The sequence below is a fragment of the Medicago sativa genome, chromosome 5 (genome assembly GCF_051527215.1).
Source record: "Medicago sativa cultivar Bolivia chromosome 5, Bolivia_mono, whole genome shotgun sequence".
Classification (NCBI taxonomy): domain Eukaryota; kingdom Viridiplantae; phylum Streptophyta; class Magnoliopsida; order Fabales; family Fabaceae; genus Medicago; species Medicago sativa.
This window is the reverse complement of record NC_140753.1, coordinates 48,543,072-48,687,250: the sequence shown is the minus strand read 5'-3', so window position 1 is coordinate 48,687,250 and position 144,179 is coordinate 48,543,072. Positions and strand designations below refer to the sequence as shown.

Genomic DNA, 144,179 nt, shown 5'->3' with positions numbered 1-144,179 from the left:
ATGATTTTTTTGAAACATGTTTAAAACATTATGAAAGGTTCATTTACTAAAAATTATAATTTTTTAACATGAAACAAATTAAGGTTAATTAAGTTTTTAGTCCCTATAAATATTTACAATTTTGTTTTTAATCCCTATAAAATAAAATCACACTTTTTAGTCGCTATAAAATTTTTCATCAGCATTTTTAGTCCCTATAAAATGTTTCCATCAGCATTTTTAGTCCCTGTCAAAAATTTTCATCAACATTGTTGGTCCCTAAAATGCTTAAGGAAAATGTCACAGGGACTAAAAAGTGTGATTTTATTTTGTAAGGACTGAAAACAAAACTGTGAATATTTAATAGGGACTAAAAACCTAATTAACCCAACAAATTAAATATGAATTTTTTAAAACGACAAAAGTTAAAGAAGTTAAAGATAAAAATAACAAAATATGGACGTAGAAATCAAAATTTGTGATAATATGTTGCGGAGAAACTTTTGGTATGTTCTTAACACGTGTGCAAATTTTTTTTCAAAAACTTAAGAGTTTAAGCATAAATTAAACAAATTTGAATTGTATAGGAACTAATACTGAGTGCATAAATTTTTTGTAGGGACTAGAAGAACTATTAAAATTAAGGACTAAACTTAAAATATCTCAATTATATAAGGAGCAAAAACATAGTTAACCCTTTTATCTCCTAGACAAATACCTTTCCAAGACAGAAGTGAAAATTATGTGTTGCAAAACCTTACCCCGGGTCAGTTTCCTGTTGTTGTTGTTGAAGTTTCTGTTGTTGGGCATTCAGTTTGTCTATTTTCTGTTGTAACTTGTCGTTACGTATCCTTATCTGATCATTGGTGAGTCGTCTTCTGAAACACAAAAATGGCATAATGGCGCAGAAATGTGAAACTGAAGTCTCAAAATAAGGTTGTGTATATCCAAAGGAAAATTTATATCATTGAATGATTGGTAGTTGTTACTTACTCTACAATTAGATTATACCTATATTGTCTTATTCATATACTTAGCCGCCTAATTTGACGTTTCAATGGTTAATTTTTTTTTTTTTTTTGGTGAAATTTCAATGGTTAATTTTATATGAAATAAGATTGTAACATTCTTGTTAATAACATTTTTAAATTTGAAGCAGCTTACCTCCATAATCATCCAAACAAGTGTTGCCAATAATATTTTCGTTGGAAAACAATATTTTATTTGGTAGCAATGCATGAGTTGCTTCTCTTGCATGAATCTTTTTTTAAAGAAACAATATTAACTTTATACCATCCACTCCGATTGTTACGAGTGTTTAGACAAAATTTTGGCACCCACCATGAACTTGCTTAGGTATTAGGTAATTTAATATTTGAAGATGCACGTATGATGCTATTGCCAAGGTATAAGGTGACGCTTAACATGGTGACGTTAAACTATGACACCATCGTCGGGAAATATGATTGCTGCGAACTTGTTCCATGCAAGGAAATTTACCGAATATATCACGTTTGTAGAAAAATCATGAGTGGAGTTGGGTAGCTCAACAAGTTTGAGTTAAAAGATTAAAAGAATTGAAGATTTAAAGATACGGATTTTAAGCCATGATGATGAAAAAAAATACTAACATAATAATTAACATATTTAACATTTGTCATTAATAATAATAATAATAATAATAATAATAATAATAATAATAATAATAATAATAATAATAATAATAATAATAATAATAATAATAATAATAATAATAATAATAATAATAATAATAATAATAATAATAATAATAATAATAATAATAATAATAATAATAATAATAATAATAATAATAATAATAATAATAATAATAATAATAATAATAATAATAATAATAATAATAATAATAATAATAATAATAATAATAATAATAATAATAATAATAATAATAATAATAATAATAATAATAATAATAATAATAATAATAATAAGGGTGCCCTCTAATATGGACCCCCTAATAAAAGGTCCACCAATGAACCTCCTTGTATGACCTGCTACAAGATGTCATAATATTTAAAAAGTTTTTTAATCAATATTAATAAAAAAAAAAGGAAAATTACATTTACCTCCCCTGAGGTTTCATTAAAAGACATTCACACCCCCTCTAGTTTGGGAAAAACATCCACCTCCCTTAGGTTAACTCTGTTAGTCATAAGTTAACGATTGGAAAACCCCATGTTTGTCTCAAAAACAACAATCCATTTCCCTACGTAAATTTTCACAAGAAACATGCCCAGAAACATGAAAAGCCATACCTTCCCACTATCTATCTCTCAAACTTTACAACTTCTAGTTACTTTTCTCTGAAACGTTTACTCTTGTATATTGTTTCTTTATGTTCTTCATACTTTGTTTTGTCCCTATTATAGTTTTGATTAACGCTAAAAAGTAAAAAACCATCTGGTGCACTTAGTTCTTTCAACAAGTGCAAGTGCAAGTGCAAGTGCAAGTGCAAATGAGTAGCCAAATCACTCGTGAAAATGAGTAGATATTTCATGGAACAAGGAGGATGAAGCCTGTTTTGAGAAATATATTGTTCATTTACAAGCTAATACTTTGGAGTGATTTGTATTAAATATTGGGGTGATTTGTAATCTAAATTGTCCGGTGACAAATTTTTGATAACGTGGCATACATTAATATTTCATTTTGATAACGTGGCATACATTAATATTTCATTGACAAATTTGTAATCTGATGCAGTTTATTGAAATATCGTTTCTTGACAAGCTAATATTCATGTTAACGAATTAGCCTTTCTTTCAATTTGGTTTTCTGGTACATTTTCTGAGTTTTTAGGACTGTCGTCTGCTACATTTTTTGCGGATTGGACGACATATTTTGCGGACTGTCATGTTGCGTTTTTGCTGAGTTTTGCGGACTATCATAGGGTGTGTTTTTGCTGAGTTTTGCGGACGGTCATACGGTGTGTTTTTGCTGAGTTTTGTGTACGGTCATACGCTGCGTTTTTGCTGAGTTTTGTGGACTATCATAAGTAAATTATTAGGCCATGCTTAGTGAATTGGTTAACTATAAGCAAATTTGCTTGACCAGCTTTTTTTTACTATCAAATTTAGAGCATATGATTCAAAAGAAAATTGAAAACATGATTCAAAATAAAATTCCAATATATACACGTTGAACACAAAATCCTCTTCATTAATTCAAAACTAAATATTACAACACAATGTTTACTGCTCTACATAGAATTAAATCCCAACACAATTACAGTTCCAACTTCTAACACATCAATCATCAAAAATTGGAACATATGAGAGACCATATTCTACATTTGTTTTTACTCAAACACCTATGCTCGTTAATGACATTATCATAGTCCCCTTCCAGCTCCACCAATATAATGCTTGATGATGCCAATATTCTTGATGACACTGAAGAGAAAAAAAATCAATTTGACAAATCAACAAACACATTATGCTCCAATTACAATATCTCAAAATGCATAAAATTGGAGAATCAGTTTATCACATACCTCAACTTTGGTCAACCAACGTACTTAATGGTTTCCCTCTGAGAACAAAAATAGATAGAGGAGCTTGAGAGAACAAGATAAGAACATAATTTGGGTTAGGGATGTTAATTTAGCGAGATTCCCTCGGCTTCTGTGTGAACAAGACAATGGCTTCTGGATGTAAAAAACAGAGAAAGTGAGAAAAAGAAAAGTACAGATCGGATAAAGACAATCGTAATCGAAAAGCTGAATGAAGAGAGATCTAGAAAACTATTTGAAACATGAGAAATTTATGCTAGAAAAACCTATCTTTTGACAAATCAATTGAAGGAGAGTTTTTCTTTTAGCTTTTGGAAATTCAATTGTGAAGTTTATTCCGTGAACTAACAGACGTTTGTTTAAGGGGGAAAAGTGTCTCCTAAAAAATAAATTAAGGGAGGTTAATGTCATATTTAAAACTAGAGGGGGTTTGAGTGTCTTTTAATGAAACCTCAAGGGAGGTAAATGTAATTTTCCCTAAAAAAAATTAAAAGAACTATGCTGGGACCCATACTCTTCATCTCTCTTCTCAGTAAATTCCTTTCCTTCTTCTGCGATGCAATTTCCTTCATTCTTCATTTCTCTTTTTCATCAATTGTCATTTATGAATCTTAAACTTCTCAAACAAAAATTCTAAATCTTCAAAAAAAAAAAAAAAGACAATTGATGGCTGTGGTTGTGTGTGAAGGAAAATCGATTCAGAATCACTTCAAAAATTACAATCAATCGATTGTAATTCTAAATGGCCTCAAACAAAACTTCTCAAACAAAAATTCTAAATGGAAACTGAGCTTGTTTGAAACACTTTTCAAAAACTCTTTTCTAGTTTTTAAAAACTTGAAAATTTAAAACTTGTTTGCTAAACTATTTTTAAAATTACAGTTTTGGAAACTATTTTGAATTTTTTAGTTTTGGGACTAAAAAACTAAAACATGTAAAAGGATAACTATTATGAAAAGAGGACTTGTATATTTCAAAAACTGAAAACAAAAATTATTTCAAACAGGCCCTTAAATCTTCCTCTCTTTTTCATCAATCTTCAGTTTCCTTTCTTGCGTTTACTCCCTGCCACGGATCTGTTATTGAGTTCAGATTGTCCCTCACCAAAACAACCCAATCACGATTTTCATATGAAAAGGAAGAAGTTTCACTTGAATCCAAGGAGTGAGATGGTGAGTGTTTCAACGTGATATGGAAAGAAAAGTGGAAAAAGGCTCCCGTGATTCTCCTGAAAAATAACAAAATTTTGATGGGTAAAACTATAAATTACCTAATTAACAATATTGTTTTTTATATAAACTAAGGAAATAACAAGTGACCTTCAACAACATGTAATTTTAGAGGGTCCATGGTTGGTCCTTCAAAAAAGGGGTCCATATTAGAGGCCACCATAATAATAATAATAATAATAATAATAATAATGAGAAAGTTGTTTTGAAAGAAATTTAGCTAGATCCAGGTTCAAACAATGCTTTGACTTGATCAAATTTGTTGAACAATAATTCGTGGATGTAAAGGGCAGTAAAATGGTTTATGGTTATATTGGCATCACCATTAATTTAGAGTTAAGGTGGAGAAATTTTTAAATTGGCTTAAAATTTGGTGATGAAGGTTCGTCGAATATCGCAGCTTGATTAGATGCAATCTAGTGTGACTTGAGTGTTGGAAGATTGGCTTGGCTCGTCATAAATCACGGCGAGATTTCTTGCAATCATGGGACGATTGTGGATGAGGTTTGCAACGGTAATGTGTGTGGATTAAAGATTGTGACGCGATCTATGCAAATCATGGCGCGATATGGCCTAAGTCTGGGGGGTACTATATAAGCCTTTATTCATCATTTTTTTAGTGGCTTCAAGAGAAAGAATCTTGAAAAACCAGATGAGAGAACTTTTAAGGAACTTGGAGTCTGAAAGTTGAGTGTCTTTAGGTGAGATTCTTGGGTTGGGAAACATTTCTCAAACACCTTGGGTAGTGAAAATCTCATTTGGGAAAAGATCAAAAAGCCTTCTCTTTAGAATTAATTGCGGGATTGAGTGACTTTAAAAAATGGATAGAAATTAGGGTTTGTTCTTTGAAAGTTTGGAATCTAGTATCTTGTAAACTCTTTGTATCACTTATCTTCATAGTGAATTAGAGAGTTTCTCCCGTGTCCAGACGTAGAACATATTAGTCTGAAATAGATAAACAAATAGTGTGTTGATTTTTTTTTCCTATTCTCTTAACTTTGTTGATTTGGTTATACTTGTGGTTTTGCTTCACACACATATGTAAATTTGTAGTTGTTGCTGCTTGAAGCTATTTGAATTACTACTTTTTTTCACACATTTAAAGTTTAGGGTTATGCTAAGGGCATTTGTGAAGAAAACCAAAAGTAGTATATTTACATTAGATTCAACTAGTTTTGACTTTTAAAAAGTTAAATTCATTACTTTTTACCATTTTCCAATGCAAAAATTTTATTTTTATTATCTTAACCAATACCTTAAAAGCACGCTTTAACATTTCCCTAAAGTTTATTATGTTAGCTTACTCTAGAATTCACAACAGATGACATGGAGAAATGGATTAATGGGACAATTTATTTATTTTTTTTTAAGAAAGAAAGGGATTGAGACTTCTTGACACAATCTTTTTTTTTTTTGGTGGTGTCTGGGGTTCGAACCCCGGACCTTGCATATATTATGTATTGTCCTTACCAACTGAGCTAAGCTCACATGGACTTCTTCTTGACACAATCTCATTTTTCGAGAAACATTATTTGTAAATTAAACTACCATTTCCTTAGATTGTGTCCTAGGAAAGGTGGCTAAAAATAATCGTCAACATATCTCATATGATAATATTATGGGATAGATGGTTGGAAGGCGTTTCCAGACAAATTAGTCCCAAACCTTTTTTGAAGAAGAAGTTTTACCTCACACCCCTATATTTATACTTTGACCTTAAATCAAACTACCTAGTTTACCCTTTTACTTGTTCACCTCCACCTTTTTGAGAAAAGCGTTCTCACAGACAAACATAAAGTGCATTATTGGAACCCTTCTATGCCAAACATATCAGAAACGTTTCAATTTTCCATGGCAAAAGTGTGAGTTTCTATCTTCCTTTCCATGCGAAACATTTCAATTTTGTTTAAATTACCCGAATTATTTGACTGAGGGTTCTTTGGGTTTGCCATGGTCACTTAGCTTCCCAGAAATCATTTTCTAGTGTGGGTTCACGAAATCATTTACCACTTGTACTTCGATTGAACTCCGGAAAACGCATGCAAAGCGTTCCGATTGATTGTTTTTGGAACCATTTCTTTGATGTTTTCGGTTCAGGCTGCGTTTACCACTTTTTTTTTAACAGAAACTTTTGTAATAAAAGAAAGGATGCAAGCAGTGGCGGATCTTGACTTATTTTGTAGGGGGTGTCAAATATTGTATTTATACAATATTTGGGGGGAGTCATGGCTACCATGGGCTGGCTCCCATGAAGATCCCCCACTGGATGCAAGTGAAACTTTTTCTGGGACCAAGCTGTCATTGTTTTTCAGTTTACTGTTATTTTATAGATTAATTTACCGTTATATAATTATTACTCATCCTTTGAATCTACAAGAAACAAAATCTGGTTTTTCTGCATCGTTGAATTGCATGTGGACAAGGGGAAAAGCAGGATTTTTTTTTTATTGAAAGTCACTTTTTTTTTTTAGTTGTGATATTTTGACAATCAAAGTTGTCAAACAACCGTATATATGTATCATTTCACACTGTTTTTAGTTTTTTAATAATATTTTCCATGCCTCGTTTTGCGTGCTAGCTTTGGATGCATTGTTTGGAGATACGGTGTGCATAGCGACAACCATTTTTGGTTGTCAAAATATCATAACTCTTTTTTTTTTTGAAAGATTATTGAAAGTCACTTGTTGTTATTCATTTTGATATTGTAAAAATAACAATGGATTTGTAGAGCTTTCCGGTATACGTTCTGGAAACATAAACATGAGTGTTCCGAAACTTTGTCGACGTAAATATGAGTGTTCCAAAATATTTCAAAAACGTTTTATACTGGAGAAAAAAAATGGAAACACATACATGAAAGAATATTATGTGGCAGTGAACTCATGTTAAATTGGGAATTGTTCAAAGTGGGGTGAAAAATTAATGTGTATAAGGTTAAATAGTAAAAAGGATAAAATTGGATTTTTTTAATATTTATAGGGGTGAAAGTATTAAGTTGGGTATAGGGTAAAACTTCCTTATGAAGAAAATGGTTTTGAAATATGAAAGTTGACACAACCTTATTTAAAAAATCATCTAAAACTAAAAGACCATATTTGTTTTTGGTACTCATAGGTGGTGGTCAAGTCCTTTGGCTTGTCTGGGCATTGGCTAACCACTGTGGTTTTTTTCTCCACATTGTTCCCTTTTGTATATTTGTAGTGGCATCCTAGGCACACCTTGTGCTTGGGAACTGTTATCGGTGTGGTAATATAATTGCACTTTGGCTTGTTAAAAAAAAAGAAAATCATCTAAAACTATATTCTTATTGTTCAAATATATTTAAGTTGATAATATTATATTTAGATTTACTGATGAAACTCTTTTCCATGATTTTTCTTATTCTCAGATAATAACAAATCAAAATCCTCTTATTATCAATTTAAAAATAAAATACAAATGCACGTCTTTGTAAAACACATTGCCCTCTATCACATAAACAAACAAAAGCCACCACCTCAAGTCTAGCCAATATTACAACAATATCACACAAAAAAGAGAAATAACAATTTTGCTTCTTAATCAAATATCTCAATTATCATCTTCATAGACCTCAATGTTCACATTCCCAGCTAATAGACTCGCTTTCCAACTTTCTTCTTCACTACTCTTTATTATGATATCAGGTCATCAATAGTTCATTCAAAAAAAAAAAAAGTAAGAACAGTATATTATATATAAATAAATATATAATTAAAGCAGAAAAATAGATAGGTAGACCATATAAATTAAAGCATCAAGATATAATTTCACATAATAAGTAAGTCATAGGATTGTTATTCCCTTTTGTCAAAAAAAGAAAAGGATTGTTATTTTATTCCCTATTTATTTTATTTTTTTGATAGAATGATATTCCCTATTACTTCTTATTGTTAGAGGAACATAATATAATTTACTATTTAGATATTTTGCAAAAATGTATAGATTATTGTAAAATATCTCCTAAAAAATAATAATTTTTTTAACAAAACATGAATTAAATATGAATTTTTAAATGCAAAAAATATAAAAATTCATATTTAATTTATGTTTTGTTAAAAAATTCTAATCTTTTTTTGGAGAGATTCTTATAATATTATAAATTTTTCTGCAAAATATTATTTAAAAATATGAATTCTACATGAGTTTACTTTAAAGTAGGGATCAAAAGTGAGTATAGAAAACTTTTTGAGGACTAAAAGTCGACTCACGGGTGAGTTTGCGGTTGTTGTTTAAGTTTCCGATTTTGGGCCATCAATGCTTCACGTTCTTTCTTGTGGTCTACTTGCTTTTTCAAGTGCTGATTCTGTATCCTTATTTGTTCATTGGTGGGTGGTAGTACTGGTCGTCTTCCTCCGCAACAAAAAAATGGCGTAGAAATGTGAAACTAAAGGTTCTCAAAATAAGCTTGTGTGTATCCAAATTATCTCACCATTAGTAGTTATTTATATCATTGAGTGATTACTTGTTGCTACGTTACAATTACACTACCTTATTGTCTTAGTCATACATAGCCACCTAATTTGACGTTCCAATGTTAATTTTATGTGAAATGCGATGGTAACATTGTTGTTGAAAACATTTTTAAATTGAAAGCAGCTCCCCCTGGGTAATCATCCAAACAAGTGTTTCCAATAATGTAGTCGTTGTAAAACTTTAATTTAATGTAATGTTTGATTCTCCGGGATAAATATTTTTTCGTCAAAGAATCAAAGATACAATAATAATATGTACCATTCTTCAAAAAAAAAAAATAATATGTACCAATCACTGCGTTGGTCTTAAAATATGATATTCGAGGATGCACGTATGATGCTATTGCCAACGTCTTCTAGTTTTGTAAGGTGACGTACGTTTTACACAATGACATCACTATATATGAGGAAATACTTGTTTTGGCAAATTGATCTTAAATCAAGGCACCCACCACGGTTGTCAAGTTATACCGATACATGTCTCTTACCATGGGAGATGTTAGAACCAAATATAATTTAATTATTAAACCCTAGAATCAATCGAAAGCTTCTTGAATTCATTATAAACGAATAGTATTGTGGTTTGCCCTTCTATAGATCAACACATTCCCTTGAGAGAACCACTTTTATCCATTCTATATGATTATGTTTGATGATGTAGACTACTAGAAAAAATGTGTGACCTGAGATCATGCATCCTCATTTATAATCCAAATTCGGGTTAACCATCGATACTATTTAGTCTCTATAAATTAAAGGTTCACACCGTATTAAATATTTATAAGCCCACATAAGTCAAACCTTATTAGATCCCTTTCAATTGAAATTAAGTTAACTAGTTAAGTGACAATTCACAATACATAAATATCTAAGAAAGTTCAATATATACTTGATCGTATCTGATAAAAAGGCGAATGCCGACACGGTGCTAGACGGTGGTTGTAAGCGGTTGCCTTTGGCTGGATCGACGGGGTGTGTGTACCTGCAAACACTTTGACACTCAAGTCAATATTGAGTTTAGAAGAGGGGGGTTAGGAGGGTAGAAAAGAATTTAACCTTGGGGACTGCTGAGAGTCTCCTTTATATAGTGTGGAGGCGTAGGAGCCATTGTAAGGCACATGTGGGGCTCTACAGTTACGAATTTGTGGGAATCGTCACCGCCGAGCGAGCTTCGCGGGAATGTGGGAGGAGACATTATCATTCAGGTTTGACCTGACATGCTACGAGCAACCCCTCGCGGGGAGGGGTGTGTTGCGAGTAGGTGACCCAAATGCGGGATTTTGATCTTATTGGATTAGGCCTATAAATATGGGCTTTAAAGTGTTTTGCTCAGTTCAGAACAGTAGCCTCCCAAGTCATTGCTCTTGATTAAGAGTGATGATTCAAGGACAAAGCCAGTATCTGAACTGAGGGTGCTGCTCGTTGAACACTTCTTAAAGATGGCGACCTTCAACTTCATACAAGTTTTCCGTGCTCATGAGAAGCTGTTTGAGCAAAGAGTTTTGGGTCTGCAGGGAGCAGCGGCGCTCGTAAATTTGTTAGCTCATCTACGAGGTACTCCTGTTTATTCTAGAAGTACTCGAGATAAGCTTAGAAATAAGTGCTCGCCCAACTGATTCTTGGGTGATGCGATCAACATATTTCCTCGTCAAGAAGTTGGTCGCTTGTCTTCTCAGCATTTAATGCGTGTACCTCGAGGACGAGACCGAGGGGACATGATAGAGGGGAGGGCTATCGTATACATTTTGTTACTCCGTAGTCATTTTTGACATTAATCAAACATGTTTATCGGCTAAAGATTGCACGGGTATACAATAGATTGGCTTGTTGATAACATCTTCAATAAACTTATGCTCTTCGTATACAATAGATTGCTCGTCATAAGAGATGATATTTTAGCAGCTCAAATGTTGGTTCTACGTAGTGTGTATCAAAAGAAAATATTCTCCGAGGACGTTCACACACAGACAAATATCGACATACCTAATACATCTTTAATTATTTCATCAAAATATTCAAAATTGTTGCTTCCATATCCCTAATTATAGAAATTTGTTGTAACACGATCATGTCATCTGTTTACGAATTTAGGCAGATAATTGATAGACCGTGACTGGTTGCACCACTCTACATTAATATGAACATTATACTTTAACAACAACTTATTATATGGTACATATCAATTAGAAGCACGGGTAAATAAAGTGAATTTAAATGTTTTTATCATTATAATCGAAATATAAACATATAAACTATCAAAAGTTAATACTTTCTTTTTAGTCAAGATCAAAAGTTAATACTTTAGCAACGGGAAAAAATAACAGATTTTTTTATTGATATCAATGGACATAGTTTATAGTTTTATGATAGAATCTCTTAAAAAAAAAGTTTTATGATAGAAGACATAAATAACCTCTTAATGGCAAAGAATCAAATTGAGGTATTTTATATAATTTACGGACTTTATTAAAAAAAATTTAAAGAATTTTGTTCATAACATCTTATTAGCAAAGAATTAAATTGACAAATTTATTGACTATTTATAAAAAAAAATAATAATTATAGACTAAATGGACGAAAGAGTGATAAATATAGACTAATTTGATGTTTAAGCCTTTGGACACAAGCCAAAACTGGAAACATGTATCAAATCACCCATTCAGGAAATTTAAAGAGACAAATGTAGTCGTCTCCTGAAGGATAATAAATGTAAATCTCTTTATAAGTGTTCTCTAAGCTCTAAGGTTTTCTTGCTAGTAGATAGGATGAAGTTTACCTTGTGGAATTGTTTTTAGACACACACTCTGACCATTCTCGTTCCAACTACGAGTGGAAAGTGAATTATATAATTTCTGTCCTTGCTAGAGCCAATAGATGTTAGCGCAGCTAGAAGCTTGAAACTCAAGCAATGTTCTAGGGTTTTTCTGTTTTGTGGATTAGAGAGAATGAGAAGAGAGAATAGATGATGAGAATATAGAATGTGAAATTGTATTATTGATATATGAACAAATGTACAAAGAGGTAGCTTATATACTAGAAATAGTTAGGTTGCTTGAAACACAAGCTATGTAACAAACCCTAATCAAATAAGCTATTCTCTAATAAACTTGTAACTAATTCAAAACAATCTAAAAAACAATAATGTGATTAACCACTAAGTGTGATTATATCACTAAGTAAACTTGAATTAGCAACTAAACTAACAATAGAGTCTAGTGGGTGTGTTTGTGCGAGACCAAGTAGCTTTGGGAGGCAGTTTTTTGCGCGTCTCTCGAGTCGCTCTACCAAGTGGTGATCTTCTCGTGTCTCTCCCCGATCTGGTGTGGAGTATGTGGTTTTAACTATTTTCTTTTTATTGCATGTTGTTAGGAGTTGATGCTTTTGTATGTGTACTGCTACCATAGATTATTTACATAAAAAAAAAAAAGGCAACTATTATCTTTAATAATTGTTACGCATGATGATGTACGTTGCTGGATAATTTATATACTTGAATAGTTTAATTTTTGTCAAATGATAAATTTTGTCACTGGTACAAATGAAACTCACTAGCATGAATTTATTTTTATTTTATTTTATTTTATTTTATTTTACTTTTCTTTTTATGATTATTTTCAAGTTTATAAAATTTGCGATATGTGGCAACTAGCAAGGTGCCTTGTGCTTAATTATTGGTATTTGCTTATTAAGGAACATTGGAGCAGTTTTATAGTTGAAGATGATTTCAAGTTCATAGCTAGGAATGGATTAAATGCAGTTAGAATTCCAGTGGGTTGGTGGATCGCTACTGATCCAACTCCACCATTGCCCTACGTCGGAGGTTCCTTACACGCACTAGACAATGCCTTCTCATGGGCCAAGTAAGGTCATTAACCAACTATAATTCTTTTATATTAATTTTAAGTAATTCCTCAATAACTCCTTCAAATTGCTCAATCGATGGTTTGGATCGAGATTTTTTATGAGTAAACTACGATCGAGTTGTAACTTCTGATGAATATTTTTTTATTTTTTTAAAAATGTCAGCAATTTGAAGACATTGCTGAGAAATTTTCGTAATTTTATTCTGCTTTAGCTAAATTCTAAAACCAATGGTTTGATTTCGTTGGTTAAGGATATTAACTTATTTACCTTGTTGTGATGAATCATGTTATTATTTTTTAAAAGCTAAAGTAGTTTCACAAAATCACGGTGGTTTACCATGATTTTTACAAATTCACCATAAAGCTAAACATGCACTTAGTAATATTGTTGATTAGGTCTTTTTTGGCATTCTCAACTTTACAAATATCTTGATTAATGATGAACTTTGCAAGTTAACATAACATTGTAACAAGTGGTATCCTTATAAAAATTTATATGCAGAAAATATGGATTGAAAATCATTATTGATCTTCATGCTGCACCTGGTTCTCAAAATGGCTTTCAACATAGCTCTTCAAGAGATGGATCACAAGAATGGGGACAATCAGATGAAAATATTCAGCAAACAGTTGATGTTATAAGCTTCCTAACAGCAAGGTTAATACATATAGTATTTGTACATTGTTTCATAATAATTCACACATTATATGTTTCAAATTGATGATTTGCCACATTTGTCATATATTTCGTGTCGCAGGTATACCAAAAACCCTAGTCTATATGCAGTTGAACTATTAAATGAACCCCTCTCTCCTGGTGTAACCCTAGACACCTTAAACAAGTACTACAAGGCTGGTTACGACGTGGTGCGTAAACACTCCACCACTACCTATGTGGTGATGTCAAATAGGCTAGGAATCTCAGAACCCAAGGAACTCTTTCCTCTTGCCAATGGCCTTATGAGGTCTGTAATTGATGTTCACTACTACAACATCTTCAATGATTTGTTTGAAAACATGTCTGCTCAACAGAACATTGATTTTATTTACAACAATCGTTCATCGGAGTTGAATTTTATTACAACATCGAATGGTCCTCTTACTTTCGTTGGTATGTTTTAAAAAATTTCATTATAATTCTCCATATGAATGTAGTTTGATTTCAGTCATCATTTTAAAATATTAATTTTTTTTTTGTGGTGGCCGGGGTTTGAACTCCGGCGCCGGACCTTGCATATTTTTATGCATTGTCCATACCAACTGAGCTAAGCTCACGAGGACATTTTAAAATATTCATTTAAAATAGTTATTTTAATTGCAAGCAATTTTGAAATGAATAAATGTTGAATTCAAGGTGAATGGGTTTCTGATTGGCGAGTCAAAGATGCAACAAAAGAGGACTTCCAAAGATTTGGGAAAGCACAAATAGATGTTTTTGGTCAAGCAACATTTGGTTGGTCTTACTGGGCTTTTAAGAATGCAAACCTACATTGGAGTCTTGAGTGGATGATTAATAATGGTTACATCAAGCTTTAGAAAGATGGCTCTTTAATTAGACCCAAAAATAAAGCTAGTTTGTCTCGGTGGTGTTGATACCTGTAATTTATGGGTGAATATGCTAATTTTATGGACTTTTGTAATGAGGAGAAAATAAAAGCACAATTGAAATGAGTGTAACTGTGCCTGGAGCCATAGATAGATGAATTTACTGGCAATTGATACAATGTTGAATTATTATCAAAGAGTAAAAACAACATAATTTATAGAAGGCTATAACAACTCTATAGCTCAACCATAGCTTCACCTATTGTAACATCTGATTCAGTTATAAAAGCGGTGAACTATCCTTGAGAAGAAATATCCTCTCCTTTATTCTCAGCAATTGGATCTCTAATTCTCTCATCACTGTGATTGTTTAATATGGTGTAAGAACAATTATTTAATAAAGAACAACAATATATATGTTAGCGCAACTCACAATGCTTGTTCAACAAGCTATAAGATTTTCTAGGGTTTTGATTTATTGGAGTTGAGATAATAAGAAGAATAGAGAATGAGGAGAATTAGAGTTATGAAATTTTGATTTCATTAAGGTTGAATCACACAATACAAGTGCTTATATACAAGGTGTTGTTGAGTTGCTTGAGAAACAAGTCATCTCTCAAACCCTAACAACCTATTGCTAAAATCTTGCAAAAACGTAACTAACTTCATAACAAACAAAACTAACTTGATTATTATGTGATCTTAACCAAACAAACTTGACTAAGTCACTAATCACTTATTCTAACTTGAATTAACAAACTAACAATATATAGTTAGACCCGTAAAATCGGGATAAGAATGTGCGATTTTCATGTTTTAATACTCGTATTGATTCAGTCAAGGCATTGTTGCTCTTATATCAAAATTAATTGTATTTTGGTCCTCATATTTTATCATGCTCACATAAATAGTTCTCTTTTTTAAAATTGAACATTTTTATTCTCATGTATGACACTTTTTTTCTAGTTTTGGTCCCAACCATATATAAAAATGGTGATATTTGGCTAATAAATCGCAAATGTTGGCCTTAATCTACCAATTTTCTAACCATAAATGGTAGGTGTGCCTCGCCAATATCACATCTCCCTCAACAATATTGAGTCATAAAATGAAAATCGAAGACTTGATGAGAGTTATATACAAAGAGGATATTGGTGGAATCCAAATGTTTAAAAATAATTTAAAAATGCGCCCAACTAAACTCTTATATTTTTCTATTATCTCTCTTATAAAGGGTGCCTCATTTTCTTTTGAAAGACGGAGAAAAAAAAATCCATCTTTCAAATATCTTTGTGGATATCTATTATGCAAATTTCAAATAAATTTGTAAATTTATATTGGTATCCGGAGAAATATGCTTTTTTAATATAGTTTTTATTTTTTTAATAATCTTAAATTAAGATAAATTATCTTTTTTTTAAGAGGCTAAAATGAAATATATTACCAAATCAAAAGTGTCCTTCCTAGCACAAGGTATACCAAGGATAGAACAACAAAGTCTGAACAATATTTACATAGGGAACAAAACAAGAAAAACAACAATAAAAGGAAAGAAACTATTAGCTTATGCCCACCATGGTGAACGAACTAAGCTACCAAAATTGAAGGGAAGAATAGCGTATTTCGCCTTCAACCACATAAATGTGAGTGACTTAATCTTATCAACCACATGAAAAATGGAGCATTCTTTGCCTTTGAATAACCCGTTGTTTCTTTTCTTCCAGATTTCCCACACAGTTACAAACCAAATAACCTGTAAAACTGAACGCCGCCTCTTTTCGATAACACCACCAAAGCTGAACTTAAAAAAATGATCAGGCACATAAAAAGGAATGAGCGTTGAGATGCCAATCCATATAGTGTCAAACACACCCAAAAAAATTACAATGACAGAATCACACCCTGCCACACACGTTCTGGAGTCATGGTCAATAACAACTCGCCGAAGGAGATTATCCTTTGTAGGCAATCTATCCCGGAACAATCGCTAGGCAAACAACACCAGCTTGAGATGTACATCCTTATGCCAAAGAGAAGATACAGCCACCGGTAAATCAATATGAGGTTGAATAGTGAGAAAGTTATATATATATATATATATATATATATATATATATATATATATATATATATATATATATATATATATATATATATAAAATCTTGATGATAGGAGTTTTTATCATTGTGGAGGAAACGCGAATCAAATTTATTGATCATTGAGGCTTCATAGTGAATTGTGTGGTATCTGAGTTTTATCAATAATCTAGTCTTTTACCTCCTTTTTGTTTGTGACCTATTTTAGTTTTTTTGTTTGTGACCTATTTTAGTTTATCATGTTAAATATCACATATAAATTAGAATGTCAATAGTGTGTGTTATGATCCAAATATAAGCAAAGCCAAGTCATTAAAGTGGAATCAACAATTGGTTAGAGAAAAGGGACATGTGTCACTTGATCCAACAATTAAGGGATAATTCTAATAAGAAAATATTCTCTTAATCTTCTATAAAAGGGAGCAATGGTTAACAAGAAAGGAAGGAAGAATATTGATGAAAGTCTCTCCTCTCTCCCTTTGGTACTCTCTAGTAGAGTAATGGTTAAGTCTTAGACTTAATCTTCTTCTATCTTTTCTTTAATGTTTCTATGTACCAAGAACATCAATTTTAATTGAGTTCTAATCTATCAATTTTACCTTTTATTTCACAATCAATTCACAATTATCATTTTATTCCATTATCAATTTTAAGAACCATTACAGTGTGCTTCATTATGCAACAATGATAGAAGAGTCAAAGTTTATATTGTCTCTTTCAACATAGTGGACTCTACCTTTTGAAGTTAGTATGAATGGTACTAAAACATGTAATTTCTCACATGCTTATAGTTCCCAAATGTTTTTGTTTTTGTCCACAGATAATAAATTTGTGAAATTAAATTCTCTGTGAAGATGGAATTGAAAACATACGATTATCTTATATATCATGTTACGTTCTAACAATATTTTTATTGGATCGATCTTACATGGCTCTTTTTTATGTTCTTTGTTTCAATTTAGTTTAGAAATTTATATTACTTACGTGTGGCCTGATTTTCTTTGTAACTTCTTCAGCAAATAAAATTTATATTGCACTGGGTTTAAATAAATGGAGTGAAGAATTTCTTCCACAAGGTATATCCAACACAAAATGGCGAGTGTTCGCTTCGAAAGAAAAAAAAGTGGACGAAAGTTTAAAAAACGTTTGACTAGAATATAGTGACAATGTAGTTTAACAAATTTTCTTTCGAAAAATGCAGTTTAATAATTTTTTTTTGAATTTCTATAATGTATGTTTCAACAAATCGTTAAATGTATAATCATATTTTACACGGTAAGTTCTCGCGAGCTTAGTTTAGTTGATAGAAACAATGTATAAAGGTTCGGGGTTCAAACCTCGACAACCATCAAATAAAAAATATTTTACATCGTGCATTGTATTTTGTTTTGAAGGGATCGGATTATTGCATCTTCTAGATTGTTGTTTTTTCTAAGGGTATTTTAAGCTTTTGTTATTTTTTTTTTTTTTGAAGGAAGCTTTTGTTATTGTTACTATTAAATTTATCTAGATGTAGGACGAAGTTTATAAATCCTCTTATTTTTGTGTTATTTTTTGTGTATAATATGCTGTCAAAATCTTATTTTAAATTTAACACAATTTTAAATATATAAAACCTTAAAGTAGGATATAAACCAAAAAGTTTTTTATGTTAAATTTTACTTTAAAATCTATTTTCCCCTTGCTCTGAACGGGTATGCACACTAATTGGTCACGTGTTGATTATAAAAATTAAATATATAACTATTAATTAATATTTAAATAGATAAATAATTGGAAGAGAAATACGGAGCCGTAAGTTCTACTTCTATCTATTTTAGCCTTTTCAAAAAAAAGTTCTACTTCTATCTATAGGGACTATTAATAATTCAAATGGAGATAAGTGGGGGATAAAATGCTTAGACAGTTGTACTTGTACCCTGCAATGGAAGTCTTCAACTTGAAAACGCAATTCAATTATACAAATCCATACACCTTGTTGCATTGCTTGCATGTGTGTTAACTTGGAACTGCAAGTTGATGTACTTTTTCCGTGTGGAATTTTGAGTTTGACCATCTTTGTGATATTTTTATTTTAGTACTTATTATAGGGGTTGGTAAGTTGGTATGGTCTTTCTAATGTAGTTGATCAGGGGCTAATGCACAAATACGGATAATCAGAGGAAGGTCTGCATGGATAAACAAGTTGTTGATCCCTCTAAAAAGTGAAAAAGAGGGGATGTTAACAAAAGCTTAGTTTTAATACTTTTTTTTCAACACTTAGTTTTAACACCCACGTTCATAGAATGAAAGTCATCTGGATCATACAACTTCACGTGAAACTCGCATCTAAAGGAGTAGCACTTTGGTGTCATTGGTGACATAGCTTGCATCTCCACCACACACACATCACACATATCCATACACATCAATGGCCAGGATTTCTCCAATGGCACCAAAACTATGTCATGGAAGTATTTCCCCATCTAAAGTACCAAACTATGAATTGCAACCAAAAAAAAAACTGGTGGCATTTCTAATAGTGAACTCAAATAATACTCCATCCGTTTCAAAATGAGTGTTGTTTTAGGTGTTTACACACATATTAAGAAATGCAATGATTAAGAGAAAGAGAATGGTTATTTTACCAAATTATCCTTATTAACTATTGGTTAGTTTTAAAAGTAATACTTTGAAAGTAGTGTGTAGAGTATTAATTGGAGGGTACAATTGAAAAGAAAAAGTTATTATTGCATTGGAAACTGAAAGCGACACTCATTTTGAAACGGAGGGAGTAGTTATTTTGTGGGTCCCACAAAACCACATCATCTAAAAACAACTTATTCAATTTTCACTCTAAGGTCCAACTTCAAAATACTCTTTTTAGGTCCCACAACTTTACCTCCATTATTAATATTTTATTCAAAATTCAACTATTTTAAATTAATATGAAAAAATGTAAAAATAAAAAACCAACCATTTCTCATGAAATAAAAAAAATATATAATGGAAATTCCCAAAACAAAATGATCCATTGATTCATTCGTTCAAGAATTCTCAACTCTCAATCATCCAACAAACCTTCTCCCTCTTCATCTTCCCATCATCACTCTCCCTCTTTGCTTTTGCATGTCACGTTTTTTTTTTCTCATAAAAGTTCAGAACAAACAAATTTCTCAAAAGAAGCTTCGTCCACTACAAGAATTCTTGTTTTTACTGGCGGAAATAATCCCTCAGTAATGCCAAAAATCCCTCAGTAATATGTATTACTGGCGGATATGAGTCCCTCAGTAATATGAGCGTCAGTAATGTTACTGGCGGAATTTTCCCTCAGTAATGGAGAGGTAGTTTTGACAAAGCATTACTGAGGGATTATTCCGCCAGTAATTACTGACGGATTGCAATCCGTCAGTAATTACTGGCGGAATAATCCCTCAGTAATGCTTTGTCAAAACTACCTCCCCATTACTGAGGGAAAATTCCGCCAGTAATGTTTATACAGATTTGCATTAGTGACGAAAAATTCTGCCAGTAATGTAATGGACCTTTTTTTTTGTGATCCTTCCTACTTTTTAATTCTAATTAAAGAAATAAAATTAATTCAACATAAATAAATAAAAGAAATAAAATTTTAATTTAATAAGACACAAATTAATTAATCAATATATCATAATATTTGTACAATCCTTAAATAGTTTTCGTAAAAAATCATAAATATTTAAATAATATTCATACAATCTATAAAACTAACATAATAAGCTAATGATCATAATATTCAAACAAATTTGTTCCTAGTCTCCCTCCTGATAATTTGCTGCTCGTATTTCCTCCGGTGGCATCGGAACAAAGGATGAATGATGGATTGTGAGTTTAGGTCCTCTTCTATATGGCTTTGGTAGCGGGGGTGGTGGTGGTGGCTCTCCTTTGTCCATCTATAGATAGCAAACGTAAAATCAACCTGAAGACAATTTTGCAGACATAAACAATTGTTCACAAACACACTCTTACTTATGTATTCAGAAACTCCGGTGGGATGAAATGAATTCAGAAATTTACGAAACTCTTACTGTATATACTTAACTCATATGTGAAACTAACAAGGAGAAGGGAAATATCTAAAACATATCAAAAACAACATTCTCAAAACAACTGATTAACTCATAAACATACTCCAATTTTAGAAACACTTACTTATTAGATCAGGTGCTAATGACATATCGGCCATGTCGATCAACCAAACTCTTCACATTAGGATCAAAGATGTCTCGAAGTGTATAATTGAAGTCCGGAAGATGAGGATCAGCAAGCGGGTCTAACTGCGGTTGTCCATCGGGCTGCCGAGTCTGTGGCATCGGAACGAAGGAAGAGTGATGGACTGTTATTTCAGGCTACTATTAAAGATATTATTTAGGAAGAAGCTGTTTTGGTTAAAACAGGACCTGTCTTGTATGCCTTCCCTATGTACACTTTAGATTGTAGTTAAACAAGGATCAACTAACTATAAGATTGTAACCAATTAATTAATTTCTAATTCGGTTCAGTAACAATTTCACACAAACATATAGTACACTTAACCGCTAGCATTACTTAGGGAATTATTAAGCACTTTCTAACAACCCGCGGGTGTCTTAATTAATGTTAAAAATATGAAATTTTCTTTTAGCTTTGGTGATAAGGTAGTGAAATTTCATTATGACAATCACAGTCATGAATCTTCAAAAACTTATTTGAATCTAACGTGAACAAACCTCCTAATGGAAACAATGCTACAAGTTGACAAAATGAAAGGGGCCTTGAAAAAAATAAAGCCACCCAAACCGCAGGCAACACACAAACTACAGTAAAATTAAGAACCTTTTGTTCTAATAAGTCCAGCACTAATTGCAGGAGGAGGTTTAAGAGAAACAGTGGGAGCAGGAAACCAAACTAGTACAAAACCTGTTACAAAACCTGTTACAATGCCATTAATAGATAGAGCTGCCATAATTAATCTTTTCCAACTAAGAACCTTGCCACATTATGCATGTCAGCATTTAAGGAACCAAGTCTGTTAGCAATTGCTACTGTGAATAAAATGCTTATTATAACAACTTCTCACAAGTTATGCTCATTCTTAAAAGAATGTATGAGTTAGTATAAGCTCTAAATGTGTACATCAAGTTCTATTTATCAACTTAATTTTGGAAGGAAGACGGAAAATCATGAAGGTGGTCAGTCCCTAGCTTATCAAGGTAAATGACTAATATCTAATTATTAAACAGATCCGAATTGCTAAGAACTTGAACTGGTCAGTCCCTAGCTTGTTTCCTGCTTTGATTTAACACAATAAGCATCATTTGCGGCAGTACCACAAATGTTCATGTAGTAAACATGAATTCATATGAAAATCTATATACTCTTGTTAAAACTATTATCTTGTGTCTTATCAGAAAATCAGAGATTTTCAGATATTTTCATCATCCTAATGATTAATAACAATTTGAATCCTGACCCTGAAAAGAGGTAACCAAGAAATGTTATCGAACTTTTTTCATTGACAGTATATCTTGTTGATAAGCTTACCACATTAGCAACAACAAAATCCATCTCTTTTTTGAAATTTTCTTTACGCTGCTCCAACTCTGCAGCAACCTGAAAACAAACAAGATATCCATTACATATGGCTAATTTTCTTGTCATCACTCTTTTGTTAGTATGCTTGGACAGAATGTTAATATTTTTAAGCAAATAATGGTAATGCAAAAGCATTCCTGTAGAGAGAGATTCCAACTTTGTAACTTTGGTGAAACCTAAAACTCATCATGCCAAATAAGGTAGACTCGTTCGTTTCTTTTCTTGTAAATGGGGTGTGAGGAGACCCTCATTCTCACTTTTATTTTACATTGCAGAAAGATGTTGTTAGCAGAGGGATTTCAAAGTTAGTCTAGCCTATTACTATGAAGCCAATTGGAAGTCCTACAAACTTACATAGTAATAACCTAACCCCATATCAGCTGAGTGTGAACCAACTCCCATTTTAAGCATAGCAACCCCTCTTATTAGCCCAATATGTATGTATGAACTCTCCGATTCACCATCTTTCAATTGAAAACTGACAGAACAAACAAATTGATTATCGCTACAGCACCGACATTTCTGATCAAAGGCTATTTCGTTATCGACACGAGTCAGTGTTCAATACAAACACATGTCATTACATTCAATTCTACCATACAAAATCAATGTCCATACAAAATATTAAAATATTAAAATTATTTGATTTTGTTGTATTCAAATTCAATGTCCATACAAAATCACATTGAAATAAATACAGTGAGAAGAATGAAATAAAAAACAAGAATAGAATTTCTTAATGAATTTCTCAGCATATTAACAATAATAATCACTGAAATCAACAAAAAAAACTAAAAATTCTTTAAAAAATAAAAACAGAAATTAACGAGAAGATTTTGTGGAGAACAAAGAGTGAGTGAGCACCTTTTGAGTACCGATCGAGTGAGTGAGTGAGCTGAGTTCCGATTCTGAGATTGAGTTCTGATTGAGTGAGTTGAGTTCCGATTGATTGAGTTGAGTTTCCGTTTGAGCACCGATTGTTGGGGTTAGGTTTTGTGATTCTAAGATTGAGTGAGCACCAATTGTTGGGGTTAGGTTTTGTGATTCTGAGATTGAGTGAATGAGTGAGCACCGATTGTTAGATTCATGCTAGGTTTTGTTGTGAATCTCATGAGTGAGCACCGATTGAGTGTATTGTTTTGTGATTCTGAGTGAGCAATGGTGAGATGGAGATTTGAGAGTTTTGGGGGTTAGGTTTTGCAGTAGAAAGAGGGGATTTGAAAATGAGATGGAGAATTGAGAGTTTTGGGAAAGTGAGAAAGGGAGGAATGAAAATTTGGGTAAGCGGGGGAATGAAAATAAGAACGCGGAATATTACTGGCAGGATATGTGCATTACCGACGGATTCGAATGAAACAATATTACTGGCGGATATGTTGCATTACTGGCGGAATATTTAATCTGTTATACTATTACTGTCGGATTTATATCCCTCAGTAACGCGAAGGCACATTATTGGCGGATCTATTGCATTACTAGCGGAATATTTAATCCGTTATACTATTACTGTCGGACTTATATCCCTCAGTAACGCAAAGGCATGTGGCTTTACATTATTGGCGGAATATTTCCGCCAGTAATACATCGTAGGTTCTTTATTGATATTACTGGCGGATTTATCCGTCAGTAACGTTATTGAGGGTTTTTTTAATGTTACTGAAGGTTTATTCCGCCAGTAATTACTGGGGGCCTAAATCCCTCAGTAATGCAATTTTGAATTGGTTAGTAATATTGGGAATTCTTGTAGTGGTCCCTCTCATGTTCATGCTGCAGTAAGGCTGATAATGAACCGAGTCAATTCAAAAATAGTTCAAAACTTGATTTGAGAATTGATTTGTTGAACTTGGTTCATGAACCAAATGAGCCGAACATGAACTAAAAATTAAGTTCGTTAATTAAACGAGTCAAACTTGAATTATACATAGTTTGACTCGTTTGATTCATGAACTGACTTGATTACATATAGAATACTTAAATTATCTACTAAACTAAATATGAAAATAATAGTCCGTGCGTTTTACCATTTTGCCCTTGAGGGGGGTATTATGGTAAATCAATTAATTGGAGCTGCCTACCTATATATATGTGTTTTTTTGTTGATGAAGAAAAGAAAAAAAAAAGAAAACAGAACGGGCAGAGAAGAACGGGAAAAGAAGGGAACGGGACAGAGAAGAAGAGGTGAGAAGAACGGGAAAAGAAGGGAGGTCGAGGGAGAGGAGAAGAAGAGGAAACAGGTACGGGAGAAAGAAGGGGGGACGAGAGAAAGAAGAAGAAAAACAGATCCTCCTTCTTCTTCCTCAACTTGCATACTCCCTCTCACCCATAACTCACAAAACCTCCATTGTTGAGTAATTGAAGCTTTGCATGTATCATTTTCTTCTCAAATCTATCAACAGAAGTTACAGAGAATCAAGGTGAGTTGGGATTATTCAATTTTCGTTTTTGATTATTCAATTTTTACTTTTTCAGAATTTCTTAGGGTTTTGTCTGTTCATTGCTTGCATATCTTCAAAAAGGGTTTTTGTTATGGATTAGCTATTGTATTCATTCAATTGAAAGTGGATTAAGCAAAGGTAAGTCAAATTTCTTCTCCTTTTTTGCTAAAACCGAGCTCAATTGTTACATATGTGGTAGTTAAAAGTGGCTAAATGCATATTATTGGATAAATGCAGGAGAATGGTTTCAACACTATTTGTTAAAGAGGGAACATAAACCAAAAATCCAGGTATGTGATTCATTATTTGGTCTTGACAAAAAACATTGATTATAAAATTCAGTCTATGTTTTTGTTCTTGTGTTTATTCATGGTGATTTGAAGGTGTATTGAGATTGTGAAGAAGGGAATGCATTGTTCAAAGCTGGTAATTGTTCTGTTCTTCAGAGCTCCATCTTGAAATAAAAATTCTCAATTTGTATTAAGTAGAATTCTTCTTGCTTCAATTGTATTCATATTCAGTTTGGATTGAAACTGAATATGGTTTAATTTGGTAAAACAGAAACAAGAACAGAAAGAGGATTAAGGCTACGGTTTGGTTGTTTGAGTTGAAGATTAAGGAACTCAAGGATTGTAGATTGAAATGTTAGGCTAGCTTTGTGCTTAAGAAGATATGCTGAAACTGAAATTTGATGCAAGAGAAGAAAGAGTTTGTGTAGAAGTTGAAGTTTGCCAAGAATATGCATATACTGTTTTGAAGGTATGGTACTGCCGTGAATTTTGGTGGTGTTTTTTATTTTTACTTCTTCTCTGGATCAAGAAGTCCTTTGAATGTGGTTGATCAGTGTATTACTTTGATTGGAAAACCAGCTGCTATGCCTTATTGGGCTTTTGGTATGATTCTTCACTTTCACTTTACTCATTTTTTTTTTATATATTTGATTATATTTTTGTTATTCAAGATATTATTGTTAGTGACTTTGATTTTTGTGACATTGCCCTTTTTGTTAATTGTTAGAATAAAAAAAGGAAAAAGGAAGCACTTTTGCAAAAATTGGGGTTAACCATATGTGAATGCTTAAATGATAAACTTTGGCTGCATTTGTGCCAAACCCCATTTGTAGCATTTTAGCCTTTATTGATCTTCAAGTTGATTTATTTTTTGATCAATTGGGAGAATTGGTGTTTTCTTGATTTCCTTTTCGATCCATTTTGGTTGCATGTTTTATGGTGTGTTCTTATTATTTGAAGGTTTGATCCTGAGATATTGCTTCTGGTTGATTCTGGTTTGAGAGATTGCTTATGATGTCAAGGACCTTTTCTAGATTCCTTATGGTTTAGCCAATTAATATTTTTGAAATTTGAATTCAATTTATATTGATTCATGTGTTTGTTTGCAGGAACTTTTGCTTGGGTAATTTTACAAATGTGGATTAGGGATTAGAATGATTTGTAGGACAAACTGTGGAGATAATTGCAGACAAGTCGAAATTGCGGTACACTATGGGAAGTGAGACCAAAATTCCTGCTTTATCAGATGGTGTACAGAAAATTAGAGCATTACATGGGTAAATCTTAGAATCATCTTTTGTTTTACTTACATGCTTGATATGCATTTGTCGCTTTAATCTCAGATACCCCTTTTGGAAGTAAATTTTAGACTCATTGATATGTTTATGTTTGGAGTTGTTATTTGCTTTCTTTTGGGTATGGAATGATTTATTACTAAGACCAAGGACTGGATCCTTATTTTCCCAATTATAGCTTATCATATTCTTTCACGATAAGAGTGATGACTAAGATCAACTCTACAATTTTTTAAGATCAGTGGAGTCTCTCTCTGACTCATTTAAGCTGGTATGTTAGCAGAATTGTCTGAAATGTTTTGTTGATTTATTTATTCCTATTGTGTTGTCTCAAATTATAGCTATTTGCTTACACCTAACACTGACATAAGAGCATGTGTTTCACAGTAGCTAAACATCCATTTTCTAGGGAGGTTCTCCAGGATCTGGTCCCAAAGAAAATTGGGGGCAACTTCACTTCCCCTCTGTCCCTTACACTTTGCAAGCTGGAAGAAGTTCAAAGGTATGTATCTGAGCTTTACATATAGGTTTCTTCTAATTTATGTTGATAGTAATAGTAGTACTCTTTAATCTTTATACTCTGAAAGAAGATTTGTTGTATTCATTTTGGGTTGTTTGTTTTTAATCAATTGTGGTTGTTTGTTTTTCTTTTTTAATCGATGGTGACGGATTTAGGGTGAATTTGTAGGTCCGGTGATTGAACAAGGATTTGGAATTATTTGCGATGCATTTTGTATTGTGAAACAAAAATCGGAGAGGGTTTCGTCGCCGGTGATTGAATGCTTGCACGTAACCGACTTAGAGGACGGTTATTTTATATTTATATGATGGTATTGTATCTGTTGGTTATCTTTAATTGCTACATCAGTTTGTCTTAATATTTTTGTATCCTTTAGTAGCTACTTAAAATGAAATTTTCATTATTTAAAGTTGGTGCAGTCTCCTTCTTTTTAATAAGCAAATGTTGGTTGTTATTATGTTAGTATTAAGAGTTTGAACCCTGGACCTCCTTCCCAAACTCTTTCATGTGTTGAGATAAATCATTTGTGCTATGCTTTGATGACAAGCCCTACCGCTTCTATTGTTGCTTGGTTAAAATTTTCATGATTGATTTCTTTTAAGAATGAATTCTAATGGAAGTAAACACAGTTGTAGGATGTAGCTCATGTGGTGAAGAAAATTGACTTTGAGATAAAGCCTAATGGTTTTCTAGAATGCCCCTGCATGTAAGACTAGATTTAATTTTGATAAGTTGAACGCGGTAACTTGTCAAATGTATCCGAACAATTATACTTCAAATGTCATTGTACTATAATAACCAAACAAATTTAAAATTATAAATCAGTTTTTTTACAGTCTAATCTAAATGAAACCTGAAAGTTACTAGACTAACGATATTCACAGAACATTTACTTTGTGATTGCATCTAAAATTGCTTTGTATTATGTGATTTTGACGCTTTCTCTTTTTTGTACATTCTTTATTTCTTTAATTTAAGTTAGACATAAAAATTTATATTAGTTTGTGGTTTTAAATGCCAGTTTATGGGTTATACTTTTGCAGGGGAACTATCACGTTGATAGTGTATTTGGTGGTAATGAAAGTGTACAGCTGAAAGGATCCGAGATTACTGCTAAACTAAGTATCTGTTAAATTTGCCGACTCTGTGTAAAAAGAGATTTCTTCACTAAAAGGGGAATTTTTTTAAGCTTCATACATAGGGTGAATATATGTGTTGTTTATATGACCAGAAGAGATTTCTTTTTATATGGCACATAAGGTTGTTAATTTTTTTTGAATTCATGTGAATATATGTGGAGCTGTCAAAGCCTTCAATATGTAACTCATGTGTAATGTTGTCAATATCATCTAAGGTGACTATCATATTGTATTCCCTTAGTTGTCATTGTGACATACGGTGAGTGTCATCAGTGCCTGTCAAACTTCAGTAACTTAGGTGGCTGTCTTATTGTATTGGTTTAGTTATATTTAGATATTGAAGTATATTATGTTTTATGAAGTGTGTGTTTTTTATTCAAATTGGCCGAATAGGACAAATCTATGGATGTTGTTCAAGTTGATTTTACCGATGAGGTTGTGCCTATGGAAGGATGTCTTACCAACCACAATGAGAAATTAACTGAATTCTACCCGCTTCATCAATCTTCTGAGAAGAACCACGGTGTGTCCTCTTCTGTTTTTGAGTGGGAGGTTGAGATTACAGATCAAGTTCTTCAAGCTACAAATCCTCTTGTGAGTCTTTTTATTTTCAATTGTTTATGCTTCATTTTATCATATATCTTGGGTACTGGATCATGCTAGCAGACTGTGTTTGTTTTTTCTTCCTAAATCGGACTATTTATTTGTTCAATTCCATAATCTACTAGGACACATTGTTTTTGAATTCACAAGGCGCAAGCAGATGTCGATCATTTTGATGGATTTAGACACAATGGAATTGTATAAAATGGAATTTTATAAAGCTGACATTATTCAGTCCAAGGATAGGGATGAGAAATGTATATAAGAAGTGGAGTTGTACATGAAATTAAAGTTGGACCATCTTCAATAGAAGTAATGAAATTCACTAAACAAAATTGGATAAAAGGTTTTATTAAAGGTGCAATTCCACAACTTCCATTGTCAATGTTGAACTCAGTGATAGTTGTTTGTAAATTGTCAACAGATCTTTTCCCTGAAAGGGAATTTTCAGTTACATCAATTTCAGTGACAGTTGGACTAATGAATTTAGTTGGTTCTTGGTTTGGTGCTGTGCCAACTTGGTTTTGCAAAACTGGTATTGGGATTGCAGGTTTTAGGAACATCTTAGGCACACATTTTACAACAATTTCCTGTTGGGATTTTAGGTGTGTTGCTTTTGTTTGCTGGTATTGAATTAGCTATGTGTGCTAGGGATATGAATAGTAAAGATTATTTTGTGGCACTTATTTGTACTGCTGTTTCATTGGTTGGATCAAGTGCTGCTCTTGGATTTTTGGTTGGAACGATTGTTTATGTGTTACTTAAGCTAAGGAATTGGAGTAATGATAAACCATTTTCTACCATTTGGAACAAGAAAAGTCCAAACTAAATTTGAAGAAAGAGAATTTATTATGTGTAAAAATTGTCAGTGCAAATGAGTTAGTATGTATGGCTTTCATAATATGTTGATTTTCTGTGAGGTTTGAGTTTTGTTTTTCTTGAATTTGGTTTTTCCTTGTCATGTGAGGACTTGCTAAGGTTCTACTTCTAGGACTCCTGTATACTGTAACTATAAAAAATGTAGACCATATATTTAGCAGTAGTAACTTGCTCCATGTAACTTATGTATGCTATCGCATACCTAATGTTTATACTCAATAATAGTACAAAGAATTTCATTCAGTTGAAGGAAGTTTTTACGATAATCTTTTTGTTGTTGAATGAATGTTACTTTGGCCCAATAACTTTATTTCACTAGACACGAATCACATGATATAAACTAAAAAATATATACAAATATTTTTAAACTTAGGAAGATATGTTTTTTTTTTTGGGTCAGGACTTAGTAAGATATCTCTTATTGAGGTAAAAAAATATCTATTAGAAAAGATGCACACCCTTCAGTTTATATTGGTGATTTGACTCCTCAACAAAGAGCTAACCCTGTTTACTCTGATTGCAGTCATTGGTGTCTTCCAATTTCGAATCAGTTTACTTTTAAGCGCATTAACAAATATGTGTTTGCCAACAAAATTATCCAAAAAAAAAGCAATACACCCCGTGCGAAGCACGGGTTTGTAACTAGTTTTTTCTTTAAAAATTATATACCTTAACATTTAATTTAATTTATTAAATTTAAATATTATAAAAAATAACTTCAACTTTTTTAAACCTTTTCCATTCTATACTTTTTTTTTCCCATTATCGAAACTCAAATTATTACTCACATTAATTAGCGAATCCTTTTCCATTCTATACTTTTATTTTATTTTTTTCCATTATTGAAACTCAAATTATTGTTTTTTTTTCACAAAATTAGTAAAACCCAATTTGAAAGAGAATGAAAATTTGGTTTTCTCCTCCAAATCCATTCATCTGTATCATTTCCTCACCTTGATTCCCCATTGGTTAATTCCTCCCATATGGATCACAAACTTTATGCAACATATCCCCCTTTTGTTAAAACCTAATTTCTGTAAATTTTTTGAAATTGATCGCAAATCATAGGTGTGTAAATTGAGTGCATGAATCAATTTGAATTGTTGGAAATCATTCAAAAACCCTTTGACATAAATTGAGAAAGTAACCAATGATCAGTGCATACAAGAATCAACATTTATAATATTTGGTTGAAGTGAATAAGGAATTGGCTGTGTAGAATTTGAGATCTCGGAGAAGAAACGATTTCTTTTGGTACTAATCAAGAAACCATTTTAAGTGAATAATGGTATATGGCAAGAGGGCGAGAGAAAGGATGAGCAAAAAAAAACTTAATTACTAAGGTGTAGAAAATAAATTTGATGTCACCGTGCACTTTTAAATGAATAATTAATAGGCCTCTGGATTAAACCAATTTAATGGATGAAATTTGGTGTCAACGAATCCGTTGACACCTGATATCAACGGATCCTGACTCATATAGAGTCAGGATCCGTTGACACCAGGTGTCAACGGATTCGTTGACACCAAATCACAACCATTTATTTTATTTGATCAAAGGCTAATTATAGTGCCACATTTTTATTTATTGTGTATCCTTTCTTTCAATCACACACTATTATTGTTTTTAATGATTACAAAACCCAAAATGGAAACATGATCCTCCTTATTATCTTGTCTACAAAATTAAAATACTCCATAGCTGAATAATTAAAATACTTCCAAAATATTATCGTTTTGAATGAATTGGATATAGTAGTTGGTAAATCATTATCCTAAAAGGAAAAATGATTTTAATGCTTGAGTCTTGATGAGTTTGATCGATTGGTGGTATGGCCATGAATCCATGATTGAATAAATATAAGCAATTTCATATGAATTTCTGATAGAAAATCAATTTCATGATTTTGTTAAAATAAAAAAATTCTTTAAATAAATTGAATTGGAGGCTAGTTTTCGATTAACAGGAAATCATGCTTCCATTTTTTTTTTGGAGAGAAATGCTATCATTGAATGAACAAACTAATATAGTTAAGATTGCCGGTTTTGACAAACTTAAACAGTGAATGAAAATGGGATTTAATTATTGGTGATGGGTCTTCTAACACACTGTATATATGTTTTTCCCTTCTTCCTTGAACAAATGCAGCACCTACTTGTGACACTACGTTATCGTCCAAGGTGTATTTTAACCCTTCATCATGGAGTCGCGCCATAGTATCGCGCCACATGTAACACCCCGTTTTCCCAACATAAAAATTTCTTAATAAAAATCAGAGTTTAACAACTTAAACGGAATGCTACACTTCTTAAAAATCATAAATTGAATAAATAATAATTTATCCTTCAATATCCAACAATGTAATATCTAAAACTTCGCAGCGGAAATTATTTCAACATCTTATGAGACTTCTCAACTTAGACCGACATTTTACAACTTTATGACATTAATGGTCAACAACGGCAAAACAACAACATATGTAGCATATAAACAATTCTTATATATCATATCAACATTAAAGAATGAATCACATCATCATAAACATCGTAAACAATACATAAAGTGCATATATAACAATATCTCATTACTAATAATCTCATTTCCAAAAATTCACCTAAATATATTCTCTCACTAAATATATTCTTCCACTAAATATATTCTTCCACTAAATAATATTAATACACCAAATAACACATAATAACATATTTCATCAATATATATATATATATATATATATATATATATATATATATATAATCTCATTTCCAAAAATTCACCTAAATATATTCTCTCACTAAATATATTCTTCCACTAAATATATTCTTCCACTAAATAATATTAATACACCAAATAACACATAATAACATATTTCATCAATATATATATATATATATATATATATATATATATATATATTTTTATCACCAAATAACAAATATATCTCTACATCAAATAACAAATATATTTCTACACCAGATAACATATATATTTCTACACAAAATAACAAATATATTTCTATACCAGATAACATATATATTTCTACACAAAATAACAAATATATTTCTACACCAGATAACATATATATTTCGACGCAAAATAACAAATATATTTCTACACCAGATAACATATATATTTCTACACAAAATAACAAATATATTTCTACACCAAACTTTCTAAATTCACAAAACAGCCCCACAACTCAATATTTATTTTATTTTCAAATCTTATTTTATTAAATAATAAAATAAGTCACAACATCTCATAAAATCCTCTAAAATCACATAATTCATATAAATCCCATAAACCACATCATTAATATAAATATAATCTAAAATCTCATATAAATCACGTCAATCATATAAATATATCTTAAAACTCATTTAAAATAATTAAATAATCGAAATGGGCGTTACAACTCTACCCGCTTAAAAGAATTTCATCCTCGAAATTCAAAGCACAAGAGAAAAATGAATTTAATTATTACTTAAATATCTTAAACAATTGATAACAAAATAGTAACTTCAAACATTACACAAAAACCACATTAAGGTTAGTCAGTCAAACATGATCACATAATAAAACATAACCATTAATTAGAAAACACAACGACAATATTCAACCGTCACACGACACAACGACTCATCTACTTGGCCGGACGGACCGACCTGCTCTGATACCAATTGTAACACCCCGTTTTCCCAACATAAAAATTTCTTAATAAAAATCAGAGTTTAACAACTTAAACGGAATGCTACACTTCTTAAAAATCATAAATGGGATAAATAATAATTTATCCTTCAAAATCCAACAATGTAATATCTAAAACTTCGCAGCGAAAATTATTTCAACATCTTATGAGACTTCTCAACTTAGACCGACATTTTACAACTTTATGACATTAATGGTCAACAACGGAAAAACAGCAACATATGTAGCATATAAACAATTCTTATATATCATATCAACATTAAAGAATGAATCACATCATCATAAGCATCGTAAACAATACATAAAGTGCATATATAACACTATCTCATTACCAATAATCTCATTTCCAAAAATTCACCTAATCTCATGGTTCTAACCTCAAAACTGATTCTAATTATCATCCTAATGATTATCTAAGGTCTGTACACAATTTCTACATCAATTCAACAAGTTTTCATCATCTAATCATCAAATCTCTCTCAAAACCCTAATTCTCAAAACCTCACAAACTCAACCTACAACATGTTAAATCTAATTATCAGAATTACAGATTTAATATTACTGAGAGTTAATCTCACCCTTACCTTAGATTAATTGACAGTAAGGTTCTACAATATTCTCCTTCTCTGACTCTGCTCATCTCTAAGTTTCTCCTCTTTCTCCAAAACAGTTTGCACGTAATCCTTATTTTCTAACTCTGACTCTCCTCTTTATATATAAATCCCAACCTACTTATTTTCTCTTGATTCCAATTCTGCCCTAAAGCCTCTTTATTCTAAATAATTATATTTCTCCACTAAATATATTTCTCCACTAAATATATTCTTCCACTAAATATATTCTCTCACTAAATATATTCTTCCACTAAATATACTCTCCCACCAAATAATATTAATACACCAAATAACACAAATATATTCTCCCACCAAATAATATTAATACACCAAATAACACATAATAGCATATTTCATCAAAATATATATGTATATAATATTTTAACACCAAATAACAAATATATCTCTACATCAAATAAAAAATATATTTCTACACAAAATAACAAATATATTTCTACACCAGATAACATATATATTTCTACACAAAATAACAAATATATTTCTACACCAGATAACATATATATTTCTACACAAAATAATAAATATATTTCTACGCCAAACTTTCTAAATTCACAAAACAGCACCACAACTCAATATTTTTTTTTTCAAATCTTATTTTATTAAATAATAAAATAAGTCACAACATCTCATAAAATCCTCTAAAATCACATAATTCATATAAATCACATAAATCACATCGATAATATAAAGATAATCTAAAAACTCATATAAATACCGTCAATCATATAAATATATCGTAAAAATCATTTAAAATAATTAAATAATCGAAATAGGCGTTACACCACAAACAGATTCTTTTTATCATTGTCTATAATTAAAACATAAAAGCATAGAATGGTAAGGATCTAACTTCTAAGAGGGAAAAGGAGGGGAGAATTTAGTAGTTTAAAACTTACCTCAATCTTTTCTTCTGGTTCATCTAAAGTCTTTATAAAGCTGAAGCACTGCAAATCTCCTTCTGTTTTTCATACATGTTCAGACTTCGATTATTTGATTTTTGGCATATGTTGTTGAACATATTTAAGTCTACTGAGGATATGGCCTCTCTCACTAGCTGTGCAGCAATATACAAGAGATAGTGTGTATCCATGATAGAATATGTTGCTTTATCTTTTGCTAAAGCTCTAGTCCTCCAATCGGTCAATTATAGCAACAAACAAAACATAACACACAATATCTCTCTATTCAACATCTTCCAAATCTCTCATTCCCCATCGGCCCCAAACCCAGATCGGAGATTTTGAGGAGAAGAATGGTTTGAAGCTTTCAAGTTATGGAGGGGATAACATCAACTGTGAGGCATTTGATGAGAAATCCAGGACACCGGGTCCGATTTGGGCTTATTGTCAAGCGGAAGCTACTCTGAATCTTCTCAGAGCTATTTCTACTGCTATGCAGCGGGTTACTCAGTGGAACTTGGATTTCACGGAACAAAGTGAGCAAGGAGACCGGTAAATTTTAAAACTTTTCTGAAGCTTTTGTGATTCTTAGTTGTTAAAAGGTTTCCTTGATCTATTTTTTAGTTTCTGGTTTTGTTATTCAAATTAGTCTAGTATTGGTTGTTATGGATTTGATTTGTGAAAATTTTACTGCTTTCAACTGTTGATGAAGTTATTTTATTTTAACTTTTAAACTTTGAATTAAGTCTAAAGGGGATTAATCTGATTCTTGAATTTTTGTTTATGGCAAAAGCCAAGATATGCTTTTGTCTTTTCCACAACTTTCTGAGAGTGTCTCAAAGGCATCCCTCACTTTTGTTGAGAATATACTCGCTCTAAAAAGTTTTTGTAGAATGGAAGGAAATTGTTTTCATTTTATTTTTTTAGTGAATTTTTATACACATTATTGATTGATAGAACAAGTGGAGATGCATGTTTAATAATGTGCAATTTCGTGTAAAAATATGTTAAAATCAACATGACGTACACAAGCTCTTTCAAAGACTAAAATCGAGCATAAGTTGAGGTACTAGATTTTATTAAGCAAGTAAATTGAATCACTTATCATAAACTCTTATATATATTGTTTAATACATTGGCAGGTAAGTGACAAGGTGGATCCAAATGAGCTTGTTAAGCTCTTTGAAATCCTTCATCCTCAAAACAAAACAGGGAGAAAAACTATGTGACTATGATCACAGATCATACTATATAAGCTACAAAAAATCAATCATAGTTCCAATTACAGTTGAATAAATGTGAAACTACAAAAACCAATTGGTTATTTTGTTTTTATTCTTCTTGCATTTCATCGTATGGGAGGAATGTCAAACCCTTTGTTTGATACATGGTTCTCCAGTCTATAACAAACCTAGCAACTAGTATAAAATTGATGCGCTCTTCTTCATCTGATAAGGCATGTGTTTCCTGTGCCTCAATGTATTCAGGCATGTCCTTTATTTCATCATCTGAATCAATGCCTTCAGTAGCAAGCTGAAACAGACGGAGACAAAATCCCTCTTTTTCCATTGCCTTCTTCTCTTTTTTTCAGTTTACTTCTTCCTCTCTCATTTCCTTCAGTATTTTCTTTTCTTCTTCAGTGACATCAGTGTATTTTTCTTTTTGGAAGTATGTAGCAACCATCTGATAATCAAAGTAGGATCTTAGTAACCAAGAAAGGATGTTGGCTTCCAAATAAATTAATTCAAACTGATAACCTATAGCAACTTTAACCCAACAGTATAAGTAACATCAACTATAATATCTCAAATAACTAAAAACAATTATTAACACAAGTTTTTGCCCATAGTTAAAACATAATTGTACTATTAGAATGAGAGAAAATGAATCATACCTCTTCCTTTGCAATGCGCACCGACTCACTCAAACTTTTTTTTGCATCATCCATGGTTAAAACATGGAAAGCCTCTGAAGCGTTCTTGCCCGTAGATCGAGTTTGATTTGTTTCCTTTATTTCAGAAACATTGTAAAGCTTTTCTAGCTTTCTGAAATACTCACTGGCAACCTGATCAGCTCTCCCATTGCAGGCCTTACAAAGAAATGTTGTATCAGCTTTTAAAAACCTCATATACAGTTATGGGAAGTGTTTTGTCAATTTGTGAGGAATAGTAACATATTTAGTCAATATTTATCTTTTGCTGCACAGTCTGCAAAATCCATCTATCTGGTATATACTTGAGGAGGAGGGCTCTTTTGTGTTGACTGGCTCTTTTGTATTGACTGACTTCTTTATATTGGCACAATTTTCTTCCATAACATTTTGAAGCAATGATGGCACATTCCTCTTCAAACCAAGCAAGAATTTTTCACTATACTTATTGACTTTGCATTGCTTGTATATTACATGTTTAATAATATAGTTAAGATTGCCGGTTTTGACAAACTTAAACAGTGAATGAAAATGGGATTTAATTACTGGTGATGGGTCTTCTAAACACACTGTATATACGTTTTTCCCTTCTTCCTTGAACAAATGCAGCACCTACTTGTGACACTACGTTATCGTCCAAGGTGTATTTTAACCCTTCATCATGGAGTTGCGCCATAGTATCGCGCCACATGTAACACCCCGTTTTCCCAACATAAAAATTTCTTAATAAAAATCAGAGTTTAACAACTTAAACGGAATGCTACACTTCTTAAAAATCATAAATGGAATAAATAATAATTTATCCTTCAATATCCAACAATGTAATATCTAAAACTTCGCAGCGTAAATTATTTCAACATCTTATGAGACTTCTCAACTTAGACCGACATTTTACAACTTTATGACATTAATGGTCAACAACGGCAAAACAACAACATATGTAGCATATAAACAATTCTTATATATCATATCAACATTAAAGAATGAATCACATCATCATAAGCATCGTAAACAATACATAAAGTGCATATATAACAATATCTCATTACTAATAATCTCATTTCCAAAAATTCACCTAAATATATTCTCTCACTAAATAATATTAATACACCAAATAACACATAATAACATATTTCATCAAAATATATATGTATATAATATTTTAACACCAAATAACAAATATATCTCTACATCAAATAACAAATATATTTCTACACAAAATAACAAATATATTTCTACACCAGATAACTTATATATTTCTACACAAAATAACAAATATATTTCTACACCAGATAACATATATATTTCTACGCAAAATAACAAATATATTTCTACACCAGATAACATATATATTTCTACACAAAATAACAAATATATTTCTACACCAAATAACATATATATTTCTACATAAAATAACAAATATATTTCTACACCAAACTTTCTAAATTCACAAAACAGCCCCACAACTCAATATTTATTTTATTTTCAAATCTTATTTTATTAAATAATAAAATAAGTCACAACATCTCATAAAATCCTCTAAAATCACATAATTCATATAAATCCCATAAATCACATCAATAATATAAATATAATCTAAAAACTCATATAAATCATGTCAATTATATAAATATATCTTAAAACTCATTTAAAATAATTAAATAATCGAAATGGGCGTTACAACTCTACCCCCTTAAAAGAATTTTGTCCTCGAAATTCAAAGAACAAGAGAAAAATGAATTTAATTATTACTTAAATATCTTAAGCAATGTATAACAAAATAGTAACTTCAAACATTACACAAAAATCACATTAAGGTTAGTCAGTCAAACATGATCACATAATAAAACATAACCATTAATTAGAAAACACAACGACAGTATTCAACTGTCACACGACACAACGACTCATCTACTTGGTCGGACGGACCGACCTGCTCTGATACCAATTGTAACACCCCGTTTTCACAACATAAAAATTTCTTAATAAAAATCAGAGTTTAACAACTTAAACGGAATGCTACACTTCTTAAAAATCATAAATGGAATAAATAATAATTTATCCTTCAAAATCCAACAATGTAAAATCTAAAATTTCGCAGCGGAAATTATTTCAACATCTTATGAGACTTCTCAACTTAGACCGACATTTTACAACTTTATGACATTAATGGTCAACAACAGCAAGACAACAACATATGTAGCATATAAACAATTCTTATATATCATATCAACATTAAGGAATGAATCACATCATCATAAGCATCGTAAACAATACATAAAGTGCATATATAACAATATCTCATTACCAATAATCTCATTTCCAAAAATTCACCTAATCTCATGGTTCTAACCTCAAAACTGATTCTAATTATCATCCTAATGACTATCTAAGGTCTGTACACAATTTCTACATCAATTCAACAAGTTTTCATCATCTAATCATCAAATCTCTCTCAAAACCCTAATTCTCAAAACCTCACAAACTCAACCTACAACATGTTAAATCTAATTATCAGAATTACAGACTTAATATTACTGAGAGTTAGTCTCACACTTACCTTAGATTAATTGACAGCAAGGTTCTACAATCTTCTCCTTCTCTGACTCTTCTCATCTCTAGGTTTCTCCTCTTTCTCCAAAACAGTTTGCACGTAATCCTTATTTTCTAACTCTGACTCTCCTCTTTATATATAAATCTCAACCTACTTATTTTCTCTTAATTCCAATTCTGCCCCAAAGCCTCTTTATTCTAAATAATTATATTTCTCCACTAAATATATTTCTCCACTAAATATATTCTTCCACTAAATATATTCTCTCACTAAATATATTCTTCCACTAAATATATTCTCCCACCAAATAATATTAATACACCAAATAACACATAATAGCATATTTCATCAAAATATATATGTATATAATATTTTAACACCAAATAACAAATATATCTCTACATCAAATAAAAAATATATTTCTACACAAAATAACAAATATATTTCTACACCAGATAACATATATATTTCTACACAAAATAACAAATATATTTCTACACCAGATAACATATATATTTCTACACAAAATAACAAATATATTTCTACACCATATAACATATATATTTCTACACAAAATAACAAATATATTTCTACACCAGATAACATATATATTTCTACACAAAATAACAAATATATTTCTACGCCAAACTTTCTAAATTCACAAAACAGCCCCACAACTCAATATTTATTTTATTTTCAAATCTTATTTTATTAAATAATAAAATAAGTCACAACATCTCATAAAATCCTCTAAAATCACATAATTCATAAAAATCACATAAATCACATCGATAATATAAATATAATCTAAAAACTCATATAAATCACGTCAATCATATAAATATATCTTAAAACCCATTTAAAATAATTAAATAATCGAAATGGGCGTTACACCACAAACAGATTCTTTTTATCATTGTCTATAATTAAAACATAAAAGCATAGAATGGTAAGGATCTAACTTCTAAGTGGGAAAAGGAGGGGAGAATTTAGTAGTTTAAAACTTAACTCAATCTTTTCTTCTGGTTCATCTAAAGTCTTTATAAAGCTGAAGCAGTGCAAATCTCCTTCTGTTTTTCATACATGTTCAGACTTAGATTATTTGATTTTTGGCATATGTTGTTGAACATATTTAAGTCTACTGAGGATATGGCCTCTCTCACTAGCTGTGGAGCAATATACAAGAGATAGTGTGTATCCATGATAGAATATGTTGCTTTATCTTTTGCTAAAGCCCTAGTCCTCCAATCGGTCAATTATAGCAACAAACAAAACATAACACACAATGTCTCTCTATTCAACATCTTCCAACTCTCTCATTCCCCATCGGCCCCAAACCCAGATCGGAGATTTTGAGGAGAAGAATGGTTTGAAGCTTTCAAGTTATGGAGGGGATAACATCAACGGTGAGGCATTTGATGAGAAATCCAGGACACCGGGTCCGATTCGTGCTTATTGTCAAGCTGCAGCTACTCTGAATCTTCTCAGAGCTATTTCTACTGCGATGCAGAGAGTTACTCAGTGGAACTTGGATTTCACGGAACAAAGTGAGTAAGGAGACCGATAAATTTTAAAAAATTTCTGAAGCTTTTGTGATTCTTAGTTGTTAAAAGGTTTCCTTGATCTAATTTTTAGTTTCTGGATTTATTATTCAAATTAGTCTAGTATTGGTTGTTATGGATTTGATTTGTGAAAATTTTACTGCTTTCAACTGTTGATGAAGTTATTTTATTTTAACTTTTAAACTTTGAATTAAGTCTAAAGGGGATTAATCTGATTCTTGAATTTTTGTTTATGGCAAAAGCCAAGATATGCTTTTGTCTTTTCCACAACTTTCTGAGAGTGTCTCAAAGGCATTCCTCACTTTTGTTGAGAATATACTCGCTCTAAAAAGTTTTTGTAGAATGGAAGGAAATTGTTTTCATTTTATTTTTTTAGTGAATTTTTATACACATTATTGATTGATAGAACAAGTCGAGATGCATGTTTAATAATGTGCAATTTCGTGTAAAAATATGTTAAAATCAACACGACGCACACAAGCTCTTTCAAAGACTAAAATCGAGCATAAGTTGAGGTACTAGATTATTAAGAAAGTAAATTGAATAACTTATCATAAACTCTTATATATATTGTTTAACACATTGGCAGGTAAGTGACAAGGTGGATCCAAATGAGCTTGTTAAGCTCTTTGAAATCCTTCATCCTCAAAACAAAACAGGGAGAAAAACTATGTGACTATGATCACAAATCATACTATATAAGCTACAAAAAATCAATCATAGTTCCAATTACAGTTGAATAAATGTGATACTACAAAAACCAATTGGTTATTTTGTTTTTATTCTTCTTGCATTTCATCGTATGGGAGGAATGTCAAACCCTTTGTTTGATACATGGTTCTCCAGTCTATAACAAACCTAGCAACTCGTATAAAATTGATGCACTCTTCTTCATCTGATAAGGCATGTGTTTCCTGTGCCTTAATGTATTCAGGCATGTCCTTTATTTCATCATCTGAATCAATGCCTTCAGTAGCAAGCTGAAACAGACGGAGACCAAATCCCTCTTTTCCCATTGCCTTCTTCTCTTTTTTTCAGTTTACTTCTTCCTCTCTCATTTCCTTCAGTATTTTCTTTTCTTCTTCAGTGACATCAGTGTATTTTTCTTTTTGGAAGTATGTAGCAACCATCTGATAATCAAAGTAGGATCTTAGTAACCAAGAAAGGATGTTGGCTTCCAAATAAATTAATTCAAACTAATAACCTATAACAACTTTAACATCAACTATAATATCTCAAATAACTAAAAACAATTATTAACACAAGTTTTTGCCCATAGTTAAAACATAATTGTACTATTAGAATGAGAGAAAATGAATCATACCTCTTTCTTTGCAATGCGCACCGACTCACTCAAACTTTTTTTTGCATCATCCATGGTTAAAACATGGAAAGCCTCTGAAGCGTTCTTGCCCGTAGAACGAGTTTGATTTGTTTCCTTTATTTCAGAAACATTGTAAAGCTTTTCTAGCTTTCTGAAATACTCACTGGCAACCTGATCAGCTCTCCCATTGCAGGCCTTACAAAGAAATGTTGTATCAGCTTTTTAAAACCTCCTATATAGTTATGGGAAGTGTTTTGTCAATTTGAGGAATAGTAACATATTTAGTCAACATTTATCTTTTGCTGCACAGTCTGCAAAATCCATCTATCTGGTATATACTTGAGGAGGAGGGCTCTTTTGTGTTGACTGGCTCTTTTGTATTGACTGACTTCTTTATCTTGGCAAAATTTTCTTCCATAACAATTTGAAGGAATGATGGCACATTCCTCTTCAAACCAAGCAAGAATTTTTCACTATACTTATTGACTTTGCATTGCTTGTATATTACATGTTTAATAATATAGTTAAGATTGCCGGTTTTGACAAACTTAAACAGTGAATGAAAATGGGATTTAATTACTGGTGATGGGTCTTCAAACACACTGTATATATGTTTTTCCCTTCTTCCTTGAACAAATGCAGCACCTAATTGTGACACTACGTTATCGTCCAAGGTGTATTTTAACCCTTCATCATGGAGTCGCGCCATAGTATCGTGCCACAAGCAGATTCTTTTTATCATCGTATATAATTAAAACATAAAAGCATAGAATGGTAAGGATCTAACTTCTAAGAGGGAAAAGGAGGGGAGAATTTAGTAGTTTAAAACTTACCTCAATCTTTTTTTCTGGTTCATCTAAAGTCTTTATAAATTGAGAAGCTGAAGCAGTGCAAATCTCCTTCTGTTTTTCATACATGTTCAGACTTAGATTATTTAATTTTTGGCATATATGTTGCTGAACATATTTAAGTCTGGTGAGGATATGGCCTCTCTCACTAGCTATGCAGCAATATACAAGAGATAGTGTGTATCCATGATATCATATGTTGCTTTATCTTTTGCTAAAGCTCTAGTCCTCCAATCGGCCAACTATAGCAACAAACAAAACATAGATAGAATGAAAAAAATAAATCTCTCAATTGGCAATAAAATAGCAATTTTTATTTGATCTTATAATATAGCAAATTACCTGAAACTTTTTGTCCGTGAACACATCACAATAGTGTTCCAATAAGTATTTCAAGGATCTGCCTTTATGCTTCAATGCATCACAGGCTTTCAAAGTATCAAACAAATTGATGACATAGATGTCGAAGCCCCTTTGTAGCCACTCTAGGTCATTAATGCTTCGATGGAAGACTTTACACACTGAACTATCCTCAAAGATTGGTTCCAATCTATTGAGTTTATCGTGTAAAGCAAGAGGATCGACTATATAGTCGTTTGTGGCTGTGGAAATTTGTATCAAAGATAGTAGCCCCAGATAACTTCTTGTGCTATTGTGTTCTATGTCGACTGCAAATATATTAACGTTTTTCAAATCCTCTACCAATTGATCTAGTTTTTCTTCAGTGTCAACAAACTTCACTTTCTTCAATTTGATGGGACTAGGTTTCACCCTCTCAAAAGCCAAGAATAGCTCAGGTGAAGGACCATTAACCATGAGATTTTGAATCTTATTGTAAGAAGGATGTTTACTCATTTCAACCGTTTCTTCATCAAAAAAAAAAAAATTGGACAAAGTTAAATTTCAAAGTGAAAACATGTTTGGGGTACAATAAAAATATTGAAAAAAGGACAAGGGAAATTTGAAAACATAGATTTTAGAGTTATGGAATAAAAATAGAAATTGCAAAAGATTGCCCTAATTTGTCAATACCTATTCATAGAAATTGAGAAAGAAATTAAATGGAAGAATTAAACAAAAATTATTTATACTTAAACCTAATTGTTACAAAGTGGGAAAGAATATAATTAAAAAGAAGATAAAAATGATGATATAAAAAAGGAAGGAAAAGAGAAAATAAAATAATTAAAAATCTTTGCGAATGACATTATGAGAAAAGGAAGAGAAGGAGTTGTCCACGTATGTTTTTTTAAACCTGTCTTGAGGTTTCCTCACTTCTAACGTATAGCATCTACTACGTTTTCGTTTTTTAATATTTGTTCCTTTCATGTCAGTGAAGCAGGGACGATCAGGAGACAGAGAAGTAGGTGCGTGCGATAAGGTGACAGAAACAGGTGCGATCAGGGTAAAGCTACCGGTGAAACGATGAGGGAGAAAAACGAGTTTTCTTAGGAAAGAAACAAGAAAACAATTAGCGTTATCGTTGCTTTTTTGAATACTTTTAAATGTATCTAATTGGGCTTTTTTTTGGGTTATTGGGCCTATGTATTTGAAAATCGAAAATTGCTTTTCTAACATGAAGATTGCTTTTCTGACATTCAAAACGTCATATTGACACATGGAAATGACATTTTTACCCTCGGCGGTAGTTAACTACCGCTGGATTTATCCGACAGTAGTTAACTACAGTTCCAAGTATACAACAAAAAAAAAAAAAAAAAAATTGCTCCAGCGGTAGTTAACTATCGTGGAGCACTTTTTCCATTTTCTCTTACGTCTACTTGTTCGTCTTCTTCCTCCAGCACTGTCTTTTTTCTTGCCTTTAGTATTCACACATCAAGTTCTTCAATAAGATTATGCACATTATATTATTATTTTTTTGCACAAGGCAACAACATCCAATAATAATTAATAAGGCCGAATTTTTATCATTTTGGGGATAAAAAAAACAAGAAAATAAAAGAGAGAGATTTTTGAAGAACCACATCCATATTTACATATAGTGAGGATTTGGTGTACATTGCATTGATTTGAAATTTGAAATGGAAACAAGAAAAAGAGAATCAAAGGATGAATTTGAGACTACACACAACCAAAATTGAGGAAATGTAAAAAAGAAACTTCTATGTTTGAATTTAGGTAAAATTAGTTTTTATTTCCTCCATAGATGAAGCTGCTACTACTTGTCTTTCACCACCCAATCTTGATACGTGAATGGCAGGGAAGAGGGGTGAGGGAACTGACATTGAAGGAGGGAGACAAACAAGTGAGACTCACGAGAGTAAAGGGGAAACATTGAGTGCAGGAACATGAAGGTGACAGTGTCGGTACATGGAGGTTTAACATTGTGTATGCTAATAAACGTCACCTTGAAAAGGGCCCAAAAAAATCATATACATGTTGTATGTTAATAAACGTCACCTTGAAAAGGGCCCCAAAAAATCATATACATGCTCCACGGTAGTTAACTACCGCTGGAGCATTTTTTATTTATTTTTTTGTGCTGTATACTTGGAACGGTAGTTAACTACCTCCGGGGGTAAAGATGTCATTTTCATGTGTCAATATGACGTTTTGAATGTCAAAAAAGCAATTTTCTTCTGACATTCATAACTTCACAATGACACAAGAAAATTACCCAAAAGCCACCTGCGGTAGTTAACTACCGTTGGGCTAACCGGTAGCAGTTAACTGCCGCTGGCCACAGCGGTAGTTAACTGCCGTTGCTTTTTTTTTTCCCCATAACCAGAAAACCCTAGGTCATATTTACTCATCACCTTACCTGGCCATACCATTCCACAAAAAATCCTCATTTCAAAAATCTTTTGTCAAAATCTTGGTTCCAAATCATTGTTGATCGATTGCTAGGACGTTTCTACACATAATATGCATCAAAGAACAGGTATTGCAAGTTTTAAACATTTGATTGGTTTTACTGGTTTTTTTTTTTGTACTGTCACAAAGTTCAGCGGCAGTTAACTACCGCCCAGCACTTAGAAATTTTTTCAACTTTTCATTTGGCAATGCTACTGCCAAAAAAAAATTTTGCAATTTTTTTTCTTTTGTTTTTTTTAATTGCTTCTTTTTCATTTTACCACGAGTTAGATATGGCTTAGAACGCTGGTTTTCGTTCTATTATTTGTGAATCTGACTCTCAATCGGCATTGCTTCTTTTGGAGAACGACCACCTCTTGACTCATCCATATGCACCATTGGTTTCTTATATCAAGAGATTCTTATCTTACGATTGAGATCTTAGTTTCACTCACACTCTTCGTGAAGGGAATGCTTGTGCAGATTGACTTGCTAAGAATGGTGCTTCTTCTATGTAGGCTGTTGTCCTTCTTCAGTCTTGTCCTTCGCAACTTTATTCAACTCTTCTTGTTGATGCAATGAGAGTTAGTTTCTTGTGATCTTAGTTTTGTTTGCTTGTCTTTGTATTCCCATTGATAAAAAAAACTCACATTAACTGAAGCTTGTGGCAGATACACATGGCCAATTTTGAATGATATGGCAAGTTTACGTGGCCAATTCGAATGACGTGGTAGGTAGTACTTACAATGTCAACTTCGGTTAAAGTGGAGACCAATTTTGAAGATGGAAAGTTTATGGGGACCATTATTCGATGAAACTTTTTACAGGAAATAAAAAAGAAAGATCATATATTTAGAGAGACAAAAATATATTTAATCTATAAAGTTATATCTAATTAGATTTTTAGATTCCTCTTAAAAATATTTAAGCAATAAAATTTATATTCAATTATATATAACAGACATTTGGCAGTAGGGGTGTTCGCGGTGCGGTTTGGATCGGTTTTGAGGCAAAATGTCAACCGATCCAAAATAAAAATCACATGCGGTTCGGTTCGGTTTGGATGAGTATTCTAAAAAAATCCGAACCGAACCGATCCAAATATATGCGGTTTAATTTGGATCGGTTTTTGGATGTCCAAAATGCAAAATATATTTTTTATTTACTCTTTTTTGAAGAATATAATTTTTTTATTAATATTAATATTACACAAACACGGTAAAATAATAGGTTTGATGCAAAATATATTAAAAAAATGAAATTATAGTATGAAAATTATCGATTATTTTTGAAACATATGAAGTAATAATAATATAGATTAAATTAGTGCAATGTATAAGATTAAAATTTAACAAAAAACATAATAATGCAATCTATAATACTAATAAAAGAATAAATAAGTATTAATATTTATTTTTGCGGTTCGGTTCGGTTTGGTTCGGTTTTGAAAAAGTGATCCGAAATCCGATCCGATCTTAGCGGTTTTTACAAAACAACATCCAAACGCATCCAAATATATTCGGTTTTTTGCGGTTTTCGGTTTTTTTGGATCGGTTTGCGGTTTTATTTTGGATCGGTTTGGATTTGAACACCCCTATTTGGCAGTGCTATATACCTTTTGGCCTCTCAATAAACTTAACAGCAAAATGCTCTTTGGTAAAGATGTCCCTAACTAGCTTTGCAACAGCAAAATTCCCAGAACCAGTATCTTTGACAACCTCATTGCGATCCATCTATTGCAAGGCTTTTGATCGCAAAAATTCTACAAACCTGTGTGTTCTGCTCTTTGCATGTAATACTAATAAGAAGGAATGAAAAGTTATAAAGCTCAGAATAACTTAGATGAATTGTGATTCCTTTTTAGACCAAACAAAAACAAAAGTAGGTTCTAGGGGTTTTGGAAAAGCCCCCAAAGTCTTAAACTTTACCAATACGCAAGCTACTATTTAACTCTTGTGAAGGGAACATAGTGGAAATGGATTCTCTATCATTTTTTCACTTTGCTAATTTAGTAGGTCGGTAGCAATTTTGACGCATTCACACGGTTAGTACATTCATGGTCGTTGAATTGAAATTGAACGATTTAAATTTTAAGTTTGATATTTTAATTTAAAAGGATTAACATTTGCATTTAATTTAAACCATTTGATCCCAATTCAACGATTTAAATTTTAAGTTTGATATTTTAATTTAAAAGGATTAACATTTGCATTTAATTTAAACCATTTGATCCCAATTCAATAGTAAAAGATGCGTGATTGTGCCAATTTTTTTTTTTTTTGAGGGATTGTGCCAAAATTTTGATAGGATGAAATCTGATTTCATATATAAGAGAGTATATTAATTAAAATAAACATTAGACAAATTATAATCTTCCATGTAAATTTTAAGTATCCTCAAAAGTATAATACTAATAAATTTTCATGTTAAATATGTGTCACATAAGAACAATATCTACAATAAACATGTTCATAAAATTAAAACTATGGTGTTTGTCTCTCTTCTTTAGAATTTATTTTTTTTTTTAAAAAAAGTTGTTTTTAAATTCATCTCATTGCAGTGAAATATTCTTATCCCATGTGATAAGGTATGAGTCATGACTACTTAAAAAAAAAAAAAAAGAAAAAAGGTATGAGTCATGACAATTTGTTGAAACTTATGTATTTAATACATCGGATAAAAGGAAAAAAAGTCTGTCATATATATTAACTCAGCTGACAAATATTAAAATATTAAGTTGTATGAAGTAACTCATGTACGAGCACTTAATCCTCCATTTGTGTACGTAAAATTTTAAGTGAATATGTCTATCTAAGAAAAGTCTTTTTGAAAGAAAAAAAACTTTACATATGAAGTAAATTTTTTTATGTTACGCTATCAAAATATAAAGTATGTACGTTTTTTTTTTTAAGTAGTAGCATGTAACATGAAAGGAATCAATATATTATACGGTAGATATTGAATTATTACTTTAGTAGGTCCTACTTCCATTTGCAACTTGGTTTCTTTTTCTTTTTTCTTAACCCTTAATTGTTTTTGTAAAATTGAGAAAGAGGCGTAATAATCCGAAGTCTAATGAAATGTATTTTTTGTTTTTTTTTTGTTTTGAGGGAAAGTCTAATGAAATGTATTATTTTACTCAAGGAACTAATATGTATAATATTCGTTTGAATTTACAAAATTTCAACATGATATATGTTCAGTGTTAAATCCTACTTCACTTTCTCAAAATTTCCTATAGAACATGTTAAGCCCTGGATATAAGTATAACTTTACTCCCTCTCTCATTCAAACACAAATTTGAGCTTTTAATGTATTTATAGATCTCAAACTACTACGTTGCTTTGTGAATGATATCATATATTATCCTACATTATCTTCTCCGGATCTCTGATCATCTTTCAAAGATCACTATAGGAACTATTATTATATCTTTTTTTTTTTAAAAGAAGAAACTCTTATATCTTAAGATTCGCTAATAAACAATATCAAATACAAGTGTTAAATATATAAAATATTACAATTATATTTACTAAAATCTTTTCAAGTATTCCTTTTTTTCCTATGGTCCCTGTATTGTTCCTTAATTTTTTTAGAGAAATTATTATTCTTTACTTTACACGCCAAAGCAATGAAGTATAAATATTTGTTGAAAAAGAGAAGATAGTGCATGAAAAAGCTTTGACGGGAGAAATGAATGGATGAACTTACATTTTGTAGCTATTGTTCGTGTCAATTGTAAATTAGAAGTCTAACATTGGTTGAAAAATGAATGTAGGCTTGAGCAACATATAAGTTGGAAACCCATAAATATGCTTACTTACTTAAAGATTTTGAGTAAAGATGTGGTGTTAAATTTTGTTTGGATTGAGAGTTTAGGAGGGGAAGGAAGGAGATGGCTTACTTTTCTTTTTTAAATTGCAGACAATATAAAATATTTTATTTTAAATAAATTAAGTGTGATTAAAATATCGTATGATCATTTATTATATTAATGTTTCAACTTTATAAAAAAAACATTTTATAGTATTCGTAAACACAAGCAATTTGCAAGTTTTCAACACCATAAATCGATTTCTACCAAGAAAAAATCGATTATTAATTCTAATCAATTTTCCAAAAAAACATTAAAGTTCTTCCTATAAATCGATTATGCTAATGAATTTCTACAGACATAAAATTGAGTTATGTGCCCAAAATTTGTTTTAAACTCAACAGATACATACACCAATTAATATAATTCACGCAACATCCATATTACCCACAATAAACACAATGATAAAGAGTTCATATGAACTTAGCTCAGTTGGTAGGCACAATGCAAAATATATGTAAGGTTTGAAGTTCAAACTCCGGACACCCCACTTCTCCACATTTAAAATATGTGAGCTCCAGTCTCTAGGAAAAAAACACAAAAACACAACTATAAAGAAAAATGGTTATGTAATTGAGTGTGCATAGATTATAGAATCTAAATCTAGCCCCTCCTAAAGACGATGATGTAATGCAAGTAGCCGATATGTTAGTCGATGTTGCGACTAACCAAGTAATTTTCTCTTATGGATGAATATTCAGATTGTAACTAGATTTTTATGGTCAAAGATGACACTCACATGACAATTTTCAGATGTCCTAGGACCTAAAAATATATTTATGGATTTTGCCATGCCATTTGAAGTTAAGAATGCTTGAGAAACACATCATTGCACTATAAATGTTGTCTTCCGTGATCTAATTGAGAAAAGAACCAGGCTACTTGATATTAAGATGAATGGAGTCAAAAGTATGTTTGGCGTGTCGGCCAAAAGGTATATAAACTTGTTTTTTAAAAGTAAAAGGTTAGTTATTAAAAAAAATAAAAAATAAATAGTCAATTACCCCCGAAATTGTAACTTTCGTCAAAACCCCCTGAATTTTGCAAAACGTCAAAAACCTCCCTGAAATTGTCAAGCATCTGTTAATTACCCCCTCCGTTAATTTCCTCCATCCAATATGCTGATGTGGCCGTTAACTGCCACGTGGCACTGCCACATGGTCAGAAAAGTCATGCCACGTCATACCGTTCGTTGTATGTGAGTGATAGTTTGGAGAAATTGTTCCATGAAAGAATCAAAGATTTCAGACCTCCAGCATATTATGCGTATTGTGCTTCTGATGATGATTATTATGAAGACCTTCTACCGGAAAATTGGAATGGATCTGTTTATGGGGACCGTAATTTGTCCATGATGTTAAAACATGACTGAAAATTCCGACGGTGATCCTTGAAAATTATGATGTGATCTTTTTTCAATGTTCCTTGTATTCCCCCTCCCCTAAAATGATTTCCTCATATGTTGTTGGCATATGCTTTATTAAGATTATCTTTGTTTGAAAGCTTAATTGCACTTTCGACCTCCCTAATTTCTAAAATCTTTGTTTGAAAGCTTAATTACACTGACTTTCTCCAATTTTAGGATGAGTTGGAAATTTTTAATTATGTGGCCTCCTTATGTTCGAGAAGATAAACAAATTAGAATATTCAATTATTTCCAATTTAGCTGTAATTACTACGACTAAATTTAACTACTACCTCCATCCAAAATTGTATGACGATTTTGTCCATCATAAAAATTAAAAATTTGTAAGTAGTAATCCCACAGTCCTAAGTATAAAATTTATCGTCTTTTTCATTATTATTAAGAAATGTTTGTATTGTAGATAATGTGTTTATTTTACCTATGAATATACCTAAAATGTCTTTTGTATATATGTGTACTGTAAATACCTCCTTTGAGATTTGTCTAAATGTAACTAACACCCCCACTATTTACCAAAAACCTCCCCTGTTGTTAGATTTTATCAAGTTCCGTTAGAAAAGGAAGGCAACGTTCTTTGATCATTTGAAAGTATCACTGCCTTTTCATTTTCTCTTTGGAAACACACAAATATATCTCCAAGACAGTTTTATTCTTGCACTATATTCTCTTCAATTTTTTAATTGTCTCAAATGGTCTCATTGTATTCTTGCTATCTTTCTTGTAGTCGCTCTCACTGATTTTGGGTTGTCGCCATTTGAGTTGTCGCTTTCGCCATTCTCCTCGTCGTTTGCATAACAGATCTCATTGTTTTCGTTTTGCATGACGGTCATAATGTCACTCAATTATTCTCATCATTCTGGTCAGAAATTTTATGTTTCAGTTATGTGATTTTGGAGAAGTGTTTTTGGTACCAAATTAGCATTGCTTGAAAGGATGTCACTAAATAGGGTAATCGAGCATGTAGTTGATGAACAATATGATTTTTATATTACCCAAATTAGTATTGGAGCTACTGTCATGTACGTTGTAATACAAGCAATGTGAAAATGAATACTTTACATGTAATTTTTTTTTTTTTTTTGTGTGTTGTTTACCTTCAAAATGAAAACCTATTCTTCGTAGCTTTTTTAAAATGTTTTTTTAAATAAACAATGAACTCAAGTGTAAGATCTTCAAATTTTTTAAAAAAAAAAGAAAAATTATGATAATAAAGAAACGGAAATTAGCTTCAGTTTTTTCAAAATTCTCTATGACAAAATCTATTTCTTTTTTTTTTTTAGAAAAAAAATATATTTCTTTTAAAGTTGAAAGAAACACACATTTTTAATAGTTAAAAGTTGCATCCAACGTACATTTGAAGAAACTTCCGTTCGATTCAACAAACTTCCTGTCGAACACAATTACTAAAAATACAAGCTAATATATATATGCATGCTGACAACATCTCTAAACAATTTTCCTTAAAAAAAAAAACATCTCTAAACAATTTAATATAATGTGACAATTATTATATCTTAACTAACAAGGTACCTCTTTCTTGAGCAGCTTATTATGACAAATTCTGGTCTACTAGTGATATATATAGACAAACTCCACACCAACTTTTGCAAACTTTCCTCGTGAGAATAAGATCTTCTCAATGTTGAACCAAAATGGATTTTGTACATCCTAAGCCCCTGCCATATTTCTTTGAAAAACATATGAAATATTTGTACGTGCAATTATGAACAAAATTTATATTTTTCTTATCTTTTGAACAAACTCTAAATTACACTAAGCTTTTGTTACTAATTGTTTGCCATTAATCAATTGATCTAATTTAATTGTTTATATCTTTTAAATAAAAAAGAGAATATTTATAATATATTAAGTATAGAAAAAATCTTACACATGTTCATTCATTTTTTATCAATCACATTTTCATTCATTTGAAATTTTCATTTATCAACTTTATCTTATTTTTGATATGTCACATTATTGTTTTCTTTTAAAAGTTGAATAGGATCAAGTTTCATTCATGGTTGTGGCTGAAGGCTCCAAAACCAACTTCTTTTTTGGATTTTAATTCTTTGTTGTCTAATCTGACAGCTTGCATAGGTTACTCAATGTCTTATGGTTGGTTTGTTGGCTTGACGTTTATTGCATCTACGTATGTATGTACTTTTACTTTCTTGAGTCCATTTCAGGCACACCTTATGCTTAAGTGGTTCTTAAATTTTTTTGATATATTTCTTTCGACTTCAAAAACAAAAAATCACTTAGTGTCGTTGACATATACAATCCATACAATTCCTAAATTAAAAAAAAAAATACAATCCATACAAGAGGCAATTATTATTTTTTTAATGATAAATTCTTAGACACCTTAGAGTTTTGATTAGTATTGATATTGTGTAGAAAAATAACTTTTGTCTTTGATAAATATAAACAAAAACAGAACAAATATTTTTCACTAATATAGAAAAAAAAATCAAATCCACTTCAATTACTTTGAAAATATCTAGCCATTGGATAAAAAACAAATTTTCAAAGTAATTAAATGAAATAGTTAATCATAACAATTAGATGCACGTATTCAAATCCAGACCAAAATATTCACATCAAACATGAGACAATTAATTAGTTAAAGAGTTTTTCTATTCACATCCCATGTATTTTTTATTACACCTAAATTTACTTAAACTTTTATAATAATATCAAAATTGTCCTTTTATAAAAAATTCTTAAAACCTTAATTTCATTGTCACTCTAAAATTTCACTCTCTTTCACCCACAAACAATCATGGATGTTCAATCAATCTCTATAGAAGATTGAAAAGTGAATCAAAACATCTCTCATCTATACTCGATTGCATATAAGTAAGTGATTTGATGGAAGGTTCATACTTGATATGTTATGCAGCGTACAACGACAGTTATTTGATGGTGGCGTTAAACGTTAATTTACATTGTAGGTTAACTTAAATTCAGTTTAAATAGGTTCATGTAAACTTAGTTTACATAACCTAGTTAAACTGAGTTTACATGTACATACTTAAAATAAGATTACGTAGAATCATTAAACAAGGTTGAAGAGGTTAAAGCAAAATTTAACTTTTAGTATGTACATTTAAACTCAGTTTACATGACTCGCTTAAACTAAGTTTACATGACCTACTTAATTTGAGTATAAGTATGTACACTCAAACTCAATTTACATGACCTAATTAAATTAAGTTTACATAACCTACTTAAACTGGGTTTAAGTATGTACACTCAAACTCAGTTTACATGACCTACTTAATAAACTAAGTTTAAATGACCTACTTAAATTGAGTTTTGGAAGAGGAAAGAAGGAAGAGACGTTAGTTTTCTGGGTGAATGGCTGAATTTGAAAATTAAATTTTATTTAAGGGTAATTTTGTCATTTTGAAACATAACTAGAAATATGTGGGATGTAATTAGAAAAATTCTTAATTAAAATGTGAGGCCTAACTCATTTTTTAGCCATTTCAAACTTTGTGCTACAACTTTTTACTAAACATGCATTAAAAAATATAGTGCTCCACTTTCCTATTTTAATTAAAAAGATATGACAATAGTGTTCACCCATTATTTAAAAAAAAAGATATGAAAACCCCTAAATATGTTTTTGGTCCCTATAAATTTGTTTTAGTCTTTCTAAATAATTTCTTCAACTTTTAGTCCTCCAAAAATTTTTCATCTGCACTTTTGGTCCCTCCTTTAGAGTTAACTCATATGTAGAATTCATATTTTTGCAGAAAAATTTATAATATTATAAAGATCTCTCCCAAAAAAAATTAGAATTTTTTACCAAACACATGAATTAAATATGAATTTTTATATTTTTGGTGGTAGAAAATTTATATTTAATTTATGTTTTGTTAAAAAATTCTAATTTTTTTGCGAGTGATTTTGACAATATTCTATACATTTCTGCACAATTTCATTAAAAAATACAAAAATTTACTTAAAAATAGGGATCAAATGTGTTGGTTGAAAATTTTATAGGGTCTAAAAGTTGAAAGAAAATTTTAGAGACTAAAACGAAAAGTTGGTATATTTATAGGGACTAAAAACATATTTAACCAATTATATATTAATGGACCAATTTAAATAATTAATGTGTATACATCATACCCATTACTAAGGTACATTATCTAATCTTATTTTATCTTATTCCCGAATAATTTTTGGGCGGACACAAGAATTTTGACACTTTATTTAATCACAAAAAAAAACACAAGAATTTAAAAATTAATGATTCCTGTACTTATTAATTTTTCCACATTTTCTTTCTATGTATGTGTGACCAAATAAAGGGTCTAAATTCTTGTCTCCATACAAGAATCACTCGTTATCAGCTCCTATTCTACACTGTTGCATCATTTCAAGTTCTTTCTTCATCTTCCTCTTTCATTCTCACATTTACTCCAAGGTATTTATACTTGATTTCAACTCTCTTAACATGGGTGTGTGTGTAGTGTGTGTAGCAAAGAAAAGTTTGAGACTTTGTTAAGTGTGTTGTCTTGTTATTACTTGCATGACAGAAGAAAGAAAGAAAGAAGAAAGAAAGAAAGAAAGAAAGAAAGAAAGAAAGGAAGAAAGTCACTGAGATAGAAAGGAAGTTTGCATTTTTTATAAGGTAACATTGATTTCTATTAAAAATGTTGAGTTATTACTTGTTAAATATGATTCATGTATGATGAGATTGTTACTAGTGTGCATGTATGTTGAAAATATGGTTCAATCTCAATTTCATTAACTTGTTTTGCATGTGGGTCATTTTAATTTAAAGTATATAATGGGGGGTAGGAAAGGAATGGGTGAGATTGAGAATAAAAAATATGGTAAAGTTGCTGAATACTGATATACGTGTGGTATCATACTATCATGTTCAATTCCATACTAGATTGAATTGTGAATAGGTTGTTGGAACCATTTTAATTAAACTCTGATCTTATATAGCCAGTGCTTCGTAAATACTAGCATGTGTTCGGCACCAGACATACGTTTAATCTAAAGTGTTAGTGCTACGTAACTTAGAAGAAGGATGGAACAATTTTGTAGGAATAGGATATACTCAAGTCGTGATAGACCAATATGCTACTAAGTCTGATGTGTTTGTAATATAATTTCTGAGTATTTGATTTGATTTTTGAGTGTATAGTTTTCAATATGTATTTGATATCAACCCACCACCAGTCAGTTATTATTTGTTAGTCTGTCAATTTGATGAAATGAGCCAAGTCTTAATCTTAATGATGATGAAGAAGCTTATGGAATCTCATTCTTGAATGTATCAAAATCACAAAAACATCCTTAAGCGTGTCTTTTGTTAGTAATATATTATGGACTAAACTAGCTAAGCACAGACACATTTGAAGACCAAATCAATTAATCAGTGGCATATTTGTAGACAAAATGATTGTTTACTCGAATACTGATTTCTAATTGTTTAGCACTCTTACCAACTATCAAGTACCTAAAATTTGATTTCTCTTGCTATGGCTTTGTTTCATATTTCTAGCAGATATTAAAATTCTGGTTTGTGCTCGACTTCAAAGAAGTTTCATTTCAATTTTTCACTTCCTTAGTTCCTGTGGATTGCAGAGACTTTGTCTTTCTTATTCTAAATTGTTACTGTGTCAGAGTCAGAGCTATATAGTGGCTTATAATCTTCCTTACCGTGGCATTTATTGCATGAAAGGCAGTGGTAGCCAAAACTTTCTGGTAATTTCCAATGTGACAAAAATTGACATGGTTTGACATGTTTCTTCGCCTAACTCTGAAACAAGTTTGTAATGGATTGTTTCAGAGTTTTCTAGTATTGAATGAGTGGTTGATTGGTTGATGTGAAGGTTGTTGTTTTTGACGGAAATGAAGTTGTAGGAATAATTTGAGTAGCTTAGGCCATAGCCAAATTCATAGACCTTTGGACCTGTGTAGAAACGGTAGGTTCTACTGGGATAGCCTGATGATGGATCAGCTCTCATTCTCATGTCTGTCATTGGTAGTCTCCCCCCTGCAAGCATCCCATTAGTTGAGTAATAGTAGTTTTAGGAAAATATACATGAGAAAGTTATTTGGGGCATGTATATAGTGTATTTTGGTCAACAAGAAAAATCTTACAACACTATAATCTATGTTTTAAATTGTGGACACTTTTAAGTTGCATTGACATGGATGATATTGTAGAAAACATTTGCTAAATATATTTGACGTTGCTAAAACCGTCGTATAGAAAATAGTCTTCATTTTATGGTCACACTCACAATCACAGTTGCAGACTATTTTTAAAAACCATAAACATAAAGACTATGTGGCTGCTATTGTGGTTGCGACCTTGACTATTTTCTTTGAATCTGGATCTTCTGCTACCATCTAGTCAGTTCAGCCAAATCTCTTTTGTTGGTTCAAGGTTCATTCCGCATCCAGTAATTGAGATTTAGTTGTGTTTACTAAATGGTTGCATGAGACCGAAGCTGATTTTTCAGACTCTTTCCTTTGTCTCCCAATATAAAATAAAAAGTAAAAAATTCCCATTTTGCTTAACTAAATATGATCTTATTCAATAGTTAAGACTTTTCCAAATCTATGAAGTTTATACATGTTTTCAGGATCTTGGTCGTGCGCACTACATTGCATGCAGTTAGCAATATCTGAACCATCCGATCAAGATTGAGCAGTTTAAATTTCAAACTTGATATTTTAGATTTTAAAAAATCAAATCGTCATTGAAATCTGAACTGTCCAATCTTCAGATGTTACCTGACTGCGTGCAGTAACACTGCAAACAATCTAAATCCATTTTTTTACCATATTATGTGATTTTATCTGTCAATGGATAAAGCATAGAAGAAAACTAACCTGGGTTATAGTCACCAAACACAACCTGAGCAAGAGCCCTTCCACCAAGTTCACCAGGATAACCAGCCCAAATAATCCCTCCAATTTTGTCATTATTCTTAGCAAAAGTAATATCAACAGGACCACCACACAAAATTACCAAAATAACAGGCTTCTTAGAAGCTTTAGCAACACTTTTAATAAGTTCCTGTTGCTTACCTGGTAACTCTAAATGATCTCTGTCAAGTGTTTCCGTCTCTTGACTTTGATCCAATCCCATAACCAAAATAACATAATCACTTATTTTAGCAACTTCAACTGCTTGGTCAATTTCAGCTGAAACACACTTTGTTCCATCAAGACATCCAGAACGATAATGTGTTTGGCTAGCATAAGTGTAAAAGCCTTTTAAGATTGATACATTTTTACAAGTAGGACCAATATAGTTTCCTAAAAGAACTATTGATGATTTATTGGCATTAGGGCCTATAACTCCAAGGGTATTTACTCTTGGAAGTGGGAGAATTGAGGCAGTGTTTTTTAAAAGTACAATGCCACTTCTTGCAGCTTCAAGAGCAAGGTCTAGGTTTTCTTTAGAGCATACTTGATTTGGACCAATTCTTCCATATTGGAGTTTGGTTGGATTCCCATCAAACAAGCCTAGTCTTATTCTAATGGTAAATAGATTGTATAGGGCACGGTCGATTTGAGATATAGGAATTTTTTTTTGTAATACTGCTGACTTAATGTAAGTAATACAGTTTTATGTTACTTGAATTTGAAGCAACGTAAGTTTGACTATCGACTTTGTGTGTTTCCAGTGCTTAACTATAGATATTTAGGGGACTAAATTTTGCACCTGCAGCCTTGCTTTCTATTCTAAATTCTGGTTCTTGAGACCGTTTATAATTTCCTGTAGTTTTGCTAGCATTGATGTGTTCAACGACCATACAAATTAGGCATGTCCAAGAGGTTCATAATGTAGAAAGAGAGAAGATGCACAGATATTAAAAGACAATTCATACACTGAGGAGAAATATCATCTTAGGCTTCCTCTTTGGTTCCTAGTTCTGTTTTCTCAATATTCGATCTCGTACTCAGTGGCTTTTGTTCTTGACACACAGGAATTTGTAATAGTTATTGCAGAATGTGTCAAATAAATGTCAAAACAGTTTATGTTTGAAAGTAACCTGAAACTACATAGTATGCTTAAAGTTGAAATTTCTTCTCACTTTTTTTATCTGATGTTATTTCAACAAATCAAGCATTTGATTACTGGAGTGATACCAGTATTTTAACTAGCAAAGTTTGGGACTTTTGTATATGTTAGTTCTATGATTATATGTGAATGTGTCATTTTCTAAAAGCTATTTGGAGAATGTATGTTCTGGTTTTTCTCATAAATATTCCAAAAGAATAATCTAATGTGTTTATCTTATTTGTACTAATTTAGACGATGTTTGATTCATATTGACATATCATGGTAAATAACCATGTTTTATGATTTACCTTCATTTTTATCGTTTTGTTGATCATGTTATGTTAGTGGCTTATCATGTTCACTTTATGCCATGAAGTCCTGTAATGTCAAAGATCTTATCTGTTACAGAACTTTTTTCTGAAATCAACAAGTACAAACTTAATTTAAATACATTTTTTTGATTGCACTTTATTTATGATCTTGTATGATATATTTTTTGTTCTGTCTGTGACAAGGGCAAAAATTGGTATTTGATGTCTTATCTCTAACTGTAGCATGTAATTTGGCAAGGGATTGATTGTAGGAATTATTAATTTCAAGTAACTCTATAATTGTCTTGTGGAAGTTAGTTTGTATCCCTTGTCATGCAAAAGGGTATGGTGCTTATTCAGCCTCATATACTCTCGTTGGCATAAAGATACTCGTATAAATACTATGTTGTTTTTTCTCAATTCTTGATAACAAATCATAGTATTTTAAACCGGATTTTACATAGCATTTTATTATTTTTACTTAAGAGGCTAGAGGAGTGCTAGCGCCACATGTTCTTGCTAATGTACTTTTCACCAGTTGAACTAAAACATTCTCATTATACAATCTATTAATTTACATTGAATAACGATTGTTGTGTGTTTGATGGTATATGCAGTCAGCACAGCAGAGAGGAGTCCTCTGTTCCTGGAGAGTCCAAATTTTCCGCACTTGGAGCTCATTCAGCATTTTCAGAAAAATGGCCGGGGCCTTGCTTGGTGTTGTTGTGAAGAATTTATCACCTCTCCTTCAAAATGAATTTGCAACCCTTTATGGAATGAAGTCAGAAGCTCAAAAGTTGTCAGCCACCTTAGATTTAATCAACTCTATTCTGGAAGATGCCGAGCATAAACAACTCAATAACTGTTCGATAAAGTTATGGCTTCAGGAACTCAAAGATGCAGTGTACGTGTTAGACGATATTGTTGATGAATGTTCCATTGAATCCCATCGATTCAGCGGTTTACCCTCGTTATATCCAAAGAATATACTGTTTCGCCGTAAAATATGCAAGAAACTTAAAGAGATAACAATAAGACTCGATCAGATTGCTGAAATGAAAGACAAGTTTCTCTTACAAGTTGGTGGCACTATGAAAGAAATGTCCATTGAAGTTGCTGAATGGCGCCAAACTACATCAACTAATGCTGAGCTTATAGTGTATGGACGAGAAAATGATAAAAAGAAGATTGTGGAGTGTCTTGTAAACCAAGTGCAGGATTATGACTTAGTTTCCATCTATCCAATTGTTGGCTTAGGTGGAGTTGGAAAAACATCTCTTGCCCAATTGGTCTACAATGATCATCAGGTATGCAACCACTTTGATACGAAGATTTGGGTGTGCATTTCTGAAGTTTTCTCTGTCAAGAGTATTTTGTGTTCTATTATAGAATCTATCTCAGGAAGTAAATATTATGGCTCCAATTTAGATTTAATGCAAAGAAAAGTTCAGGAAATGTTGCACGGTAAAAGATTTTTACTTGTCTTGGATGATGTTTGGAAAAAAAACCAGGAAATTGAATTTGGATTAGACCATGATAACTGGAATCGGTTGAAATCTGTGATGTCGTGTGGATCCAAAGGTGCGTGCATATTACTTTCCACTCGTGACAGAGATGTTGCAAAAATCACAGGAACGTGCCAAGCTCATTATCTATCTGGTCTCTCTGAATATCAATGTTGGCTGTTGTTCAAACAACATGCATTTGGTCAAGAGAAAGAAGAACGACCGGAGCTAGTGACAATAGGCAAAGAGATCGTAAAGAAGTGTGGGGGGTTGCCTCTTGCAGCACAAGTATTAGGAGGCCTTATGCGCTCAAAAATTCATGAAAAGGAGTGGCTTGAAATTAAAAACAGTGAACTTTGGAGTTTACCCGGTGAAAATTTCATTTTTCCTGCGTTGAGACTGAGCTACTTATATTTAACACCAACTCTTAAGCAGTGTTTCTCATTGTGTGCAATATTTCCTAAAGATACAGAAATTATGAAGAATGATTTAATTTATCTCTGGATGGCAAATGGATTTATATCATCCAGAAAAAATTTGGAGGTAGAAGATGTTGGTAATATGGTTTGGAATGAATTGTTCCAAAAGTCATTCTTCCAAGACATCAAGTTGGTTGCTGATTCTGGAGACATTTCTTTCAAGATGCATCACATTGTCCATGATCTTGCTCAATATGTTACAGGACCAGAGTGTATGATTTTGGATAACACAGAAACTGATTTGGTAAGAAGCACTCATCATATTAGCATTAATTATTCCAGTTTACAATCAATCAACGAGTGCACCTTCAAAAATGTTGAATCCTTGAGAACATTATATGGTGTAAATTTTTGTGACTGGCGCGGGTTTGATCGTAGTCACTTCCTGAAATGTAGTTCTCTGCGGGCTTTAAGCATAGATTGTGCAGTGTTATGTTCACTTGGGAGTTTTACTCATTTGAGACATTTAGAGCTTCACGGTGTATCATCCATTTCTCCTATTTTTGACTCAATTCATACCTTGCGGAAATTAGAAGTCTTGAAAATTAAAAGTTTTCGCGGAGATTGTACTCTACCAAAACAATTGAGTCGCTTACAGAATCTCAAACATCTTGTTATTGATCAATGTGATGTAATAACTGGTCTTTTTCCTAATATTGGAAAATTATCTTGCCTAAGAACATTAAGTGTTTTTATTGTTTCTCGGGAGAAAGGATACAGCTTGGCAGAGCTACGTTATCTAAAGTTGGAAGGCAAACTAATCATCAAACGTGTAGAAAATGTTGGTAGTTTATCAGAAGCTCGAAAGGCCAATTTGATGTGTAAAGCAGATCTCCAAGAATTATGCTTGTCATGGTCGTCTGAGGTAGAATCAACTGAGGGACCTAGTGCAGAGCAAGTACTCGAAGCACTTCATCCTCACTCAAATCTGAAGAGGCTGCACATAGATTTCTACAATGGATTATGCTCACCAAGTTGGATGAGTGTTTTGTGTAGTTTAGTTTCTCTGCATCTTCAGCATTGCACCAATTGTGTATGGCTTTCACATCTTAGCAAACTACCATCTTTGAAAAAAATTACTTTGCATGAGATGAATAATTTGAGGTACATGAATGATGATGAATGTTGTGATGGTTTAGAGGTGACAGCTTTCCCATCTTTGGAGAAACTCACATTAGTTAAGTTACCAAACATAGAAAGGTTGTTGAAAGTGGAAAGAGGAAAGATGTTTCCTCATCTTTATGAGTTAACCATCGAGGATTGCCCTAAACTTGTGCTGCCTCACCTTTCATCTATTAAAGAGCTATTTGTAGTTGGATGTAACAACAGTTTACTGAGCCGAATCTCCAGTTTCAATGGACTTATTAGGCTTCATCTTCAAAGAAACGAAGACTTAACATCCCTCCCAGATGGCATGTTGAGAAATCTGACTTCTCTTCAAAATCTAACCATATCTGATTTCTTTCAATTGAAGGAATTACCAGAGCTAATTTGGGAAAGTAAGCAGTTCCTTCGAAGAATTGATATTCGTAAATGTGAAACATTGAGATCATTGCCGGAAGGTATCCAACACCTCACTTCACTTGAGCTTTTGACTATTGATGGTTGCTCAAAGTTAAAGGAGTGGATCATGGAGATATTAGGGGGAGATTGGAGCAAGATACAACAAATTCCACAATTACAGATCTGGTAGAATGGAGAAAGAATATACATTTCTAGAGAGTGGTAAGATCTGTCTTCTCTTTCCACCCTTCTTTTGATTGAATGTCTTAGTATTTAGTCCCAAGTTTTAACCATATATGCCAATTACTTTAGATTTTTCGATATTTTATACCACAGCTTTTTCTAAATTTTGGGCTGTAAACAATTTAGATGGAATGCTTGTGATTAAAATTTCAGGCACAACTATCTTGGATGCTGTTGAGGTGACTTTGAGCTGTGAAACAGAAGTTATTTACTAGAGTGTTCTATAGGATAGACTGATTTTTATTTTTCCATTATTGCTGTTGGTACAGGACTCTTAGCAACTAGTGTTTCACTTTTCAGAACATGTTGTAATCCTGTTTAATGGAACAACCATTTGTGGTATAAGGCCATATGTATTCAATGTCATTTTCTGAGGATTGCATTTATGTATTTGTGGCTTATTTTGTATTGTATGATTCAAATTTGAGTGTTTCACTTTTCATTTCTTTCAAGTCTTACTAATCTCATATTATTGTATTTCCCTTTATGTTATTACTTATTTCTGGTTATATTGTGCATAAGAGCTAAAACTTGTTTGAGAGAAAACTATACAGATTAATTTGCTTGAAATTTAGAATGATTAAATTTCTCTTGCACTTCCTTAAATTGAGTACATATTATTATTATTATTTTTTATAAAGAAAACCATTTGAATTCCATTCTCGATCAACAAATGCAACTCAATATAATAATGTAAATGCATTTTGTAGCTCACAAATATTATATGCATAGAAAAATGTAACTGCTGTCTGTTAGTCACAAACTAATGATATGAAATAGTCATGCATTTCTTTGTAACTTGTAAGTGACGTTTACATTGTCAAACATTGAAGTGTATGAAGCAACACCCTCTATCCTACTCATGTATTATATTTGTTGAATAATTTATACATGGGCACTTAATGTAAGTACATATGTTGTAAGTACTTTAAACATTTAACCAAATAAAGTCAATATCATTTGTAATGTATAACGCCATTCTGGATAGTTAATTACACTATCAATTTCAGGGATTATCTCTACTTTGATACATTGTATATATTGGATGGTTTCGTATAGAATGGACTTATTAAATGTATCGGGAAAACTGCTTTCTTTCTTTTTTTTTCCATATGATTTTGCTCATTCCCTCTTCAAACTACCAAAAATATCTCCAATGTAAGATAATTAACTTTCGGTAAAACCAACGTGAGTTAACTCACGTCAAAAGCAACGCGACTTAACTCACGTAGTGCCAACGTGACTTACCTCACGTTGCGATGCATTATTGTTTAGGACAAACCCAGCAACTCCACACTTCAAACACACACTTATTTCCCTCTTCACCTCCAAAACACCAAAAAGTGCGATTTTTTAGGAGCAGAAGCTTGAGCTCATATCATTGAAAAGTGTCATGAAGCAAGTTTCTAATTTCATTAAACGTCAAAAATCAGGTAATGTATCATCCAACCTCTTTAGATTTTGTGGGTTTTTGAGTTGTGTTCGTCATTCTGCGAGGCATAATATGGCTTGACTTAACTCACGTTAAGTTGAGCAATCAACGTGAGTTAACTCACGTTGGGCCAACGTGACTTAACACACGTTGGTGCCAGAGTTTGAATTTTGGCGTCATTATCCCTCACCCTACACAAAGTACGAAGTTTTTCTCATTTTCACCCAGTATTGAAGCATTTCGGATTATATAATCCGAAAAACTTTGATAGCTAGGTTTCAGATTATATAATTTGAGACATGTCAGAGTTTTGCACGGTGGTATGTGACTCATAAAACACGTATTTTAATGGTTTTTACATGTTTTAATGGATGGTAAAACCCCTTTGAACACATTTTTTGACTCTACATTAAGTGTAATTACAATCTATGCACCTATTCCTCACATATTTCCCCTATAAATACCATTCCTGCCTTCACCATTTCTCACACCATCATCTCACACTCGAATTTTTTTTTTGTCTGCCCTATAATGAAAAAAAAATAATTCTAAATCTGCCCTACATGAAAAAGAAAGTCCAAAACTACCCTACTTTTTCTCTTTCTCTTTATTCCCCACAAAACAGGTTTGGGAGGTGTCTTTCCCATCAATTTTATTTTGGGGGCAAGACCCTGTTTTTTTGTCCTATTATGTTCTTGGGCCCTCAAAAACTGACTTGCGGGGTGCACTTTTCAGATTTTTGTTTTGTTTTTTATACCCCATTTTGCGGGGTACACCCCCTCCCTTTTTCGTTTTTAAATTATTTTTATTTTAAGATCATAAAAAAAATATTCCTTTCAAAAACAATTAAAAAAAATTTGAAACAACAATTTATTTAATAAAGCATGTGAATTACATAAAATAGAAATACATCTCTAATAATTATAATAATAATAATTTCATTAATAAAATATAAGCAACATAAAATAAAATACACTAAAATAAAATAATTATTTGTGTTTTTCATGTTCCACACCCTGGTACACCGGCATATCTTTTTGGATTTCTTCGTGTCGGCTAAGGCGTTAGTTGACGGCGAGCTCTTTGACTATTGATTTGTGGTTGATTTTGGTCTTCGTCGTTGTCATTTGTTCTTGCGGCAATTGATTACTTTGACCTAAAGTCATCTGAAGGGATGACATGTCTTCTTCTCTCCTAAGCCACATTTCTTCTAAAAATGAATTGTCATTATTTTCATTTGAGTTCAATGACAGACGACTCAATGATCGATGACCGAACTCTGCGTCTAGGTTTGGCGAAAGCGCAAAATTGTACTCAGTTGCCGACATGAACATGGGTTCAAAGGTTTGTTGGTTGTGGTGGGTTGTTGCTTGGTGGGTAGTTGGTATATGATGGCCCAGCTTGGTTTTGATCTTGGTATCCATAGTTTTGCATTGAAGTGTTCATGTAAGAAATTCCATCATTAGGTTGATAACCATATTGCGGTGTAGTATGTGGTGGTGGTGGGATTGTATTTTGTTGGGGGGTTGTAAGGAATTCATATGTGGTGGGATAATGTGTGTATTGGGTTGTGTGGTCATAGGAAGATAAGTCATATGCCAAGTGTGGTGATTGATTTGTTTCAGGCTCTTGGTGTTGTGGTTCTTGTTCGGGATCTGGTTGTTGGTATGATTCTTCACATGTTTCATTATGCGTTTGTTGGCGACAATCATAATCAGAAATAAATAAATGCGGATTGCTTGTTGTTACAAACCATTCCATATATTCTTGATTTGGTCGAAGCTCTCCGGTGGTGGGATGGCCAACTAAAGTATATAGTCGTCGATTATACCAATGCTCACACTCAGTTGGATAGTTTGATAGGTGTGGATCGGACCAAAACTTGAACCTCTTGTCCAATTTGTGGTAGTTTCGCATGTCCTTTGGGGGTTGTGGTAGATCCTGTGGCAAACCAAATTGTGTCTTGACCCTATCAGTTGCATGCCATTCCACCTTGTCAAAACATATAAGGTAGGTGGTTGCAGTCCAATCCCAAAAGTTCTCTGGGAGTTCATGCTCAAGTTCTTTGTAGGGCCTCCATAAAAACTGAAAAATAAAAATGTAAGTAATTCGAACCAAATTATTGAATTTGATTTTTTTTTTAAAAGTAGTAAAAAGTGGGGATATATTACTTGATCACGTTTTATATGGTCAATCATCCATCTGTATGATATAAGGTTATGCGATGGAGTTTTAAAGTAATTAGAACTAGCTCGTGTCCATCTAACAAAACATATAAATGAAATAGTTATTATTAAAACAATGCAGGATATGCGATGAACATACCCTCTTTCGAGTACTACCGCAATGAAATCGCAGTTGCAGACCGTCAAACTTTAGCTTGGGTCGACGACATTCCTAAAGAAAAGCGGACTCAATCGCATGATGATGGTCGAAGATGGGGCCACATGACAAGTAACCTGGTCAGTCACAAAACAATGTGTTTAAGGGTATTCGCGGCCTCCCGATCACAGCTATTGTTAACGCTACATACTACAGGTTGGCGGCATTATTTTCTAAAAAAGCCCATGAGGCGACAGCAAGGGTAAATTCTGGTGAGCCATTCTCAGAGAATATCATGAAATTTCTGAAGGGTGAGGTCATGAAATCCAACACTCACCATGTCACTCAGTTCGACTGAAATAGATACCTTCTCCGTTCGTGAAACTATCGACCATAAAGAAGGATTGCCAAAGGGAGAATACAAGGTCGACCTGCAAAATAAATGGTGTGACTGTGGAAAATTTCAGGCATTACATCTCCCTTGTTCGCATGTCATTGCCGCTTGTTCTCGCTTTAGCCATGACTATAAAAGCCCTGTACATGAAAAGTTTCGAAATGAGAGTGTATACTCTGTATACAACATCCATTTGGACGTCGTTCACCACCAACAGTATTGACCCATTTATCAAGGCGTAAAGCTCGTTCACAATCCAGTCATGCGAAGAGCAAAGAAAGGTCGTCCAGCAATTACTCGCATTAGGACCGAGATGGATGTTGAGGAAAGGACTGCTAGAAAATGCGGTATATGCAGGATGACCGATCATTCCCGCAAAAATTGTATTAATACCGATCATCGGCAGTAATCTTAGTGTATTTTATTTTATTAGAGATGTATTTTCATTTTATATAATTAGAGATGTATTTCTATTTTATGTAATTCAAATGTTTTATTAAATAAATTGTTGTTTCAAATATTTTTTTTAATTGTTTTTGAAAGGAATATATTTTTTTTAATGATCCTAAAATAAAAATAATTAAAAAACGAAAAAAGGAGGGGGGTTGTACCCCGTAAAATGGGGTATAAAAAACAAAAAAAAATCTTAAAAGTGCACCCTTCAAGTCAGTTTTGCGGGGGCCCAAGAACATAATAGGACAAAAAAAAAACAGGGCCTTCCCCCCAAAATGAAATTGCTGGGAAAGACACCCCCAAATCTGTTTTGCGGGGAATAAAGAGAAAGAGAAAAAGTATGGTAGTTTTGGACTTTCTTTTTCATGTAGGGCAGATTTAGATTTTTTTTTCCATTATAGGGCAGACAAAAAAAAGAATTCCTCACACTCTCTCCTCCTCTACCTTCTACAAAAATGTGTTTTCATCGCTGGCAATTCATAAAAAGAGGCTACTATGGAAATTCAGGGATTGTATGAACGATCAATGGGGATGGTGACACGCTGCAAAGAAGCATGATCTGTCTGGGTGTTACGTTGGTTTGTTTGGGTGCAAGGTTGACCATCAAGGTCTCTTTTGCCCGGGAAAGGAAATAAACCTTACCCTGCCCATCTTTCCGCTCTTTTTATTGCGCTAACAATTGAAAATTATGAACAATGTTTTTTTTTTTATTTTTTTTTTATGAAATTTTGATTTTGATTAAAACTAAAAATATAAATGTTTGTTGCTTTTAAGTTATAACAAACCAAAATAAGCATGATTATCTATTTCAATGACACCAATAATATAACAAAAATATATAATCTAAATTCTTTTTTTTAATGATACCAACAACAATCTTTATTATACAAAATGTTGTTTAAGGGTATAATTGAGATAGTGAAAAAGCAAGTATAAATATACTCATCTAGTTTGTTACACTTTTTAAATGATAAAGGAAACAAAAAATCAGACATATATATATATATATATACATATATATATACATATATATATATATATATATATATATATATATATATATCCTGTTTGTTATATTTTTTAATATTAAATTTATTCTTATCTATTTGCAACATGTATTTTTGTATTGAAAATTGAGAGCATTTTTGGAAAGAGAAAAAGTTTGCCCAATAAAGAGCTGAAAATAGTTATTTTCTTTATATATAACTAGCGAAAAGACGGGCACGAGCGTGCCCGTCTTTCTGCTCTTTTTATTGCGCTAACTTTTGAAAATTATGAGCGGTTCTTTTTTTTTTTATGAAATTTTGATTTTGATTATATCTAAAAATATAAATGTTCGTTACTTTCAAGTTATAAAAAACCAAACTAACCATGATTATCTATTTCAATGACACCAACAATATAACAAAAAAATATAATCTAAATTCTTTTTTCTAATGACACTAACAACAATCTTAATTATAGGCCAACATCCCTAATCAGATACTGTCTCATCTGACAGCAAGAGTTACTGATCTCATTATAGGCCAGCAATGGTTTATTCCCCCTTCTCTGCAAGATTTGTTCCCTCAGCTGTCTCAGATTCTAAATCAAATCATCATTCCAAAGGTTCCATTGGAAGATGAACTTGTTTGGAAATTTACAAGTACAGGAAGCTTGTCCCTCAAGGAAGCTTATCTTCACAAAGTTCAGGTAGGTCAGAAAATTCATTGGGCAAAGACTATTTGGAATCCTGACATACCCCCATCTAAATCTATGATGGTTTGGAGGCTCATGCATGATAGGCTCCCAACTGACGAGAAAATGATGGAAAGAGGTAGCAACATGGCTTCAATGTGTACAAATTGCAAATCTCACACAGAATCTTCATCTCATTTGTTTCTACATTGCTCCTTTGCCTCCAAACTGTGGATTTGGCTGTCATCTGTTCTAAATTTTCCTCTAAATTTCACGGTCACATCTGATATTTGGAAAGTTTGTGATAGAAGTTGGACCCCTCAGTGCAAATTGACCATAACAGCTTGCTTAGTGAATGTCATCAACTGTATTTGGTATGTCAGAAACCAAGCCAGATTTCAAAATAAGATCATTGATTGGAGAATTGCTATCAATATCATTATTACTAGTACAGCGCTTTCAGGCAACAATACAAAGAAAACTTCTGCTGTTGACATGACTGAGTTCAGAATCCTCAAAGCCCTAAAGATCAACATTCATCCTCCCAAGGCTCCTTCTATTAAAGAGGTTCTCTGGCACCCTCCCATTTTTAACTGGCTGAAAGTGAACACTGATGGAGCAGTCACCAAAAACCCCGCTAAAGCTGGTTGTGGGGGTATTTTTAGATCATCTGATGGTTTTACAAGAGGGTGTTTTGCTCAAAACCTTTCAACTGATTCAGCTTTTATTGCTGAAATTTTTGGTGCGATCCTTGCCATTGAGATAGCTCAAAGTAAAAACTGGAATCAGGTTTGGCTAGAAACAGATTCAAGGCTTCTGATGCTTGCTTTCAAAAATCATAACATGATTCCTTGGTCTCTTAGAAACAGGTGGTTAAATTGCATAGAGGCCACAAAGCATATGAATTTTATAGTCTCTCACATCTATAGGGAAGGCAATGTTTGTGCTGATGCCTTAGCTAATATAGGTCTTAATATCATTGGTTTTGTATGGTGGCAGGAAGCTCCCAGTAATATTAGGCAGGATGTTGTTAAAAATATGTTGGGAATGCCCAACTATAGGTTCACCACCTTTTGAAAGGGTTTGGGGTATATCCCACTTTTCTATTTGTATGCTTTCCTTTTTCTTTGAATGAATTTGAGTAGGTGCTCTCTGCACTACTCTTTGGTTTAAAAAAAAAAAAAATCTTAATTATGGAAAAAACTATTCAAGGGTATAATTGGGATAATGAAAAAATAAATAGAAATATATTCGTCTAGTTTGCTACACTTTTTATAGCGCACACACAAATATATATATTTTTTTGACAAATACACAAATATATATATATATATATATATATATATATATATATCATGCTTGTTACATTTTTTTTAAATATTTAAATTTATTCTTATCTATTTGTTGCATTTGTTATTTGTATTCAAAATTGAGTGCATTTTTGGAAAGTAAAAAAACAGCTCAAAAGAGCTAAAAATGGTTATTATATTTGAAAATTATGAAATGTGTTTTTCTATAAAATTTTGATTATGATTAAAAGTATACATATAAATGATTGTTGTTTTCAAATTATAACAACTCAAATTACCCTTGTTTATCTATTTCAATGACACCAACAATATAAAAAAAAATCTAAATTTTTATATTTTTAATGACACCAACAATAATCATCTATACTATATATAACTAGCGAAAAGAGCGCTAACGTTTGAAAATTATGAATGGTGTTTTTTTTATGAAATTTTGATTTTGATTAAAACTAAATATAAATGTTTGTTGCTTTCAACTTATATAACAAATCAAACTAACCATGATTATCTTTATTTTTTTTTTGGGTAGTAAAAGAGGGCTTGCGCCCAAAAACGAAAAAACACTAACGAGTTACACGAATATTCCTAGGCATGCAAGTCCCAGAAATGTCATCAAAAAGGAGACTTAAGATCCCACAAGGAGGAGTCTCCTTAACATGAATGTTAAAAGAGTGAAGCTAAAATTAGCCATCCAATCAGCACTTCTATTTCCCTCCCATGTATGATTGAAATGCACCCGCCAATTCAACTTTAAACTTTGGTTGCGATGATTATCTATTTCAATGACATCAACAACAATCTTTATTATAGGAGATTATATTTAAGGGTATAATTGGGATAATAAAGAAGTAAGTATAAAGAAAACCACCTCTTTCATGTCTTTTGGGTTGGAGTTTTCTCTTTCCAAAAATACCCTTAATTTTCAATACAAATAACACATGTAACAAATAGATAAGAATAAATTTAAATATTAAAATAAAAGTATAATAAATACAAATGTACAGTTTTTTCCTTTATGTTTTAAAAACTATAACAAACTAGATTAATGTATCTATACTTACTTTTTTATTATCCCAATTATACCCTTAAACAACAACTTTTTCTATAATAAAAATTGTTGTTGGTGTCATTAAAAAATAAGAATTTAGATTATATTTTTTTGTTATATTGTTGGTTTCATTTGAATAAATAATCATTATTTAGAAGGAAAATAATTGAAATAAATAATCATGGTTTTTTCTAAAGTGATAAATAATCATGGTTAATTTGATTTGTTCTAATTTGAAATCAAAAAACATTTATATTTTTACTTTTAATCAAAATTAAAATTTCATAAAAAACACTGTTCATAATTTTTAAACATTAGCGTAATAGTCCTCGTGAACTTAGATCAGTTGGTATGGACAATGCATAATATATGAGGTCCGGGGTTCAAACCCCGGCCACCACAAAAAAAAAAAACATTAGCGCAATAAAAAGAGCAGAAATATATTATAAAAAAAGTTGTTTTAGGGTATAATTGGGGTAATGAAAAAGTTAGCCGAAAATCATATATTTTATTTATATATAGTATAAATATATTGTATAGATATACTCGATCTAGTTTGCTACCCTTTTTAAAAACATAAAGGAAAAAAAAATTTGACATATATTCATATTGTGTTTGTCCTTCAATTAAAATATTTTATTTACTATTTTATCCTTTAATAATATTATTTTATTTTAAATTTGAATTAAAAAATTTGAAGACAATAAAACGCAATAGATGTGCATATTTCAAATTTCAAATTCAAGTGACATTTGGAAACCGTATTTACCTAAAAAGAAGGTAACAAAACGGATAGGCATTAAGAAAAAAAGATATAATATTTTTTTTATGTAATCCGTATATATTCTCTATCTGCTTGATGCGATAGTTACACCGCTATATATATATATCGTGGGATTGCGATTCAGATTTTTTTGTGATTTACATTCAGGTTGTGGCAGTTACATACATATGGCAAAGTATTATGGGAATTGTTTGGTTGTTGATTGGAATCTTATAGATATTGATACGATGTTTAGTGAAGTTATCGGTGATGTCGTTAGGCAAACGTCGGACCCTTTTATGAGTAATATTGTACAGCATGTGCTGGAGTTTGGTAGAGATGATCAAAGGTTGCAGATTGTTCGTAAGTTGACTCAACACCCGGATCAGCTAGTCAAAGCCTCGTTAGACTCATACGGGTAAAACACTACTCTTTTTATCTCATGAACTTGACTCAGTTGGTAAGGATAATAAGATTTGAGTTCGAATTCGAAAACCACCACACTACTTTTTTTATCCTTTGATGATTGCACAATTGTAACTCTTAGAAATAGTATTTACTCTTAACACAAGCCAATAAAACCCGCTTGCGAGGTGATAATTAACACATGTCCATATTATCTTTTGTCCACATTCAATGTGAGGTTTGGTACGTGAACATAAATGGTGGGTTGTACGATAGCGAAAATTTAATAGTAAGTGACTTAATAGATATTAACCGAAGGCTCTAGTATCATATAAGAAATTGTGGCTATGTAAAACATATCTCCACTATAAACACTATTAAACATATCTCTAGGTCGTCTTTTATTTGATGTGAGACTTTTAATGGTAACTATCATATAAAATTGATTTTCTCTATTTTAGTAGAATTAATTCTAATTTAAAATTATAATACAACATTTTTTTTTGAAAGTTTTGATTTTGGATTTTTGTCCCTATGATTTGTAGCCTCTAATTACTTTTAGACATGTGAACTTAAGTTTGACATGTTTCCACGTATGTTTGGATATATGTTATGGGATATGCGACGGTTGAAGCTACAAATAATGGCTTCATATGTTCCAACTTGTAGCTAGAATTTTGTAGGTTAAATTACACCAGGGTGCTTTAAGTTTGAGGTTTGTTATAGATTGGTCTTAAGTTATTTTGGTTACACATGTTTGTAACAGATTGGATTTAAGTTATTTTGGTCACACATATTTGTAAACGTTATCAATTCCTCATATCATCGTTTTGGTTAACAAAATGACTAAATTGAAATCGTTTACAAATTTAAAAGACTTATACGTGACCAAAATAACTTAAAAGACCCCAAACTTAAAGGATCTCTAGTGTAATTTAACCAAATTTGTATTTTTACATACTAGTTATTTTAGTCTCGAAAATTTATTAAAGATATCTTTACATGAACATCTTCAAATATAAACCACGCTCAACTCATTTTTAGACAAAATAAATTTTGTCCATGCAACGCAATACAAAAATACATGACTCATTTATTATTTTTTTCCGTTTTTGGAGATTTTTGTACATCGAATTAATGGCATTGTAAATTTTTCAGCACAAAAAGTGTTCAGAAGCTGATTTCTACCCACAATTCAAAGAAGGAAATTGCATGGGTGAGTTATTCATTACTATCTGGTTTTCTATATCTAGTTAGGGATCTGGATGGAAATCAAGTCCTACAACGTTGCTTGTCATGCTGGAGTGTCGAAGATAATGAGGTATATACTTCTTTTCTATTTTGTTTCTTTTTTTTTGTTTTTTTCTAAACATTTGTTACTTTTTTTTTACACCTAACTACATAAATTATTGCAAAATAATAACTCCATAATTATAATTTATCTATATGAAAATTTAATATTGATGTGGTTAAGTGTGCTTGGCTGCTAGTAATAAACATTTCCATATACGTCATACTTCAACTCTTTCCATATTACTAGAACAATAATCCACGCATCCAAAAGTTGCATTGTACCTCCCAAATATGGTGGTGTAGTAAAAAAAATTGATATCATCATAATTCTCATTTTCATTCATAATTTCATTCTTCTACGCTATCAAATATGATCAATAGGTTAATGTTGCTTAGTCAAGTTTTTAAATCCGAGAAACACTATTGATCATATTGGAGAGTATAGAAAAAAATTGAAATCAAGAAAGAAAATTGAAAGTGGATTTACATATTTAACTAAAGCTTTGTTTGGGAGTTTGAGGAGAGGAGAGGGCTTGGGGAATATATGGGAAAATAGAGAAAACTTTCATATTTTTTATAAGAGAATTTTTTTTAAGAGAATCGTAAATTAATATTTATAATCATTATATATTTAATTTTAAGAATATTATAACAACATATATCAATTTTGAAGATTTTTTATAAATCCTCTAATTTTTCTTCTAATACAATTTTTTTAGTTCTCCAAATTAAAGTGATATGGTATTTTTTCCACTTGCTCGTTTTTTCACTCCAAAACTTTTCATTTTTTTCCACCTGATCCTTTAAAGTTTTTGACTATTTGCTACTACGATAGCTCTGTATTATTTATAAACCATTATTTATAAAGTAATTTTCTCTATGATATATATATGGCAGTTTATATATGATGCTGCAACCAGGTTCTGTTATGCTGTTGCTACTGATGAACATGGGTGCTGTTTGCTTCAACGCTGCATTGAATTCTCCAACGGAAACAGTCAACAAAAGCTGGTTAAACAAATTTGCAAATATGGCTTTCACCTAGCTCAACATAAATATGGGTAATTACTTATAATTTCATACCTGCATGTTTTTGTGTGTACGTGTCTTCATGAAAAACTAGTGATCTTAAAGAAATTAATATGTAGTGAAAACTTTTCAACATGTCAAACAATTTCACAAGTACTTATGTCAATAGATAATCTCAATCAAACTAATCCAAACAAACCCTAATATATACATACATGTTTGTAGCTTCGATACTTATTGGCATAATCTTGAAGGATAGATTTTGGTTTTATTTTTTATTCATTATTATTCTAAATTTCGATGGTAGCTACATCAGGATGACACATCCAATTTTTTTTTTCAGAAATCATATTGTTCAGTACATTATACAGATGCAGAATCCAAGTGCCATAGAAGAACTTACTGCTCAGTTCAAAGGGAAATATGTACAACTCTCCATGCAAAAATTTAGTATCCATGTGGTTGAAAAGTGTCTCGAACATATTGTAGAGACTAGAGCAAGGATTGTCCAAGAATTTCTTGCTGTTCCTTATTTTGAGAACCTGCTGCAAGACCCATATGCCAACTATGTCGTTCAATGCGCTCTCAAGTTTACCGAGGTATAAACTTTACACAATCGCGTGCGCACACACAAAACACTTTCACGCTTTTTGACATACTCTAGTGGATCAAGATCATATTTCTTATTAGTCATTTCAGACTTGTGATGCTTCTTCTGATCTTTTTAATTTTGATACAGGGCTCTCTCCATGAATCTTTGGTTGAAACAGTTAGATCGCACAAAATCTTGCACATAGGCCCATATTGTAGGTTGTTAGAAGAGTTTCTGCTCACGAACGCTCCTTCAAAACACTATTTGTCGTTGTTCCATATCGGCTTTCTCCTAATTTTATCCAATTTGTTTCCTAAGCCTAGCATCGCAAAAACAAAAAACCCTATTAGCCTACTACTGCTACTAGTATATGTTGTTATGTAATGTTTGTTCAGAATCTGAGCAAAATATGTCAGAAACAAGTTTCCTACTTGCATCTTATTTTTCCATTGGAGCCAGAATCTGAAAGAATAGAAGACTATGTTTAGTTTTCTCAGTGTTTATTATGTTGTTGTTGCATTTTGTATTGTTTAACATGTGGATGTGTTGTGTGATACGTCCATACAATGGTATTGTTATGAAATTTTGTAGATTGTGTACATTTCCTTCAAGTTCTGTTAGGAAAATAATTTTGTTAAATTTTTGGATAATGTAATCTTTGAATTCTAGATGATGATGATGATATATTCTCTAATCTATTCTCTAATGAGCTGTGCTATACATCGCGAGAAAAAAAACACATGAATGTATCACGACTTCGAAAATGCTTTGAGAACAAAAAAATAATAGAGGTCCCACTTGCCATAAAAGCAATTGCTGAAATAAAAGTATATTGTTTTTAGCCGGTCGTGAATTTCCGCAAAATTGTTTTTTCGCTATATAAAGCATTAGCCTTCTCTAATTATGAAACATAATGACTACCAAAAATACAACTTACCCCATTCTAATAGAAAATTGTTGTAGTGTTGTTATTGATAAGGGAAGGAGTTGAAATAAACTGAAAGAAGTTGAAAGCCTAGATGGTGATAAAGTTTAAGAAGGATCAGTTTATGAAGAGTTGACATTTTTGACAAAGAGAATTCAACATCTCTACGAACAAAAGAGACAATTTCCCATAAGAAAATTTTATCCCTCTGGAGGATCAAACATCAAATAAATAAGGAGGATCCAAAGGTTTACGTCAACTACCACAAACCATGTACACTTCAAAGCTGATTGTATGGAATACCCGAAGGAAAATATTAAGGAGGAGGAAAGGATATGTTGTACAACTATCTCTCAATAGACAACAATTGTCCCTAAAAGGACCATGATTGTCCTTCCAATACATCTGTTCAAGAAAGGGTAAAAGAACCTAAATCCTAATCCTCCACTATAAATATTGTCCCACACTCACTGACTTTAGGGTCGCAGCTTGTGCAGTTACACCAACCCCCTTCTCCCATAGAAGAAGGTTGAGGGTGACACATAAGAAGCTACCAAGTGACAAAAGCATCTTACACACTGGCCAATAAATGCAATTAACCCAAGGATCTTAGGTCTGACAGGATGATTGGCGACTTCAATGGGGATCGAACCTCTGAATAAACCTTTCCATTTTTTTAAAAGAGATCCCGTGGTCAACACACACCTCTATTCAATGGTTGCATACCGGTACCCTTACCCTTAGAAGAAACCCTAACGCCTATGTCTTTGACAAAAGGACTCTCCTTTGTTTCCACCAAGAAATAAGGATCAATATCCAACCCCTCAGGAATTTTAGACTCCCTCGTGTACAACATCTTCAGCTACGAAGGACCAGGAGTTTCCCATTCCTCGGTGCCAATACAAAATGTCAAGAGGATCCTCTGGAGGAAAAAGTGGGAAATGTTGTTCCATCGAAGAACAATGCAATATGTCCCACGAAGAGGGAAAAATAGCCGACCATATAATTCAACAATATTCAAGTATCTAGATTATCCAGATGATGGTACTGATGACATGCTGTCATTACGTAATTTTTAGGACTTATTGTGACATTTTGATAGAGTTCTCATGCAATTTATACTGTTCTGGAGTGCAAAAAGCTGAAATATTGAAGTCTGTTCAAAGCAAATCGCGCCACGCCAATTTACAGCCTTGCCGCGATTCTGGAAGCGAAATTACAACATCCCTGTTTGATGAAAATCGCAGCACGCCAATATACAAGGCGCGGCGCGATTTTGACGGGTCAGGCCCATGACTTCTATAAATACTGCACTCAATCTGAAGAACAAGGGTTACGATTTTGGAGAGCAAAGTGCGATTTTGAGACATCGGAGACGGCTAGAAGGGCGATTTCTTCAACCTTTTACCAATTCATGTATGTTTTAATTATTTCATTGATTATGCTATTTGTAAACTCGATTATGAGTAGTTAAATCTCTTAGAGATTAGATCCGAGATGAATCTTTGTAACCCTAATTGACACATGTTGCTGTGAAACTCTATTTTGTTTATGAATTCAATTCTAATTTATTCAATTCAATTGTTCTTAATGCTTTTTATATATTGATCACATATAACTTGATTTTGTGAGAACGAATGACCACTGACCATGGCTTTCGACTTAGACCTAATTGAATTGTTCTAATAAACAGGGTTAGTCTAGGAATAGATAATCGTTTGTTAGTGATAATAGGTTAACGTTCGGTAAAACCTTCAAGAATTATTAGACCACCTAAGGAATTATGGGATGTAGTTTAAGAAGAGGGTCCTAACTCAAGGGATTGATTAGGGCTATTTTGTTAATCATCGTAAATTAGAAGAGGATTCATAACAAATAGGTGCAATAGACCAATTAGGGGAACTTAGAGGATTCGAAGGATCTGATCTCATCTCTCTCCATATTTTCTTAATCAAATCTTTATTTTCTGTTACTTGATTTAATTAAAATCAAACCAAATCTACTGCCTAGTGGCAAAACAAAATAAACTTTTATACATCCTATTTTTATAACGCGATTGAATTATTGAAGTTAAAAACAGTCCTCGTGGGATCGATATTTTTACTACTTCGATAGTATTTGGTGCACTTGCCAAACGTCTATCAAGTTTTTGGCGCCGTTGCCGGGGACTGTTGATTTATTTCAACAAGGCAATTACGTTATAATTTAGGATTTCTGCAATTTAATTTTCTGCAATTTTTATTTTTCTGTTTTAGTATTCATTTGATTACTTTGCATTGTGCAGTGCTACTAAGGTATTTTGCTGTTTATGCGAGGTAAAGTGAGCGCCGACGATCTCGAATTTAATCCAGAAATTGAAAGGACTGCTAGAGCACTCCGGAAAGCTGTCCGGTTGCAAAGGTTAGCTCATTCCGTTCCACCGGGTGTTCGAGAACAAATACCGGAGCCACTCTCAACTGAATCTGAAATATCTGCTTCTCCTAAATCTGCTATCATGGGAGAACCTGCAGCAAGACCAAAGCTAGGAGACTATGGGTTAGCAACTCATCGCGGTCAACTGACCCGCACTTTTCAACCAGCTAACCCCGTTGCTTTCGACATCAAGACAACTGTCCTCAACGGTTTGAGGGACAAGCAATTCGAAGGGACTGAAGCTATGAGTCCTCATGAACACTTGAGCCGCTTTGCTGAAACTTGTGAATTTTGTGTGCAACCAGCCACCGTGACTGAAGCACAAAAGAAACTAAGGCTATTTCCTTTCACCTTGACGGGAAGAGCAAAAGATTGGTTGCTAACAATTCCAAACGGGACTGTCCAAACATGGGAAGAGTTAGAGCTGAAGTTCTTGGAAAAGTATTTCCCTATGTCTAAGTATTGGGAAAAGAAGATGGAAATCTCTAACTTCAAGCAAGGAGAAGGTGAATCATTGTATGATGCTTGGGAGCGATTCAACTTGCTTCTTAAGAGATGCCCTAATCATGAGTTCACCGAGAAACAATACCTCCAAATCTTCACTGAGGGAGTAACACCAAACACTAGAATGTTCTTAGATGCTTCCGCGGGAGGTAGTCTCAAAAGCAAAACTGATCATGAAGTCCAAGCTTTAATCGAAAACATGGCTGGAAATGAGTATCGTGCTGAAGGTAAAAAGAAAGAAAGAGGAGTGTTTGGGGTGAGTGAACAAACTGCTATCTTAGCTAACCAAGCAGCTATGAACAAACAAATCGAGGCTCTAACTAAGGAGTTTCAAGGCTTCACTTTGGCTCACAAGCAACAACAAGTAGCTGCAATCAAGTGTGACTTATGCGGTGAAGAACATCCCAATGGTGAATGTGTTCCAGAAGGATCAAGTGAGGAAGCCAACTACATGGGAGGATATCAGAGGCAGAATCAATACTACAATTCAGGTATCAACAAGCATCCCAATCTAAGCTACTCAAATAACAACGCTTTGAACTCTCAGATGCTTACTCCTCCACAACAACAACAACAAAAAAAACCTTCAGCTCTTGAGGAAACTATGATGAACTTTATGAAGATGACTCAAGGAAACTTTGAAGAGATGAAGAAGAGTCAAGAAGCTGAAAGAAAGAACAATGAAGCTTCCAGAAAAATGCTTGAAACTCAATTGGGGCAATTAGCTAAGCAATTGGCTGAACAAAACAAAGGCGGATTCTCAGGTAACACTAAATACAACCCTAAGAATGAGTCTTGTAATGCTATTGAATTGAGGAGCAAAAAGGTTTTGACACCTTTAGTTTCCAAAGCTCCAAAGAAGGTTGATGATGTAGTAGTTGAGGTGGAGGAAGATGGTGTAGTTGAAAAAAATAATGAGGGTGTAGTTGAAAAAGAAAATGATCATGGAGTAGTTGAAAACGAAAGGAGGAAAAAAATAGAGGGAAAAAAAAGTGAGAAGTTAATTGATGAAGATTCAATTTTGAGGAAGTCGAAGAGTCAAACTTTGAAAGATGGAGATAAACCACAAGTTATTCCATCATATGTGAAGCTTCCATACCCTCACTTAGCCAAGAAGAAAGAAAAGGATGAAGGTCAATTCAAGAAGTTTAAGCAACTTTTCTCACAACTTCAGGTGAATATTCCTTTCGGTGAAGCTCTCGATCAAATGCCGTTGTATGCTAAGTTCATGAAAGACTTGTTGACTAAACGAAGGAAGCCTAATGATGATGAGAACATAGCACTTTCTGAAAATTGTAGTGCTATTCTTCAAAAGAAGCTGCCACCTAAGCTGAAGGATCCTGGAGCTTTTACTATCCCTTGTTCCATTGGACTGGTAGACATTGGTAGAGCTTTATGTGACTTGGGAGAAAGTATCAACCTGATGCCTCTTTCAATGATGAAGAAGCTTAAGTGTGGGGAACCAAAACCAACAAGAATGACCATTACTTTAGCTGATCGGTCAATCTCTTATCCTTTCGGTGTGCTTGAAGATGTGCTAGTCAAGGTTAATGACTTGGTGTTTCCAGCAGATTTTGTGATCTTAGATATGGCTGAAGATGAAGAAATGCCACTCACTCTAGGAAGACCTTTCCTTGCAACTGGTCGTGCTTTGATTGATGTTGAACATGGAGAGTTAATGTTGAGATTCCATAAGGAGCAGGTAGTTTTCAATATCTTTGAGGCAATGAAGCACCAAGATGAGAACCCCAAGTGTTACCGGATTGACGTTGTGGAAGAAACACTCGAAGATAACTCTCTTGAATCTCAACCTATTCAACCTATGGAAGGAGAAATTGTTAAGTCTAAAAAAGTGGTTGAAGATGTTGGGGTGAAAGAGTGTGTTAAGCAACTTGAAGTAGGCACAGATCAAATACAACAACAATCATCAGAAGACATCATTGACAATAAGTATGGGGGATTGGTAACTTGGAACAATGAAACAAAGACTACTACCACTGGTCCATGTGGTAAATTTGCTTATAAGAAGATTCCCTTTGGAATGCGTAATGGGCCGGCTACTTTTCAATGGTGTATGCTTTCAATTCTCTCTGATACGATAGAAAGAGTTAGGAGGTACTGTGACAAAGAGTTGGCAAGGAACGAACCTTTTGATAAAACTGTGGATCTAAGGAAAGCTGGTGCACAAGGAACTTTCAAGGGTAAGGAACAAAAGCTGAAACTGCACCGAGAAGGTGGACTCCCAAACAATGAAGAGGGAGAGACGTCAAATGATCCTTAGGGATCGTCATTAGTCAAGCTAGTGACGGTAAAGAAGCGCTGGGTGGGAGGCAACCCACTATTTATTTTTCAGGTATGATTTTATTGCTTTCAAAAACAATTACAAAAACACAAAAATATTTTTCTTTTCTTTTAATACAAGGCAGAAAAGTTTAAAAAAAAGAAATTGTTCAAGTATACCTCTTGCCAAGAAAATCATGCAAGGTACTGATGTCTTGCATGATTCTCTCCTCAAAAGTTTTTCAAAAATTCAATGAACTCAGGCATTTTTCAAGAAAACAAAATTTTGGCCTGAGGAAGCAAAGAATGCTCCCTGTTCATTCAAAATCGCGCCGCGCCTATCTATGGTCGCAGCGCGATTTTCACAAGCAGCAAACAAGACTCCATGTTTTGCCAAAATCGCGGCACGCCTAGCCTTAACCGCAGCGCGATTTTGGCTGTTATGTGAAAAAAAAAATAGCCGTTGGAACTATCCGTTACTAGCCGTTACAAATTTTGCCCGTTATTGACCGTTGCAACTCAAAATTGCGCCGCGCCTATATATTGGCGTGCAGCGATTTTGCCCAAACAACCCTATAAATCCCTCACTGTTCATCATCATTTTCATTCCATTCTTCCTACCTTTCTCTACCAAAACTTCCCTAAACTTCCCATTCACGAATTTTTCTCATATTCATCTCCTTATTCACTTCCTAAACATCATCAAATCACGATCCTATCACAAATCCATCAATCCAAACCACCATCAAACCACAATCATTCCCAACTTTCCCAAACTTCACAAAACTTCCCCTTCACCATCTTCCTAAACCACAAATGGCCTCCAACCAACGAAACACCCGCTCAAAGAAAGCCACCAATCCCAAGCCATCCACAAGCAAATCCAAACGCCCTCGTACCGCATCCGAACCACCCGAAAACGCCATTCATTTCATCAATGACCAAGCCCAAAATATCCACCAAACCTTGAAAAGTTTTGAAGTTGTGGGGGAGAGAATGTTTGACTTCACAAGGCTTGTGAAGTATCCGTTCTTTGAAGCTGAATTAAGAAGGAGAGGGTGGACAATGCTAAATGAGATGATCCAGGAAGCAAACAACAAAACCGTGATCGTCAAATTCTTTGCAAATGCACTGTTTTTCGACACACCCTTCCAATCTTTTGTTCGAGGCAAGACTATTGATTTCAGCCCTGGGTCGACTTGGAAAAGTCTCGGATGCTTACTTATGCAGAGATGTTACCGATACCCAAGGCGTGGGTGTCTTATTTGGTCCAGACTCTTGAGAGTGCCTCTTGCACTTCTGAAATTCCTCTCAAGAGGGTGCTTGCTGCCTATGCCATCATCAAGGAGTACCCTATAGATATTGGCCGCCTCTTGGCCAATAGTCTTCATGATCTTGCAACCGGAAACACCACACAATTGGGGCATGGAAGCTTAATTAATTGGTTGTGTGAACAAGAGTTGGTACCGGGGTATGATAGTGATCTCAACACCAGCAATATGAAGCCGATCACCGACTCCGTTATGGATGGATTCGTGAAGAAGTATGAGGGCTACATGAAAGAGAGAGAGAGGGAGGCAGCAAGGCAACAACAAATGGAGCAAGGAGGGAGTAGTAGCCAAGGGGGTTATGCTCCTCTTCACCCAAAGCTTGAGGAGTTCATGCATGTTCAAGCTAATTGGATGACGGAGACTTCGGACCAGCTGTGGGTGAACCGTCTTAGGTTCTCAGCTGCATTTGCTGCGGAGGCTCAATTGCATATGGGTCCGATTAGTGGGTCCTATGAGAGGTTTGGAGGCTCCCGTGAGCGCATGGAGCAATATTTTACACATCAGGAGGAGTATGGTATGCGCATGAGAAGGGAAATCACTGATGGTTTCAATGCCACCGAGCAAGATCAAGGGGATGGCATCTTTGAAGGATTAAGGACACCGGGGGCTGGACATTCGGATGATGATGTGAACATGGGCTGATCTACTGATGGATTAGCATTTTCTGCTTTTTATTTTATTTTCAGTTATTTTCCTTTTGATGTATTTTCTTTATTTTCTTTTTATGTCGAAGTCCATTGAACTTATTTCCCTATTGTAATTGCTCCTGCACTTGTTTTATTAATAAATTTGTTTTGTTTCATGTGACCTATTCCAGTTTAGTAACAGTTGTTTGATGAAACGGTATTCCAAAAGTTCTAAAGGAGGGGTGACTTGATTCAAAGGCGAAGTGTACGGCGTTGCTAGGTAGTCACATACTTCCAGAAATCTCATCCATAAGGTTCATTGCCAAATTTTGTTTTTCAATTTACTTATATTTAGATTAGTTTTCCATGCATCTACATTTCTAGAACTTGCATTGTTTCTCTATTATTGATTGGTCTTTGTTAATTACACACTGAGGCAAAAGTGCTTGGTCCTGTGAGCCTTTTTGAAGCCTACCCTGTTTTAATTTGTTGAATTTATCCTTTCTTAACCAATTGTGAGCCGGTAGGATTAGAACTTTTTGTTCGGTGACAAACTACATTACAAGCCTAGAGACTTTTTAGGACTTGTCCCTTAATGTATTTTCTGAGTTAAGGCATTGTAGAATGTTGCTAAAGATTAAGTTTGGGGTTGCTATTGGAATTTGCAACCAACTAAGTTTGGGGTGGGGGTACTAGAGAATAAGAGAACAAAAATGAAAGAAAAAGAAAAATTGTCATGCAAAATATACACAAAAATGGTGTATGAAAAAAAAATGAAAATGAATGATGAAAAAGGGACAAAACATTGAAAATCCGAGTAACTTCAAACTCGATTGTCCCTAAATGTTAAGAATATTCTCTAGTACCTTTGCATTGATTGTTATTCCACAAGGTGAATGAATGAAGAATTGAATTTTGTGCTTTAACTTCCGTAGGAATGCCTAACTCAAATTTTGTGTAGCCTACTTATCCAAATATATCCCACCTTTCACCTAAGCCCCGTTATAACCCTAAAGTCCTCAAAAGTGTGAAATGATGTTTAGAAACTTTTCAAGTGTATGGTAATATGTAGACCTGCATGTCAACTGGTAGAACCCTATTTCATATTTTTGCGTGGAGTTGTGAATTGGTGGATGCGAACAAGTCAAACTAGCTCATCTTTAGCTAGAAGGAGAATGAACTTTTGGGTACTATCGTTTTGTCAGGTAACTGTTATTTTACTGTCGTTTGTCACTGTTGCAAGCAAAGTCCTTGAGGACAAGGAATGGTTTAAGTTTGGGGTTGTGATGACATGTTGTCATTACGTAATTTTTAGGACTTATTGTGACATTTTGATAGAGTTCTCATGCAATTTATACTGTTCTGGAGTGCAAAAAGCTGAAATATTGAAGTCTGTACAAAGCAAATCGCGCCACGCCAATTTACAGCCTTGCCACGATTCTGGAAGCGAAATTACAACATCCCTGTTTGATGAAAATCGCGGCACGCCAATATACAAGGCGCGACGCGATTTTGACGGGTCAGGCCCATGACTTCTATAAATACTGCACTCAATTTGAAGAACAAGGGTTACGATTTTGGAGAGCAAAGTGCGATTTTGAGACATCGGAGACGGCTAGAAGGGCGATTTCTTCAACCTTTTACCAATTCATGTATGTTTTAATTATTTCATTGATTATGCTATTTGTAAACTCGATTATGAGTAGCTAAATCTCTTAGAGATTAGATCCGAGATGAATCTTTGTAACCCTAATTGACACATGTTGCTGTGAAACTCTATTTTGTTTATGAATTCAATTCTAGTTTATTCAATTCAATTGTTCTTAATGCTTTTTATATCTTGATCACATATAACTTGATTTTGTGAGAACGAATGACCACTGACCATGGCTTTCGACTTAGACCTAATTGAATTGTTCTAATAAACAGGGTTAGTCTAGGAATAGATAATCGTTTGTTAGTGATAATAGGTTAACGTTCGGTAAAACCTTCAAGAATTATTAGACCACCTAAGGAATCCTTCAAGAATTATTAGACCACCTAAGGAATTAGGGGTTGTAGTTTAAGAAGAGGGTCCTAACTCAAGGGATTGATTAGGGCTATTTTGTTAATCATCGTAAATTAGAAGATGATTCATAACAAATAGGTGTAGTAGACCAATTAGGGGAACTTAGAGGATTCGAAGGATCTGATCTCATCTCTCTCCATATTTTCTTAATCAAATCTTTATTTTTTGTTACTTGATTTAATTAAAATCAAACCAAATCTACTGCCTAGTGGCAAAACAAAATAAACTTTTATACATCCTATTTTTATAACGCGATTGAATTATTGAAGTTAAAAACAGTCCTCATGGGATCGATATTTTTACTACTTCGATAGTATTTGGTGCACTTGCCAAACGTCTATCAGGTACGGGCCATAATGGCCTACTATAACGATCAACGGATCCTCATCAATCAATGTGCTTCCTATAACTTAATCTTTACGAACCTACTCAACGTTATTGGTTTGACGGATGAAGACTTATACATATAAAGGTTGTCCCCCTGAAGCTTTCAACGAGTCATGTTCACATGCAGAACCTATGTCACTCGATAAAGATGACGACGAGGACGAGCCCAACCTTTGGAGGTTAGGAAGAAGATATGACGACTCATTCCCGATGGAAAATTCACCGAAATACTGATGTGCAATGACCCCACGAAGGTTTTCCATATTGGGGATTACATGCTAAATGATATAATGCAACAGTTAATGTAATGCCTACCGTAAAACGCAAATCTATTCATGTAGACCGTGAAAGAGATGTCAGAGATAGATCCAAATATAGAAGGCAACAAATTGGAAGTAAACAAACAAACCCTCATTATGGCACAAAAACAAAATATTCAGAGTACAACCAAATTCTTATGGATTCCTTAGAGCAAGACAAAATATCTTTCATGACCACCTTAGATAACTTCTGCTACTAAGTGATGCCCTTTTTTCTAAAGAATGGTGAGGAAAAATACTAAAGAATGATGAATAATGTGTTCGAAGAACAAATTAGAAAAATGTAAGAACTCTACATTGATGACATGATTATAAAATCAATTGAAGAATTAGACCAAACGTTTCATCTTCGGGTAGTATTTGAAGAGGTCCAAAAACACAACATGCACCTTAATCCCAAAAAAATGCACATTGGAGTCAGGGCAGGGAAGTTCCTATAGGCTTCTACTTGATGGAGTGAGGTATCAAAGTCAACCCAAATAAGTGCCAACCTGTGATTGTCATGGAAGCACCCAGATCCAAACACTTAATTCAACGCCTCAATGGGATGCCCACGACCCTTTCTAGGTTTACTTCTCGGTTCACTAAACATGTTCTCTCTTTCTACAAGCTATTGAGGAAAAATTCCAAGTTTGAGTGCTCTAGAGAATGCAAAGGAAGCATTAACGAAACTAAATTAAGTGTTGTCACAACCATGGGCGGATTTACCGCCCGGCGAGCCTAGGCACGCGCCCGGGCTCAGCGGCGGATCTTCTCTTAGACCTATGGAATCATGGTATCACCCAGTGTTTCCATGTACATGATATCTAATTCCATATACATATGATATCTAACGTAATTAATTATTACATATAAGTTTCTTTGAGTCTCGGTGGTGATGTCCCGTGTTCGAGTCCTACTTCTCCATTTTTTTAAACTTCTATTATATTATATTTTTTATTTTTTAATTTTATATTAAAATAAATGTTCTTGAGGGGGAATCCCGTGTTCGAGTCCTACTTCTCCATTTTTTTAAACTTCTATTATATTATATTTTTTATTTTTTAATTTTATATTAAAATAAATGTTCTTGAGGGGGAATCGAACACGCACCCCTACACTGGGTTCTAGTAAAATCTGACTACTAGACCAGTTAATGTTTTCGGTTATTGTTTTCAACAGCTAAATATATATTCCACTAAAATTAGTTTAATCAATATAATAAAGTATTATAATCAATATCATTGGAATTAAAAATTGATTATTATAATCAATTTTTAGAATAAATTCTTGAAGTGACTTAACTAGAATAATTCTCCTTAACTATGAACTATTATACCATTCACCCAAACCAAACTCAATACTCACAGAAACCAAAATTTATATATACTCCATTGCTCATTTAATTTATGGTAACAAAATTTGAATCACTATTCATAATAGCTTATTAGACAAAATGACATAAATATCAAGTTACATGCTTACAATCACTTCATAAGTCCGTAAGAAAGAATTGTTACCAACAAGATCAACGATGTGTAGTTCAATGACTTGATGATATGTTACACCGAGCGGGAGATATTCAAGTTATTTGATGATGTTGATATTATTCGAACATTCACCGCAAAGAGGTCTCAGAAAAGGCATTTACCTTCTAATTTTATTTAGCACACTATTGACATGTTATGTTACATCTCTCTTATTTCAAATTGTTTTTTTATCGACAAAATGACGAGCCTCTTTTATTTCGATTTATGATTATTTATATATTATGTCACATGTAAATTTGCGGTCAAAATTTTGCCTAGGCTCGATAAAATTCCTGGCTCCGCCACTGTTCTCAACCATGGATACTGACTCGGCCCAACCAAGATGAGACATTGTTCCTATACCTTTCAATCTCAGCATAAACATACGATGTTGCCCTCATTAGAGAAACATAGGATGGGTTGAATCTGGTCTAATTCATTGGGAAGGTTTTACAAGGGTTGAAGACACATTACCAAAATAAAGTTGCCTTAGCATTTTTGTCGGCATCCAAAAAACTCAGAAAATATTTAGTCGCCTTGCCGATAGTTTTTCGAAACGACATCCCCTGAAGCATGTATTGTTTTGCCCAGATCTAGCCGGATGAATGACAAAATATGCCTTGGAGCTATTAGAGTTTGACATATGATATGAATCACTGAAGGCCCACATGGCTCATATCCTGTAAAACTTCATAACGGATATGGTTATGTGAGAATCGGTACAATCTCATAGATAGGTCGTATTTACTGATGGATCGTCAAATATCAAAATGTGCGGGGCAAAAATCCTCCTAGGAAATTGCGAATGTATTGAAATCCAATTGTCCCTCCCTTCAATTCAAATTTATGGCCACCAACAACAATTCAAAATATGAAGCATGCTTGGTGGGACTCTGGCTCATAATGGAATTTGGAGCAAAAGAGGTACTGCTTAGGTCCGACTCGCAAGCAGTAATCTCCAAGATCAATAGAGAATATGAAGCCAGGGTCACGATGATGTAAAAATACTCTCTAGTGAATAAAACTGCCAAAATGTTAAGAACCTTAAAGTTCAAACATATTCCCCGAGATTTTTTGTTGAAGGAAGATGAGTTGTCCAAGCTATCCAGCTCTTTGAAGAAGGGACGAAACAAAACGGTCATCCATAAAACCTTGTCCAAGCCCATCGTAGAGGTATAGGAAATTAGAACCCAAACTCTCACCAATTGGTCGACCCCGTTGGTAGAATACCTTTGGGATGATGCATTACCCACAAACTAGAACAAGGCTTCCCACATTAGACGCATTCTTTTTCTTCAATCAAAGGATGACTATAGTGAAGAGGGCAACTGCCCTATTTGGAAGTACCCGGGTCCGTCCCTTACTTTTTACTAAAATAATTAATTAGTTCTTTACTAAAAAGAACTAATGAGTTTTTAGTATATATGGTACTATATAATTACAAGAGCAATGGGTGGCAACTGCCCCTTTTTGGAAGTACCCGGGTCCGTCCCTGCCAATGAAACACATTAATGGGTCATGAACCAATTGAATCACATGGAAATAATATGAATATGAAACAACCTGACGATGACTAATCTACCAGCAATAATCCAAACCATGATATAGAGAAAAAATCTCAGCACATATGATACAAAGCAAAATAAGTATATAATTTGTTACAATATGATGAAAATTTATATTATAGTTGTTATATTATTGGTATCAGTGAAAAAGATAAAATATATATATCTATATTTTTAATCTAAATCAAAATATATTTATACCTACACTTTTATTAAAAAACAAAATTACATAAAAACTATTATTCGTAATTTATATACGTGATAAAAAGGACGGACATCAGTGCTCGTTTCAACGCTTGTGTGACGTAATATTAGTGTGGCAATTCTTTCCATTTTAAAAGCGTACAACCCAACAAACCATCGAATTTCATATAGAACAATGGAACTGCCATTCCCGGTAGGCCATTGGACGGCTATGCATGAATAAGTTAATAGGAAATCCAAAAATTTTAGTAGCAATCAGCAAAATATATATGTAACAAAACAATAGTATATATATACTGCAATAAATAATTTATTCCCACATATTTTATGAGTGTGTATATATATACACGGATCATTTTTTAGAACCATTAGTTTCATATTTATGAGTCAAAATGTGTATAAATATAGTTTGGGCTACAGGAACGCTGATTGTTATTTGTTTTTATTTTTTTACAAAACCAATGGTCTAATGTAAATATTGTATTTTAGGGTAACAACGATGTAAAAAAAAAGTTCCGCGTATTGTTATACGTGAAAAGTGCATCAATTAAAAGTCAATGGCAGGAGGATCTGCTTATATAGAAATTGCATGTTTTGTAATGACCAGTACGCCTTACAAAGAAATAAAAAAAAAACGACTTACAAACAATACACAACTTTAGTTTTCTAAATTATAGCAACAACAATTCTAAAACATAACCAATGATCATACTTTTTGAAAAACTTCATGATACACATTTGTGGTCTCCTTGCAAACATTATTATCTTCAAACATTTTCTAGAAGTAACTCGAGATACAGCGACATAGAGTTGTCCATGCGTGAACACGGGCTTAGGAAGATAAACTTCCACTCGAGATAAAGATTGACCCTGACTTTTATTCATTGTCATTGCAAAACAAAGTGTCAATGAAAATTGTCCGTGCCTGAATTTGAAGGGTAGTCCTGGATCACTCGGAATAAGATTCATTCTGGGAATGAATACCCTGGTACCTGCCCTTTTTCCTGTAATTACGGTAGCAGCTATCGTGCTCTTACCTAGATGTGTAACTGTTAGCCTCGTATCATTACGCAGTTCATTTGCTTGATCGATGTTTCTCAATGATAAGCTAGTGTGATACCCATGCTAAGCACGGGAAATTAACGTACTTATTTTTTTACTCAAGGAATTAATGTTTTATAAAATACTATTTTAAATTGAAAACTAATTCACATAAAGTTAGAGAGTATTTAAGTTATTTGATATATAAATCAGTATAAATTTAAAATAACTTTAATATAAATTATATTGTTTTTTTGACAAAAACTATAACTTGTAATATTGGTAGTTTTTGTAAAAAATATTTTATAGTTGTATTAAGATATTTACTTTTATAAATATAAAGTATATATGTAGTTTACAACTATATATATTTTTTAAATTATTACTTTTATCCTAACCAATAAATTGTTTCGGAGGTTGAGGAGCTCAAATAATTTGAGTTAAGGAATAAGGAGTTGAAGGTACTGGGTCAAACTCAAACGAAGGAGTAAATATTAATCTAACAACTAATTACTAACATTTGTCATTAGAAAAAGGACAATTGTTTGAATCTCTCCAACATGATAATATTTGCCCCAGGAATATATTACATTGACATTTAAAAAAAAAATTACTATTGTCAAATTCACCTTTTGAAGATATAGATACACTTCGAACCCGTACCGAATGCATAAATATACTAATATGAAACATGCAAGCCTCTAAATATTATCCATACTTTTGAGATATTTTGTAACTTTTAGTCACTGTAATCATTACCCTAGTTTGAAATTGACTAATTAGCTTACAAAGAGGTCAATTTGATATCAAATATGGTGTTGGGTGTTTTCCTACCTCAAATGGATTGGATTAATAAAAATTGATGGATATGAATTTCTGGCAGTAGGGGCGGGTTCAGGTTTGAGGATGAAATTTCTCCAAGACTTTATTTATCCTTCAATAGATATATTTTCAAGCTCAGCTTCCTTTTGTCTCATCCATTTCAACACTTGTTTTACCTCGTGTTCTTGAATCTGATGATAGTAGTTATAGCTTCTATCCTCCTCTCTGATGTCTATCATGTTCGAGTATGTGTATATATATATATATATATATATATATATATATATATATATATATATATATCACAACCTTTATTAAATAAGTTTTGAAAATACTACTTCTATTTACCTTTTATATCTCTTTCCTGAACAATAAATTTACCATCTTCCTTTTTAATACACTTCACTTGATCCATATATGTTTTCTTTCTTAGTTGTCCCTTAGCAAGAATATATATAAACTTTTCTCTCTCATTGATGTGTAAGGTTTGGTACGACGCATCAAAAGCTTGTGTTCTTGCTGCGTTCAATGCCTTCTTAGACCCTTTCTTAGCTCTCTTATAATTTTCCTAAAAATTTGTACTTGTACACATATACCGCACTTTAAAATACCCCCTTTTGATTCTCACTTTAATTTGAACATGTTAGTGCCACCAAGATTCTTTACTCCTAGCTAGTTCCAAAACCTATTAATTCTCCTAGCGTCTTTTTTACAACCTTCCTTTAAAGTTTTTGTAGGAAAACACTTTGTGTTTTCATCCTTTAAGTGCCACCATTTGATCCTTGTATCCCAATTGTGGTATCTCCTCTTCTCTCTTCTCTTAACCCTTGCATCAATAACCAATACTATATGTTGGATAGTCAAACTCCATGTAGGTAAAACTTTAAGTTCAAACAAATCATTCTGTCAAAATTACTAATAAGAAATAAATCTATCTGAAAACATGACATCTCACTCTTGTATGTAATCAGACTCCTTGTTATTTTCATAAAGTAAGATTAAAAGATAACAAAAAAATCTAGGATGGATTTACCCTATGCATTTATCTCCGCAAAGCTATACCCTTATTCAAGTCTTCAAAACTTATCAAACACTCCTTACATGCCCATTTAGATCCTCTCCTAGAAAAATATTTTCTTCTTGTGGTATATCTTGAATTAAGCCTTTCAAATCCTTCCAAAATTTTACATTAGGATATTCTTCCAACCCTACCTAAGATTCATAAACACTAATAACAATAAAGTTATCTTATTTCCTTTCAAATAATATTTAAAGATGTCTTATTCAACTGCAAATTTGTGGGCTACAATCCAATCTTCTATCCTCTTTACATCTACAATATCCTTTTTCCATTATTTATCCACAATAATGCCTACACCATTTCTTGATCCAACTTTTCCAGTGTACTAATGCTTAAATCTTGAACTATCTAATTCTTTCGCCTTTTCAGCCACCTCTTTAGTTTCTTGTTGGCACATAAAATTATTCTTCCTCCTAGTCACAGCGTCAACTATTTCCATATATTTTCAAGTAAGGGTGCCTTTATTCCATGTTCTAAAACAGGTTCTGCTCTCGTGAACTAACTTCTTTACTCACATTCATTCACAAAGATGTTGAGACCCTTGCTTATATTTTACTGCAGCTAAGCGGCGATGTATCCACCCTTTCTCATTTAACATTGTACTATACAACGCGTTTCTTCTATGAACTGACCTAGTGTTCACACTGTTAATACGCGGCCCATGTCATAGAGATTCAAAGTGTTTAAATTATATTCTAAGTGTTCAAATTTTAAACATTAGAATCTAGTCCAAGTCTTGAAGTTTTTATAATATAGAATGTCATTTAATTATATATATTTTTAAGATTTTTTAAAAAAGTTATGTGTAATTATTTGTTGATCCAACCTAACGAAACTTCATTGCATCGGGTAATAGATTACAATGAAACCCGATCCATCCTGTGAACACCTATACAATATTAATGTAAAATATTAAACAAATATCGTTTAATTTAGGAAAAAAAATTAAACTAATAAAAAATATTAATGTAAAATATATACCTAGAATGATACATATATCGTTTAATTTAGGATATATATTATAAAAAATACCTTGAAGGGTGAATATTTTGAATCGTAGGATAATCCGTCTAGGATATAAAAGGGTGATGTTTATTTGGTTCTTGTAACAAACAACAGATGTCTATATTTTTTTGTCGATAATAAATTTAATCTCGTTTTTTTTAATTATACCATCTTCTATTTTATTTATTAAAATTAAAATATTAACAGTGTTTGAAAATATATGTAACACTTCAATCGCATTAAAAGTTTTGGTAAATAATAATGTCTATTGAATAGTAAATATTTACTCATTAATCGTTTCCTTGGAAAAAATATTAGCTTTAAAAATTGTGGTTAACTTTTTTTTTTTGAAAGAAAGTTGTGGTTAACTATAATGCAATAATTGTGCTTTAATTTTTTTTTTAAAGGAATTGTGCTCTAACTTTTTTTTTTTTTGAATTGTGCTTTAACTTAAAATGCAAAGTTAGATGGGCATATTTTAATTGCTAAATGGATAGCACGGCCATGAGAAAAAAAATGGACATTTAACGTGTACCATATATCCTAAATGGATTATCAATATCATTATGAATAAAATAGTTCGACATAAATGGATAGTCCATTTTAATTCAACATAAAACTCATTTTGCTCTTGACTTATAAAAAAAAAAATCAACATAAAACGGTTCAATAACTTCTTTTTGACAAAAAAAAACGGTTCAATAACATTTTTTTTGTTGAAGGATAGTATTTTATATTGTTTTATTTTAATGATAGTATTTTACTCTTTTCAGTGAAGATTATTACCATCGGATCAAACAAAATGGTATGGAAAAAAAACCAATCTTGATAATTTTGATTATAGATGGAACTGTTTTCAATTTTAACGTTAAATATTATTAAAAAACTAAAATTGAAAATCATAAAAAAAATCTAAAATTCAACAAAAATTTGAACAAATCACTAATAATGTAAACTACTAAAAAGTTCAAAATTTTAAAATCAAAACTGCAAGCCAATTTTATTGATTCATTAAAACCATTTCTAAAGATTTAGAAAGTTTGTCTCTATTCATGTCCCACACAAAGTCATAGGGCGAAGGATTTGAACCATGATGTTCCATGTATGTTAAAAAGAAGATCTATAATTGTATTTTGATGCTCATTAATTTCGTTGAATAACAAATTACAAAGAAGCAGATAACAAATTTCTATAACATACCATAAGATCTTATCAATATTATAATATTAAGAAAAAATTCATAATGAACATATGACAATTCTTACAACATTTTTTCGTAGATGCACATCAAAGTTGAAAGTACAACATAATCACTAATCTATAGAAACACTACTATTTGGAATGCGAAATATCTATCAATTACAAAACAGATTATATCTCTAAAACCAATTAGATGAATAGTCGTACAAAAGAATAATCATTGTTTAAAAAACTAATAAAATACATCTATTCCAATCAAAGAGTTTAATCCAATTTCTTCAGAGTTCACACAATCTGTTGATTCTTTCATCACATTCAACGTTTGAGATCCACTTCTGCAACAACTAAATAGAAAGTGAATAAAGATCAAGAATAATTGACGGAGAAAAACATAGAGAAGTTTGTTTATAATTGTTGTACCCATGAAAAAAATATTAGAAATTGATCCGGTCTTAAGAATTAGATCTAAGAAGAAAAAAAATAAGAATAAGTAAAAATGAATAAAATAAGAAAATGATCTCGAGAAAATTTTCAAAATTTTAGTATGAATCTCGAAATTGAGTGAGAATGTTGAAACCAAAAAGCACAATGTATAGCAGTAATATGAAAATTGTGAGTTGTAACTTAAAATGGTGTAAAAAGTGCGAGCCTCAAACACAATATTTAGAGCCAACATGTATGAAGCAATCACAAAAAAGATCCCATGGATGTAGTAATTGACAATTAAATGGTACATTAATTATCAACAATTTGTATGATTTTAGGGGAAACAAATATTCATGATGTACATCTCTATTTAATTTTTATATTTAAATGTATAAAAAATTGTAAATGCGTTCAAAAACCAAATGTATAATTTTTTTCATGAATATAGAAAATAATTTGACTAATATTAATTAATTATGAAAACGACATAGCTCATGTTGTCAAGTAAAAAATTTAACATCCTTGCTTTAATATCATAAAAAAAAATGAGACGAAAGGTGTACTAATTTTAATGTAGTATAACAACGTCATTAATATGTCAAAACAAAATAAACAATGTCATTAAAGCCTTTTACATAAACAACGAAGATATTTTGTAGGCTTCTGCTTAATAAAACGGTCTATATTACTCCATCCATAAATATCTTTAAATATCTTTAATAATCTATTAATAAAAATTATGAAAATTTGGTATTTTAAAAATATTAATCGAAACGAATCCAACAAATATTTTTTTTTTAAACAAACCCAACATCTTATATGCTATATTTTGTGTTTATATATTAGTATAAAATATGATCAAATTATATTACGTAAACAATACATTCTCTCAAAAAATTACATAAACAATACATATTTTTAAATTATGTCATTTAAAATGGGACGGAGTACTTTTTTTTTTACCGGTTTATATTACTACTTAGTATTACTTATTTGCAGTCATCTCTCATTAATGCACTTAAATAACTGCACTATTTTACGGGGTTATATCATATTTGATATTAGTACAGTCTATTTTTTTTTTGAGCAACTATTGCAGTCTATTTTAAAAAAAAATTAAGGTACGAATAATAATATATAATAGGGCAATAGAACAATTATGATAAAAATGGAGTTTGCTACAATTGAATTAATCTAAAATTACTAAATATAATAAATTTGTTCCTGATGTAAACATTATGTTAAGGTATAAATAATAAATCCACAAATTTAAGCTAAAAAAATTCTAAGAAAATCAACCACATGATTCGACCATTGATACTTCAAATTTCTTTATGTGAACGACATATATCGGGAACGAATTCAATGAGCATCATATTCGATTGAATCAAAAAAATAATAAAACAAACAAAAAGATGAACAACGAAAAAACAAAGGAAAAAACTAAACAAACAGAAAGAGAGGCAAGGTTGTGATGTGAAAATTGGTGAAGCCATAGGTCTAATTTATAGTGATTTTCAGAGGGTAATTTGGTAAAGTAAATAGATCTAATTTAGCATGAGAGTAATTACACGCGGTCGTTTTTAATTTTCGGTTACATATATTCCCTAACATAAGCCTCACTATTTTGTTTTGGCTGCCCTTTTTAATCAGTTTTATTTCATCGATTTGCAATTTTTTCGGTTGACTTCTATTTTTTTTTCGGTTGACTTCTATATCCCTTACATATGGTCTTTCCTTTTATTTTATTTTGAGGGGAAAGTCTTTCCTTATTATTAAGAGTAATTATTAGTCCTATTTAAGTCCTTTCTTTTTTGAGTACTTCTGTAATGATGAAAATTTAAAAGAGTAATTGTTAAATAATTTCTTACCTTTTCTTAAACATATTATTACCTTTAATTGGGGGAATGACAATTAAATGCACATCAATTCGTATTGATGTACACGTTCTAAATGAAAATAAAGAATCACGTTGCATATTTTTATGTTAGAATATGCACAAAATAAGACAAAAAACAAATAAGAACAAAAGTAAATAAATATCATGCGAATTTTCATTTAAATACAAATAAATATAAATATCATTTACTCAAAAAAAAACAACTAAAGAACAAAGTAATCTCCCTAAAAAAAAAGTTTATAAATAATCCAAATTTCCAAAAAAAGAAATTTGTTCCGTCTATTTCTTGAAGTTCAATGTGGAAGCAAATGCAACATTTTCTACTGATTATAATAAAGTTTGAATAAACATCTGTTAAAGATATGAATTGGAACTGTTTATTGAGCTAAAACATGTTATTGGAACCTATTTAGTTCCTGCGAATCCCAAAACTTCAATCAAACAACACAATGGATGGCAGTCTTTTAAAAAAAGAACATAGCTGACTGATATTTTTCTATTGAATTATAGTATTCTTTTGTAGCATGGTTGTACCAAGAGCTACTCTTTTAACAAAGAGATGCGAAAATTAGGCGAAGAAAAAGAAAGGAATATGAAAGACAACTGCAAAACAGGAGTTGTGGTGTGAAGAATGTGTTGGCCAAAGGGTCTAATTTATAATACTCCCTCCGTTCCTTTTTAATTGTCACTTTTAGAGAAAAAATTTGTTCTTATTTAACTGTCACTTTCAAAGTTCAATACAACATTAAATGTTGTTTTACCAATATTACCCTTAAATATTTATTGCGGAGAGAGAAGCACATGAAATGAAATATTAAATTAATAAGGTCATTATAGTAAAAGTAAAAGCAATTGTATCAAAAGTTGTAACTTTTATTGATTGTCTTGGTTTGTGTAAAATGTTAAAAAGTGACAATTAAAAAGGAACGGAGGTAGTAGCTTTTAGAGGACAATTACGTAAAACAACAACATGTAACTTAACCAATCAAATTTGAGGTCATATCTTAGCTATTAAGTAAAATATAATTTTTTTTAAACGATTTGCATGTGAAAAAAACTAAATAGGACTATGAGTTTTACGGCATTTAATCTGTTTAATAGTTTTTGCGATTATTTTTTTAAATGCAAAAGTAAATAGGACTTAAATAGGACTTAAATAGGACTAATAATTTTACGGCATGTTACTAAAGGTCTTAATATTTTTTTTTAAGGAGCATAATTAACTTTTTTAATCAGCCAATGGTTTAACTTAAGGTTTATTTTAGCACATGTTTAAATTTATATCTTAGTCACTAAGTAATACATATTATTTTTTTTTGTTAAGGAGCATATATAATTAACCTTTTCAATCAGCCCATAGTTTAAGTTTTTTTTTTTTTTTTTAGGGAAGGTTTAACGTTTATTTTAGCAAGTCCGTTAAATACATATTATCTTATAAGCTTTTTTTTGGTTACATATTATCTTATAAGCTTAACACAAAGTATATATATTTGTTATATTTGGAAATTGGAGTATAACTCCAAATATAACTTTGATCGGTTTACTATAAAATATATGTTATAATTGCTTATAACAATATCCGGCCTCCCTTTGATCCTGAAATTTGTTGATTTGTTATATTTGGAGTTATACTTATTATTGAACATTATTTCATTCATTTATCACTAATGATACGTTTTTAACTCCAATTAAATACATTCAATTCCCATTTTTTATTTTGGTTTAAGGTTTATTTTTTTAGGGAAGGTTTAACGTTTATTTTAGCAAGTCCATCAAATACAATCAACTGAAATCAATTCTGATTTTTTTTTGTCCTGAAACAAAATATCCGATTTTTTTTCTTTCCTAAAATAAAGATTGAATAATTCAATGAAATTTATTGAAAAAAAAAATCAGTTTAATGAAATAAAAATGTGACTTACATTTTATACGTTGTAATAAATTATAAATCTTATAATATTTTTTTAATAGGTTAAAAATTTAAGGAATTTATTCTGCATATTTAAATATGTTATAATTGAAATACTATATTATATAAAACAATCTCGTTAAATTTTATTCTTTAATATCAACTATAAAATATATGATAAAAATCATTACATTACACGATTATACAAATAATACAATATAATTGGTCTTCGGAAAAAAATAGAATATAATTGGTACACATGATTCCATATATTAATTAGAAAACTTAAGACACAAAGTTGCTTGAAAGAATGCAAATGCTTGAGAATAAAACAATCTTAGAGTGCCACATGTCGTCACTTGAAAGAAATTCTAAAACATAGAAATGTGGTGACACATGTCAAGAAGAGAAGAGAAGAAAAATATTTCCATTAAGGGACATGAAATAAGTCCTAAATTTATATAATATAGATATATACCATTGTATGTATGGATGTATCACACAACACATCCACAAGTTAAACAATACAAAATGCAACAACATAATAAACACAGAGAAAACTAAACCTAGTCTTCTATTGTTTCTAACTTATTTTGCTCAGATTCTGAACAAACATTACATAACAACATATACTAGTAGCAGTAGTAGGCTAATAGGGTTTTTTGTTTTTGCGATGCTAGGATTAGGAAACAAATTGGATAAAATTTGGAGAAAGCCGATATGGAACAACGACAAATAGTGTCTTGAAGGAGCGTTCGCGAGCAGAAACTCTTCTAACAACCTACAATATGGGCCTGTGTGCAAGATTTTGTGGGATCTAACTGTTTCAACCAAAGATTCATGCAGAGAGCCCTGTATCAATATAAAAAAGACAAGAAGCATCAAAATTCTGAAATGACTAATAAGAAATAAGCACAATCTCTCATAATTAGACAATCAGAATAAATGATGTTAGGATTTGATTTAAATAAAACAATATTTATTATCGATATAACAATATTTGACATCAAAGTTCTAGTATGTGTTTTTCTCTTATTGTATTTATCCGTTCGGAAAAAGATCTTGACCCGCTAAAGAGTATGTCAAAAAGTGTGAATGTGTTTTGTGTGTGCGCATGCGATTGTGTAAAGTTTATACCTCGGTAAACTTGAGAGCGCATTGAACGACATAGTTGGCATATGGGTCTTGCAGCAGGTTCTCAAAATAAGGAACAGCAAGAAATTCTTGGACAATCCTTGCTCTAGTCTCTACAATATGTTCGAGGCACTTTTCAACCACATGGATACTAAATTTTTGCATGGAGAGTTGTACATAGTTCTCTTTGAACTGAGCAGTAAGTTCTGCTATGGCATTTGGATTCTGCATCTGTATAATGTACTGAACAATATGATTTCTGAAAAACAATTGAATGTGTTAACTTGATGTAGCTAGCATCGACATTTAGAATAATAATGAATAAAACATAAAACCAAAATCTATCCTTCAAGATTATGCCAATAAGTATCGAAGCTACAAACATGTATGTATATATTAGGGTTTGTTTGGATTAGTTTGGTTGAGATTATGTATTGACAAAAGTACTTATGAAATTGTTTGAGAGCGATTATGAAAATAGCCTATGAAATGTTCACAAGTTTTTTACCAAGTGTGTTTGATTTGATTTGCTAAAAAATGAAGCACAGGATAGAACAACTCAAGTTGTTCAGTGTTTGATTTGTAAAACTGTTTCAGGTACAGGACAAACTGAAGGCAAGGGACATGACAAAAACTGATATTTTTGTCCCTCACCAAACCACATCACAACTTTTTGTCCCACGTACAAGTTGTCTAAAATACCAAAATAGCATTTTGTCCCCCAAAAATCGTATAAAACAAAAAATAATTCAATAATATAAAAATTTGTCTTATGTTGTTCTACCTTATGTTGTGTTGTTCTATCTTGTACTTTTCTGTCTAATACTTACTGTTTTGCAAACCAAACGCACGTAAGAAATTATAAGTAATTATAAGTAAAAAATAATTCAATAATATAAAAATTTGTCCTGTGTTGTTCTACCTTGTGTTGTGTTGTTCTATCTTGTACTTATTTTAAGATTAGATTTTCATGAAGACACGTACACACAGACATGTAGGTAAGAAATTAAAAGTAATTACCCATATTTATCTTGAGCTAGGTGAAAGCCATATTTGCAAATTTGTTTAACCAGCTTTTGTTGACTGTTTCCGTTGGAGAATTCAATGCAGCGTTGAAGCAAACAGCACCCATGTTCATCAGTAGCAACAGCATAACAGAACCGGGTTGCAGCATCATATATAAACTGCCATATATATATATATATATATATATATATATATATATATATATATATATATATATATATCATAAAACAAAAATCAGCAAAATTTTAAATTAATTTCAATCAGGTCCACAAGTAGAGTAAATAAAACAAAACAATCTTTTTTTTTTTAAGATAAAACAAAGTAATCTTAGTCAAATAGTCAAAGACCTTAAAGGATCGGTTGGAAAAAATGAAGAGTTTTGGAGTGAAAGAACTAGAAAGTAGAAAAAAAAATACCGAATCACTTTAAATTGGGGAATTAAAAAATTGTATTGGAGAGAGATTTTAGAGGATTTATAAAAAATCATCAAATTTGATAATATGTTGTTATAATATTCTTAAAATTAAAAATATAATAATTATAAATTTTAATTCATCATTCTCTTAAAAAAAATGCTCTTATAAAAAATAGGGTTAATATGTCTTTACCCCAAAAAAAATTCATATATTTCCCGGTCCCATCCTCCCAAGCCCTTTCATATCCTCCCCTCTCCTCAAGCTCCCAAACTAAGCCTTAGTTAAATATATGTAATTCCGCTTTCAATTTTCTACCTTAGTTTCAATTTTCTTCTACACTCTCCAATATGATCAATAGTGGTTATCGGATTTAAATACTTCACTAAGTAACAGTAACCTATTAATCATATTGGAGAGTGCAGATGAATGAAATTATCAATGAAAATGAGAACTATGATGATATGATATTTTTTTTTGTACTACACCACCATATTTGGGAGGTAGAATGCAACTTTGCATAGATTATTGTTCTAGTAATCAATTAAGGTCAAATAAATTGAAAAATTAGAGACATGTGGAAAGAGTTGAAGTATATATGGAGATGTTTATTACTAGCAGCCAAGCACACTTGACCACATCAATATTAAATTTTCATATAGATAAATTATAATTATGGAGTTATTTTATTAGCAATAATTATTTAGTTAAGTGTAAAAAAATCACCAACCACATTAAAAGTAACAAATGTTTAAAAAAAAAGAAGAAAAGAAGTAGTATACCTCATTATCTTCAACACTCCAGCATGACAAGCAACGTTGTAGGACTTGATTTCCATCCAGATCCATAACTAGATACAGAAAACCACATAGTAATGCATAACTCAACAATGCAATTTGCTTCTTTGAGTTGTGGGTAGAAATCAGCTTCTGAACACATTTTGTGCTGAAATATTTTACAATGCCATTAATTCGATGTACAAAAATCTCCAAAAACGGAACAAAATAATAAATGAATCATGTATTTTAGTATTGCATTGCATGGACAAAATTTATTTTGCCTAAAAATGAGTTGAGCGTGGTTTATATTTGAAGATGTTCATGTAAAAATATCTTAAGCAAATTTTGGAGACTAAAATAACTAATATGTATGGTTCGCTATGTATAGCATAGCTCTATGTAAAAATACAAAATTCTAGCTACAAGTTAAAAATAGGTCTCTTCTAACTTAACTAAGGTCTGGTTTCGAATACAGTCTAGGCATGCAGCAGCATTAAAACTCTTATGGAGAGTTTACTGCCCCATTTAGATCTTACAAAGCTCGAGGGATTAGTCTCCACAATTGTGCGCCGGAAGATACCCGATTTACAACAAAAAAGAAAATACGAAGCCACTATTTATAGCTTCAACCATCGCATATCGCATAACATATATCCAAACATACATCAAAACATGTCAACCTTAAGTTCACATGTCTAAAAGTAAGTAGAGGCTACAAATCATGGGGATAAAAACCCAAAATCAATACTTCAAAAAAAATTATTAAAACCTTAAATTAGAATTAACTCTACTAAAATATCAAATATTGAGAAAAACAATTTTAAATGGTAGTTAGCGTTAAAAGTTTCACATCGAACAAAAGATAGCCTAGACATGTGTTTATAAGTGGGGTTATGTTATGCATAATCACGATTTCTTATATGATACCAGATCTATTAGGTCATCGCCGTCATATCGCCCACCATATTATATGTCCCCGTACCGAGCCTCACATCGGATATGGGAAAAAGATAGCCTGGACATATGTTGATTACCTCACAAGCCCGTTTAATTGGGTTGTGTTAAGAGTATCTACGATTTCTAAGAGTTACAATTGTGCATCATCATAGGGATAAAAAGAGTAGTGTTTTAGTTGAACTAGAGAATGTATAAAAATATTAATTACCCATATGAGTCTAACGAGGTTGTGACTAGCTGATCCGGGTTTTGAGTCAACCTACGAACAATCTGCAACCTTTGATCATCGCTACAAAACTCAAGCAAATGCTCCACGCGATAACTCTTAGAAGGATGCAACACATGCTTAACAACATCATCAATAACTTCATTAAACACCATATCCATATCTTTAACAACCAAGCAAATCTGATACTTTTCCATGTGTATGTAACTGCCACAACCTGAATGTAAATCACAGAAAAATCTGAATCACAATCCCACAATATATATAGTGGTGTACGTAACTACCGCATCAAGCAGATAGAGAATATATATATATACGGCATACACAAATTTTTGTTTTATCTTTTTTTTATATCTCCGTTTTGTTACCTTCTTTTTAGCTAAACTCAGTTGCCAAAAGTCGCTTCTTCCTCTAATTATAAAAGTTTTTTTTTTTTTTAAAGATTCTGAAATTATAAAAGTTAAAGAGCATAAATAGGCAATTCCTTACCTTTTTGTGTGTTTTGTAACAACAAACAAATCTTATTTTGATGAGAGAGAATATAAATATCAAAAGATCAAGGTGATTTTGTAACAATAAACTCATTTTTTATAGTTGTATCTAAATTCTTAAAATAAAATAAAAAATAGTTGTATCAAAATTCCCTCAAAAAAAAAAGTTTTATCTAAATTAAACAAACCAACTTATTAAAAAAAGTGATTTTATCTACTATTAATTTACAATCTACTATCTAATATATATATATATGGGTTATGTTACAAGCCACCCTTTGGTGGTGTCTTTTATCAAGTCACACCTTAAGGTGTGATTTTCACTTTTTAGTTATAACTTTGATAAAAGACACCTTCCTAAAAGTAAGTTGGTGTCTTTTCGCAAATGCTCATAGAGTAACTTGATAAAAGACACCTTCACAAAAGGTGTCTTCTATCATAACCCTATATATATATATATATATATATATATATATATATATATATATATATATATATATATATATATTAAAGTATGGTTATTTTTATTAGGAAAATTTACAGGTGGTATTATCTTATGCATTTAATTTCCCTCATAAATGAAATGAGTGTAAAAGCTAGTTTGGAATATAAATTAGTAGTTAATTATTTCAAAGAGAGAGATTAAAAAACTATCAGTAATTATCTTATTAAAAAAATATGTCGTTTCATTCAACTAAATCATGTACAATCATTTGAGTCATTTGATAACTGTTTCTTTTTGTGTGAAAATATGATAATTTTTTGAAAAATGTTAACCAGTGGGGCACTGGTTAAGGAAACCAAATATATTATAAGGTCACTTGGTTGTTAGATTTACTCTTCAACCTTGTAGCTTTTTGTTTGAAACTTATGGGTCACTTTATTTTTTCTTTTTATTTTGTCAATATTGTCAAACACAAGTTTTTGGTTTATATTAAAAAAATATTTACATTTACAGGATAATAATAATAGGGTTAATTATGTTTCTAGTCCCTATAAAATAGCGACCATGTAAGTTTAGTCCCTACTTAATTTTAATAGCATTTTTAGTCCCTAATTTTGTTTTTCTGCACTGAGTATTAGTCCCTACTCAATTCAAATTTGTTTAATTTATGCTTAAACTCTTAAATTGTTGAACAATTTTTTGCAGACATGTTTAGAACATTACTAAAAGTTCGTCCGTAAAAAATTATTGCAAAATTTGATTTCTACATCCAGATTTTATTACTTTTTATCTTTAACTTTTGTCTTTTTAAAAAATTCATATTTAATTCATTTCATGTCAAAAAATTCTAAATTTTAGTAAACGAACCTTTCATAGTGTTCTAATCTTGTCTCAAAAAAAATCGTTCAAAAATTTAAGAGTTTAAGGATAATTAATCAAACTTTGTTTTAGCAGGGACTAAAATTATAAGTAAGTTTTTTTTTATAGGGACTAAAAATGCTATTAAAATTAAGTAGGGACTAAACTTACAAGGTCTCTATTTTATAGGGACTAGAAACATAATTAACCCATAATAATATGAGTGCACCGTATATACTAAAAATATAAACCATTGTTGTTTATTAAAAAATAATATTAGTGATAATGAATTGTTGCACTTGTTGTTACCAATTTTTTTTGTGGCACTGGTTATTGCACTTCGTGTCTCGTTTTCAATTTGGCTAATTCAATTTTAATTTAAAAAAAAATATATAGATAATCTTTTTTATATTTTTTGAGGGAAAACATGCTTATAGCATTTCATTAATAATAAGAGTTTCAATACAATTGGGTATATCAAAATAAACGACGGGACTAGCTAAAGATGTGGCCTCTCTTGCAAGAGCATGAGCAACCACGTTGGCTTGTCGCCTAACAAACTCCACCCTAGAGTTAGAAAAGAAAGTACTGAACAAACAACGACAGGAGGAAATAATACAGCCAGATTCGGACAAGTCGTTCCTGGTAGAAAGGAAGGCGTCAGCTGTCAACTTAGAGTCTGTTTCAAAATCCACATTGTCAAACTGCATATCACTCAACCATTGCAAAGCAGAGTGCAACTCTAAAGCTTCACCCACATCCACCGAAACAGTACAAGGGTATGTCATAGTCTTAGCCAGAGCAAACTTACTTTCTGCAACGCGAACACAAATACCAATACCTGTACGGTTGACGTGAGAAGAGAAGGCCGCATCGATGTTACATTTGTATCCTCCGGCCATGGGAGGCTGTCACGTGATTCGATATTGTTGAGAGGTGGAGGCCGTTGTTGGTTGATGATTCGATCTAGATGCAAGAACATCCGGAGCATTAGCCAGTTGCCAGTCTGCAAGCATGTTTCTAACGCTCAACAACCATGGCACTTGTTTATGTTACATTATCCCACACTCTGAGATTGCGGTGCTTCCATATACTCCATAATACAGATGACAGACGTTGTGTTAATTCAACCGACAAAGTCTCTAACAGATAAAATATAGCTTCCAAAGTTGAGGCAGTGGTAGAAAGGGCGTGTTGCACCGAACCCCAAAGACATGTTCTATTCCAAACATGTATAGCAAAAGCATGCAAAGAAAACATGCATAAGATCTTCATGATTGGAGGCGCAGCTAGCACAACTAGTTGGGCAAGTAACACTTTTATCTCACAAACGGACACGAGTCGGTAAACAATTGTGACCTTTCATCTTCCAGGATGATAACTCGATTTGAACAATATTTTAGTCAAGTTACTTGTTCATTGGTTATATATTCAAGTAACCTGACTAAAATAATGTTCAAATCGAGTTATCATCCTGGAAGACGAAAGGTCACACCTTGTGACCTTTCGTCTTCCAGGATAAAACCTCTATTTAAACAATATTTTTCACGACACATGCGCCAAATTAAATTCTTGACTTTCGGTGGGACTTTTAGATTCCAAATACCAGACCAATACCCCGGTCGCCAGTTATAAGATGAGTCAATAAGTTCTGATACACATAACCTGTAGGCACTACGAACAGAGTAACGTCCGTGCCTTTCCGCTTTCCATATAATTCTATCCTCGTCAACCTGAGAAATCAGTGGCGTATATAGTATTTTGTTTGCTATATCATCACTAAAAACTTGTCTAACCACCTGCTCATTCCATCTTTTATCATATAAATTCATCAAGCTATTAACAGTAAAATTATCAACAAAGTGAGCACCTGGAATATCACTACTGATAAACTCCCCATTTGGCAGCCATGGTTCATTAAGAATAGGAATAGTCGCGCCTGAGCCTACACTGCATCTAGCGCCCCCACACACAATAAATCTAGCACGCATGATGTTGCGCCAAACATAGCTGGGGTTGTGCCCAACAGTGGCCGTGAGATAGGAGTCAGACGGGAAGTAGCGAGCTTTAAAAATTTGAGCCACCAGAGAATCTGGTTCAGTAATAAATTTCCATCCCTGTTTACCCAACATAGCCAAATTAAAAGCAGAAAGGTCCTTGAAACCCATACCTGTTATACCCTAATTTTGGACCTAAAAATACTTATTCATTTCTTCTTTTCTTGCATTATAAGTCATTTGAACTATCTCTGATCAATTGCATCTTTCTCTGCATTTTATTTCAATTTTATTTGCAAAATTCACATGGAAGGGTATTTTAGTCATTTCCTATGTCAAATTTCTCTCAGTCTTTCAAAGTTTTGTTTGAGTCCTTTCAAGTAGTTTGAATAAGTCTCTGTTTCATTCTATGTCAAAATCCATTGTAAAAATTGCATTTGAAGTCATTTTGAGTCAGTTTTGCCCCTAGGGGCATTTTAGTCTTTTCAAGTGTCAAAGCCCTGTTCAAATCTTAAAAATTGTCTCTGAGTCTTTCAAATTGGTTTAATTGAACTTTTGTTTCAATTCCCTGTTAAAAATCCATTTTAAAATTGCATCTGAGTCATTTTCAGTCGTTCTAACCCTAGGGGTATTTTGGTCATTTCACACGAAATTTCGGCAGAGAGAGGTTACTTTGAAGTACCTCATTTAGGCCATTGGTCCGTTTTAGTCCGTTTTGTCAATTTTAATCGTTTCACTTTACGTTATTTGCCGGTTACCAATTTTAATTCATTTTATTTTATTTTTAAGTCCTAAATTTCTAAAATTTGCATTTTAGTCCATTTTTGTCCAAGTCATAGTCCAATGCCACGTGTCAGCTTTTTATTTGTCCATAGGAAGTTTGTTATGCCACATGTCATCATCTAACAGGTCCAGGCAGTTACACATCAGCTATAAAAGCTGACTCAATGGTCAAAGGTCAAGGTCACCATTCATTTCTTTCCACATCATCACAAACACCTTTTCTCATTCTCTCTCCACAAAAACAGATCAAAAAGTCAGAAAATCTGAAGAACTTGCTTGAAGTTCATCAAGAACTTCAACAAGATCCTTCCAGATCCTCCATAACCGTCACACACATAAACCCTCACCGCCACTGTAACAGCTCAAAAACCACCGCAATTATACACAAAAAGTCCAGAAATCACAATCATCATCGATCACACCAAGAACTCAACGTATCACAACATCACCGGTTCATCAACAACCGCAAAATCTGTCACGTTTCCAAAAAAGCACAGCAATTTTCAAGGTCGTGAATCGTAACTGCAAGCGATAACAACAGCTGCTACCGAAGCTAAATCGCACCAGTAACAAAGAAGAAGAGGAAGAATCCAATTTATTTTTGGATTTGAAGGAAACGTGAAGCTTTCTTTCGTGATCTTTCCTCTTTCTCCGAATCCAGCTCAAGGTATATCGATTCACCCTTTCTATACACCTTTTTAGAAATTTACGAAGCTTAAAAGTTATATCCACGCCTCTCCGATTCTTACCTTCAAAAACGAAGCCTGGATTTGGTTTTAGAAGTGAAAAACGATTTCGAAACTGTAAAAAATTTTGAGATCCGAGTTAGTTTGGTTTTCCGGCGACGGCGACGGCACCGGAAGGTGACCGGCCGCCGCGCCGGAGAAGAAGAGCAGAATCGGAGAAGAAGACCTAGTTGCAGACTCTCTCTCTCTAAAACATCTTAGAGAGAGAGTCATTTTGATGTCTTAGGATTTTTTCTTCATTTTTTGCTTATATACCATACCTGGATCCCACGCGCGCGTGCCTTTGTTTCATACTGTGTTCCCTCATGTTTTGGCCGTTGGATACGTTGATGTGCCACGTGTACACACATGACCTGATCTGCTTATCTGCTTGGGCCTTTCCTTGCAGATTCTGTGATTTTCCATTTTTTTTTTGCTATTCTACGCGTTACTCCTTGCTATTTGCACACCTTCATGCTCAAAAACTTTGTTAAAAATTCCAATTAATTTTTCATGTGTTTTTGACTAGTTTCTTGACTTTCTTGTGATGCTGTTATGTGTTGAATTTGGATAAAAAATAAGTAGCATTTTTTTAATTGTTTATTACATTTGTTAAATCTTGTGAAAATTTTACACGTTCTTGTGATCAAAAATCCTTTAAAAATTCTAAAAATTTTCATACACATTTCTTGACAACTTTGTGGTGTTCTTGTGATAATTTTGCATATTAAAGATTGGTGAACATAATGTGGCTAATTTTCCTACCATTTTGTGATATTTTGTGCTAAAAATGAATGAAAATTTGCTTGATTTCAATCCCAATTGCTTGATGAATATTTGTGACCTATACCACTTGATTTCATAAAGTTTTAGCTACTGTTTGTGTTTGGTATTGCTGCATAGGTATGAATCTTGATTGGTTACTTAGTTTACAAGTTACTTGTGTAAATAAATAATGCAAATATGTCTAAGTTTGCTTCTAAAATGCCAAGTTAACCATGTTATCTTAATTCCCATTCCAAAATCAGATTCTAAACCTTTAAAAGTGTATTGGAATGTGAGAATTATAGGTCACATGAGTCTTGCACTTTATGAACAAATTTTAGTCATATTTGCACTCATTTTGCCTTTATTTTGGTTTGCTTTCCATCCTTTATGTTATAGTGTCTTTCTTGCTTTATTTCTTTTGATATTGCCATGTGTTACTAACCATTTCATTTCATGCCTCATATTCATCATAAGCATTCACACTTCATCTTCCTCTCCACCTTATTTCTTGCACTTTAAGTTTCAATTTCATGCAAAAATTAGAATGTAAAGATTTAGGAGTTCTTGTAATATTTTACTTTCATGCAATTTAAATTTCTTGGCAAAGAGGCCATAGAATGTATCTAGGGTGTGATGTAATAAGGACAATGGACTCTAATGATGTACACCGACACAAGCACCGACACATGCACACACCTCACTTTAGATATATAGCTAGAATATGCATGTTTAGATGTATGTTTAGGATTGTATGTTTAGATGAATGTTTAGGCTTTATACTTAGAAAAATCATTTTCCAAAAAAATATGAACAAACTTCACTCAAATCTTTTTCACAATAAACTTTGGGGTCAAAACCCCATTGATTTTCCTTTTCATTTTTCTTAATCAAATTTCAATAAACTTTAATCATACTTTGACTTGTTTTTGCAAATAACTAATCAAACCCCACTCTTTTCTTAAATTCTCATGCCTTCAAGGCCTCTCAATCTCCATTCTTCAAAATCCCATTTTCAAACTTAAAATCAACCAACAAAAACAAAAACATTTTTGGAAGAGAACTACGGTGGATTTGATCCCTTAAACGGGTACGTAGGCAAGGAACAAAATTCCTTCAATTCAATTAAAATAAAAATCCAAAAACATTCTTCTCCCTCCAATTCTTCACTTAGAAACTCTTAGGTTTAAATAAACACTTTTCAAAATAGCATTTAAAAATAAGGCGCGCGCGTAGAAATTAAAGACGGTTCCTATAGAATACTATAGTCGTTATGGGTGCCTAACACCTTCCCGTAGCGAAAACAACTCCCGGACCTTGATTCTCAAGGGTTTTGCTTACTTTTTCCCTTCCCAAGAAAAAAATGAGATATCACCGGTTAGAAAGGTTCAAACGTAATCAATGTTTGACACCCGAAAACCAAGATAAAACAGCTGGCGACTTCACTGGGGAGATTCGAGAGTTACGCCTAGTCTTTATTTCCACGCTTGCGCTTGTATTTTTACTTGCTTCTTTTACTTGCTTTCCTATGTGAATAAATGTTTAAATTCTTGCAAACGTGTGGGGTGAGAATATCAAAAGTCCTGCACCCGGGCTGAGTGAACTTAGGATTTAGGAGGGATATAATCGACAATTCATTCCGGGGGTTGCCTCGTGTTTTGGATTATGCGATCAATCCCACATAGCTGAGGCATTTTGGGGGTGATGTTGTCGGCGCGTGTTGTCGCGTTTAGGCACTTTACTTCTAATTGTTCTATGACGCTATGAACCGTAGATAACCAAACCCATCCATGGCCATTTTCTAGGATGTAGTGCGGAGGCTAAACCGAGTGTTGTCTCGAGTTTTAGTCGTCACGCGATACTACACTCAAGTTAGACCTTCCGCAGATAATCATGGAGCGAGTGTTGTCTCGTGACACCATGATATACGTCGGAGAGGTTGCAACTTGGGAACCTTTTTAGAACCTGGTTACTATTATCCTAAAGCCCTAGTTTCACCGGACGCCGTGTCCACCCATGACTCCTCAACTTTGAACTTCAACCCACCATGTTTTCTCCGAACTTGAACATAATCATGCATTCATGCATACATGCATACATGCATAAACTTTTTTCCATGCATTGTTATCGAAGGGCTTAGACAAGTTGAATTTGTAAACATTGTAGGAATGAAGAGGACTAATTCCTACAAGTTCAAGGAAGTGGATTTGGCTAGTTTGAGAGATTTGGCACTCAAGATTGAGGATTCGACTGGTTTCCGACGTCGTTACGGGGCTTTACTTACTATTCTTCAGACTAATGTGGATGAGAAGCTTGTGCACACTCTAGTGCAATTCTATGATCCGAAGTATCAGTGCTTTACTTTCCCCGACTTTCAGTTGGTGCCTACTCTAGAGGCTTATTCTTCCTTGATGGATCTGTCTATTGCTAAGGGGGTACCTTTCTCAGGACTTGAGCCTCCTCTTACTCCATTGGTTATTGCTAAGGATCTCTATCTCAAGACCACCGATGTCTCCAAGAATCTTGTCACTAAGGCACGCATCCGAGGGTTCACTTCAGAGTATCTTCTTGGGAAAGCCAACCTCAATACCACTTGTCAGGACACTCTCGAGGCTATTCTTGCACTTCTCATCTATGGGCTTATTCTCTTTCCGAATCTTGATGGCTTCGTGGACATGAATGCTATTATGATCTTCCACTCCAAGAATCCAGTTCCTACTTTGCTAGCTGATACATACCATGCTATTCATGATCGTTCCGGCAAGGGTCGTGGATATATTCTTTGTTGTGTGCCTCTCCTCTATAGGTGGTTTATTTCACACCTTCCGCAGTCTTTCCACGACAATCCGGAGAATTGGTCTATTTCACAGAGGATTATGGCTCTCACTCCTAATGAAGTTGTTTGGCTCACTCCCGCTTCAAGGGTTAAGGAAATCATCTTTGGTGGTGGGAAATTTCTTAATGTACCTCTTCTTGGTACCCGGGGTGGAATCAACTATAACCCGGAGCTTGCTTTGCGACAATTTGGTTTCCCGATGAAAGATAAACCCATCAATCTTGCTACGGCTCCTTACTTCTTTCATTACTCCAATGCTCCCACCGGAATTAGAGAAGATTTCATGCAAGCTTGGACTAAGCTTCGGAAGAAAGAGGTGAAGCATATGGGTGTAAGGTCCGGAATTGCTCATGAGGCCTATACACAGTGGGTGATAAACCTAGCTGAGGAGATTGGTATGCCTTACCCCTCTATGAGATATGTGTCTGCATCCGTTCCTACCATGCCTTTACCTCTACTCCCACCTACCCAGGAGATGTATCAGGAACATCTAGCTATGGAGAGTCGGGAGAAACATCAGTGGAGGGCTAGATACTATGAGGCTGAGAACTTGATCATGACGTTGGATGGAAAAGGTGAGCAGAAGACTCATGAGGTCTTGACACTGAAGAAAGAGTTAGCTAAGGCTAAGAGAGAGATTGAAGAGAAAGATAGGTTGCTTATGAGGGACTCCAAGAGGGCTAGGGGTGCCCGTAACTTCTATGCACGATACTGCAGCTATGAGTCTGAGTCTGAGGATGATGCTTCCACTTCCTATGCTTGAGGATTTCTTTTTCCTGTTGTTATTTCCATTTGTTTATGTTGGAATCATCTTGTAAAATTACATGTTGGTTGTTTGTTTCTCGTGTATGTTTAGTAATGTTTACAAATTTCTAATTTGTCTAAAACTCTTCGATAACACAAAAAGAGTCTTTTTGCATACGCATTAACACATTTCATGCATCATATGCATTCATTGGTCACAAAAAACTTCTCTCGTGCTCATTGCCTCCTGGTTTTGTCCGCCGCAGTCTGAAAAGTGGCTCGTGTTCGCAAAGTCTACCAACCAGATAGAATTCATCAGACAAGATTTCACAAGAGAAGGATGATGGCTAATTTTGAAGAAGAAAATGCTCAGCTCCGTGCCGAATTGGCTGCTATGAAAGAAGACTTGGCTAAGGCTCATGACGCTATGTCCGCTATGATGGCTGCACAGGAACAACCAGCCACTTCTGTTCCAGTTACTGCTGAGGTGATTCCCTCTATCCCACTATCTACTGTGGCTACCGATGCTCGGTTTGTTATGCCCAATGGGCGTCCTTATGGGCTCTCAGCTTACTATTCTCCTAATACTGCTGCTGGTATCTCTGGTGTTGCTGGTCAAGGACAGATTCCTGTGTCTACTGCTATGCCTCAGGTGACTACTGTTGTTACCGACCCTATTGTACACACAGTGCAACAGGTGATTGATGTTGACACTCCGCGTGGACAAGATCCCGCAATGGAAGCTATGAAGAGACAGTTAAGGGAGTTGGCTGGAGAACTCCGTGAGGTCAAGGCTAGCCGGGGAAACAATGGTGCTCCTGCTAAAGCTCGTGATCTATGCTTGGTATCCCGATTTGAGGTTCCTAAGAAATTCAAAGAGCCAGAATTTGACAAATACAATGGGACTTCTTGCCCACACAACCATGTCATCCGGTATGTCCGAAAGATGGCTAATTACGCAGATAATGATGCACTGATGATCCATTGTTTCCAGAGTAGCTTGACAGATGATGCAGCAGATTGGTACACTAGTCTGAGCAAAGATAACATCCATACTTTTGAGGAACTCGCTGCTGCTTTTGAAGGTCAATATGAGTTCAATACCCGTCTGAAGCCAAATAGGGACTCTCTCAAGGCTCTGTCTCAGAAATCAGATGAAACCTTCCGTGAATATGCTCAGAGGTGGAGAGGGGCAGCTGCCCGTGTTTCTCCTCGACTTGATGAGGAAGAATTAACACAGACATTCCTGAAGACTCTGAAGAAGGAATACAAGGAAAGAATGATAGTCTCTGCCCCAAACAACTTCTCTGATATGGTTACGATGGGAACTCGCTTAGAGGAGGCTGTCCGAGATGGTATTATTGTCCTTGAGAAAGGCGAATCTTCAACCAGTGCACCAAAGAAGTATGGTAATGGTCACCACAAGAGGAAAGAATCTGACGTAGGGATGGTATCTGGTAACCCACCTGCAGCTGCTACGCAACTACCTCTGCCCTATCACTACATGCAGTACTCTCAACATCCTTTCTTCCCACCATTTTACCAGCAATATCCTCTGCCACCGGGTCAACCACCAATGCCCGTCAATGCCATTCCTCAGCAAGCACAACAACAGCCTCCTGCTCAACAGCAACGGCAGCAACAACAGGGTCCCCGACCCAAACCTTCTTTTCCACCAATACCAATGCGGTATGGTGAGCTGCTCCCAACTCTACTAGCTAAGGGGCACTGTGTTACTAGACCAGGCAAGCCTCCGCCTAATCCATTGCCTCCCAGGTTCCGACAGGATCTGACATGCGAATTCCATCAGGGTGCTCAAGGCCACGATGTTGAGGGCTGCTTTGCTCTGAAATATATTGTGAAAGACCTGATAGAAAAGGGACGGTTGACTTTTGAGAATAGTGTTCCTCATGTCCTTGACAATCCGCTCCCAAACCATGCTGCTGTTAACATGATTGAGGCCTTTGAAAGGGGTCCCGTTCCTCAAGAGGGTCCCATGTTGGATGTCCGCAATGTCGTTACTCCCTTGGTGCCATTACATGTCAAACTTTGCCAGGCTTCTCTGTTCAAACATGATCATGCTTCTTGTCCGGAATGTCTTCAGAATCCTATGGGTTGTTGTGTTGTGCAAGATGATGTCCAGGGTCTGATGGATGACAAATACTTAATCGTCAGTGATGTATGTGTGATTGTGCCAGTGTTCCATGATACCCCTGTTGAAACTGCATCTCAGACAAGGAATGTTGAGCCTTTGGTGATCAGGTGACCTGGTCCGGTGTCTTATGCCTCTACAAGAGCAATTCCTTACAAATACAATACAACCATGATTGAGAACGGAGTGGAGGTGCCTCTGGTATCCCCAGCTACAGTTGATAATGTTGCTAGTGAAGTTACAGCTCTCAGAAGCGGGAAAGTCCGTCCACCCTTGTTTCAAAAGAAGGTGGTGACACCCATTGCCACAATAACACCACCAGTTGCTCCTCCTGTTGACAAGAACCCCGGCCCAACAGGCCAATCTATTGAAGAGTCTAATCTGGATGAGATTCTGAGGCTCATTAAGAAGAGTGATTATAAGATCGTTGACCAGCTGCTGCAAACTCCGTCAAAGATATCCATCATGTCTCTGCTCATGAGCTCAGAGGCTCATAGGAAGGTGTTGATGAAGATACTGGAGCAAGCTTATGTTGACCACGAAGTCTCTGTGGATCAGTTTGATGGGATAGTGAGTAATATTACTGCCTGCAACAACTTGGGATTTGGTGACGATGAACTCCCCGAAGCAGGGAAACACCACAACTTGGCTCTGCATATCTCAGTACATTGTGGATCTGACATGATATCCAATGTGTTGGTGGACACTGGATCGTCTCTGAATGTAATGCCTGAATCAACACTAAGGCAATTGAGCCATCACGGAATTTCTCTGAGGGTTAGCAGCTATCTGGTTAAAGCTTTTGATGGATCCCGCAAGGATGTTCTCGGGGAGGTAGACTTGCCAATTACCATTGGTCCAGAGACATTCCAAGTTACTTTCCAAGTCATGGACATCAATGCTTCCTACAGTTGTCTCCTCGGAAGACCGTGGATTCATGACGCTGGAGCAGTCACTTCTACTTTGCATCAGAAGCTCAAGTTCATGAGGAATGGTAAGATTGTCACTATGCATGATGAAGAGGCATTTCTGGTTAGCCAAGTATCATCTTTCTCTTGTGTTGAAGCAGGGTCTGCTGAAGGGACATCGTTTCAAGGCTTGACTGTCGAGGGTGCAGAACCCCGGAGGGCTGGTGCTAGCATGGCCTCACTGAAAGGTGCTCAGAAGGCTGTCCAGGCAGGACAAGCTGCTGGCTGGGGCAAAGTGATTCAGATCTTGGAAAACAAGCGCAAAGAAGGCCTTGGATTCTCCCCGACATCTGCTGTTTCAAAGGGAACCTTTTACAGTGCTGGGTTCATCAATGCTATTACTGAAGATGCTGCTGAAGGGGGTTACGTGCCTGCATTTGTTATACCAGGAGGCACTGTGAGAAATTGGGAAGCCATTGATGTTCCTTTAGTCATGCATGCTTCCATGTAATGTGTCTCGTTGCTCATGTTTTTTTTTTGTTTTCAAAATAACAATCCTTTCGCCCTGCCCAAGGCGAAAGTGATATCATTGTAGGGGCATGTTTGTTTCGGCATTGCCGTTATCAATAAAAGTTGTCGTCTTCCTCACGACTCTTTGTTTTTTACTTTTTAGTGCCTTTTTCTTGGAAATAATGGTAATGCCAGAAAAAACCAAAACATCTGTATTTTCTTGTTAATTTCAAAAATCTGCATGGAAAACTTTTTCTAAAAATCATCCCAATCATATTATGCAGATTGAACCATAATAAACCCGTTGAACACAGTGACCCTATAGTTCCTCCAAATTTTGAATTCCCTGTATATGAAGCTGAAGATGAGGATGATGATGATGAAGAGATACCGTATGAGATCACTCGATTGCTTGAGCAAGAAAGAAGAGCCATTCAGCCTCACCAGGAAGAGATTGAGCTCATCAACCTGGGTACTGAAGAGAACAAGCGAGAGATCAAGATTGGTGCTGCACTTGAGCCAGAAGTGAAAAAGAAGATCATTCAGCTTCTCCATGATTATCCAGATGTCTTTGCATGGTCCTACGAAGATATGCCGGGTCTAGATCCCAATATTGTGGAGCATCGGATACCGACAAGGCCTGAATGTCCTCCTGTCAAACAGAAATTGAGAAGGTCTCGTCCAGACATGGCTCTTAAGATCAAAGCTGAGGTGCAAAAGCAAATTGATGCGGGTTTCCTCATGACAGCTGAATACCCTGAGTGGATTGCCAATATCGTACCAGTACCAAAGAAAGATGGGAAAGTTCGAATGTGTGTTGATTACAGGGATCTGAACAAAGCCAGTCCGAAAGATAACTTCCCATTGCCTCATATTGATGTGCTTGTTGACAGTACTGCTCAATCCAAAGTGTTCTCCTTTATGGATGGTTTCTCTGGTTATAATCAGATACGGATGTCTCCTGAAGATAGAGAAAAGACGTCCTTCATTACTCCGTGGGGAACGTTCTGTTATAAAGTGATGTCGTTTGGCTTGATAAATGCTGGTGCTACTTATCAAAGAGGTATGACAACTCTGTTTCATGACATGATTCACAAGGAGATTGAAGTATATGTTGATGATATGATTGTGAAATCAAGTGATGAAGGGCAGCATATTGTGTATTTGAAAAAGATGTTTGAAAGATTGAGAAAGTACAAGCTGCGTTTGAATCCTAACAAGTGCACATTCGGTGTACGATCTGGAAAGTTGCTAGGCTTTATTGTCAGCCAAAGAGGCGTCGAAGTTGATCCTGACAAAGTCCGAGCCATCAGAGAGATGCCGGCCCCTCAAACTGAGAAGCAAGTCAGAGGTTTCCTCGGACGTCTGAATTATATTTCAAGATTCATATCTCACATGACTACCACCTGTGGACCAATTTTCAAATTGCTCAGAAAGAATCAGCCTGTTGTATGGAATGATGAATGTCAGGAAGCTTTTGATAGCATCAAAGAATACCTGTTGGAGCCACCTATCCTTGTCCCGCCAGTGGAAGGAAGGCCTTTGATTATGTATCTGTCAGTGTTAGATGATTCAGTGGGTTGCGTTCTCGGTCAACAAGATGAGACTGGTAAGAAAGAGCATGCTATCTACTATCTGAGCAAGAAGTTCACCGACTGTGAGACTCGGTATACAATGCTTGAAAAGACTTGTTGTGCTTTAGCTTGGGCTGCCAAACGCCTGCGTCATTATATGGTGAATCATACAACTTGGTTGATATCCCGAATGGACCCAATCAAGTACATCTTTGAAAAGTCTGCTGTTACTGGGAAGATTGCGCGTTGGCAGATGTTATTGTCTGAATATGATATTGTGTACAAAGCTCAGAAAGCAATCAAAGGAAGTGTCCTTGCTGAGCATCTTGCTTGTCAGCCTCTTGATGATTACCAGCCGATTAAATTTGATTTCCCTGATGAAGAAATTATGTATCTGAAAGCGAAAGACTGTGAAGAACCACTGATCAATGAAGGGTCGGACCCCAATAGCAAGTGGGGATTGGTGTTTGATGGTGCTGTTAATGCTTATGGTAAAGGGATTGGAGCCATCATTGTAACTCCACAAGGGCACCACATTCCTTTCACCGCTCGAATAACTTTTGACTGCACAAACAATATAGCTGAATATGAAGCATGCATCTTGGGCATTGAAGAAGCCCTTGATCTGAGAATTAAGCACCTTGACATCTATGGAGATTCTGCACTTGTTATTAACCAGATAAAGGGTGAATGGGAGACTCATCATGAGAAGCTAATCCCATACCGTGACTATGCAAGACGTCTGTTGACATACTTTACAAAGGTTCAACTGCACCACATCCCTCGGGATGAAAACCAGATGGCTGATGCTCTCGCTACTTTGTCTTCCATGTTTCGTGTGAATCACTGGAATGATGTGCCTGTGATCAAGGTGCAGCGTCTTGATAGACCCGCTCATGTGTTTACTATTGAAAATATGCCAGATCAAGCTGATAGAGATGTGAATGATAAAAAGCCTTGGTATTACAACATCAAACAATTCTTGCAGAATCGTGAATATCCACCTGGTGCTTCCAACAGGGATAAAAAGACTTTGAGACGATGGGCTAGTAGATTCTTTCTGGACGGAGAAATCCTATACAAGAGGAACTATGACATGGTCTTGCTGAGATGTGTTGACAAACAAGAAGCTGAGAAGTTGATGCATGATGTACATGATGGTACCTTTGGGACCCATGCTTCGGGCCACACTATGTCGAGGAAATTGTTAAGAGCCGGCTATTACTGGATAACTATGGAGCGTGATTGCCAAAAACATGCTAAAAGATGCCACAAATGTCAAATTTATGCTGACAAGATTCATGTGCCTCCACATGCTCTCAATGTTATCTCTTCCCCATGGCCTTTCTCTATGTGGGGCATTGATATGATCGGAAGGATTGAACCAAAATCTTCCAACGGACATCGTTTCATTCTAGTGGCAATTGATTACTTCACCAAGTGGGTTGAAGCTGCTTCCTATGCAAATGTGACCAAACAAGTGGTTGTCAAGTTTATCAAGAATAACATCATCTGTCGATATGGTGTTCCCAACAAGATCATCACCGACAATGGTTCCAATCTGAACAATAACATGGTGCAAGCTTTATGTGAAGAATTCAAGATTGAACATCACAACTATTCTCCTTATAGACCTCAGATGAATGGTGCAGTTGAGGCCGCTAACAAGAACATCAAGAAGATTGTTCAGAAGATGGTCACTACTTACAAAGATTGGCATGAAATGCTACCTTTTGCCTTGCATGGTTATCGTACTACAATGCGCAGTTCAACCGGGGCAACTCCTTTCTCTCTGGTATATGGTATGGAAGCAGTTCTCCCTCTGGAAGTGGAGATTCCATCTCTTCGGGTGATCATGGAGGCAAAGTTAACTGAGGCTGAATGGTGTCAAAGTCGGTATGATCAGTTGAATCTGATTGAAGAGAAACGTATGGATGCCATGACTCATGGACAGTTGTATCAAGTGCGGATGAAGAATGCTTTTGACAAGAAAGTCCGACCTCGAGAATTCAAGGAAGGCGAACTTGTATTGAAAAGAAGGATAAGTCAGCAACCCGACCCAAGGGGCAAGTGGACACCTAACTATGAAGGCCCTTATGTTGTCAAGAAGGCTTTCTCTGGTGGTGCTTTGATTCTTACACACATGGATGGTGTTGAACTCCCAAATCCTGTTAATGCCGATGTAGTCAAGAAATACTTTGTCTAGAAAGAAAAGAACAGCGTGGTAGGTCGAAAACCCGAAAGGGCGGCCTAGGCAAAAATGCGCTTCCTGGTGGATCGAAAACCCGAAAGGGCGATCCAGGCAAAAGTAAGGGACAAAAAAATGAATATGAAAGAGCTCGCTGAGATTGTACGCAACTCAGGCAAGAATGAGCGCCTCGATGAGCCGAAAACCCGAAAGGGAGGTTCATGCAAAAATGAGGTTGACAATAAAAGACAAGTAACTATATCTGGCAAATCACCATCACCCCTTGGGGCATCTGCAACTGTCAATGATTTTCTTCATCAGAGGCTTCTGTACTCGTGAATTCAAAATTTCTATGAAATGTAGCGGTCATCATGTTCAATGTATCACCAACCAATAAAATTACCATTTTCCAAGCTTTGCAAATCCGTGAAGTCATGCCTTCGGCTGACTCTCACTCTTCTACATCAATTTGAGCCTGTGCTATTTGTTTGAAACTCTATTTTTCTTTTCTACTTTCAATACTGTGTGCAAAATACTTTCTTTCTATTTGATGATGTCAATGTCTGAAACAAACATCTTTTGAAAATTGAAAAATCTTTTCCTGTCTATTTTGAAAGGCAAACCTGAGCAATAGGATACATTTCAATGAAACATGCATGAATAAATGAATGTCAATATCTATTTCAATACATGTTACAAGCAAGTTACTCCCCAGGATGATCTATGGTCAATGGCAAGAATGAAAAAAAACAGAATGAAAATGAAAAGAAAAATGAAAAATGAAAATAAAAAGCTCGCTAAGTTGAAAACCCGAAAGGGCGGCTTAGACAAAAATGAGCACCCCGCTGATTGACAACCTATGAAGGCAAATCAGGCAAAAATGGGGCAATGAAAAGAATCTTTACTCCCCGGTGAATCGAAAACCCGAAAGGGCGGTTCAGGCAAAAATGGGGTTGAAAATGAAAGAATGAAAGAATGAAAATGATATGAAAAGCATTGACCACAGATGCGAACATCCAATGTTTACCCAGCACTGACACGCCTAGCAACGGTGACCTGTGTCCAAGAACCTTCCAAGGATCCTTTCCTTTACAAGTTTTATTGCCCTCAGCCATGGTCTTGATACGTCTCCCAACGACGATCTCTCCAAAGAGGTTTTCCCCTGTGAATATGTTGCAGCACGAGCCACTACGTGCCCAAACTTCCAATGTTTTATCTGCCTTTGTGAAACTTTCTCTGTCAAATTACAAGCCAATCATGCATTTCAAGCATTCATACATGCATAATCATGCATTTTTTGTGCTCATACATCCAATAATCTTGCTATACCATGCATACATGTTGCATATCCAACTGGCAACTGTCAAATTCAATGCCAACTTCAGTTTCAATTCCAACTGTCAAATTCAATTTCAACTGTCAAATTCGATGCAATCTCAACTTTCCAATCTCAATTTCAAATCATTTCAACTGTCAAATTCGATGCAATCTCAACTCTCAAACTCCAATGTCAAATTCGAAGCAATCCCAATTTCAATGTCAAATGTCAATATCCAATTTCAATCTCAATTTCAATTTCAATGTCAATGTCAATATCCAATTTCAATGTCAATGTCAATGTCAATATCCAATCTCAATGTCAATGTCAATGTCAATATCCAATGTCAATGTCAATTTCAACTTTCAATTCAATTCCAATCCAATCTCAATGTCAATTGCAACTCTCCAATCCAATGTCTATGTCTCTGTTCAATCTCAATTCTCAATCTCTCTTTCAATGTCAACTTTCAATTCAAATCAATGTCAATCCACTCTCAATTTACTCTTGGGCCAACAAAAATGGTCATGTCCACCTTCAAATCAAGTCAATGACAACTTACCCTCAATTGGTATCTTGTTAAACCAGACTTCCAATTTGTATCTTGTTACTGGTCAAGTGCCGGGTTCGATCCGAAAAGAACCACTTGTACCTGCTTATATACCTATACCTTCGGTCAAACGGCAAGTTCGATCTAAAAGGAACAGTTTGCACCTACCCACATGACGTGGTGATAATCCAACAAGCAAGTTCGATCCGAAGAACAGTTTGTATCTACCCTTTTGTCTATGTCTCCGGCCAAACAGCCAGTTCGATCCAAAAGAACAGTTTGTGTCTGCCTATCTGTTTGTATCTTCAACCAAGTGTCAAGTTCGATCCAAAGAACAGCTTGTGTCTGCCTATATGTCTGTATTTCCGGTCAAGTGCCAAGTTCAATACCAAGAACAGCTTGCACCTATCTCTTGTTTTGTATTCCTCGGTCAAGTGGCCAGTTCGACCCAAAGAACAACTTGTACCCTTCTTCTATTCCCTGGTCTGTCCACCCTGTCAATGTCCACCTGAATCCCCGGTGACATGACATGTTCTATGGACTCCAGTTGTTTGTCTTGCATTCATAATCAAAGTATTGCATGGCATTCACATTTTTGAAAATCTGAAAGCATATTTTTATGTCCAAAAGCAGTGCAAATGCTAATATTTAAGTATCTTCGTCCCGTCAACTCTAAGACTTCGTCTCTTGACTCTCCGGACAAAGAAACTTAAATAGGGGCAGCTGTTATACCCTAATTTTGGACCTAAAAATACTTATTCATTTCTTCTTTTCTTGCATTATAAGTCATTTGAACTATCTCTGATCAATTGCATCTTTCTCTGCATTTTATTTCAATTTTATTTGCAAAATTCACATGGAAGGGTATTTTAGTCATTTCCTATGTCAAATTTCTCTCAGTCTTTCAAAGTTTTGTTTGAGTCCTTTCAAGTAGTTTGAATAAGTCTCTGTTTCATTCTATGTCAAAATCCATTGTAAAAATTGCATTTGAAGTCATTTTGAGTCAGTTTTGCCCCTAGGGGCATTTTAGTCTTTTCAAGTGTCAAAGCCCTGTTCAAATCTTAAAAATTGTCTCTGAGTCTTTCAAATTGGTTTAATTGAACTTTTGTTTCAATTCCCTGTTAAAAATCCATTTTAAAATTGCATCTGAGTCATTTTCAGTCGTTCTAACCCTAGGGGTATTTTGGTCATTTCACACGAAATTTCGGCAGAGAGAGGTTACTTTAAAGTACCTCATTTAGGCCATTGGTCCGTTTTAGTCCGTTTTGTCAATTTTAATCGTTTCACTTTACGTTATTTGCCGGTTACCAATTTTAATTCATTTTATTTTATTTTTAAGTCCTAAATTTCTAAAATTTGCATTTTAGTCCATTTTTGTCCAAGTCATAGTCCAATGCCACGTGTCAGCTTTTTATTTGTCCATAGGAAGTTTGTTATGCCACATGTCATCATCTAACAGGTCCAGGCAGTTACACATCAGCTATAAAAGCTGACTCAATGGTCAAAGGTCATGGTCACCATTCATTTCTTTCCACATCATCACAAACACCTTTTCTCATTCTCTCTCCACAAAAACAGATCAAAAGTCAGAAAATCTGAAGAACTTGCTTGAAGTTCATCAAGAACTTCAACAAGATCCTTCCAAATCCTCCATAACCGTCACACACATAAACCCTCACCGCCACTGTAACAGCTCAAAAACCACCGCAATTATACACAAAAAGTCCAGAAATCACAATCATCATCGATCACACCAAGAACTCAACGTATCACAACATCACCGGTTCATCAACAACCGCAAAATCTGTCACGTTTCCAAAAAAGCACAGCAATTTTCAAGGTCGTGAATCGTAACTGCAAGCGATAACAACAGCTGCTACCGAAGCTAAATCGCACCAGTAACAAAGAAGAAGAGGAAGAATCCAATTTATTTTTGGATTTGAAGGAAACGTGAAGCTTTCTTTCGTGATCTTTCCTCTTTCTCCGAATCCAGCTCAAGGTATATCGATTCACCCTTTCTATACACCTTTTTAGAAATTTACGAAGCTTAAAAGTTAGATCCACGCCTCTCCGATTCTTACCTTCAAAAACGAAGCCTGGATTTGGTTTTAGAAGTGAAAAACGATTTCGAAACTGTAAAAAATTTTGAGATCCGAGTTAGTTTGGTTTTCCGGCGACGGCGACGGCACCGGAAGGTGACCGGCCGCCGCGCCGGAGAAGAAGAGCAGAATCGGAGAAGAAGACCTAGTTGCAGACTCTCTCTCTCTAAAACATCTTAGAGTGAGAGTCATTTTGATGTCTTAGGATTTTTTCTTCATTTTTTGCTTATATACCATACCTGGATCCCACGCGCGCGTGCCTTTGTTTCATACTGTGTTCCCTCATGTTTTGGCCGTTGGATACGTTGATGTGCCACGTGTACACACATGACCTGATCTGCTTATCTGCTTGGGCCTTTCCTTGCAGATTCTGTGATTTTCCATTTTTTTTTGCTATTCTACGCGTTACTCCTTGCTATTTGCACACCTTCATGCTCAAAAACTTTGTTAAAAATTCCAATTAATTTTTCATGTGTTTTTGACTAGTTTCTTGACTTTCTTGTGATGCTGTTATGTGTTGAATTTGGATAAAAAATAAGTAGCATTTTTTTAATTGTTTATTACATTTGTTAAATCTTGTGAAAATTTTACACGTTCTTGTGATCAAAAATCCTTTAAAAATTCTAAAAATTTTCATACACATTTCTTGACAACTTTGTGGTGTTCTTGTGATAATTTTGCATATTAAAGATTGGTGAACATAATGTGGCTAATTTTCCTACCATTTTGTGATATTTTGTGCTAAAAATGAATGAAAATTTGCTTGATTTCAATCCCAATTGCTTGATGAATATTTGTGACCTATACCACTTGATTTCATAAAGTTTTAGCTACTGTTTGTGTTTGGTATTGCTGCATAGGTATGAATCTTGATTGGTTACTTAGTTTACAAGTTACTTGTGTAAATAAATAATGCAAATATGTCTAAGTTTGCTTCTAAAATGCCAAGTTAACCATGTTATCTTAATTCCCATTCCAAAATCAGATTCTAAACCTTTAAAAGTGTATTGGAATGTGAGAATTATAGGTCACATGAGTCTTGCACTTTATGAACAAATTTTAGTCATATTTGCACTCATTTTGCCTTTATTTTGGTTTGCTTTCCATCCTTTATGTTATAGTGTCTTTCTTGCTTTATTTCTTTTGATATTGCCATGTGTTACTAACCATTTCATTTCATGCCTCATATTCATCATAAGCATTCACACTTCATCTTCCTCTCCACCTTATTTCTTGCACTTTAAGTTTCAATTTCATGCAAAAATTAGAATGTAAAGATTTAGGAGTTCTTGTAATATTTTACTTTCATGCAATTTAAATTTCTTGGCAAAGAGGCCATAGAATGTATCTAGGGTGTGATGTAATAAGGACAATGGACTCTAATGATGTACACCGACACAAGCACCGACACATGCACACACCTCACTTTAGATATATAGCTAGAATATGCATGTTTAGATGTATGTTTAGGATTGTATGTTTAGATGAATGTTTAGGCTTTATACTTAGAAAAATCATTTTCCAAAAAAATATGAACAAACTTCACTCAAATCTTTTTCACAATAAACTTTGGGGTCAAAACCCCATTGATTTTCCTTTTCATTTTTCTTAATCAAATTTCAATAAACTTTAATCATACTTTGACTTGTTTTTGCAAATAACTAATCAAACCCCACTCTTTTCTTAAATTCTCATGCCTTCAAGGCCTCTCAATCTCCATTCTTCAAAATCCCATTTTCAAACTTAAAATCAACCAACAAAAACAAAAACATTTTTGGAAGAGAACTACGGTGGATTTGATCCCTTAAACGGGTACGTAGGCAAGGAACAAAATTCCTTCAATTCAATTAAAATAAAAATCCAAAAACATTCTTCTCCCTCCAATTCTTCACTTAGAAACTCTTAGGTTTAAATAAACACTTTTCAAAATAGCATTTAAAAATAAGGCGCGCGCGTAGAAATTAAAGACGGTTCCTATAGAATACTATAGTCGTTATGGGTGCCTAACACCTTCCCGTAGCGAAAACAACTCCCGGACCTCGATTCTCAAGGGTTTTGCTTACTTTTTCCCTTCCCAAGAAAAAAAATGAGATATCACCGGTTAGAAAGGTTCAAACGTAATCAATGTTTGACACCCGAAAACCAAGATAAAACAATACCTCCATGAATCTTTGGTGCTGAAAGCTTCTCCCAATTCATCCAATGAATTCCTCTTTGTGTTGTTTTACCGTTGCCCCACCAAAAGGAGTTCATCATCTTTTCAATGGAGTCTAGTAAGGTAGTGGGAAGTTGAAAGATACTCATCACATAAGAAGGAATAACCTGCAAAACAGATTTTATCATTACCTCACGACCTGCTTTGGAGAGCCACTTACCACTCCAGGAGTTGATTTTCTGCCAAACGCGATCCTTGATATAAGCAAAAGTAGCATTTCGATTTCGGCCTATCATAGAAGGTAATCCCAAATATTTACATGTGCCCAACACTACTTGGATGCCTAGAATATCTGTAATGTTAGCTTTGAGATCATCAGGAACATTACGGCTGAAATATATTTTTCATAACATGTGCTTGAACCTCATTAGCTTTAAAAAAGAGAAAGTAATCATCAACGAACAAAAGATGGGAAACCGACGGTGCTTGACGACAAACCTTTGTACCCATGAGAACACCTCTTGGCTCGGCATGTCTGATAAGCGAAGATAAACCTTCTGCACAAATAATAAACAAGTATGTGGAGAGAGAGAGAGAGAGATAGAGAGAGAGAGAGGTAGAGAGAGGATCCCCTTGATGGAGACCCCTCCCTGGAATAATAGGACCGACCTGTGTTCCATTTACAAGCACAGAATAATCCACTGATTCAACACACATACACATCCAGTGAATCCAACGGTTATGAAAACCCATCTTATTCAAAACAACCCTAAAATAATTCTAGTCCATACAATCATAGGCTTTGTTAATATCAAGTTTTAGAGCAACATACATGTCTTCCCCTCGCGTCTTGGCTTTCATAAAATGTAAAACCTCAATTGCTACCATAGCATTATCTAAAATGGAGCGTCCCGGGACGAAGGCGGATTGATTGTCAGAAATGCATTTAGGCAGCACTTTCTTCAACCTATTTGCTAACACTTTCGAAATGATTTTGTATAACACATTACAAAGTGCGATATGCCGCCAGTCCTTCATGCTAACCTACGTAGAACCTTTTGGGATAAGGGCAATGTTAGTAATATTCAAATCAGGGGGAAATTGTCCCGTATCTAACCAACCACAACATTCTTTAAAAATATCATCACTACATAAATTCCAAAAGTGCTGGTAAAAACCCGGATTGAAGCCATCAGGGCTTGAACACTTGTCTGGATGCATAGAGAAAATAGCATCCTTGAACTCGGCCTTAGAGAAAGGGGTCGTGAGCATTTCATTGTCATTATCAGAAACAGACGGATTAATAACATCAATAACGGAAGAAGAATCTCTATTCTGTTTTGAAAAATATTTACAAAATATTGCCTTGCCACTTCTTGCATATCCTGCTCATTAGTAATTTTATTACCAGCACCATCATCAAGAGAGGTTATACGATTTACCTTCTTTCGAGCAGATAATCTTTTTTATATCTGGAGGTTATGTACAAGTGGTGGCATTAGTAAAATATGTACACTGGTGATCCTTTCTAAGTAAATATGTAAGACAAAAATTAGATATTAGGGTGAAGAAAATGGAGAAAAATTAAGAGAGGGCTGAGAAGAGTGAGAAAGAAAAGGTGTAGAATCTAACTGTCTCACGTTATTTGTTTCTAATGTGTGATTAAGACCCTCCATTATAGGATGTATGCAGTGACTGAAGCTGCCTCCGTCTATGTTCGTGAGATCTATGCAATGACTGAGGCTGTTAAAAAATGGAGATAATATCTTATTGGCAGGCACTTTCGCATCCATACAGATCAAAAGAGTCTAAAGGATTTGCTAGTATAGAAGATACAAACACCAACAGAAATGGGCAACAAAACTACAAGGATTTAGTTTTGAGATTTTCTACAAACCTGGAAAATCAAATCAAGTCGCTGATGCCCTTAGCTGCAAGTTTGTCGATGAACCAACATTGTTGCTCGCCATTTTATCACTAGTTCCAGCGGTTTTGAATAGGCTTAAGCAGTATTATGAGTCAGACAAGGAAGGAAAAGAATTTGTTGCCAAGCTACTAATGGACACTCAGTGCAAAGATTTGTATAAATTTTAGAATGGATTGTTATATTTCAAAGAGAGGCTCTATATACCTGATATTCCTGAACTAAGACAAGCTTTCCTTCAAGAATACCATTCTACTTCCACAAGTGGACATTCTAGTGTTCAAGTCACTCTAGCTCGGATCTCATCTTCCTTCTACTGGCCTGGCCTTTCCAAACACACCAAGTTATTTGTCAAGAAGTGTTCCACCTGTCAACAAAACAAATACATGCCAAAGAAAAAAAAGGGTTAATACAACCGCTTCCAAACTCTTTTCGACATACAACAATCTGGGTTATTTGTGACAGACTTATCAAGTTCATTCATTTTCTAGCCCTTCCAACTAATTATACTGCATCAGATCTAGCCACCAGATTCTCTGTTGAACAAATTTTAGTCATATTTGCACTCATTTTGCCTTTATTTTGGTTTGCTTTCCATCCTTTATGTTATAGTGTCTTTCTTGCTTTATTTCTTTTGATATTGCCATGTGTTACTAACCATTTCATTTCATGCCTCATATTCATCATAAGCATTCACACTTCATCTTCCTCTCCACCTTATTTCTTGCACTTTAAGTTTCAATTTCATGCAAAAATTAGAATGTAAAGATTTAGGAGTTCTTGTAATATTTTACTTTCATGCAATTTAAATTTCTTGGCAAAGAGGCCATAGAATGTATCTAGGGTGTGATGTAATAAGGACAATGGACTCTAATGATGTACACCGACACAAGCACCGACACATGCACACACCTCACTTTAGATATATAGCTAGAATATGCATGTTTAGATGTATGTTTAGGATTGTATGTTTAGATGAATGTTTAGGCTTTATACTTAGAAAAATCATTTTCCAAAAAAATATGAACAAACTTCACTCAAATCTTTTTCACAATAAACTTTGGGGTCAAAACCCCATTGATTTTCCTTTTCATTTTTCTTAATCAAATTTCAATAAACTTTAATCATACTTTGACTTGTTTTTGCAAATAACTAATCAAACCCCACTCTTTTCTTAAATTCTCATGCCTTCAAGGCCTCTCAATCTCCATTCTTCAAAATCCCATTTTCAAACTTAAAATCAACCAACAAAAACAAAAACATTTTTGGAAGAGAACTACGGTGGATTTGATCCCTTAAACGGGTACGTAGGCAAGGAACAAAATTCCTTCAATTCAATTAAAATAAAAATCCAAAAACATTCTTCTCCCTCCAATTCTTCACTTAGAAACTCTTAGGTTTAAATAAACACTTTTCAAAATAGCATTTAAAAATAAGGCGCGCGCGTAGAAATTAAAGACGGTTCCTATAGAATACTATAGTCGTTATGGGTGCCTAACACCTTCCCGTAGCGAAAACAACTCCCGGACCTCGATTCTCAAGGGTTTTGCTTACTTTTTCCCTTCCCAAGAAAAAAATGAGATATCACCGGTTAGAAAGGTTCAAACGTAATCAATGTTTGACACCCGAAAACCAAGATAAAACAATACCTCCATGAATCTTTGGTGCTGAAAGCTTCTCCCAATTCATCCAATGAATTCCTCTTTGTGTTGTTTTACCGTTGCCCCACCAAAAGGAGTTCATCATCTTTTCAATGGAGTCTAGTAAGGTAGTGGGAAGTTGAAAGATACTCATCACATAAGAAGGAATAACCTGCAAAACAGATTTTATCATTACCTCACGACCTGCTTTGGAGAGCCACTTACCACTCCAGGAGTTGATTTTCTGCCAAACGCGATCCTTGATATAAGCAAAAGTAGCATTTCGATTTCGGCCTATCATAGAAGGTAATCCCAAATATTTACATGTGCCCAACACTACTTGGATGCCTAGAATATCTGTAATGTTAGCTTTGAGATCATCAGGAACATTACGGCTGCAATATATTTCAGACTTTGGTAAACTGATCGTTTGGCCAGAAGCTAATTTATAAGTGGATAGAATATTTTTCATAACATGTGCTTGAACCTCATTAGCTTTAAAAAAGAGAAAGTAATCATCAACGAACAAAAGATGGGAAACCGACGGTGCTTGACGACAAACCTTTGTACCCGTGAGAACACCTCTTGGCTCGGCATGTCTGATAAGCGAAGATAAACCTTCTGCACAAATAATAAACAAGTATGTGGAGAGAGAGAGAGAGAGAGAGAGAGAGAGAGAGAGAGAGAGAGAGATAGAGAGAGATAGAGAGAGGTAGAGAGAGGATCCCCTTGATGGAGACCCCTCCCTGGAATAATAGGACCGACCTGTGTACCATTTACAAGCACAGAATAATCCACTGATTCAACACACATACACATCCAGTGAATCCAACGGTTATGAAAACCCATCTTATTCAAAACAACCCTAAAATAATTCTAGTCCATACAATCATAGGCTTTGTTAATATCAAGTTTTAGAGCAACATACATGTCTTCCCCTCGCGTCTTGGCTTTCATAAAATGTAAAACCTCAATTGCTACCATAGCATTATCTAAAATGGAGCGTCCCGGGACGAAGGCGGATTGATTGTCAGAAATGCATTTAGGCAGCACTTTCTTCAACCTATTTGCTAACACTTTCGAAATGATTTTGTATAACACATTACAAAGTGCGATATGCCGCCAGTCCTTCATGCTAACCTACGTAGAACCTTTTGGGATAAGGGCAATGTTAGTAATATTCAAATCAGGGGGAAATTGTCCCGTATCTAACCAACCACAACATTCTTTAAAAATATCATCACTACATAAATTCCAAAAGTGCTGCTAAAAACCCGGATTGAAGCCATCAGGGCTTGAACACTTGTCTGGATGCATAGAGAAAATAGCATCCTTGAACTCGGCCTTAGAGAAAGGGGTCGTGAGCATTTCATTGTCATTATCAGAAACAGACGGATTAATAACATCAATAACGGAAGAAGAATCTCCATTCTGTTTTGAAAAATATTTACAAAATATTGCCTTGCCACTTGATAGAGGTTTGGCAAGTGCACCAAATACTATCGAAGTAGTAAAAATATCGATCCCACGAGGACTGTTTTTAACTTCAACAATTCAATTTTGTTATATAATTAGGATGTATAAAATTTATTTTGTTTTGCCACTAGGCAGTAGATTTGGTTTGATTTTAATTAAATCAAGAAACAGAAATAAAGTTGATTAAGAAAATATGGAGAGAGAGATGAGATCAGGTCTGTCGAATCCTCTATGTTTCCCCTAATTGGTTACTGCACCTATTATTACTAATGATTCTCTAGTTTCACGATAGTTAACAAATTAGCCCTAATCAATCCCTTGAGTTAGGACCCTCTTTTTAAACTACAGCCCCTAATTCCTTAGGTGGTCTAATAATCATCAAAGGTTTAAGCACGTTAACCTAATATCACTAACAAACGATTATCCATTCCTAGACTAACCATGTTTATTAGAACAATTCAATTAGGTCTAAGTCGAAAGCTATGGTCAGTAGTCATTCGTTCTCACAAAATCATGTTTATATTTGATCAGGATATAAAAAGCATTAAGAACAATTGAATTGAATGAAAACTAGAATATCATTAATAAGTAATAGAGTTTCACAGCAACATGTATCAATTAGGGTTACATAGATTCATCTCTGACCTAATCTCTGAGAGATTTAGCTACTCATAATCGAGTTTACAAATAGCATAATCAATGAAATAATTAAAACATACATGAATTGGTAAAAGGATGAAGAAATCGCCCTTCTAGCCGTCTCTGATGTCTCAAAATCGCACTTTGCTCTCCAAAATCGTAACCCTTGTTCTTCAGATTGAGTGCAGTATTTATAGAAGTCATGGGCCTGACCCATCAAAATCGCGCCGCGCCTTGTATTATGGCGTGCCGCGATTTCCTCTTTACAGGAAGTGTGTAATTTTGCTTCAAAAATCGCAGCACGGCTTGAAATTGGCGTGGCGCGATTTCCTTCGAACAGACTTCAAATTTTAAGTTTTTTGCACTCCAGAACAGTATAAATTGCATGAGAACTCTATCAAAATGTCACAATAAGTCCCTAATATTACGTAATGACAGGATGTCATCACCACTTCTTGCATATCCTGCTCATTAGTAATTTTATTACCAGCACCATCATCAAGAGAGGTTATACGATTTACCTTCTTTCGAGCAGATAATCTTTTTTATATCTGGAGGTTATGTACAAGTGGTGGCATTAGTAAAATATGTACACTGGTGATCCTTTCTAAGTAAATATGTAAGACAAAAATTAGATATTAGGGTGAAGAAAATGGAGAAAAATTAAGAGAGGGCTGAGAAGAGTGAGAAAGAAAAGGTGTAGAATCTAACTGTCTCACGTTATTTGTTTCTAATGTGTGATTAAGACCCTCCATTATAGGATGTATGCAGTGACTGAAGCTGCCTCCGTCTATGTTCGTGAGATCTATGCAATGACTGAGGCTGTTAAAAAATGGAGATAATATCTTATTGGCAGGCACTTTCGCATCCATACAGATCAAAAGAGTCTAAAGGATTTGCTAGTATAGAAGATACAAACACCAACAGAAATGGGCAACAAAACTACAAGGATTTAGTTTTGAGATTTTCTACAAACCTGGAAAATCAAATCAAGTCGCTGATGCCCTTAGCTGCAAGTTTGTCGATGAACCAACATTGTTGCTCGCCATTTTATCACTAGTTCCAACGGTTTTGAATAGGCTTAAGCAGTATTATGAGTCAGACAAGGAAGGAAAAGAATTTGTTGCCAAGCTACTAATGGACACTCAGTGCAAAGATTTGTATAAATTTTAGAATGGATTGTTATATTTCAAGGAGAGGCTCTATATACCTGATATTCCTGAATTAAGACAAGCTTTCCTTCAAGAATACCATTCTACTTCCACAAGTGGACATTCTAGTGTTCAGGTCACTCTAGCTCGGATCTCATCTTCCTTCTACTGGCCTGGCCTTTCCAAACACACCAAGTTATTTGTCAAGAAGTGTTCCACCTGTCAACAAAACAAATACATGCCAAAGAAAAAAAAAGGGTTAATACAACCGCTTCCAAACTCTTTTCGACATACAACAATCTGGGTTATTTGTGACAGACTTATCAAGTTCATTCATTTTCTAGCCCTTCCAACTAATTATACTGCATCAGATCTAGCCACCAGATTCTCTGTTGAAATCTGCTGTCTGCATGGAGTCCCAAAGTCCATCATATCTGATAGAGATCCAATATTTCTTAGTTCTTTTTGGAAGGAGTTATTCAGAATACAAGGAACAACTTTAAAGTACAGTACAACTTACCAACCTGAAACTGATGGTCAAACAGAGGTCATGAACAGATGCTTAGAAGCCTACTTGAGGTGTTTCACAAGCGATCAACCATAGCAGTGGTATAAGTTCTTGCATCTAGCAGAATTTTGGCACAATTTCGCTTTCCATTCTGCTATGCAGATGACTCCATTTCAAGCTTTGTATGGACGTGAAGGGATTTTGAGAGGGGTTTTCAAAAAATTTAATCCTCTTAGCGGAACAAATCCCAATGAAAACGGGTCTTGATTAAATCATTAATCACAAATCAAACAGAAACTTAAACACTCTAAGATTCATGTGTTTACATCTTGAAAAGCAAAACCTTTGTAGAAGAAATATTTCTGATCACGAGCAAAGCAAAGTAGCGATGCCTCTACTCAGTCCACATGAACAGAACTTCTCTGATGACCGGTGCTAGCCAATTCCAACGGAGATTCAGAGAGACTAGGTTTAGAGAGCAGCGGCTAGGGTTTCTAACTTTTAGAATTAGGTTAAGTGTTTCAACCAAAAATTAGTAATGCTTCAGCACAAGGGTTCTATTTATAGAACCACTTGTGTGGTCATCAAGCCAATCACTTAAATACACCGTACCTTACGGTGCACCGTATCTCACTTAAACACACCATACCTTACGGCGGACCGCGTTTCTCTATTTTTCATAAATTAAATAATAAAGTCGTATTTAATTATTTAATTACTAATAAGTCTTACTTATTATTTTATAAATAAGTCTCACTTATTTATTTTATAAATAAGTCTTACTTATTTATTTCTCTCATCTATCTGTCCTTTGTGTGTGACCCTATAGGTTCCCGTAACGTTGGCAATAATATTAAATCACATATTCAATATTATAAACAGTGAGCGGTATCTAGCAACACATCACTGCTACCCAAGTGATGAGAATGTCATGTGATCTGACGAAACCTTTCTGTGATAATGATCATGTGTATAATTACCCTTTTGCCCTTATGTCTATATTGAACACAAGGCATAGACCGTGTCATCAGACATTTCTCCTGTTATGTAGGAGGGGCAAATTCCATCTAGGTCACTCATGTCCCTCAGCATGATTCATGGAGTACCCATCAACCAACTTTATAGTCATCCTGTTACGGACAACGTTTGAATGATGACAAAGCACTCGACTCCAACATCTAGGGTACATAGTGGTTTCAGGTCGAAGGGTGGAATACACCACTATCACTTTGAGAATATCTTATGACACTTTTCATAACTTTTACTATGTAGTATTCTCATAGCGGGTCAATCCAATATAAATATTACTCCTAATATTTATATCTATGTGAAGACTTGATAACTCTTTATCCATGATCTGTGAGATGTGATCATCAGTCTACCCACATAATAGTCTCTATGCTTTAATGATATCCCACTTCTCAATAAAGCTTGACTACGGATACTTTAAGAATAGTTTCCTTATGTTTAACGGGGTCTCACAATTAAGTTATACTTAATGTTCCATTAAACAGACTAACTATTCTAGGGACTTTATTATTTTGAAACAGAACAAAATCAATAAAGAAATGCCTTTTTATTATATATTCACAATATATACTTATATCAATATCATGATACAAAGGCAAACCCAATCAACATAGATTGGCTATTAGGGCTTACTCCAACAATCTCCCACTAGCACTAAAAGCCAATCAAATATTAACTCAATATCTATTGGTCAAGTGTTAGCATCAAGCACACTCTGGGCATGATACTATTCTAGTAGATAAGGAACCCTTTCCTATGTTGGTGGGCTACACTACTTTCAATTTACACTTTCGATTTTCCATCGAAAAGAAATTGAAGTGTCAAAGTATACATTTGGATCATTGGTGAGATCAAGTTTTCATTGCTTGCAAGCTTTAAACCAATTTTACCTCAGACGAGATCAATGGAATCCGCAACGTAAGAAACACGTTTTCACTCAGTTATGAGCTAAACAATCCAAATCATATATATTTGACATCTGTAATAGAAACAACAACTATCTGAAGCTTGTACTTTTACAAAATTCATAGTTGATATCCTAGCATAACATTTATTCCAAATTACGATCTGGATATACTGTACACTGATATGAAAGTCAACACCATTGTAACTCATTTACAATGTTTCTTTCATCCGTGTTCAAGAAACAATCCATAGTCCTTTAAGACATCCAATGATATTCTTGAAGGTATTCGTGTCGAACACTATAATCAATTTTGTTACATATTAGAAATAATTTTCAAACCATGTCTTACATGTGTAGATAAATTGTTTTGGTGACTAGTATGTCATCTACATACTCCACCAAACTAATATCAATGCTCCCACTAATCTACTTATGTGCACAAGATTTCTTTATTAATAAAAGTTTTCATAAAACTTCATTAATAAAATAAAAAATTCAACTTTGAGAAGTTTTCTCTAATTCATTAATGATTTTTATAATACATCTACCTTTCTAGTATCCTTTGGATTAACGAAATCCTACATATATCAAATACATATATAAGGTTATTCCAATTATGGAATACAACCTTGTCGCGTCATTTTTCGGACGGTCAAAGGCCATTTGATTGGCATTTGACCCACTTTTGATTTCACGACTGAACATTTAATTCTTTTCAAAAGAAAGTGGAAAAAGGTTCAAATACCACATTTTTTAGGGATTAAGGGTTCGAGGGGTGGTTATATTTAGGGAAAGTGTTAAGCACCCTAAATGTTCGTAGTACTGTACGAGAACCTCTTGATTTTATTTAACTTTTGTGCTATAAACTTGCTTGCTTGAAAAAAAATGGAATTTGCAATGATGAAAGAAAAGAAAGACCTAATTTATCTACATTTTTATTGATTTGGAAGGACGCATGTCCTTTGCCTACGTACCCGTGAGGGATCAAAACCTCGTAGTTCGGGATTGAAATTAACGTTTGATTTGTTTTTGTGTTTTTTAAAGTTTTTGAAAAGGTTTTAAAATGAAAGGCCAAATGGCAAATTGGAATTTGTTTGCATTTTTTACATTAGAAGAAAAGTGACTCAAAGTAGAATTAAATTGATTGATGATTTGATTAAGAAATAAAATAAAGAAGACGATCACTTGATTGTAAAAATCAAGGTTTGCTTATAAAAAAATATTTTTGTGATTTTGATTATTTGCATGTTTTTGTTATTTTGGAATGATGAATTAAAATTATATAAGCATAATGAGAAAAAAATAATGTTAAGCTGAAATATAAGGTTATTTTAACACGGACCAGAATACTCTGGAGAACGATTGTATAAGCAGAAATATAATATTAACAGTTGATTTAGGAACAGAGCATTCTGGATTAATTTAATTGACAAGGACCAGATTGTTCTGGAGAACGATTATATATAAGCAGATATATAATATTAACAGTTAATTTAGGACCAGAGCACTCTGGATTGAGGTGTGTATTTAATGACAAAATTTAAATATGCATATGATAATAGTGGACAATAGAATGTGATGCAAAAATAAAATAAAAATGCATGAGAATTAAAATAAAAATGCTAAAGAAATTAAAATGCATGAAAGAAATAAAAACATGAGATGCAGGGGAGTGTGAGCAGTATAATGGGGGGTGCAGGAATTAAAAGACTGAAATTGGGCTAAAAGGGAAGATGGGGCGCGTTGGGCCTTGTTGGGTTTGGGTTTGGGTTTGGCCGACGGAAAGGATGGTGGTCGGAGGGAATTCCGGCGCGGTGGCCGGCAAGTTTTCGCGGCGGCGCCACCTCGCCGGAGTTAAAAACTCCTCCTTTTTTAATTTTTTTTTACTAAATGATTACTCTTTTCCTTCTCCTTTCTTTTCCATCCTTAAAATCTTCAAAAAGTAAATAATAAAACCTAGATCTAAGAAAGAAACAAGCCACCTTTTTATGTTTTATGGTGAATTAGTGAAGTAGTTCGGTTTGTCTTGTTTGGCGTGGCTGTGATGGTTTGGGTACTGGTATATGCGATGGTGACTTGTTGGAATCGATTGAATATGATTGTGTTATGTCTGTGGAGTTATCGATGATGATTATGGTGTAGGCTTGTGAGTATGGAAATAATGTGTAAACTTGTGTGTTTGATAGTGGCGATAGGTTTGGTTTGATGAACAAAGGGTGATGCGTTTTGATTCTGTTACTGACTTTATGGTTTTGCAAATTCTTTGTGCGTTGAAATGATTTTGCACGTTTCTTGTGAATTTCGGCCTGTTTGTGTGTTGGCTGGATAAATTGTTGTCTTTTTGCAGGTTTAAGCGTCTGCGGGTTTTTTGTGTGTCTTTTGCTGGTTGCAAGTGCTTGTATTTATAGAGCTGGATTGAGACATTGAGTTGGTTAAAACAGCAACAAAGACTGCCTTTGCTTGGACTAAGGGAACAAGACAGGTTGTTTTGAGTTGTGTTCCTTTTGATATTTTCGAACAACAATTTTAAGTATTATGGATATTAAAATAAACAATAATAAATAACGAAAATAAAAAACTAACATAAAACAAAATGAGATAAAAAAAAGGAAATTTAAAACGAATTTAAAGTTAATTAAACTAAAAGGAATTTAAATAAAAGATGGAAACCAAAATAAAAATAAAAAAAATAATTGAGAGAAGAGGGTCCGACTCGGAATCAAATATGAGGTATTTTAAAATACCTCTCTGCCGAAATTTTTTACTGAAAAGGCTGAGACTGGTCGGGGTTAAAGGACATGTGTTGGTGTAGGAATGCATGATTTTTGGGAATTGGGATCGTTAGATTTAAGCATTACGATGATGGAATGGTTTCGTCATGATATGCATCATGAATTACATGAAACCTTCTACAATCAATCACATCTTAAAGGTATTCAAAATACCATCCATGTCAGTTTTCTATAAGAAAACTCACATTCATCTTATGAGTCATACTCATTTCGATGATATAACCAATATCCATATATGGTTTGTGTACATGGATTCTTTATAAGATTCCATGGCATCTAGCCACTTCTCAAAATCAGGCCATTTGCGACCTTCTAGTAAGTCGGGTGCTCATCTTCCATGAGCATCATATCACCTTGTTGAGTCATGACAAAATCATGTTTCTCATCCTAGTGTTATGACATATCAGACTCATCTAGATCATGTGCTACTCGAACTACCGATTTACCAACAACCCTTTGTTGAATTAGTTCATGTTCCATTCTTAGAGAAACATGTATTTTGTGGTACTTGACTTAATTCAAGTTCTACATCACTCCCACTAGCTCTTGCAAAGCTATACTCCTTTAAAAGGAATAATCCAGTTCTAGCGACAAACAACTTTTGTCAAGGAAGAAGATGTAGAAATAGTATCCTCTAGTTTCCTAAGGGAACCTCCACAAGTATACATTCATTTAATTTGAAGTTTAATTTATCTAGTAAACCATATAACATCAAATTATCATAAAGTCAAAAATAGGTACTCTTACCTCCATATCTAATATGGTGCTTTTATGATTACTCAATTAGAACTTGTTGTGGGTGAAGAATAACTGTATTTTAATTAATTTCAAGAGTCTTTGAGTTATAATCAAACTCTTTTAGATCGAGTCATGTCAAACATGAAACGATATAAATAATCATTATACTCATTAATCAAGCATTTACCATCACGACTTACTCGTATAGTCTTTATACTTTTCAAACTTATTCCTTTTACTTCATTGTTAAAATCTTTGAACAATTTCAAAGTTTTCTTGAATCGTGTCAAATACACTTTGTTTATCTACTAAATGATTTAGTAATGTTAGATGAAGTAATAGAAACAATATCTGGCAAATATGTTCAGTTCTCCATATACATCTCATATGTATATAAACTCAAATAAATTATGTGCCCTTTAAACTTTCTTGGTGACTGGTATACTAATCTATTTTGAAAGGTGGGACTCACATCCTTCAAATGATATAAAATCAAATGAGTCCAATAGTCCATATCCACGGATTTTGTAAATGTGAATCACACCTGTTTGTACTAAACAATAATGCCAATGATATACAAAAGGTTCAAATCTCATTTGATCCTTTTTCATATGTTATAGATCAGCTTATCAAGATCATGGAACTGAATTCCATTACTTGATTAGCACACTTGCATAGAAAACATTATTTGGATAATAGGACAACATTTGTCTTTTTATTCAACTACACAATCATTCTCTTGTCAATGCAAGATTTATGATATGATGCTTCTATTTTATATGGAATTTAATAATAATTATTTGGTTCCATATCAAGTTAAATTTAAGTCCAAGCATTAGTTCCTATGTCAATGAAACAATTTGTTTCATTCTAGACGTAAGTGGACTTCATTTATAGTTAATGTCCCGCTTCTTTAAAACTCTCTATATTTCAACAAATATGAGTTTAATCATCAAGTATCATATACTTATAATGCAGAAGTAGAAATTTAACTTTCTATAACTATATGAACAAATAAGAAGTCTTACTTCTATTTTAACTCTTTAATAGTTTTTTCTCATTCTTAAGAACAATTCTTAATTTTGTACCAATTCAGGAACTCCTTTCTGAAGATTTTGTTCTTCACAAGAACATTTAACAGTATAATATAAATGTATATGCCAAAGAAATTCTAAATACAGAAAATAAATAAAATAAATGTATCATGATTGAAAAACATATTTAATTAGGTCTTTAATTAATTATGCTCCCACTATTTTACTCAAAACAAATGACCTTCAACATTCGAATCGGAAAATCTCATTGGAAGATTTTCTAGTGGGTTGAAATCCATATTTCACCTTGCTTTAAGTCAACGGGGGCTGTACTCAAAACTCAGTTATTTAGGTAGGAACTCCTTCCAATTGTATCTCATACAACTTTCAAATCATTTGAGTGAATAACTCCTTACTCTAATCTATCATATAGATGTTCCCAAACATTGCTTCTAAATTTATTTTAATCTTATTAAAATTAATTTAGTTAAGTTAAACCCAAAAGAATAACACTTGGGTAAATTGGATTACCGCACCGCAACATACTAGTATAAAATATGCGCTTCACGGAGGCAAAACCCACATATTCGATATTAGTCTTGAAGGGTGTTAAACTTTTGGAAACCATTAAACTTAATATTTCATTTGAAGTAAATATATATATTTTAATCTTATTAAAATTATCTAGTTAAGTTAGATCCAAGAATAACAATCGATAAATAGAATTACCGCACCACAACTTACTAGTATAGAAAGTGCACTTCGTGGAGGCGAAACCTACACATTTCGATATTAGTCTTGAAGTGTGTTATACTTTGGAAAACAATTTACTTCATATTCTATTTGAAGGATTTTTATTTAGTTTAATCTCATTGACATGTGTATCTCATACACGTGTCTTTAAAGATGCATGACATTCATGCTCATAAAAAGAAAGTATATAAAACATTTAAAATATACATGCTAACATACATCTAAAACATGTTAAGCATACATCACATACATGCGCTAAATAAACATACATTTCATGCATCACATACATAAAATAATAAATTAGGTAGTATGGTTATGACCTCCTAACGCGAAAGAATTAAATAAACTATTTTATTACAATTTTTTGACCCACGAGCAAGCTTCAAAAATTTCTCCATCGGAATCATCTTTTGGCGTCGTCTTTGAAGGTGAGAAAAACACAAGAAGGGGGGTTGAATTATGTTTTGAAAAATTCTTCATTTCTCCTAAAACTGAACACACTGATCAGAAGCTAAGTGATATTGCTTTTGAAGTGATACTCCGAATCTGAACGCAACGGAATAAAACAGATAGAGAGAAGAAGAACGACACAAAGCAATTATACTGGTTCCTTCCACAATCCAGAAGTAGTCCAGTCCCCCTTGCACTTCCAAGGAGATTTCACTAAGTCTATGTTTGGATGCCCGGTGGAAACGACCCAACGTGCGTCCTACCCATGAATCGCGATTTTAACATGTTTGGTTCTCAGTCAATACTCTACCGCCGCCGTACTTTCCATCTTTAGAATCGATTCTTATAGAAGCTGCTATTCCTAGCTTCTTGAAATCGAGTTTCTCAACCGCGGAAGTACATAGTATCGATTTGTCTCTTTTGCCCTTGCTTGAGTCTCATCACTCATTTCAGATCCTTTTTTATATTTGACAAATCCTTCACCTACCTGCGAAATCTGTGCGAAATTTCACTGCCGATTGTTGTCTGCATGATTTTTTTTTGTTGCTGTGTAGTTTTTTTTATGTTGCAGAGATCTTAATAAACAAGGTTGAAGAAGATACTATTTTGGGAGGAAACGGGTGGTTTTTGGATTGCTCCAGGCCCATAAAAAACTCTGTCTTGGTGGCCCAATAATTTTTTAAAAAAATATCTAAATAATTGTATAATTAATAATTAAACGTAAAATTTAATAACTAACTAAAAATACGTAAAAATATGGTGAAATCTCTTTCAATAAATTAAATTTGTTTTAAATGCATCATATGAGAGACCCATTTTGGTCATTTACACAAAAAAAAGCAATTTTGACACAAAATATCCAAACAATATCTTTCACACAAATCACTTCTATCATAAAGTATCCAAACATAAATCACTTTTCATTCAACTCACTTTTAACCAAAATCAATTTTGTAAAATCAATTCAATCAAACTCAATTTTCGTCACCGCATAACCAAACACACGCTAAGAGTAATATCTGATTACAATTGCTCAACCACACAAGCAAGAGACTTCCTTTGCTCAAGCACAACTGCAAGAGACTTCCTATGCTCAAGAACACAATCAAGAGACTTCCTATGCTCAAGCACAACTGCAAGAGACTTCTAAACAAAATTACACAGAAAATTGTTTAAGGTTGAACACTTGATATACAATCAAAGGTTCTCACAATACAAATCAGATACAGACTCTAAGACTTAAGAATTTATAAGATATGACTTTGAGATACAGAAATTCTAAGTGAATGCAGAACAATTTCAGCAGAGGTTTGACACTTGTAAAAATGTCGAGAGTCTTTTGTTCAGCATTGCCAATTCTCTAAGTCTTCACTTCTTTATATAGAGGTGTGAAAGAGACGTTGTGAAATTGCCAGCACATCAAACATTCGTTGTTGAAGCTTGATCTTTCACCATTGATCTTTTGCCTGATTTGGTTGTTGTCCTATGAAGAACCAATTTGAAATCCATTCCCTATCCAAAGGAACATCTTTGTAGGCCAAACCGTATTCTGGAGCTGTTTTCTTGTCCTGTAGCGTAGACACAAAACAGAGTAGTGGAGAAGGTGGTTGTACAGTTCGTACAAAGTACAATGTCAACGCTTTTTGAAGATAAGGTTCCAAGGCCTTCAAATCTTCACCAAAATGACCGTTGTAGCTTTCCACTAGTCTTCTGTAGTGTTTTCGAATTCAATAGACAGCTTTTGAAGTGTTGATCTTTAAATCTTCAGCTTGTGGTGATAATCAGCTTCTGATGAGCTTCAGCTTCTGATCAAGTCGCTTCTGAACTATCTGCTTCTGATGACTATCCGCTTCTGAAGGCTATCTGCTTCTGTTGACCTTCGGCTTCTGATGACTTTCAGCTTCTGATGACTTTCAACTTCTGATGACGTCATCATTCTTCAGGAGCACTTATAAATTCAGATGCACTTCATTTCAGATGCTTTCAAGCTTCCTTTTCTTTAGTCCATAGCTCTCTTTTTGTTCTTCAGAACCTTTATATGATGTACATTTTTAACTATGGTCCTGTACACTTGAACAAATATTAGCTAGTCCAATTT

General features: G+C 33.5%; 4 protein-coding genes, 2 long non-coding RNA genes and 4 pseudogenes across 11 annotated transcripts; 4 read left to right on the top strand and 6 right to left on the bottom strand.

Annotated features, from left to right (window-relative positions):
- Positions 1-8,147: 8,147 nt before the first annotated feature.
- Positions 8,148-9,196, bottom strand: LOC146922617 (uncharacterized). The gene is made up of 2 exons (XR_015012533.1): positions 8,988-9,196; positions 8,148-8,406 (listed from the first exon to the last, which is right to left on the bottom strand). It is a non-coding gene; the product is annotated as an uncharacterized LOC146922617 (long non-coding RNA).
- Positions 9,197-12,887: 3,691 nt separating this feature from the next.
- On the top strand, positions 12,888-14,972 carry LOC146922616 (putative glucan 1,3-beta-glucosidase A). Its single transcript, XM_085711574.1, has 4 exons — positions 12,888-13,111; positions 13,617-13,772; positions 13,873-14,225; positions 14,469-14,972. Exons 1-4 carry the CDS (start codon positions 12,888-12,890, stop codon positions 14,648-14,650), a joined length of 915 nt encoding a protein of 304 aa, XP_085567700.1. The 3' UTR covers positions 14,651-14,972.
- A 5,392-nt stretch (positions 14,973-20,364) lies between these two features.
- LOC146922615 (uncharacterized) lies at positions 20,365-23,475 on the bottom strand. 3 transcript variants are annotated; one of them, XR_015012529.1, is made up of 5 exons: positions 23,213-23,349; positions 22,703-22,826; positions 22,298-22,366; positions 20,927-21,078; positions 20,365-20,693 (listed from the first exon to the last, which is right to left on the bottom strand). It is a non-coding gene; the product is annotated as an uncharacterized LOC146922615 (long non-coding RNA). The 3 variants fall into 3 exon arrangements; XR_015012531.1 differs by having other exon boundaries at positions 20,365-20,667; XR_015012532.1 differs by lacking the exon at positions 22,703-22,826 and having other exon boundaries at positions 23,213-23,475.
- Positions 23,476-24,453: 978 nt separating this feature from the next.
- Positions 24,454-29,556, top strand: LOC146922614 (molybdate transporter 1 pseudogene; annotated as a pseudogene). Its single transcript, XR_015012528.1, has 11 exons — positions 24,454-24,762; positions 24,865-24,921; positions 25,021-25,073; positions 25,186-25,209; positions 25,345-25,676; positions 26,183-26,350; positions 26,611-26,639; positions 26,756-26,870; positions 27,057-27,198; positions 27,932-28,621; positions 28,756-29,556. The product of XR_015012528.1 is annotated as a molybdate transporter 1 pseudogene (transcript).
- Positions 29,557-43,122: 13,566 nt separating this feature from the next.
- Positions 43,123-47,517, bottom strand: LOC146922613 (protein RRP6-like 3 pseudogene; annotated as a pseudogene).
- An 8,118-nt stretch (positions 47,518-55,635) lies between these two features.
- On the top strand, positions 55,636-63,610 carry LOC146922611 (putative disease resistance protein RGA4 pseudogene; annotated as a pseudogene). Its single transcript, XR_015012527.1, has 3 exons — positions 55,636-55,729; positions 60,063-63,154; positions 63,329-63,610. The product of XR_015012527.1 is annotated as a putative disease resistance protein RGA4 pseudogene (transcript).
- Positions 56,661-58,690, bottom strand: LOC146922612 (putative beta-D-xylosidase 7 pseudogene; annotated as a pseudogene). Its single transcript, XR_015011149.1, has 2 exons — positions 57,955-58,690; positions 56,661-57,109 (listed from the first exon to the last, which is right to left on the bottom strand). The product of XR_015011149.1 is annotated as a putative beta-D-xylosidase 7 pseudogene (transcript).
- A 9,076-nt stretch (positions 63,611-72,686) lies between the features above and the next one.
- On the top strand, positions 72,687-76,494 carry LOC146922610 (putative pumilio homolog 8, chloroplastic). Its single transcript, XM_085710850.1, has 5 exons — positions 72,687-72,992; positions 74,138-74,300; positions 75,170-75,333; positions 75,645-75,900; positions 76,041-76,494. Exons 1-5 carry the CDS (start codon positions 72,763-72,765, stop codon positions 76,275-76,277), a joined length of 1,050 nt encoding a protein of 349 aa, XP_085566976.1. The 5' UTR covers positions 72,687-72,762; the 3' UTR covers positions 76,278-76,494.
- A 23,389-nt stretch (positions 76,495-99,883) lies between these two features.
- LOC146922609 (putative pumilio homolog 8, chloroplastic) lies at positions 99,884-104,129 on the bottom strand. The gene is made up of 5 exons (XM_085710848.1): positions 103,925-104,129; positions 102,763-102,925; positions 101,562-101,725; positions 100,545-100,800; positions 99,884-100,259 (listed from the first exon to the last, which is right to left on the bottom strand). The coding sequence occupies exons 1-5, from the start codon at positions 104,101-104,103 to the stop codon at positions 100,023-100,025; spliced, it is 999 nt and encodes a 332-aa protein (XP_085566974.1). The 5' UTR covers positions 104,104-104,129; the 3' UTR covers positions 99,884-100,022.
- A 2,038-nt stretch (positions 104,130-106,167) lies between these two features.
- LOC146922608 (uncharacterized) lies at positions 106,168-107,904 on the bottom strand. The gene is made up of 2 exons (XM_085711573.1): positions 107,343-107,904; positions 106,168-106,550 (listed from the first exon to the last, which is right to left on the bottom strand). The coding sequence occupies exons 1-2, from the start codon at positions 107,902-107,904 to the stop codon at positions 106,168-106,170; spliced, it is 945 nt and encodes a 314-aa protein (XP_085567699.1).
- Between the last annotated feature and the right edge of the window lie 36,275 nt (positions 107,905-144,179).

Bases quoted from the DNA above. Each gene is read 5' to 3' on its own strand.
- LOC146922609 (XM_085710848.1), bottom strand. From the start codon at position 104,103: ATGGATATGGTGTTTAATGAAGTTATTGATGATGTTGTTAAGCATGTG. The intron at 100,801-101,561 runs GTAATTACTTTT...ATTGTTTTTCAG, and splicing joins CTAGCTCAAGATAAATATGG to AAATCATATTGTTCAGTACA. The intron at 100,260-100,544 runs GTATAAACTTTA...ATATTGATACAG, and splicing joins GCGCTCTCAAGTTTACCGAG to GGCTCTCTGCATGAATCTTT.
- LOC146922610 (XM_085710850.1), top strand. From the start codon at position 72,763: ATGGCAAAGTATTATGGGAATTGTTTGGTTGTTGATTGGAATCTTATA. The intron at 74,301-75,169 runs GTATATACTTCT...TATATATGGCAG, and splicing joins GGAGTGTCGAAGATAATGAG to TTTATATATGATGCTGCAAC. The intron at 75,334-75,644 runs GTAATTACTTAT...TTTTTTTTTCAG, and splicing joins CTAGCTCAACATAAATATGG to AAATCATATTGTTCAGTACA.
- LOC146922608 (XM_085711573.1), bottom strand. From the start codon at position 107,904: ATGGGTTTCAAGGACCTTTCTGCTTTTAATTTGGCTATGTTGGGTAAA. The intron at 106,551-107,342 runs GTATTTGGAATC...TTCGCGTTGCAG, and splicing joins GCGACCGGGGTATTGGTCTG to AAAGTAAGTTTGCTCTGGCT.
- LOC146922616 (XM_085711574.1), top strand. From the start codon at position 12,888: ATGTGGCAACTAGCAAGGTGCCTTGTGCTTAATTATTGGTATTTGCTT. The intron at 13,773-13,872 runs GTTAATACATAT...TTCGTGTCGCAG, and splicing joins ATAAGCTTCCTAACAGCAAG to GTATACCAAAAACCCTAGTC. The intron at 14,226-14,468 runs GTATGTTTTAAA...GTTGAATTCAAG, and splicing joins TGGTCCTCTTACTTTCGTTG to GTGAATGGGTTTCTGATTGG.